This window comes from Physcomitrium patens, chromosome 16 (genome assembly GCF_059467195.1).
Source record: "Physcomitrium patens ecotype Gransden chromosome 16, ASM5946719v1, whole genome shotgun sequence".
Taxonomy (NCBI): Eukaryota; Viridiplantae; Streptophyta; class Bryopsida; order Funariales; family Funariaceae; genus Physcomitrium; species Physcomitrium patens.
The window spans coordinates 1,744,756-1,888,934 of NC_143425.1; the positions used below are offsets into that span (position 1 = coordinate 1,744,756).

Genomic DNA, 144,179 nt, shown 5'->3' on the forward strand with positions numbered 1-144,179 from the left:
CTTCTACTACTACTTTTGTATGGGGCAGAGTCATGCCATATGTTATTTAGTTAGTTAATCAATAGTGTTACTATATATATTTGTGTGTTACTACTGTATAGTTTGTGCCTGTCAATGTTGAGCCACTGCTGTGAAGGTGCCAACAATGCAATGCAATGTGTGTGCAATGGTATATGATAACATGTACTGAAGGGGAGAAGGGGCTGCACAGCTGAAGCATGACCCCCCTCCCCTGCACAAATTTGGGAGGGAGATGTGAGAGCTGCCCTGCATCCAAATGCCCAAATGTGGCTTCACAGTGGTATTATTGGTTAGTTAGTTAGTTAGTACCACCACTCCCCCCTCCCCCTCCCCCCTCCCCCTCCCCCCTCCCCCTCCCCCCTCCCCCTCCCCCCTCCCCCTCCCCCCTCCCCCTCCCCCCTCCCCCCTCCTCCTACACCACACCAAAAAGTGCCTTCACACCATTCCCACTCCCCCTATAAAGTTACTGGCAATCCTTTTTGTGTGGATGTTTGTGGGGGTCTAGAAATTGGTATAGATTTGATCCTTTCCCTACCTATGAGGAAGTTGTCCTCTTCTTTATATTCATTCATTCAAGAGAGAGACATACAGACAAACAGAGAGAGAGTGTGTGTATTTTTGTTTTTTGTTTTTTTTGTTTTTTTGAGTTTCAATTGGTCATCACATGTCTGGAATGACTGGGACAGTTCTAAAAACAATTATATATATATTTATTTATTTATTTATTTATTTATTTATGGTATGAAAGATGAGGCAGCCAGCCGGCAGAGTGGCATTTTTTGGAGGGAAAGGGGGGGAGCAGGTGCACGCGTGGCAATCAAAGCCATCACTCTCAATGGTCTTCCAATCCATCACCACAACAACATCAAGGCCAATTACCAATAACCAGTAATAACAGCAGCAGCAGCAACAATGATAATAATAGTAATAGTAATGAATGATAATAATATCCTTCTGAAATCATATAGTCACGAGAATGAAAAGACCTTCGCCAGTATCCCCCATTTGCATTTGGGCTGGGCAGGGCTGGGCAGAGCTGGGCAGGGCAGGGCAGGGCAGGGCAGGGTTGGGCTGGACTCACGTGCAACCAAGTCCGGGCAGGTACGGGCGGGGCTGGGAGCCGGGCTAAGCAGACAGCCAAATAGTGTGGGCGAATCGTTCGTTAGGTGTGATGAACATGTCAGGTGTGCCATGGACCCTCTTAGTGTCACTCCCCATCCATCTACCCATCCCTGCGTTCATCCATTTTATTCCATGTAGTCAGTGGAATATTCCAATGGTTTCATTAATTTAATATAATTTAATTTAAATCATATTTATTTTTATTTATCATTTTGAATTAACCTAACATCATATTATAAATTGTATCCAAATTTTCAATAAAATTATTATTATTATTATTATTATTATTACAAATGTTAAAACATATAATTTATATTTGAATTCTATGTATATGTATATATGTGTATATATATATATATATATATATATGTGTGTGTGTGTGTGTGTGTGTTTTTAAATTTTTTCTTATTACATGTGTAATTCTTTTTAAAATAATTTATATTTATTTCTCCAAAATTTTAGTAAAATTAAACGTAATTTGGTTCTTAAATGTATAGTAGTGTAAAATTTGATTTTTATGCATATTTAAATATTTAAAACTACATATTGACATTGGTAGTATGAATTCTCAAAATCTAAAAATTAAATATTCAATATTGTATGTTGTAGGATAAATTTCAATATAAAATTATCAGAAAAGAAAATTCAAAACACTGGCCTTAGTTTAAATAACATATTAAAAATTATTTTTTGATAAATTTCATTGTATTGAGCTTATATTCGACTTCAAAGTCAACCTTAAATCCAAATTCAAACTCTCTTTATCTCACAAATGAGGAATTTGTAGGACATTATTTGAATTGTAGACATTAATACATCACCTCAAATTTAATCCACAGGATGAAAAGTAGGCCCAGCCTATCATTCATCTTCTATTTCTTACAACATGAGAATGAATCCGGTAGTCAAGAATCCACACACACAAGAAGAAGAAATGAGATTTTTAATTTATCCAACATACTTAGACATATATATATATATATATATATATATATATAGTCCCCATTTTGTGTAAAGTAAAGAAGTTGAGAAGGCAAAGAAGGGCTTGTGTCTCATCCAATAGAGGGATGTGATTCCATGGCAAATGTCCATGTGTGTGTTGCCAGAAGCCAGACTGAGAGAGACTGAGAGACAGAGATAAGCTGGTGAGTAAGTTAAGCTGAATGATTGGTGCCTTTGTCATTGCCAGCAGGTGTGTGGATGTGTCTCTCTCTCTGTGTACATGGCTTGTTCATTTTACTTACTTAATCATACTTCTTTTCTCTCTGGTTTTTTGTTTCCACTACTTTTTGTCCCTCTTCTCCTTATGAGCCCATATCCAGAGGGGGAGGCAGGGACAGAGCAAGTAAATGAAATTCAGACCAGGGGAGGGGTGGGTTCAGATCTGCTGCTATGACTTACTGTTATTATTACTATTACTAGTGTGTGTATATGTATGTGTGTGTTTACACATACAGAGTGAGTGAATGATGGAATGAACCTGCCTGCCCATATGGTGTGGAAGGAAGTACACAGGCAGCAAACATTCATACAGGCATTCATTTATTCATTCAGTCTTAGTCCCAATCATCCACCCATCCCTCCTTGTGTTAGTGAGGGGCAGTCTGCAATGTTATTTCAAGACAGAGATCCTCCCTCCCTGCACTGCACTGCTTTACTCTGTCACCACACCCCAAGTGAAAAAATAGGACTAATGGAATATAGGACTCTTGGTGCCCTGGTGAAAAAGGCTCAGGGATGCAAGCCCAAGCATGAAGTGGACACTTGTCATTGTGTCTGCAGGACCTTCCATTTGCTGCAGATGGATGGCTGGATGAATTGTTGTCTGTATGTGTGACATTCTCTCTCTCCCCCACATTTCAGTTAGAATATATATATATATATATATAAATACACATACACACATTTTTAGCACATGGCATGTTGGATGCCTCACTGCTGTGCTCTCATTTCCAGTAGCTTCTGTGTTGGGCAAGGTAGGGAGGGGGAGGGGAGCACAGCAATTCTCTTTTTTCCTTCTCTTGTTTGTTATGCTGCAGAGATACCTCAGACATTCTCCTGACACCAAACCCACCTGCCCTAGCATAATGTGTATGTTATATATGTATTTATATAAGTACATTTATAATACACATACACACACATTATATATGTATTTATATATGTACATACATACATACATATATATAGGGGTAATTGGTCTGGTTGGGTCTGCTCCCTTGGATCTTCCATATAATGCTCCTGAGACATCATGCTCTCCAATCCTTAGCAAACACACCCTTGTAGTTGGAAAATTTCAGCACTCTTTAAATGGTAAAAGCACACTATGTCTTCTAGGGTTGGCTTCCACTACTACAAAGTCAAAGGACTTCTTCTTGTTTTTTGACACAAACAGGCATGCCCCATGCATGGATTAGTGTTGGTGTTAACAATAAGGGAATCCAGAGTCCTAACACCCCATCTGAAGTGCAAGGTAGATTATGAAGTGCATCATCCAAACTACTTACACAATTTCATGCCTATCTGACTCACAAATTATCAACTCAATGTATGCCCTTCTAAGGCTCCAGAAAGTTATTTCTTCATGTGTACAAACACATGCACACACAACAATCAGTGTGTGGATGAATGGATCTTTGGAATTCATAGAATCACACAGAATTGTTGTTGTGTTTTATTCTCTATCCTTCCACTCGTGCTCTTATTAAAACCCCCATTGTAATGATTCTCTTTTGGGTCTGACTATATATAAAAATGAAATTCTTGTTAGTCATTGTGTTGGCACTTTGCTTGAGTTGGTTCCAAAGATCTCAAAGTAAGAAATTGGAGTTGTCCACTATCCATGTGCCTTGCCAAAATCTTTAGACCCATGTGTTGGTCCACTGTTGTAACAAAAAACATTCAAACATACCCTTCAATAGCATATGCATGTGCCAGGTAGACAAGGAGACTATGAATATACCTCCCTAACAAAGAGGAGAAACAGTTATGTGTTGGATCCAAGACTTTAAATGCACTGATAGTAGTTATTTGTGTGTGGTGTGGTGTGGGAGTGGAGTAAATGGGTCTGCTCCCACATTGGAGCATGACATACTAATTGTAACCCTCAACCAAGTCTTTTCCCCACCTCAAGCTTGTGGGTCCCTACTCAAGCTTTTTTGTTTAGTTTTTTGATAGGAATTTTCATGCAAATGCTGCATATACAAATGTCAAAAGCAGATACGACATTTGTAGAGAACTGCAATTTTTGAGCTAAGAGTCAAATGAAGATTGGATTACAGCTGTTGGAGCCTTTTCTTATTATGACTATAAATTAACAAAAAGAAAACAAAAAGGTTGTGGGTTAGGGTTTGACTGAATCAAACAAGAAAGAGAGTGGCCAGTTCATGAATCAGGCCCATGCAGTGTCCCATGTCATGTCTTTTGATTTGTCTCTCATAAAATTCCATGGATAGTACCTCTCACAGTAGAAGAAGGCTTCTTTCATTCAAAGCCAAAGCATCCAATATGCACACACACTTGCAAAAACCTGAATACTCCACCATTAATGTTAGCAAAGCAAAGAAGTTGAACTGCTGCAATTGAAGTAAAACTATGTATAAATTGTGGTACAAGCAGTTGATTTGGTCTGCACTAGTTCTAGAGTATTCCTTTTTACAGTTCAAACTGGGGAGAAGCCATTTTTCTCAATACAAGGACAGCCTACACCTTGCTCTGTCAAAGAATGAAAATCTATTGAGGATGTTTTTTTATTTATTTTTTATCACTGAGTTGTTTTAATCAATTTTCACACTACATTGCTTCATGTGTGATGAATATGAATACAACATTCATGAGAATATATATATATATATATATATTTTTCCCCCTTTAAGTTGTGAATGCCATATCAATTGGAAGATTGTACAATTTACTTTTTTCTGTGAAAAGTAAACAATGCATACAAGACTTAGAATGCAAGAAATGATCAGAGTATAATAAGATTAAAAATACAAATAAAGCACTGGCAATAGTGTCAAGAAGAAGTTCAACAGTCGTCTATTATTACATTCATGCATGATTTTATGTACAATATTTATAGAAAACTACAAAGATATTTAAGAGACTATTTATTTATTTAAATATTTTGCACTCCTCTATATTCAAAATCTTCGCATCGAGGAATGCTTTATATACATCTCGATTGGACCAAGAAAAGCATTTACAGAATCATGACGTACAAGATTTTTCAGATTTAAAATCCAGTTTGATTATGAAAAGACATAAACGTTTTTTTCACAAAATATATCACATAAGCATCTACAAATTATCAAAAATAATACTCTAATGTATACCAGAATAAAACAATGAAAACAGAATGGTATTTCCTCAAATGATTAGTCAAGCTACATATTTACTGCACATACATCTGTGTTGACTTTTAATTGCAATAAATAAATAAATTGGAATGTGTTGTTGTGTTTTTTAGAAAAGAACATGGAACTGATTGTTGGGTCTCTCTCTCTCTCTCTCTCTCTCTCTCTATATATATATATATATATATATTTGGTATTTTGCAAATCTGGTAAGTAAGTAAGTAATTAAGTACAGTACAGTAAAGTACACACTTGCTATTAAGCCACCCAGGCAAGCAAGCAGCAACCAAGACGAGCTTGAATATGAAGCCTGGCACTACTGCAATACCCCCCCTCCCCCCACTACTACTACTACTAAGTTACTACCACTCACTCACATACTCACTCACTGCCGCTCTTCCACCTGCAACAGTATGCAATGCATGCATGCATCCAGCCAGTAAAAGTGCCCCCTCTCCCTGCTTTGGCCCAATTCAATTGTATTCTAATGTATTCAGTTCATATATATCTCTCTCTCTCTCTCTCTCTCTACAACATGCCTTGCCCCCAACTACACTTCAAATCATGGCACAAACCAAAACCTAATTAATTAATTACCTCAACTCTCTCTCTCCTCAATAAATAACTCACTCCACCACCACCACCATCCATTTTTATCACCATCTGCATTCTCATCTCCCCAACGAAAACCATCCATCACCATCATCCACAATGATGTTGAATGACAACAACTCACCAGTGTCCAATGGGATTGTGCCAGTTGGACAGAGAGAGAGAGAGAGTGTGTTCTAATAGGTAAACAAAAACAAAAACAAAAACCATGAAGGGAGGGTTAGCAAGAAAGGTCAACACAGTTCATGCAGAAGAAGGGATGGATGGATAGATGGATGTAGATGGTGAGACCAACGAACAGAAGAAGAAGAAGAGGGAGCGGGGTGGGGAGAGAACAGAAACAGAGAGTGCCTTCCCTCTCCTCCCTTGGGAACAGAGTGAGAGTGAAAGAGACAGAGTGAGCGTGAGTGAGAGTGGTCGCAGAACAACATACATCTGGAAAGGGATTTTGGGGGGGGGGGGTATGGCAGAAGAAGAAGAAGAAGAAGGAATCATAATGTTATGGCTGCCTCCTGTGTGCCTGCGTGCCTGCCCCCTAACCAGGGGGGGGGGTTTGGCAGGCAGCACGTGAACTCACTCCATTCTCCTCTCCCTCCCTCTCCACTCCCTTTTCTTGCCTTCCACAACCTTGCAGGTATCCATCCATCCATCCATCCATAAGAGACTGGATGAAAAACCATTCATCCAAAGAACTCACTCACTGCGGAGTCAGTGAGACAGTGAGTGAGTCCTTCCATGGAAACGACAATCCTTTTTCCCCTTCCAACACTTGGGGCAGAGATGGCGGTTTCTCTGCAGCACCCAATCAGCATCCCCACTTTCAGCTACTACAACAACAACAAAGAAAAAAGAAAAAGAAAAAGAAAAATTGGGGGCTCTTTAATGGGTCCACGGTGGCATTGGTAATTTAGTGTCGACAGGCAGGTTGCATGACTGCTACAGGGTTTAGCACTGCCAGTTCAGGTCCAGATTTCTTTCTCAAAACAAATGCTTTTAAAACATTGTAAAATCATGAAAAAGCATAACTGAAACAAAAAAGAAAATAAAAACCACATTCTTACCCCCCCCCCCACGTTTTTTGTACAATGCCGTATGGATGGATGATTGTCCTTTTGTCGCTCCCAACATAGAAAATCAGGAACTATTCCTCGTTGATATATTTGGGTTGTGAATCCAATGGATGTTTGAACTGGGCAATCAACCAAGGCTCCTCTGTTCATCCTTGGATGAGTTATATGAATGACGGATGAGGTGAGAACATACCTATCAAATGTTGTGCACGTGTAACCCATTAATATTAATAAACCACGGTCTGCAGTTAAAGTATTTCCAAATCATAATGAAGGTTACTCTAACTGTTTTTTTTTAATCTAATATTTAGTTCCTGTATAAGGTCAAAAGTTGTTTGTTATTATTAAGGTTTAAAAGCTTGAATAGTACGTCAATCTAAATACTGAAACACTAAAACTTTAAAAACCACATCTCCTCTTCGTTTTTTCTTTTGTACTTGCTCTACTAAAATTTCCATAGAGTTTGTTGGGAAGCAACCAAGAACTACAATAATTTGTGTGCTGGTTGAGAGTCACTTGATCTCCACTGGATGGTAATAAAAATACATTAATAAATTAATGCAATTGCACGGAGAGGAAGAGAAATATAAATAGTGTGCTGGGGCCATGTGAATGCTCTGGCCCACTTTAGCAGCATTAGTAGCATGCAAAGGAAGAAGATGTGGGTGGTGGACATGTTGAGGGAAAGAATTTGTACAACAGAATGGGGACAATTCTCTAGAAGGTAAAAAAAAAATAATAGTAATAAAAATGAATCATGCTATACAACTACTGTATTTATTATTATTATAAGTATTATTGAATGTATTCAAAACATTCATGCAGTGCAATATGGCAGGACACCAACCAACCAACTTATATGCAGATGTGTAAGTCATGAATACCAAGATTGACATGGATGTTTCTGTACAAAAAACAAATGCATGAAGATGTATGTATTATCAGAGCATTATCTTCTCCAAATGGATTTGGACATGCTGCAGCCACCTAGTTCACTGTCCATTGCAACTTTAACATCACAATGCATATATATATACATACATACATACATATATTCACACACACACACAAAGTCCTATACGATATGAAGAATTCCAATTGTTTTGGAAACCAACTTTTGAGAGAACTTGTAATACCCCAACTGGTGCTGATGCAACACTTCAATACATTATGTATCTATGGAATATGTCATTGTTATACAAAACTTTTTAGAAAATGGTAAAAATCCTACTCTCTCTTTCATGCTTCTTCAATTGTGAATAGGAACAGCAACAGTCATGGCCCTTTTTCTTTTCTTTTTTGTTTAAGAAGCTCAATGTAATGCACATGTCTTGCATCAATTTTGTTAGTAGTTATTATGATTTCATCAACAAAATTGTTGTGAAATTCCCCACCAACCATAGATATTGCAATTCCAATTTTCTCTAAGACCCCAGCTGGAAAGTGTCTTGATGATAGATGGTGCCTACCAAGCAATATATTTTAACTACATTTGAAGAGTGTTTGTATAAAGAAATTGAATATATAGTGTGTAAAAGTATGAGTGTGTATATATATATATATATATATATATATGATCATTTTCAACAATTGAAAATAACCTCTGCCTGAATTTTTGAACCATGTCTAATGTTTATATAGAATGTAGAATTAACTACCAAACAACATCATTTCCAATTCTTATTGATACAAGCACTTACTGCAATAGTCTCATTATATTGCATTTCAGAATGTTACTCTGAAAAGTTCAAAAAACAAGTTGTTTTGTTTAGTGACAATCTTCAGATTTTATTTTCTGAATGTGGTTTTCAATCAAACTACAAACAAAACATGCAAACAAAGCAAATCCAGTATTTTTAAATACACTTGTTTGTGTATCTAAATGTAAAAATGATCATTTCTTGATTTATTGAAAACTATTTGTCAAAGCATTACATAAAAATAATAATGATTGTGATCTAGAATTTGTAACAACCTCTGACTAATTCAGAAAATATAAAACTACATATAAACTTTTTGTAACAGTGAAATTTGCTGGAATCTTCAATAAAAAAAAAAAAAAAAAAAAAAAAAAACTTTGTTGATTCTCACGAGTATTTCCCTCATACATATTCAAGCGTACATATATTACAAATCACATTTTTCTCGAGAGCCACATCCAAAATTCTAAATAAAATATTAAACAAATTTTTGAATTTCTTATGGGCACCAAATTGTCAGATATTCTTTCCCAATTTAATTTCACTGCTGACTAATTTCCCTACTTGTGCTCTCTGTGCAATAATGCTTGTGCTTGAATGATGATAATTTGATGAAATTACTATATAGTGCTGTGTACGAATGAGAATATTGGCATGGCTTTTCAATAATTTTTGGGTGAATTCAAGTTAAGAAAAAATTCAGTGATACAACTCAAGAAATTTTAGATTAATATTTTTGTATGTAATGGTAACACAATATGGATGCTATCTACAAATCATTTTGATGAACTTTAATTATGGCGGATTCAAATTTCAAAATTGTACTTTTCTAGTTGAAAATGAAGACTCTATTTCCCTGCGTATGTACATAGATACACACTCGTTTATCTACATTATGATAACTTTGTTGGCAACATTACAGATCAGCATTCTTTATCACCCATTCCATGTTGAAATTTGCATCTAAAAAGTACATGGTTCTAGTATTAAAATATATATATATATATATATATATACATACATGTAAATTATTTTTTGATGTTGGTATCATTCATAGTAAAGCAACAAAAATCAATAAATCAAAATTACTGCTTTGAAGTTATTTATATGTATATCTATTGTGAATATTAATTTTATTATTATCTAACTTATATATTTTTTATTAACAATTCTGCTTTGAATTGCTTTCACTTTTTGATATTTAATTTCTTATTAATTTCTTTCTTTTTAACATTGTTTAATAATTTCTAATGTTGAGTCAAAATTCTGTTGTGTTTATTATAATACCACCAAATTCAATAATGTCTTTAAATACACATAACTCATATAAAAGATGAAAATAAGGAAACCAACCAATTCCTTTTTCTTTAATACTTATCACCCCTTAATATATGATAAAATGCAAATAAAAATGCAAAAAAATGCAATAGGGAATCTACAGTTATTATTATTATTATTATTGTTTGTACACATCAACAAGTTAACTACTGATTAATGTGTGTGTGTATATGTATGTATGTATGTATATAGATATATATATATATATATATATATATATATCTATTTGTTTTTCAATAAAACATGTTTCCAGAAAGTGTACTCAATCTTTACTATAGATTAAAAATAGATTAAAAATTTATCCACTAATATCATATGTATATATAGTACGATATCTTATTATAATAACAGATAGAATAAGTAAAACATGAAAATACTGTGCAATGAAACAAATTAGTAAGAGTCTGTTCAGTATCAATAAGTTTGAGGATAGATTTAATTTTAATTGATATGATAGAAATTATTAAAAATAAAATATTTGAAAAAAATATATATATATATACTTCTTAAATGACATAGAAAACACATGTAGCAACATTTTCATTGAATTTTAAATTATTATTTGATTGGCTACAAACCTGCATAATAAGCTTTAGAAGCCACAAGGTCGCTGACATTAAAAAAATCAGGGAATGACTTTAAATTAGTGTAGCAATGCAAGTGTTATCTGCATATAAAATTACATGGGTTTTAAAGTTATAAACTTTCTGTTCAAATTTCAACAAGTAAAAGTTGCATTAGATTTATAGTGCTTTTTACAATTAATTTTCAGCTATCTTCAAACAAAGATTTTAAGGAAAATCTCTAGTTGAAATGTAATGACCAACATTTTCAATGCAGTTTTTTGAAAAAGAGTTCGGGATGTTAAAATAAAATTTAGATAAAATAATAGGGTCTCCAAAGGTATAAAATGTTTTCCATAACCACAAAAAAAAAATAACAGATTTAAATTATTTTTCAATAATACTTTTACTGTTTTTTTCAATATACCACACCCTGTATAAGAAATTGCATAAAATCTAGTGATTTTCATTTTTTTGTTTTATTTAAAAATTTTAATCCATAGTTATTCTAAAACTCGTCAATTCAGTATGACATTCTTACATACTCCAGATCTAAAAAGTACTTTTTTGAAAACAAAATTTAATAATTATATTGAGATTTATAAAAAAATAATTAATTTAATTACTGTTTTTTTTGGTATATACATATATGTGTGTATATATATATATATATATATATAGTATTTGAGGTTTCATATATATATATATATATATATATATATATAAAGTATTTGAGGAAAACTTTGGGCTAAACTACTTCCATAAGTAAGCATGTTCGCATGAAGTAGTGGTTTGTTACTATTTGAACAGTATTCAGAATTTACTATTTAATAGTTTCTTTTACTAGTGTTACTTTCGGTTCATTCTTTCATGATAATATTTTATTCTTCATTTTTTTGGTAATTCTACTTTAAATTTTATAATTCATTCTAATAAATGATAAATTTCTTTGATAGTGAAGATGTACTTGATATTTTTAATTTCAAAAAATATTTTTATGTAATGGTGAATATTTGCATTCATCAAGTCCAAAAGAGAATCAAATTAATTTTTAAAAAATAATTATGTATAGTTCCTTTACTACTAATTTAAAACAATTACCAAGACAAGTGTGCTGTACACAAGTGAATTGCTGTATATATATATATATATATATCTTCATCATTATTGTTATTATTTATACATAAGTTATGAAACCAGGACTGGAATGAGGGACCATCAGGAAAATACTAGTTGGACCATTTGGTGCCCAAAGCCATAGTGGTCATAACCTCTGAAAAGCTTAAGCATATCATAATTACAAGTTTAACAGGGTTTTAATTGTTATTGTGCAGCTTGTCTTCACTGACTTTATTTGTTCTATTTTTTTGAGTGTTAAAGAAATACTTTGTGTATAATAAAGATAAGAAAACTCATTCAAGAAAATAAATAAATAGAGAAGTTCACAAATACCTATGTATATATTTGTATTTGTTTCAGCTATAGAATTTATCTTATAGACAAGTCTACAAAGAAACCTTAACATTGTAACTCAGACAAGCATTACATTCTTACCATTCCATCTAGAACTTAAATTGTTCTTGTAACAAACTGAAAACTAACAAATGCTATATGATCATTTCATTTCATTTTATTTCTTGTTACATATTTTAAATAATTAAATAAATAAAATTGGCACAGTATTCTAGAAAATAAAAGGATATTCTTATCAACATTATTTAGCATCTTCAAAATGACACTAGAAATAAAACTAAACAAAACAAAAAAACAAAAAAAACAAAAAAAAAAAAAAGAAAAGAAGAGGAAAGCCACGTAATAAAGTATAATTTAATCAACCAAATCACATATTTTTACGAAGCATGATTTTCAGGATGATTTGTAGCTACTTTCCAAAATAACATATTCTAATTGAAGAACGTTTGGATAATATCATGTTTGAAGACAAAAATCTAATTAAAACATGAATGTTATGGATATTGTGTACAGAAACTAAATAGAATGTTTGAAATTGTACATAGAATTAGAATATTAATCACAATTGACTTTAAGTACAACTAGAATTTGAATCAAGAAATTATAAATTTATCAACTGTTGTGAATAATATGGGTTTTTATTTATTTTATTATTATAAGCAGTCATCAAGTTCATCTAAGCTCCAAATTGTGGGGTTAAGCTTATTAAAATATCATCCTTTTATTTTTATTATTATTTTATTTCTGAATACTAGCAAGTCATGTTTTGGTTCTAGGATCCATTAGACAACATTGGGAAATTCACATGCAATATCTGAACTACTAACCTCATGGTATAAACTTGTTCCTCCATATATGTTTTAAAGGAAAAAATTAATAAACAGGTAAATTAACAATATGTTTGACAATTTGACATGTATGATATCCTAGATTGTGTGACAAATGCAAACAAACAGTTAAACAAAAAAACACCCCAATACAACATGAACTTTGATTAAATTGTTGTATGGGAGACATACATCATGTTGTTAATCAACAATTATGTCATGAATATTTGTCTCAGACTATCTTTCTTGGGGGTATACCTATCTTTTGATATATGAAGTCTTTTCTCTCTTTTTAAATTAATTTGTTTATAAAATATGTACAGGCATGTTTGTGGAACCAATCAACTATGGGTGTATGTTCATTTTAACTTTGTAAACTAATGACATTATGTAAATTGAACCTTGAGGCTTGTAGCCAAGTAGGAAAATTCATATCACCCTTAACAATGAAACAGAGAATTGTAACACAATATTGTAAAGTTATTGTGAAGTTATATGGAGGGTAGCATAGCACACAGGTTACATATATATATATATATATATATATAGTTTTGTGTAAACACAGCATTCTGCAACCAAGTATGGCTACCATGAAAAGCTGTGTGGAATCAAAATGCTAGCTTGGATTCCCCTCCTTTCCCTTTTGTTGTTCTCATAAAGCTGCCCCTTGCTTTTGGGAACATGGGAGAGAACTTAGGAGTCTTGTCTTGATGCTCTCCCTTCTTAGGGAACACAAAAGGGGGCTCTCTTCCCGTTCCCCTCCCCTCCCCCCCCCCCTTTTCGCAGCCGCAGCTTCAATATTCTGGTCATGGATGTATAACTGCGCAGTCGAGAATTTGATAGGGATGAAATATTTTAATTGGATCTGGTTTGTGAAAGACGGGACTCACCCCACCTGAGCACACGCACGTGCAGTAGGATTTTAGGGGTTTATTGGAGAGAGCGAGAGAGAGCTCTTTCCTTTTCTCACTATCACTAAAGAAAGAGTCTGGGCTTTGATTGCTGAGTTACTAACTAGTTGTAGCTTCCTTCTGCATGGGATGGATGATTTTGAAGTCAACCAGTCGGCTGCATGGCGGGGGAAGAAGAATCAAGAGCAGTGGCAGACATTCATCCATTAATCTATCCATCTATCCATCGCAGATGCATATATAACCAAAGATAGTTTCTCACTTTCCTATGCTCGTTATTTACTGCCATGACCAGCCTGGACCTCTTGCCCTGCTCCCATCATGCCTCGTTTGATCAACACTTGTTTTTCTTTTTATAATACACAGAAAACTTGAAACTTTATTTCTTCTCTTGCAGTGGAATCTCACTCTCTCTCAAATTGGTTTTATAGTCTGATTTGGAACCCCAATTAGGTAGAGGTCTCTGTGTGTGTAGGTAGTGATTAGAATGAGGAACTTGTCATCACACACTTGCTACTACTAAGTTAGTTCTATCATCCCTTGACATAGTCCATCTCCAAATATCCTTTCTACATCACCAAGCACTCACATGACACATGAGCTCTAAACTTTGTCTCTCCTAATCTTTGACGTATCCAATAATTTTAAAGCCAATCCTTATGCTTCAAATTATATTTTTCATTAAAATTACAAAAGTGCCCATCACCTGTTCAGTATAATCATTGTGTGTTTGAACAGATGCTAGATGTTTTTGTTTTTGGTTTATGCAATCATGGTTGTTCAATTATGGTAGGTTTCAAAATACCAAGCAATAGCTGCGTGCTTGAAAATCTTACAAGCATTTTATAAAATGATACCGAATACAAACGTTCCAGAACTCATCCCACGGCTGAACCCTATAACCGCGGAATTTCGACCCCCACCCACCCCACCCCTCACTACAATAATCACCTCCTCTCGCGAGCAACAAGCCTCCATTCGTACGAATAATATATACGAATTCGAAACCGAGACTGTACCGCCGCGGATGTCAGTCTACATATACGAGAATGACGTATACGGCGGAACGTTTGCAGGGGGGAAGGAGTAAGTGAGTCACCTGTCCTGGACGGTAAATAATAAATTACCTCATGAAATGGGCGGGTAAATAAACATTTTTTTTGTCTTTTACTGGGACGTGCAAGTAGTGAGTGAGTTCCGTCTCACCAGGGGGGAAGCGAAAGCGAATGAACAGAGACGAGGAATAGATAGATGAATATATTAATGGATGAATTAATAGATGGATGGATGGATGAAGGGGAGGGGAGCAGGGGATCGTGTCCGAGGACGGACGTGCGACGACGCTCATCCAGCGGGGATGACCGGGGCGGAGGGCGGGATTACCTGATTTGGACAAGGATTTGGAATTCCTGGGCTCTCCTTTTGGTGGGAATGCGGAATGGGAAGGGGCCACGAGCTCGTTCGCCCGTGGGGCGGGGGGGGGATGACCGGTTCAGGTTCGGGTTCGGGGCTGTTTGTTGTGTGTCCCCGCCTGTCCCCTCCCGTCCCCAGGTACGCGGGGGGGGGGGGGGGGGGGGTGGGGGGGGAGAGGGGTGTCCTGGTCGCACCCGTTTCTGCTCCTTCTGCTTCTGCTGCTTCTTCTTCTGCACCGTCTTCTTCTTGCTGCTGCTGTTGAGACTCCTTCGACTAGAAGAACAAAACTGTGTGGGCCAGTCCTGCACTATTTCGTCTGCTGTTTAAGGTGTGCTATTTCTATTTCATTATTTATTTATTCTCATGTTTTGGCTCTCTTACATTGTGCGTGGTGGTGAGTGCATTGATGCCCCTGCTGCTGTCCCTCTCCTGCCCCTCTTCTTCCTCCTCCTGCTGCTGCTGATGCTAGAGGACGTTGTAGGAGTGTCGTGTTTCTGTTTTGTTGTTGGGATTGGTGCCCCCATGCGTGAAGCTTACTGAGGTGATGACTGTAAGTATCGATTTTTGTGCTATTTTGAATAAAAGAAGAAGAAGAAGAAGGAAAAAAATAATCCCTGTAGGAGTTTTGTGTTTTTGTCCGCGAGTGGGAGGGAAACGGGTTGACGTCTTCGGAGTTGGTTTGGGAGGATTTAGTTTTTGTTGGATTTAAGTTTATGGCAGGGTTTCGGAGCTACTGGATTTTATTGTACTGGCCTGTAAAATAAATATAGTAGAGGGGAGGGGGGCCTCACGGTGATTCAATCTCGAGGTTTCTGAGAGCAGCTTGAGAGAGTTGATCAAGGGGGTTGCGCCGAGGGATGGGTGGGAGGAGAGGGGGAGTGTCCTTGCTACGGTGAGGTGTTGTCCTCCGTCGTGAGTTGTTTTAGTCGGCTGTCCCTTAGCAAACTTGTATTGTCTGTACTGTGTGAAGATTTTTCAGGAAGTTGGCTCTGAGGTCGCGTCGCAGCTGGGACCCTCCACTACACGCCATCTAGCCTTTTTCACTTGCCTAGCAAGCTTCCCCTGAGTTCTAGAGTCTGGCACCTCAAGGCTGTTCTTGAGATTTCAGTGTGTTGGGATTCCAAGCTGCCTCCTACCGGAGCAAGGGAAGCGCCATGGTGTGTTTGCATGTGCAAATAGTTGACGGCCATTGCAGCGGCAGCCGATTCGGAGGACGCTCAAGGTTAACTAACTCCCTTCGCTCCATGTCGCCCTCCCCTTTTATCTCTCCCCTCGTGTTTGGCGGTCTTTCGCGCCATTCATTTCTGGACCTTCTCACTTTCACTTTCTTCGGTTAGTGACTATGTCGTTTAAGAGAACCTAGACATGGTCTCAAGAGAAGGCCGCTGGCGCATCTCAGGGTGCACTTGTATTCCTCTTGCTCCTCTGAAGCACGAACCTAGTCATGCAAGCTAGGAACGATGGAGCAAGAAAGCGGATGTCTTGTTGTGGAACCCTCGGTTAACTCATGCCTTTTTCGAAATCTGAAGATGCCATCGTCCGTATCGCTTCGGCCAGAGCGTACACAGTGTGTCCAGTCCTAGTTCATATAACATCTTTCTGAGTTCGAACGCCCAGTTTCGTGCTCTTAGTTCTTGAAACCTTGGAGAGCGGTGTTCTGGTGAGCCTTGGCATAAAAGGTGCTGAGGTCCTCTAATTTTTCCTGGCGCCGGGTTTGCGATGTTTTAGGCCTTGTGTATGCTGCCGGCTGGATAGTTTTAAAGCTTTCATTCGACTTTGTCACTCATTTTAAGCAAATCTGAACTGTTTGTCGTTGCCGAAGAAAGGATTGTGACGGGTTTGTTGGTTTGTTACAGGGCGGTACTGCAACCTTGAAATCTTGACTCCTCACAGGAGGCCACTCTCTCATTAAAAGTTTGTATGATTTCCTTGTCTATCCTGGTGCCCCAGCTGCAACACCGCGCGCCCTCTCCGTCAGAACTCCTCTCTCCTCATCGAGTCGTGAAAAAACTCTGCCATGGGCACACTTATGCACTTCAACTGTCTACTAGGTGGCTGACGCTTTGGCGGTCTTTGGAGGTTTCACGTAACCCTCCTCTTCGCTCCCAAATCTCTTACCCAAGCCGGTATCTTTTTCCGTCGTTCTTTTCCGGGGTTTTTCCTGAGTATCTCGGATTTGAGCCCCAATCCGTGTATACTACCACACGTTGAGGTATCTTAGGAGTTTCAACCTTGTTAAGGAGCTTTTCGAGGCAGTGTTTTGAGCCCAGAAACCTGAGGTTTGGGCCATATATTCTTAAGAGAGACATAGCTTAATTTTTCCATCAAGGGCCACTAATTAGTGTCCCTGCATACACAAGTTTTAGAGTTTTCAGAGGTTTCTCGGTTGTTGAAAATACAGTGCGAGAAAGCCAACAAGCCTTTGAGGTAATAACGAAGGTCGGGTAGTTCTCCTGACTCAAGAACTGTCGTAGCACATCACTTTTAATTGCCTCTGCTTAATCATTGTTACTTTAGAAATACCCCGTTTTGATCTGAAAGGAACATCGCGATCCGAAACCGAGTGGAACAGTTACCTTTTGTGGCACCAAATTTTATTGTAGTTGTGGACGGCTTTGTGCCCCCAAATCCGACAAGATTGCGGGGTTAACTCACACAGGACCGCTGGCGAGCCAGTATTCATTGTGGCTTTGGGACGGAATTGGGGGTTCCGGCGATACTACTAAGGAGCGGAATTGGGTGACCAGTTCCGCGAACCATAGCTGGTCCCTCCCCCCCACTGACCAGAACTGGAGCCTGGCCGCAGCGGCTGCACCTTACTATGATCGGCAGCAGCCTCAGGTGGGGATTCTTGAGCGGCAATCTATCCCACCGGGTGCCATCAAGGAATTCAAACGGACCGTAGGTGAGGGTCGTCGGGGCTCTAAGCAGCAACAACAACCTGCAGGAGGGGATCTCAAAGGATCCCAGGCCACCGAATCCAAGCAATTTTCTTCTGAGCAGAAGCAGCAACTCTCTGGCGAGGGCAACATGCCTGGCCCAACGGCAGCCAAGACTGTTGTGTCCAATGGTAATACCCAATTCCAGGTTTCCGCTAATCATGAGAAGCGTTTTAAATCACTGCCGTCAGCTGAAGTCCTTCCTCGAAATGTCACATTGGGGGGTTACATATTCGTCTGCAATAACGACACCATGCAGGAGGACCTTAAACGCCAACTTTTCGGTACGTTTTTACTGTCATCTGATTTTTCACTTCAGATCTTACTAGAGAATGACAAGTAGCACGAATTCATCTATGGCTCTTGTGAAGGTCATAATCAAAATTGCATTTCTGTGGTCCTGTATCCGTCCTATTAGGCGAGAAATCAAACGTTTTAACTAAGCTCATTTGGTAAGTGATCAAGAGATTTTTTTTTTTTGTTGATCAGGATTACCACAACGATATCGAGATTCTGTACGCACTATTCAACCAGGGCTTCCTCTTTTTCTGTACAATTATACTACCCACCAGCTTCATGGAATTTTTGAGGTAAGTTGTCTGAGCTTATTCCTCGTGAATGTACTGGCTGGTTCACTATCAGCACAATCTCTTGCTTCTTTCGACTTAGTTGGTATTCCGTAATTTTGGCGGACTATAATGGATCCCAGCATTAATTTAGATTCCTTATCAATGAGACATGTTCCAGAGTAGTTTTTAGACTCGGGAAGGGTTGGATACATCGAACTAGATGCAAGGAGGACCTACTTGGACGTCCTCTGACCTGTGGGTGGTGTCAAGGACTTGCTTCAGACGTAGGTTCTCATGTATGGTGTTTACATTCTGTATGACAGGCAGCAAGTTTTGGAGGCTCTAACATAGATCCAACCGCCTGGGAAGACAAGAAATGTCGGGGAGAGTCAAGATTTCCTGCCCAGGTTGGCTCTCAAACCACGACGTTGTTGAATATTGTGTCGCTGTTCAAGCTAAATTTAGGTCCTGCTAGAACACTGACCGATTCATTGCTAACCCGCACTCATTTTTCTAGGTGCGGACTCGCATTCGCAAGCAGTGTAAGCCTTTAGAAGAGGATTCGTTCAGGCCGGTGCTGCATCACTATGATGGACCCAAATTCCGTCTCCAACTCTCTGTTCCAGAGGTAGTTCCTTAAACCTCTAGTATATTTTTGAGAAAATAAGTTTGCACTAGGTGTAACTTGGTAGCATGTGTCAGAAGACCTCTCATTTCAGTCATGACTTCTGACAAATGGTACGGTTCTGATGAATGCAGCCATACATTTTTCAAATGTAAAAAGTAGTTCAGTGCAGAGGGAGGGAAAAGAAGAACAGAAAAGGCTCCTGGCTTGATATTGTTAGTTCGTGGTACTTGTGTTATGGCAGGCTGTGGAGCTGTTGGACCTGTTCGAGGAGAACGGACCCCCCTGAAGACTGGACCATCAGTGAAGACTCGGGTGTTGTGGAGTAACCTTTTAAAATCACCGCGTTGCTGTACGTGGTAGTGAAACTCGTTGTGGATTATACTTTTTATGTCTTTTTATGGTTAAAATACAGGTACATGGGTTACACTCTTTCATTGGGACAGTAGATATCTAGAAACATTTTGGAGAACAGAACTCACCTCACGAGAGAGAGAGCGAGAGTCCACTTGACGCAGACGTAAGCCTGTAAAATCGTTCCACCTTCCCCCTTCAAATGCTCCCCCTTTCGGTATATTCTCGCTTAGGATATCACCCTTTGTAATTTCCCACCTTTTTTTTTCCCCCTTCTCTTATTCTTTTCTTTTTACGGGAAAAGAGGTAGCCACTTGTATTGATCGAGACTTCACTGAGTTTTTTGGCCACATCATTGACAAGATACGATTATGTTCAAATAAAATACCTTCTCACCAGTTCTCCAGTTGGGCAACGAAAATGTATGTTTCGTGTTTGTTTTGTTGAAGGTGGTGCGAAATTTTAGCTTCTCTTACTGGTACCGTTCGGTAGGATTGTAGTGGGTTGGGTTGGAAGCATGTAAACTGAGTGTTTTTGGAATATTAAACATGTTTAATGAAGCGGAAGAAGTCGGGAGATTTCCAGGTTATTACGTAATACCTTACGCTCTGTACGATCATTGGACTTGTCTGATTTAGATATATTTGTACGTTTTTATGAGATGGATAGATGTGCAGCAGTAATTCTCCAAATTTTCAGCCGCAGGCAAGATTCGCAGTGTAAAAGAATCGCTTAATACAAGGACTGTCGAATTGTTCATGCTTTTAAAAGTTCTTTTTTCTGTAATTAAACGGAGAAAGTGATGACTGGAAACGTCGTTATCGGAGGATGTATGAACATAATGTAATCCACAGTATCAGTAAGATTTGGTTCACAGTTCATCTGTCATGATTAAGAAACGACATGTCCAATGTTATAACGGAGTTGTGAAAGTAGAAATTGTGACTTGAATTTATCACAGTGGCAACGCCGCAATTGGTACCGGTAATGTTGCAGGCGGTTTCTTCCAATGTCTGGTAGTGTCATGTGTGTATGCGTCAAAATTGGTGTGTATTATCGATGGAATGGAATTGTTCAGAATAAAGAGTGTGTTAATGTATGGGACAAATATTGGTTTTCAAGTGGAGAATGTGTATGTTGAGAAGGTGACGTATTGTTCATAGGGTCTTTCCAAGGGGTGTCTGTCAGTGGCAGATGGCACAAAAAATAGTTTGGAAAGTGGTCAGAACAGGTGTATGCTTTTGTAAAAATGATCTGTACGGGCCCGATTGGTGATATGATTTCAATAGATGAAGAACAATACTCAATTGCTCTACCGTGCTTTGAAGTTCTCTTCGGAAAGGTGACGATGTATGTGCAAGACATATACCCTTCCGGTGTTCGGACTGATTATCAGTGTTGTAACGTGACGCTTATAGAGTACCTGCTACGTAGTTCACGACAACGAACAGTCAGTACCGCACTGTTTCAAGTGATTTAGTATTTCTTACTTCCAAACTGATTCCACAGTTAAGGTAACCCGCCATGTAGGATGTCACATCCGATTAGGGTTAAACGGACAATATGTCCTTCAAACTACATATTGCGAGTGTTACACAAACTCAGATTCCAATGATGCCAGATTCCAGTTTCTCCGGAATTTATTTTTAGATCCATCATCTCTCACACAACATCTATCATCAACGCATTGCGATGCTTTTAGATAAAAGCAGGGAATTTTGGCTTACAACACACACTTCATCATGATATACAAATAGATGTAATGTCTACAAATCATAGGCTTGTTTGTGGGCGAACTTAAGCTCGGCGGGGTTGGCGTTCTGCCCAATGCTCCTGTTGTTGACTCCCACAGCTGTTCTTCCAGCGTTCACCTTCTCTGGGTAGACTCCGTCCTTGGGGTGGAGGTACTGCACCTCGCCATTGGGGAAGACACGATAGAACTGGTACTGGATTTTGAACTTGGTCCTCAACCTAGCGCCCAACGCAAGGCATTGCTCCTTCCTGGCCAGTTTTAACAGGTTGGGTCCGGACCTCATTATGGCAGCCCCACCTGCGCGGAGTAAGTGTCAGTAGCTGGAACTACGAGTGCAACAGTGTCCATTTCCCAGCATCACTGCAGTTCTCGCAAATGTACTACCCTATGACACTGCTCTTAACGAATACTCTATTCCCTCAATGCACCAGAGGAATCGATTGCCTCATTCTGAATGAACTGCCCAATGAATAAGTCGTCACCCATACGACACCTTGCCATATTTACATAATGTTCCCTGTAGGGCCTATCCCGTAATTTAACTACTGAAGGCTGCATGTGTTACATAGAAAAATATGTGACTCTCAAGAATAATAGGGATGCGCTAACTGACCGGTGGGCATCTCGAAAATCTGCTCCTTCGGTGATTCCCAGGTGATGACATAGAACTCCTCGACCTGAGCCTTGCGAAGAAGGCCCCCAGTGCTACCACCAAAAATGGGGGCAGGGGTATCAGCGTTCAAGGTCGGGGGGGTGAAACCCTTGGGCGCCTCAGCAGTGGCGTCGGGGGCAGCTCCTGCAGCCTTGGCCACGACGCGGGAGCCATTGCATACAGCGGCGAGCTTCTGACCCTGTTCCACCCATAGCATGAATCCCATCATCGAAATGCACCACCCAGATTCACAAACAATCCAGCAGCAACAATCCCCGTGATCCCACACAGCCAGTATACACACACCTTAAAAACATATAAACCCTCTTGAAACATGAATCCAGCTGCAGTACACCCTCGCAGCCGATGATCTCACAGCCAGACCCATACCTGGATACCAGAGAGGCGGAGGTTGACGCTCCTAGAAGTGGAAGCCCCGGACGAGGCCTGAGGGATAGCGAGAGCGATGGAAGCCGCGGAAGTAGCTGCGAGAGCTGCCATCTCTGCTGCGATCGCTACTGCGATTGGGGTGAGGGATCGATAAATCTGCGCAGGTGAGGAAGGAAGATGGGAGCGTGGCTAGGCAATATCGATACGGGTCCGGAGTGTGGGTGCCACAGACAGTGTAGGCGAGGGGCCATGAGGCCGCACACGCGGGGGGGATGACACAGGGTCGGATTGAGTGTAGAAGGGCGGGGACGGGAACGGGCGGCGGGCATTGGCGAGAGAAAGATAAGGTGCGCTCCCATAGGGCAGCCCCCGGGGCTTGGGTCCCCACAGCCAACCCCCATGGCCCCTCAACTTATCACAACCTCTCACGCTCTTAGGCCCCCCCACCTGTCCTGGTGTCGCCTATACCCGCACCCTCCTTGTGCATCGACGTTGCCTCATCATGTCCCCCCCATATCAAAATCACTCTTTCATTAGAATTATATACATATAATTACAATTTTCAATATCATTTTTAACATCACATCTATACGTTTCCATATTATCTCCCATCTACATTTTCAAATGCTTCTCAATGATATAAGTAGAAGATAGCATAAGACTCCAATTTGTTTTGTATGGTTGCAAATCTTTACTTAAGCCTTTAAAAAAAACTTATGTCAAAGATTTCATTGAATAGGTAGTATTTCCAAATTAGTTTATTTTGAAAATTCTTTATTTCTATAAAATATTTTTATATTTTTATTTATTATAATACTATAAAATTATAAAGGTTATTTAATATTTTAATTTAAAATTTAAAAAACACAATGTGCATATACAATAGTTTGCAATAAAGTAAAATAGACTAACTTATAATGGTTCCAATAGTATCATTAAACATTAGAAGTCTCTTCTAAGGTTGTGACACTAAATACTTTGTATCTTGCCATCTATTTAAAGAGAAATATGTCTTTTTTGATAGTATTTATTTCTATTAAGTTATCTTAAAAGATGTGATAATTACAATGTCTCATCGAATAACTCAATAATTAATAGTTTTATTATTAAATTTGTTGGTTGTTGATTCTCTATCTATTTAGCATCATAAGTATAAAAAAACTACAAACAAAAATAGAAGATAGAATGCAATATTTATTGAATCTTCTTTGCTTTATAACTAAGATCTTCATATCTTTTAAATAAATGTTGTCAATGAAAAGCATTGACCTTCTTTGTTGTTTATAAGATTCTTAGATAACACCCAAGTATGTTTACCAATATCATATCCACGCCAATATGTAAGATATTTGTCTTGAGTTTAAGATCTCTTTCATTTCAAGTTTTTGATTATTATTTATATGAAAACATAGCAACTATTTTCTTTTTGATATATTTATTATCTTATATGGCTAAAAAAAAACATATAAAACACATGATAGAACTTTATATATTTTAATAAATGTAATTGATATGCAATTAGATTGATGTATTCACAATTAGGAAATGGTCTAAGTTTATGATAATTTAACTTGTCACAAGGACCACTAGTCTTTATGTTATAATAAAAAAATCATATTTTATCACCAACTTAAAATTGAGATTATTTTTTGCAATAAATATATGCATTGATGTTATGTCATTTTTGAGCCCTCTTTAATTGTACTTTTATTATTGCATGTATTTCTAATAAATATTTTGTTAAATCTTTTGTAGTAAGATTATCAATTTTTGTGAAATAAAAAATATTAAATTATAGATGATAACCATAATTTGTAAAGAACAGTGATTGTTAAGTAGACGAATGTGTTGTATTATTATAGGTAAACTTTGCTAACAAAAAAAGAATTATCCAATAATCTTGATGGTAATTGATAGTGCTTAAGATATTGCTTTAAAACTTAATTCATTCATTTTGTTTATCTACTAGTTTGAAGATATTTATATTCTCCACTTTTGATTTGTCAACTCTACAATTTAAATTAGCAAGTTTTAACTATTGATAAAATGTTGGAAGGCAAAGTGTCTATGCTATCTTCAGAGATAGCTCAAGTAATTACAAAGCCTTCAATCAAAAAAGATTTGGCTAAGTTGCAAAAAAAGTTTGTAGCTAAAACTATTACCATATTTGATAGAAGTTACTTGAATGAATGAAACATAAATCTTTTAAGTGAGGTACCATTGACTATAAGAACAAAATTTTTGTTTAATGTTGTAACTAGACTTATTTAGGAACATCAAAAACTTATGACTAAGAGTTATATGGTTAGTTAATCATAATAATGTGCTTATTGTTAGTTGTACTGGTAGCAATACCACTCATACCATGTCATTACATATTATGATGGTGTTAAGGACATCAATCTCAAAGAAAGAAATCTTCAATACATTCTTGTATCATTGAAAAGAACTAGAAAGTCACTCAAAGATGATGTAATATTGAACTAGAATGATTATTTCCAAAAATAAGAAGACTAGAAAGTCTTAATCCAAGACTAAAGATTAGAAAGGCATTGACAAGAGTGAAGAAGGCTTCACTCTTGCCTCTATATATATTCTTACATAGGAGCTATATAACAATGTCCGATATGACATCCAAAACGTATTGACTTTATAAGATACGTATCTTAACTTATAAGACAAGTTTTTTTATATGTATGCTACATAGTTAGCTTGTTCTACATACTACTAATATGTGGTTAATTTGTTGATCAAGTTTTTAGCCTATCAATCAACTACAAACATATGTTAAGTCAAAGTAGTGACTATAAAGTTTTTACGAAGCTTCTTTAGAAGGTATTATGAAATTAATTTATTTTTATGTATTTTTACCTATTTCTATCTAATCATAAAGATATTTATTAAAATATGTATGTATATCCTTGATATTACCCTCTGTTCTAAGGATGAGTTTCATAAAGAGTAGTCTTCATATGTTGAGGAAATTCAAGATAAGGCAAATAATATTTACCACATACTCTAATCTTTCTTCTTTTTGAAGATGGTTGATAGTTCCTCTCAACTATTGATAATGTTTTATACTAGGACAAGAAGACCATCTTATTATTTAATTGTCATTGATGCCTTCATAATTTTCTTCAAATAAAACATTTGAAATACCATCAAGAGTTGTTCCTACGTCTAATAAAATCACCAAACTTCAAGACTCTCTTTCAAGGTTATGATATCAAATACATTGTATCTTACCATCTATTCAAGCAAGTACATGTTGTTCTTGAAGATCTTTATCTTGGTTATATCATCTTGTAAGTTGTGACAATTATAATATCTTATCTAATAAGTCAATAAATGAATGTTCTTAAGTTGGATCTGTTGGTTGTTAGTTTTCTATCTCTTTAATATTATAAATATGCAAAAGCTACAAAGAAAGATAGAAGATAGAATATTATCTTCCTTTTATCTTGTTTCTTTTATGGCAAAGATTTGCTATTTTTTATCTTGATTTTGATGGATATCATTGATGAAAAGCTTCAATTCTCTTTGCTAAATTTACAAGATTCTTTGTTGGCTTCTATATGTGTTCACTAATATTATATCCATGCCAATAAACAAGATATTTTAACCTATTTTGGCGCAACCTTAAATCTAAGACTTCTTCTACTTTGAACTCTTGATTATTATTAATTTTTATATAGAGAGGTGGTATTTGTCTTCTTTCTAAAATATTCAGTATTTTATATGGCTAAAAATAAGGTATATGAAATACAAGATGGATCTTTATAGACTCTAGTAAATATAATTGATAAGCAACAAGATTGATTTATTACTAATAAGAAAAGGTTCAAGTCTATGGTAGTCCAACTACAAAGATGAATAGTCTTGATATTGTGTTGAAGTAACTATACCTTATTACTTATGTTAAATTATAGTTGTTCTTTGCAATAGGCATCTACATTAATCTTTTGTCATTCTTCAGCTCTCTTTAACTGTGCCTTTATTTTTACAATAGCTTTGAAAAATAATTTGTCAAATCTTATGCTACAAGATTATCAACTTTTTAAAAGTCAAAAGTATCAAATTATGGATAATAATTATAATTGGCAAAGAAAGATGTTTATTGAATAAAAAAATATATCAAATTATAATATATAAACTTTACTAATGGTAAAAAAGTTGTTCAATCATCTTGATAATAGTTGATGATACACCTCAAGTACTGCTTTAAAACTTGATTCACCCATTCCGTTTATCTATGAGTTTGAGGCTGAAAAGATGAAGAGAGCCTTATATCTATCTTTAAAATCTTAAAATGGTTTTTTCAAAATCTTAATATAAATTGAATCCTTCTATCTGATATAATATCTTTAGATAATCCGTAATAGCGATAGATGTTATCAAGAAAAAATTTAGCTGTTTCTTCACTTATGGCAGATTTTATATATGGTATAAAATGTGCCATCTTGATAAAATGATCTACTACCATAAATATAGAATCATACAAACTTGAAGATCCATGATAAAATCCATAGAATTGAAAGACCATGGTTGTTTTGGAATAGGTAATGGCTGAAGAAGTCCATGAAGACAATGGCAAGGTGTCAAGGACAAGAACTCGATGAAAAAATAATTCAGATAAGTGATCCTTCACACATATAAAGGTAACAAAATATAAATAAACAAGTATGTATATTGAAAGAGAAACTGGAATGGCTATTGCCAAAAGACAAGAAAACTAGAGACCCTTGAAACAGACTAGAAGCAAGAAAGGAGTTGACAAGAGTGAAGAAGCCTTCACTCTTGTCTCTATATATACTCTCTAACTAGGGGCTACGTGGCGACGTTCTATAGGACCTCCAATATGTGTTGACTTTGTAGGGCACATTCCTTGACTTACAAGACAAGTTTTTCTACATAAGGGCTACATAGTTAGCTTGATCTTCAAGCTAACAACATGTGTGGCACATGGCCAACTCGTTGACCACGTTTCTAATCCAAAAAGTCAATTAAAGACACCTATGAAGTCAAAGCAGCATCTAAAAAATTTCTAGGAAGCTTCTATATTAAATATTATAGAATTAACTTACTTTTACCTACTTTTACTTACTTCTACCTATTTTTATATGTAATTATTAGCTTACATGATTATGGCCATGACATTACCCCCCCTTCTAGGGACGAGTTCCACGAGGAGCGATCATCATATGTTGAGGAAATCTATGATGCGACGAATTGTATTTGCCACATACTCTGATCTCTGTTCTCTTCGAAGATGATTGATAGGGCCTCTCAACCATCGGTAGTGTCCCATACCAGGGCGGGAAGACCACCCAGTTATTTGGTCATTGTTGAGGCCTTCGTAACTTCCTTCAAATAGAATATTTGGAACACCATCAGGAGTTGTTCCTACCTCTAGCAAAATCACCAAACATCGGGAGTCCCTTCCCAAATTGTGATACCAAACGCGTTGTATCTCACCATCTATTCGAGGAAGAACATGTCATTCTTGAAGATCTTCATCTCGATTGCGTCGTCTTGAAGGTTGTGACAATCGTTATGTCTCGTTTAGATGTTGTTTTTTTTATAAAGAAGGTTTTCATCTTGATTTTGATGGATGTCGTCGATGAAAAGCCTCCACCGCCTTTGCTGCATTTGTAAGATTCTTTATTGGCTCCCATGTGCGTTCACTAATATCATATCCGCGCCAATGGATAAGATATTCTATTTTATTTCGACGTCGCCTTGAATCTAAGACTTCTTCTACTTCAAACTCTTCATTATTGTCCACTTCTATAGAAGGAAGTAGAGCTTGTCGACTTCTTGGTATGTCCACTATCTTGTATGGTTCAAGAAGAGACACGTGGAATACTGGATGGATTTTCATTGTCTTTGGTAGATGTAAACGATATGCAACTAGATTGATTTGTGCAGAAATAGAAAATGGTCCCAGCCTTCGATAGTCCAACTTGTTGCAAGGACGAGTGGTCTTGATATTACGACGAAGTAGCCATACCTTATCACCCACATTGAGTTGTGGTTGCTCCTTACGATATACATCTGCGTTTATCTTTTGTCGTTCTTGAGCTTCCTTCAATTGCGCCTTCATTATTGCATGTAACTCTGACAACTGATTTGCCATATCTTTTGCTGCAAGATTATCAACTTTTGAAAAATCAAAAGCATCAAGTCGTGGATGATAGCCATAATTGGCAAAGAAAGGTATTTGTTGTGTGGAGGAATGTACCGTATTATTATAAGCAAACTCTGCCAATGGCAGAAGGGTTGTCCAATCATCTTATTGGTAGTTGATGATACACCTTAAATACTGCTCCAAGACTTGGTTTACGCGCTCTGTTTGTCCATCAGTTTGAGGATGGAAAGCCGAAGATAGCTTTATGTCCACTTTTAAAATCTTGAAAAGGATCCTCCAAAATCTCGACACAAATTGAGTTCTCCTATCCGATATGATATCTTTAGGTAATCCATGATAGCGATAGATATTATCAATGAAAAGCTTAGCTGTTTTTTCACCTGTGATAGATTTTGTACATAGCACAAAATGTGCCATCTTGGTGAAACGATCTACTATCACAAATATAAAATCATAAGATCTTGAGCTTCGAAGATCTGTGATGAAATCCATAGAAAGAAAAGACCATGGTTGTTCTGGTATAGGTAATGGCTGAAGAAGTCCGTAAGATCGATGACGAGGAGTTTTTGATCTTGAACAAATATTACATGATTGTACAAAGTCTTTGACTGACTTCCACATTTGTGGCCACCAAAAATCTCTTGATATGAGTTCCAAAGTCTTATTATATCCAAAGTGTCCTGCTGCTGGAAAATCATGACGTGCTTGAAGAACTCGTAAACGTGCTTCTCCTTCTAGAACATATAGGCGTCCTTCAAAATATAATAGATTATTCTTGAACTCAAACTTAGAAGAATCATGAGACTTGGAAGAATTATTCTCAATATCATGAACAAGAGGGTCTAAGGACATACTGGACTGGATTTGCTTGAGAAAAGTTGAATCAACAGTCAATGTTGATTTCATTGCTCGGAGATGAAATTGCTCCGATTTCAAGAGGACCGTTCTTTGTTGCTCAAAAGCTGCATCTCCTTCTTTTGGTGCAAAATAAGAACGTCTAGACAATGCATTGGATAAACCTTGTTGTTTTCTTCGTTGATAAGTGATAATGAATTCGAATCTTGACAAAGACATACTCCAACGAGCTTGACGACGATTCAACACGCGTGCTGACATGAAATACTCGAGGTTCTTGTGATCTGTATACACAATGACTGGACTAGAAGCACCTCCTAGATAATGACGCCATTCTTGAAAGGAATCCACGATTGCAAGCAGTTCTTTATCGTGGATCTCATAATTGATCTCGGCTGTTGAGAATTTTCTTGAATGAAAAGCTATCGGATGAAGTTTGTCATCTGTTCCCATTTGTGACAAAATTGCACCCAAGGCAAAATCCGATGTGTTTGTTTCCATAAAAAATGCCTTGGAAAAGTCAACACAATATAAGACTGATGCAGATACAAACGATGTCTTCAAGGCTTCAAATGTTGCTTCCGCTTCTTGATTCCATTGGAATTTGTCTTTATTGGTCAAGCGTGTAAGTGGAGCTGCAACTCATGAAAAGTCTTTGATGAAGATCCAATAGTAATTGACAAATCCCAAGAAACATTGGACATCTCTTACGATCCTTGGAATCTTCGAATTCATGATTGTCTGGACTTTCTTAGAATCCATCATGAGACCATCATATGAAATGATATATTCTAAAAAGTCAACTTGAGTAGTGTGAAATACACACTTTTTCATCTTGGTGTACAATCCTACATCTCTAAGTTTTTGTAATACTTGACGAACATGTATTTTATGCTCTTCGACGTTGTTAGAATAGATCAGGATATCGTCTAGATAGCAGACAACAAAATTATCTAAGAATTCATGAAATACATCATTCATGAGATGTTGAAAAGTAGTTGGTGCATTCGTGAGTCCAAAAGGCATGACATTATATTCAAAATGTCCATACCTAGTTCGAAACGTAGTTTTCCATTCATGTCCTTCTTTGATTCGTACTAGATTATATGCTCCTCTTAGATCTATTTTTGTATAAATCTTAGCTTGATTCAATTGGTCAAGGAGTCCTAATATCAAAGGTAATGGATACCTGTTCGTGATTGTGATCTTGTTGAGCCCTCGATAGTCAACACACATTCGCAAAGATCCATCTTTTTTCTTTACGAATAGAATTGGATCTCTTGCTGGAGATTTTGAATGGCGTATGAAATTCTTCACTAAATTCTCGTCAATATATGTCTTGAGTTCAGCCAACTCATCTTGCGATAAACTGTAAATTGGTCCAAATGGTGGCTGAGTTCCTTCCTTGAGGTCGATTGAACAATCATATGGGCGATGCTCAGGAAGAATATCTGCATTCTTTTTCTCAAAAACGTCTTGATAATCCTGATATTGACTTGGAATGCCACTTGAAGTCTTTACGCTTTCAGAAATAGGTACAATATAAATAGCAAAAGTTGATCCTTCTTTTGCTGCGTATATAAATGCTTTTGCACCTATAAGTACGGATTTTACTATATTAGATTTATAACTTTTTACTTGCTTGATAGAACTATTAATAATGCTTTGGAAAAAGTCAAGTTTACGAGAATTCCAATCTATTCGAGGGTTATATTTTTCTAGCCAGGATTAACCTAAAATAACTGGATTGGACGGGGATTTAATTATGTTAAAAGCTATGTAGCTAACATGACCGTTTATTGTTACTTTTATAGGGCGAGTTTCATGAGTGACATCTCCAGAAGACAAAGGACGGCCATTAATGACTTCTACATGTACAGGTTTAGTTTTCTGTACAAAAGGTATTTTATGACTTTTAACAAATTATTCATCTAAAAAACATGCTGAGGCTCTCGAATCTAATAAAGCAAAGGCTTTGTAATTCTTAGGTCCTAAATATAATTCTATTATAAAACAAGAAGAGGGTGCTGAGGAGAGGATAGGACCTTCATTAGGAATTGTACAAGGTTCCAGCTGCACGGTCCCTATTGTAGCTAGACGAATCCGTTTTCCGACATGTTGTCTTCCTTGATCGCCGTACCCCTCATTTTATAGTTACGTTGTTTCTTTGGACAATGTTGAGCAGTGTGCTTAGGTTCTCCGTAGTATAAACATAATCCTTCTTGACGACGACGAATCTTTTCTTGCTCAGTTAGGGGTTTAAAACGTACCGCGTCAATTTGCATGTCTTCTACTTGCAAATGTACGTTTGGCAAAGATGCTGATGTTGCCATTGAGTAATAACGTTGAGGTTCCCGTGTACGACTCTCGAATCGAAATTCAAAAAGTCAATTGTCACATTTTACCGCAAAATCGATTGCTTGACTCAAAGTTTGAGGATCAGGTAAGTTGAGCATCAATTTCTTTACTTCGTATTGCAATCCATAAAGAAATTGACTGATGAGTGTAGCATCATCCTACTTGATGTCAATTGCAAGTTGTCGAAATTGTGAAGCATACATTATTACTGAGCGGTTTTCTTGTCGCAGAATTCGGATCTTATTTGTTGCGACACGAGTTGCATCGTGTTCACCATACATAGATCGAAACTCCACCAAAAAAGCTTCCAAATTGTCCAACATTAGATTTCGTTGTTCAAGAAAAGACGAAAACCACGATAATGCAGAACCAGAAAGTATAGTGCCAATAAACCTGACTTGTGATCCTGGAGTTGGATAGCTTTGCGGTTGAAGTTCAATTGCCAATTGTACTTGATTGATGAACCCTCGAAACTTTGATCTTGTACCATCAAATTTCTTGGGTAAAGCAATTCTTTGTTTTCTAGTGCTTACAGGGTGTTGTACAATTGGAGAAGGAATGTGATTTGGTGCAGATGTTGAAGCAGCTCCGATCATCTCTATATCTCCACTTTTTGCTATTCTTTTCTTTCCTGTGTTGGTGAATTGAGTTGATGCATTGCAAGCATTAACTCCCTCAATTGTTCTTGCATTTGTGCCATTGCATTCTTCATTTCAACAAGCTCTGCTATAATAATACTAAGAAGAAAAATTTGTCTGATATTGCTCAAGACAAAAGAAAAAGAAAAGACTTGATAACAAAGAAGATACTAAGAACAATATCAGTTTAGAAGTGGGTAATCCACAAACTTCTAATATGCTTATGTCTTGTCAAGAGAAAGGGGTAATCCACTCTTACTCAAGAAAAACAAAGCTCTGATATTGTAAGTGCACTCTTGTCAATTTGTCAAGGATAAGAACTCGATGAAAAAATAATTTAGATAAGTGATCCTTCACGCAAATAAAGGTAACAAAATATAAATAAACAAGTATGTATATTGAAAGAGAAACTGGAATGGCTATTGCCAAAAGACAAGAAAACTAGAGACCCTTGAAACAGACTAGAAGCAAGAAAGGAGTTGACAAGAGTGAAGAAGCCTTTACTCTTGTCTCTATATATACTCTCTAACTAGGGGCTACGTGGCGACGTTCTATAGGACCTCCAATATGTGTTGACTTTGTAGGACACATTCCTTGACTTACAAGGCAAGTTTTTCTACGTGTGGGCTACATAGTTAGCTTGATCTTCAAGCTAACAACATGTGTGGCACATGGTCAACTTGTTGACCACGTTTCTAATCCAAAAAGTCAATTAAAGACACCTATGAAGTCAAAGCAGCATCTAAGAAATTTCTAGGAAGCTTCTATATTAAATATTATAGAATTAACTTACTTTTACCTACTTTTACTTACTTCTACCTATTTCTATATGTAATTATTAGCTTACATGATTATGGCCGTGACACAAGGAGTTTTGAATCTTGAAAAAAGATCTCATGATTGTACAAAGTCTTTGATTTCCTTTCAAATTTGAGGCCATGAAAAATCTTTTGATATTAGTTCTAAAGTCTTGTTGTATCCAAAATGTCTAATTGCTAAAAAATCATGACAAGTTTGAAGAAGACGTAATCATGTCCTATCTTTTGGAATGTATAATTGTCTCTCAGAATAAAATAGGTTGTTTTTGAATTCAAACTTGAAAGTATCATGAGACTGAAGAGAATTATTCTTGATATCATGGACAAGAAGATCAGAGGATATATTTGATTGAATTTGCTTGAGAAAGTTTGAAACAATAGTTAATGTTGATTTTATTGCTTTAAGATGAAAATGCTCCAACTTGAAGAAAATTATTCTTTGTTGATCAAAAGAAAAATCTCTTTCTTTTGATGTAAGATAAGAACATCTAAAAATGACATCTAAAAAACTTTGTTGTTTTTTGGATCTACAAATGATCTTAAAATCAAATCTTGATAAAGACATGCTCCAATAAGCTTGAAAATGATTCAAAACATGTGTTGACATGAAATATTTGAGATTCTTGTGATATGTATACATAGCAACTAGATTCAAGGCGTCTTTTAAATAATGACACTATTCTTGAAATGAATCTACAATTGTAAGGAACTCTTTGTCGTGGATTTTATAATTAAACTTGGTTATTGAATTTTTTTTGGATTAAAAAGCTACAGGATGGAGTTTATCATCTACTCCCAATTCTAATAATATTACATCCTAGGCAAAGTTTGAGGTTTTTTTTCCATGAAAAATGCCTTAAAGAAATCAATATAATATAAGATTGGTGTAGAAGTAAATTTCTTTATTAAAGTATCAAATAATGCTTTGGCTTCCTTATTCCTCTGAAGTTTATTTTTACAAGTCAAATATGTAAGTGAAGTTATAATTTAAGAAAATTTATTGATAAAGATTCAATAGTAATTAGCAAAGTCCAAAAAGTATTGTACGATTCTTATTGTTCTTAGAATCTTTTAATCTATGATAATTTGGACCTTCTTTGGATCCATCATTAATTCTTTGTTAGAAATGATGTATCATAAGAAGTCAACTTAAATAGTATAGAATACATACTTTTCTAACTTAACATATAATCTGTCACGGACACAAAATGCAGACTTGAAATCTAACAAGAAGTTCAAGAAGAAGTGGCAGAACTAGATTAAACGGATGAGTACAAGAACAACACCAGAAAGGTGAGCTAGAACTCCAAGAGATGTGTTGTCGAGACTGAAGAACTCTTCAGCCTCGATCCCTATATATACTCCTACTTAGGAAGCTTCTCGAGCTACTTCTGTTAATTAGAAAGCTTCTAGAAGGTTCTAGAGGCTTCCTTTCTAGAAGGTTCTAGAAACTTCTCGAGCTACTTCTATTAACTAGGAAGCTTCTAGAAAGTTCCAGGAGATTCCTTTCTAGAAGCTTCTAGAAACTTCTCTTCTAGAAGGTTCCAGAGACTTCCTTTCTAGAAGCTTCTAGAAACTTCTCTCTAAAAGGTTCCAGAGGCTTCTCTTCTAGAAGGTTCCAGAGGCTTGTTTTCTAGAAGGTTCTAGAAACTTCTCTCTAGAAAGTTCTAAGGAATATGTCCCTAACATCACCCCCTCTTTTAGCTTCGAGGTCTCTGAGAAGCAATGTTGTTGATCAGTACCAATGCAAGAAAATGAAAATTTGTTACATAACTTCTGCTATGAACTCCAACTGTTGTTCACGAGGCAAGTGGTTCATCAACCCTTGAAGCCAACGGTAGTGGCCCACGCCTTCGACTTCTGACCAAGCATGAACTTCCGTGTCCTCATTGTGAAATTGTCCTGCAAACACGCCTTCTGGTTGACCATCGTAAGCAGGCTTGATCTCAAATACGATCACCAGTGATCGGTTACTCGGTATCCTCCGTCGTCGTCGTGGTACATGTAGTTCTTCATCTCGGGGTCACCTTCGTGAGCTACTCGGTTGCGATACTCTGACTGGCATAGTATCCATCTCTTGGCTATCCATATCAAAAGACCAAACTATGATCTATTTTGGAAAAAATAACTACATCAACTATGAATTTTGCTGGTGCTCTCCCCTTTTCTTATATTGTTGGGAGAATAAGCTTCAAAAAGAAGCTATCATCGAATTGATTTAGGTTTATCAGGATGTCGTTGATGAAACTCCTGTACCTTTTGTGGCGCATTCGCAAGATTTTCAACTGGCTCCCACGTTCGCTCATTAATGTCATAGCCACACCAATGAACAAGATATTCTAACTTTCTCCACCTTTGTCGTGAATCCAATACCTTTTCAACCTCGTATTCTTCGTGGTTCTCGATTTCAATACTAGGTGGCGGACATTGCACTCTTCCAGGAAAAGATGACTCTCGATAAGGTTCCAACAGAGAAACATGAAAGACTGGATGTACCTTCATAAAAGCTGGTAACTCCAGCCGGTATGCCAGTGGATTAATTTGCTTATGGATGATAAATGGTCCCAATCTTCGATAGTCCAACTTATCACATGGTCGCTTGGTCTTGATATTTTGTCGAAGAAGCCAGGCTTTGTCTCCAACTTTGAAAGTAGGTGCTGGATTCCAAAATCTATCTGCAGACGTCTTATAGGATTCTTGAGCGGATTGTAATTGAAGCTTCAACATAGTTTGAAGCTCTGATAGTTGCTTCGCAAATCCTTCAGTTGCTGGATTGTTATTTGTTGACGGACTGAATAAATCAAGCTTCGGATGATACCCATAGTTGGAAAAGAATGGTGTTTATTGAGTTGACGCATGGAGGGTGTTGTTATATGCAAACTCGGCTAGCGATAGATATGCAGTCCAATCGTCTTGCTAATAATTGATGCTGCATCGTAAGTACTGCTCCAAGACTTGGTTCACCCGTTCTGTTTGGCCATCAGTTTGAGGATGAAAAGTGGAAGAAAGCTTGATATCCACCTTCAATATCCCAAAGAGAGATCTCCAAAACTTTGACACGAACTGGGTACCTCGATCTGATATAATATCATCTGGTAGTCCATGATATCGATACACATTATCGAGAAAGAGTCTTGCTGTGACTTCACTGGACGATGTCTTCTTACAAAGAATAAAGTGTGCCATCTTCGTAAGCCGATCTACCATGACAAAGATGCTGTCAAATGAGTTTGATGATGGCAAGTCCGTGATGAAGTCCATAGAAATTGAAGACTATGGTCGACGTGGAATTGGAAATGGCTGTAGAAGTCCATAAGGGCGATGTCGAGGATTCTTAGATCTTGAACAGATGTCACAAGAGAGGACAAAATCTTTCACATCCTTCCACATTTGGGACCACCAAAAATCTCGAGAAATAAGCTCCAAGGTCTTATTGAATCCAAAATATCCCGCAGCTGGAAAATCATGGCGAGATTGAAGAACTCGGAGTCGTGCTAGTCCTTTTGGAATGTACAATTGCTCTTCAAAGTATAAAAGATCTCCCTCCATCTTAAACTTGTCATCATTGGTACGTTGCTTGATATCAATGGCTACTGAATCTTTAATGGTCATAGCACGTACCTGGTTTAGGAAGTCAGCATCAAATGATACAATAGTAGCACAAAGTTGAAATCTCTCTGGGTTCAATAACGTTGTACATTGTTGATCAAACGCTGCTTCTCCAGCCTTTGGTGCAAGATACGATCTCCTTGATAAAGCATCAGATAGTCCTTGCTGCCTTCCAGGTCGATAAGTGATAACAAAATCGAATCTAGATAGCGACATATTCCATAGAGCTTGACGTCGATTTAAAACTCGAGCCATCATGAAATATTCTAAATTCTTGTGATCCGTATATACGGTTACTGGATGTGCAACTCCTTCAAGAAAGTGACGCCATTCTTCGAAAGAATCCACTATAGCAAGAAGTTCCTTATCGTGGATCTCATAATTGATTTCAGCAGCAAAGAACTTCCGAGAATAGAATGCAACTGGATGGAGCTTCTTATCTTCACTCATTTGTGAAAGCACAGCTCCCAAAGCAAAATCTGAAGCATCAGTTTCTAAATAGAAGGCCTTTGTAAAGTCTGGATGTATCAAAATTGGAGCTGTAGTAAATGCTGTCTTCAAATCTTGAAACGCCTTCTCCGCCAAAGGTCCCCATTTCAACTTATCTTTGCATGTTAATCGAGTGAGAGGAGCAGCAACTTGAGAATAATTCTTGATGAAGATCCGATAGAAGTTAGCAAAACCAAGAAAGCATTGTACGTCTCTAACCATCTTCGGAACCTCCCAAGACATGATTGCTTCTACTTTCTTGGGGTCCATCTTCAAACCTTCTGTAGTCGCAATGAACCTCAAAAATTCCATCTCTGTCTGGTGAAATAAACACTTTTCTAATTTAGCATATAGTCCTCGCTTGCGTAGTTTCTCCAAGACCAAACGAACATGCTCCTCATGCTCTTCCTCGTTTTTAGAGAATATTAGAATATCGTCGAAGTAGATGACAACAAAATCGTCGAGGTGTTCTCGAAAGATGTCATTCATCATATGTTGGAAAACCGCTGGAGAATTGGTAAGACCAAAAGGCATGACATTATATTCGAAATGACGATACCTTGTACGGAATGCTGTCTTCCACTCATCTCCTTCCTTGATTCGTACGAGATTATAAGCTCCCCTTAGATCAATTTTTGTAAAGATCTTCGCACGTCCAAGTTGTTCTAAGAGACTAGAAATCAAGGATAATGGGTAACGATTTTTCTTTGTTACCTTGTTGAGGCCTCGATAGTCCATATACATCCATAATGATCCATCTTTCTTCTTCACAAATAAGATGGGTGCTCCAGCTGATGATTTTGAATGACGAATGAAGTTCTTGGCTAGATTCTCGTCGATGTACTTTCGTAATTCTGCCAACTCTGTTTGCGATAGATTGTAGATTGGGCCAAAAGGTGGTTGTGCTCTTTCTTGCAAGTCTATGGCACAATCAGATGGTCGGTGTTCCGGTAGTATGTCGGCGTTCTTCTTTTGAAACACGTCTTCAAAATCTTTATATTGCTCCGGTATACTTATTGTTGAGATCTTCTTCTCAGTAGTTGGAGCCGCATAAATGACAAATGGAGTACCTTCCTTAGATGATCTTATAAACGCTCTTGCTCCAATGAATAAGGATTTCTTTTTTCGAGGTTTTTTACTAGGTTTTTTCTTGGGTGGTTTTGTGGGAAAAGTCATCTTCCGTAACCTCCAATCTATCAATGGATTATGTTTTTTCAACCAAGAAAGACCAAGAATAATAGGATTTGATGGGGTTCTAATAATATTAAAAATAATATGACTACTATGGTCTTTAAACGTTACTTCTATAAGTTTTGATTCATGGGTGATGCTACCAGACAATAAAGGTCGCCCATCTATGACCTCAACATGAACAGGTTTTGATTTTTGTACTAAAGGGATCTTATGACGCTTTGCAAATTCTTCGTCTAAAAAACAAGCAGATGCTCCTGAGTCTAGTAGTGCTAAGGTTCTTAGTTTTTGAGGGCCGATAAATAGAAGGATTATAAAACAAAGTGCAGGTTGGGCAGAAAGAAAGGAACCTGATTGTTGTTGGGATATTTCATTGTCCAGCCGCACGGTTCCTACTGTGGCTGGGCATCCTCGTTTTCCTAAACAAATACTCCCCTAGTCTTGACTATGCCTCGATTTTGCTTTTTGGGGCAGTTTCCGACTTTGTGGCCTTCTCTACCGCAATACAAGCATGAATTTTCCTCCATACGTCGCTTTTTTTCTTCTATAGTAAGAGATTTGATACGTACCGCATCAATTTGCATATCTTCCACCTCTGAATGTGAATTCACACTGCTTGCCGACATAGTTGGAGCATGACGAATTGTATGTTGTCTTGAGCGTTGGTCTTGGCGACGTTGGAATAGGCGATTATCGCACTTCACAGCTTGACTAATGGCTTCATTGAGCGTTCGTGGATCAGGAAGAGTTAACAGCAAATCCTTCACATCATCTCTTAAACCCCAATAGAATTGACTCATCAACGCTTCTTCATCCCAATTGATGTCGCATACTAATTGCCTGAAATCCAAAGCATAGATTGATGTAGAACGCATCCCCTGTCGTAGCGACCGGATCTTTGTTGTAGCCCATCGAACCTTATCATGTTCACCAAATGCTTCCGCAAATGCTTCCAAAAAGGTTTTGAAGTTGTTTAATATGGATGATCGTTTCTTAAACAAAGGAGCAAACCATGATAGAACTTGTCCCGTAAGTAAGGTTCCAACAAGCCCAACACGTGACTCCTCCATTTGATATCGTTCGGGCTGTAAAACTGTTATCAACCTGATTTGATTGACGAATCCTCGAAACTTGGAACGTGTTCCATCAAACTTATCTGGAAGGCTAACTCGAGGCTCCTTATGTTGTAGAACTAGTGGTTCTTGTCGAACCTGAGGTAAAGTTGTTTCTCCAAGTACCAAAATTTGAGGCTGGTGTAGTTTAGATTGTGCTATCCCAGATACTCCATCATTATGAAGCCTTGCCACCACTCCTTCAATCTCTGCAGTTCTTTGTGATAACGTAGCGAGGGCATTCATAATAGCATCTAACTTAGACTCCGAACTTTCTATCATACTAATGTCTTAACCTCCGGCCATTCTAAAAGAAGGACAAAAATGACCCTATAAGAGGCAATATTGGTTTATAGGAGGGTAATCCACAACCTATAAAACGCCTTAAGAATTTCAAGAAGAGGGGTAATCCACTCTCTCCAAGAAGAATAAGACTCCAATATTGTAACAGAAGAAGTATCAGTTTAGAGGAGGGTAATCCGCAACCTCTAAAAAATGCTAGTATACCTTCAAGTAGAGGGGTAATCCACACTCTACTAAGAAAGAACTAGCTCTGATATCTCAAGTTAGTGTAGTCTCGACAAACTGTCACGGACACAAAATACAGACTTGAAATCTAACAAGAAGTTCAAGAAGAAGTGGCAGAACTAGATTAAACAGATGAGTACAAGAACAACACCAGAAAGGTGAGCTAGAACTCCAAGAGATGTGTTGTCGAGATTGAAGAACTCTTCAGCCTCGATCCCTATATATACTCCTACTTAGGAAGCTTCTCGAGCTACTTCTGTTAATTAGAAAGCTTCTAGAAGGTTCCAGAGGCTTCCTTTCTAGAAGGTTCTAGAAACTTCTCGAGCTACTTCTATTAACTAGGAAGCTTCTAGAAAGTTCCAGGGGATTCCTTTCTAGAAGCTTCTAGAAACTTCTCTCTAAAAGGTTCCAGAGGCTTCTCTTCTAGAAGGTTCCAGAGGCTTGTTTTCTAGAAGGTTCTAGAAACTTCTCTCTAGAAAGTTCTAAGGAATATGTCCCTAACATAATCATGCATCTTTAAGTTTTTTTAATACATGACAAACTTAAACTTCATACTCTTCTATATTCTTAGAATAGATTAAGATTTTATCCAAATAAAAAATGACAAAATCATCAAGAAATTCACAAAAGATATCATTCATTAGATGTTGAAAAGTAGCTACTACATTCATAAGTCCAAAAGATATGATATTATATTCAAAATATCCATACTTGGTTCAAAACACAATTTTCTATTCATCCCCTTTTTTAATGTGTATTAGATTATATGTTCTTTGTAGATCTATTTTTATATAGATCTTTGCTTGATTCAATTGATCAAGAAGTCTTAAAATCAAAGGTAGAAGATACCTATTCTTAATAGTGATCTTGTTGAATCCTCAATAGTCTACACACATCCATAGAGATTTATCTTTTTTCTTTACAAATAAGATAGAAATGCCAATTGGAGATTTAGAATGATGTATGAAATTCTTATCTAAGTTCTCATCAATATACTCCTTGAATACAACCAACTTATTTTATGATAGGCTACAGATTGGTCAAAATGGTAGTTGAGCTCTTTCATGAAGATCGATAGAATAATCATAAAGATGATGCTTTGGAAGAATGTTTGTATTTTTTTTTTTTAAATATCGTAGAAATGTTGATATTAGTTAGGAATACCACTTGACGTCTTTTCACCATCAGAAATGGATGTGGCATATAAAGCAAAAAATAACCCTTCTTTTGTAGCATGCATAAAAGCTCTTGCACCTACTAGTAAAGATTTGGATGTACTAGACTTATGTATTTCTACTTGACTAACAAGTTTTTGGATTAAACTATCAAAAAAATTAAGATCATAAAAAATCCAATCGATGTGAAGATTATAGTTTTCTAATTAAGATAATCTTAAAATAATCAAATTAGACAAAGATCTTATTACATTAAATATTATTATGTTATTATGATCTTTAATTGCTACATCTAAAAGAATAGTCTTATGCGTAATATCTTCAAAACATAGTAAACTATCATCTTTGACTTCTATATGTATAGATTTATTTTTTTTTGATTAATGACATCTCTTATTTTTTGACAAAATCTTTATTTATAAAACAAGTGGAGGCTCTTTAATTTAACAAAGTTAAGATTTTGTGATTTTTTGGTCCTAAATAAACTTCTATTATAAAACAAGATGAGGGATCAAAAAATAAAATAAGACCTTTACTAAGAATTATATAAGATTCCATCCACATGGTCCCTATTATAGTTGAAGAAACTTATTTTCTAACATATTATCTTTTTTGACAACTATGCTTCTCACTTTGTAGTTGTACTTTTTCTTTGGAAAATATTAAGTAGTGTGTTTAACTTCTCCATAATATAAGTATAAGCCTATTTGATATTGTTGAGTTTTTTTTTGCTTTGTGAGAATTTAAAATATATCGTATCAATTTGCATTGGTTTGAGCCTTGATGAATGTATTTTTAAAAAATTGGGAGTTGCCACCATTATTTGTTTTATTTTTCTCTAATCAAGTTTTTATTCTTGATATCTTTCAAATAATCAATTGTCACATATAATGGCTTGAGTAATAAATTATTTTAAAGATTCTATCTTTGACATTGTTAGTAACAAATCTTTAACATTATTCTTTGATCCATATCAAAATTGATTGATAAGGGCTTTTTCATTCCAATTTATGTTACAAGCTAGGTTTTGGAATTCAGTAGCATATATGGTGGTTGATCATGATCTTCGCCATAAAAATAAGAAATTAATCTCTACTATTCTTTTTTAATCATTATTTTTAAATATAGCCATAAATACTTCTAAGAATGAATTCAAATCATAAAAGAGTCACGAATTCTTTTTCATTAAAGGTACAAATGAAGAGAGAGTATTTCTTGATAAAAGTGTGCCTATGAATCCAACTTGAGTAAATCCATGAAAATATTAGAAGAGATGCAACCTTAGATAGAGCTTAACATGTTGAAGAAATCTTTGAAATTTTGATCTTGTTCCATCAAACTTCTTAAGCATATTAATTCTTGTCTCCATCATACTTGTAGAAATAAAATCTCTTGGATTTGATTTGTAAAGTCAATCTATTTTCTTCCTTCAATTGCATAACTTCTTGCCATAAACTTTGAACTTCTTCTATAGGCATAGGAATATTATTTCCATGATTTACATAAAAAATATATGAAATTTCTACTCTTACAGTGTTGATAAGCTCATGAAAAACAATAGTTGCAAATCTATTTTTATTTTTGTTAAGAATAGCATCGATAATCTTTCTTTCTATAGACAACTCAAATAAGTTTAAAAAGTTAAATTAGATGAAGGTAATTTGCAACCTCTAATATCGAATGATTTTTTTTACAAAGAAGGATAATTCACTCTCTTTAAGTAAAAGATCAATGTTAGAAAATAAGATTTTTTGTTTAAAGATGAATAGTCTTCAACCTTCAAAATACAGCAATAAAAGTGGGATAATCTACTTTTTTTCTAAAATAAGATAAAAATAGTAAATTAATATTCTTATCAAATTATCAAGGATATAAATTTCAAAGAAAGAAATCTTCAATACATTCTTGTATCACTGAAAAGAACTAGAAAGTCACTCAAAGATGATGTAATATTAAATTAGAATGATTATTTCCAAAAATAAGAAGACTATAAAGTCTTGAAATAAGACTAAAGTTTAGAAAGGCATTGACAAGAGTGAAGAAGGCTTCACTCTTGCCTCTATATATACTCTTAATTAGGAGCTACGTGGCAATGTCCTACAGAACCTCTAAAACATGTTACCTTTTTAAGACACATATCTTAATTTACAAGACAAGTTTTTTTATATGTATGCTACATAGTTAGATTGTTCTACAAGCTATCAATATGTAGTTAATTTATTAATCAAGTTTTTAGCCTATCAATCAACTACAAATATATGTTAAGTCAAAGCAATGACTATAGAGCTTTTAGGAAGCTTCTCTAGAAGATATTATGAAATCAATTTATTTTTATCTACTTTTACTTACTTCTTTCTAATCATATAGGTATTTATTAGAGTACATATGTATATTCATGATAGATGGATTCTAGGACTCAATTAATTATTGTCATAAATACATTATATAGAAGACCAAATAAGAAGTTGAAGAAAAGAGTTTGAACAAGAAAACTAGCAAAAAATTTATTGAACAAGATAAGTATAAGATCAATATCAAGAGAGGAAAACTAGATCTTAAAAGATGTATTATCAAGACTAAAAATCCCCTTAGCCTTGACTTTAATACATATTAGGTACTAAGAAGCTTCTTGAGAAGTTTCTATGATACTTAAATAAAACAATCTTAAGAAGCTTCTCAAACAACTTCTTTAATTTTCTTAGAACTTTTTAGAATCTATTAGAATATTTTAAGAATATTCTAAAATATTTTTAGAATCTTTTAGAATATTCTAAAAACTTTTACAAAAATCTTTTAGAATATGATATAATATTCTAAGAATATTCTTAAAATCTTCTTATTAGATGTTTGTAATAGTTATAATTGACAAGTAATTTATTCCAAAATTAGATCTTATTCTAATAAAATTAGAGCCTTATTCCTTCATTATTGTCACTTCATTAAGAAGCATAGAGCAAACTATTGGCTATACTGAACATGTATTATAATTAACATTTTGCACTAGATTTGTGCTATTTTACTCACACTTATTTCTAAAGTATTTAGTGATTAGTACCACTATGAATTCTCATTTATGCTCCAAAATTTTATTTTAATTTTTTTTCTTATTTTATGATAATTGAACATGTTAGATTAGGATTTATATAAGTAAAATCTGATTTTATTAAAATTTTAGGATTGTAATCTTTGATGGTATAAATCCTAGCTTTATTACTTGAGTTAGGTTAATTAAGACCAAAATTATAAGGATTAGAAAATTAGAATAGTAATTTGGTTACTTTTAATAATTTAAAGGTTGTTAGTCATTACTATGAGGGTTGAATGAGAGCCTATGAATTCACCTACAATCATCTCATATGATTTAGAGTGAATTAGAATTAGAACTTTCTAAAAGATTTAGTGAAGTTTAGCAATGACGATTTTGAAGCTTTTTCTTCAATTTCAACAAATCCAAGTGACAAAGTAGTTTTTTTTTTTTTTTTTTTTTTTTTTTTTTTTTTTTTTAATAATTAATAGAGGCTTCCAAATGTAATGGTGGCATTGGATTCACCTCATGGAGTGAAGAAAACAAGATCAACACCTTCTCCTCCAACATACAAGTGAAGCACTGAAATTTTCATTTTTGAAGGATTTTACAATAATTGCTAAAATCTTTAGAGATAAAAACTTTCATAAAAATTACAAATAAACATAGATGGAGGCATGTGAGTAGTCAATCTTAGCATGAAAATGTGTTTTGAACACAATGGTGAAGTTAGATTTACCAAAAAATGCTTTTTTGACTACTTACAATAGCCATCAACCTTGGTAACGAAATTAGCTTTTAGATGAATGAAGGCCATAGATCTAGATTAGAGATCTTAGAAATCAAGGGTAGAGATGCAGCCACCCTTTTACAAGCCTTCACTCAATTGTATAAGAGAGGATTTGGTTATCCAAGCCCTCTCTCTCTCCTCTTTTGATGAAGGGCAAAGCCATGCCAAAATTTGGCCAAAAATCCTAATCTTAATTTCATTTAGATTTTTAAATCTCATTGTGCACCTTGTAGGTGATTGTGTATGGATTTTTAGTCATTCAGTTTTTTTAATTTCAATATAAAATTCCTTAAGATTGTAGCTCTTGTTGTTGACTTTCTAACAAGATAAAGTTAGCTAAATTTGAAGTTGAATTGAATTTTTGGTGAAATTTTGAGTGCAAGGGAGTCGACTGCCTTCATAGTTTGGATTGATTGAGTTTGGGAAGGCATTTCTCAGTGCCTTGTAATTGGATTTAATTGAAATTTTGGAAGCATTGATATTTGCAATCTAAGCTTTGAAAGGCACAAATTTTTCTGAATTTGAAGAAAATTTGGATTTTTAGCGAATTTCTAAGTGAAGGGAGTTGGTCGCCCATGCAGTTTGGATCACTCAACTTCAAAGGAGCAATGTTCACGACTGAATCACTAAATTGCAACGAATTTTATTGGAACAAGAGCGTCTTTAAGTTAACCTTGCAATAAACTAAGAATCATTCAATTTGGATCTGGTTAAATTTTTTGGCTAATTTTGGAGTAGAAGAGAGTTGCTGCCTATAATCCTTGGACGTTGTCAAGGTACCTTTGCTTTTACCTCTCTTATTTTATTTTTACTTTTATCTTCATAGTGACTTGTAATTTCCACATTTCAATTTTTGGCTAATAAATATTAGGTTTTAGTTTTTAATCTTTAATATTTTGACTTTAATTTTTAATTTTAACTTTTAATTTTAATTTTTAACTTAAACTTTTAAATTTAATTTTCAACTTTTACTTTTAAATTTAACTTTTGACTTTTAATTTTAACTTAAACTTTTTTTTTATTCTTAATGTGAGTTAATAGTAATAACTTAATTAATTATTTTTATCATTTTTGTATAGTAAATTTCATTTAATCTTTTAATTTAATACTGGTAATCATTGCTTGAAAGGCATTAATTTTAATTGAATTACAAATATCCATATTTAAATTAACTTAATAATTTCACAATTGGAAGTTCTTTCATTCTACCTCTTGAGCTCATTGTGTAATATTAATTACATAGAGTGGTGGATTTTAGGCTCATAACCACCTATTATGATGTTTTAGTTGGTCAATAGGCATTTTATCTATTTGATTTTGATCTAGATAATTGAACTTAAGAAGTACGGATTAGATTGGAATGGTCTATTGATGATAGAAGAAAATGTTTTTTTCAGTCATATTTGTAATTACTATGATTATGTCAATATAAACTTTATTTGATTATAGTGTATTGGCATTAGATTTGCATTGTGGAACAAGTCTATTAGAAGAGACATTAGAATTTATGTTTAATTTTGTAAAACCAAATAATCTACCATATTTAGAAGTTTATACAAGACATTGGAAGGATTCATCTTATCCATGGAAAATACATGCAAAATATTTTTTCGAATATCAAAAGATTGTATTTTTGTTGAATGTATTAAAAATACTAAAATCTTATTTATTACCTATCTTTTTTCAATCTATTCATTGGCATCCACTACATGAGGTATTATCTTTATAGAGTTCTTTATAAGCATTGATACATGTTTGGCAATAGTATTAGAAGTTGGACTTATTATTAGATAGTACATCTATATGGATATTAAAATTATATTTAATCAAGGTGATCAACATCATCTCCAAAGATTATTGATTTTATATCTTAAACTATTATAATCATCTATTATTTTTAGTTATTTTAATTAATTTCTTTGAGATATCACTTTCATTAATAATAAGGATTTAAAGAAATTAAGCAAAATTGACTTATTGATTGCTAGATGGCCTTCTTAAAATCATTCACATATTGGAGTAGCTCAAAGATTGGATGATCTTCAATCTAGTTTATTTATAGAATTAATGTTGCTTACATAATGATAGTTTATACATCAAATTATACTACTTGAGTATATTTTTAAAAATTTACATCCATTATGTGACATTTAAATATAAGTATTGGAATTTGATCAATATATTAATCAATTCCTTGATCATCCAACCTTTGTGGATATTGTGGCTTTGAGCTCTTATATCCATTCACCTTGTTTGGCTTAGATCAACTTAGTCTCGTCTCACAAGCTTACAAAAATACTTTCTAGAGTTAAGCAACTTCTTGAATGCCATATTGATGATATCTTGGATCCTAATTGAGTTTTTTTGATTGTCACTAAAAACTAATGAACCTCCTCTTGTCTTCATTAATAAGGTGGAGGTACCAAATGACATATTTCTCAACTTTGTAATATTTCTAATGTCATTTGCATTTTGAGCATGTAAACCTAGTATGGTTTAGGATGTTAATTTTAAAACCTATGAAGAATCCAATGCCAAAAAAATGGAGCATGATATAGACTTTTTGATTGATACCATAGTTACTTATAATATCACTGAGCAACAATGTCATTTTCTCCTATGCCAAGCTATAGACCTCAATACTTTAGTATAGATTTTTGGCATATATCTTAATATTTAGAAGCATTTTCATGACCATGATAGTATTATGAAATAAAAAAAAAATGGTCAAGAAACAATAGATCTTGAACTTATTAAGATTTAGGAATCCAAGTCACTTTTTAACTTAAAGTGGCACACAATTGATGAGCTACAAACTCAATGTGACTTAGATATTTTGGCCAAAGATTTGGAAAAAATAATTGTTCAAGAGATTTTCTTACAAGATTTGTTTTTAGAAGATATTTTATATTCTACCAACATTCTCAATTCATACAAACATTGTAGTAATGAAGCCCTTCATTTGGCTATAAGTGAAGATATTAGAAGCATAGGAGTTATTTTTTCAATAAATTAATAATTAAAGGCAATATTGGTATGCAATAGTGATCTATTGGTGAAAAAAGAGACAACAAAGTTTGATGATTGGTAATTGGAATTAGAGGCATTTCTTATTCATATCAAAGCACAAATGATATAGGCTTTTATTCACTTATTTCAATTATTTTGCCTTTAAACTTAATGATCTTCAAGGTTATAGAAATAAAATTATTGACATCTAGTTGGAAGATAATCATGCAATCTTTTGACAACCTTATAAGCTTAGTGCATTGGAAAAAATTGATCTCTAGGTTCATTATCAAGAATGATTGACTAAAAGCTTGATTGAGCTTTTTAATGAAAAATATGCTTATACTAAAGTCATGCCTTTGAAGAAAGATGTTTTTGGTAATTGGATAGAGAAGAAGATGTATAGAGAATATTATCTAATTAATTATAAGACTAACTTTGAACAATATTCAATGCAAATGTTAGAAAAATTATTTGATGTAATAGGATTCTCTTAAATATTTAATACTTTGGATTTAAGATCTAATTTTTACTAATTGCCATTATTTATTAAAGATTAGATAATGATAATAATTTAAAGAATTGATTAAGATGACAAAGATCAATTCTATCATTAAAAGTTCCTTCCATTTGATCTTAATAATAAATTCACCAAGTTTCAATAGGTAATAGATGGAATGTTATTTGGCTTGTTATTTTCTAGATGCCACATTGATGATGTTTTCATTTTTAATAGTAGCCTACAAGATTGTATGAAATATTTGTAAGAAATATTTTAAAAATTATAATAATAAAAATTATGCTTTCATTATGGCAAGTATAAACTTTTCCATGAATGATTATCATACTTAGATCACATGATTATTCCAAGAAGTTTTGGTATACAATAAGCAAAGATAGATGCCTTATAAAAAATTCCAGCACTAAATAATGTTTTATAACTTTGGACTTTTTAGGATTGACAAACTAATATTGAAGGTTTGTTAAAAACTTTAGCCTCATTGCAAAACCTTTAAATATTTTCATGGATAAAGGTCAACCTTAGACTTAGAATTATGAGCAATATACATTTGATATGTTGAAGTAAAATTTGGATTCAATTCTAGTACTTCAACATTCAAATGCCATTAGATCTTTTGAACTACATATGGATTGAAGTGCATTAGGATTGAAAGGAGTCTTGATACAAAAAAATGATATAAGATGAAAATATGTCATTGCATTTATTTTTAAAAGCAATAGCAATGCAAAGTCTAATTATTCATCTTATGAAAGAGAAGCTTTGATAGCAATTTGGGTCATTGCTCATTTTTGACCTTATTTGTATGGTTAATAATTTATATTGGTAATTGACTATAAACTTTTAAAGTTTCTTATAGAATCAAACAAGCTCACTAGCAAGCTTTGAAGATGAGCTTTGTTATTTCAAAAATATGACTTTGAGATTATACATTAGGTAGATATTATAAATTTGGATGTCAATGGACTTTCTTGTAATCTAAGTCCTTCAAAAGAAGACTTTATTGGAATTTGATACTATAAAAATTGCAATAGAGAGGCAATCTTTAGATGGCATACAATCACATACTTGACTTTGATATCATGTTTTATAATTGTGGTTCTTAATCAAAATTCAAATGAAAAATTGAATAAGAATCAAATGAATAGTAATATATAGGAAGATCATGCAATCTTATACAAGCTTCAATAAAGAATATTTCTTTTAATTATTTTGAATATAGAAAGAAATAAAATTAATCATTAAATAACAAGGTTTTGTTAGGAATTTTTTTTGTTATTTTTTGTATGGCATAATAGAATTAATTACATAGTTCTAAGATCAAATCAAAGAGCATCCTTGATACAATAAGTATATAAGGAGCTTGGACATTTTGAAGTGCACAAGATATGTTCTATGTTGTACAACCAATATTGGTAGAGTAATATGTATCAACAAGTGGCTACAAATGTTTCTTAGTATAAATTATGTAATTGAGTTAGATCAAGCTTTAATACTTTATCACATCAATTGAAGACTCTATCTATCATAGATTTGGATTACCATTGATCTTTAGACTTTATTGGACTACTTATTGTTATCTCACATAGAGCTAAATGCATGTTGGTGATGATAGAATAATTTAGTAAATAGATTGAACTTTTAGCTTTATTACAAAATTCTTTAGTATTGATAGCTATGGCTTTTTTTGATTGTATATTGATACATTTTGAAGCACTTGCCAAAGTCTTAATAGATAAAAGAAGAAAGTTTTTTGGGATATCTTAAGCTTCAATAGATTATTGTATTATATCTAAAAATTAGCTTAAGGCAAATGGTTTAGTTGAACAAGTTGTTCAAACTTTCTAGCATAGTTTATAAAAGAATGGATTATTTCATGGCAATCATTGTGATTGGGATTTGATATTACTATAGATTGCAATGGAGTATCACTTTAATAAACAAACATCTTTGATATCTTATAGTCCTTATTAATTGTTGTATGGATGGGAGACAATCCTATTCAACTTAGTACGTGAAAAATTAGCTATAGTTATAGGCTTAGATGATCTTGAAATTTGGATTCTATGTCTATACATTCAAACAAAGTTCTTTAAATAGGCCATATCTAAGACTATGAAAAACTTATCTATTGTTCAACATTATGACATCTTATGATATTCTTGTATTTGTAGTAGAACTTATTGACATCAATTATAAAAATTCTCTACAAGAGACTATGTATATTTGCAATATAAGGTGCCTATAATACTTGATGTTAAGGCATGGTTTATAATTCTATGTATAAAAGATCTATTGCTTAGTGGTATTTTATTATTGGAAGATAAAAATAGATAAAAGTGTTTAGATTACTTAAAGAATCATGCTCCTTATCATCTACTTATTGATGATTTTATATATCATGAATTGATAGTTGTGCCAATCCATCTTCTTTGTTTTATATGTAGTAAAACGAAAAGAATTGCTATCATACTTTTATATAATCAATGTCAATATCAGTGGCATATGGCATATTTAATACCACCCCTTTCAACTCTTTCTTCAAGAGATTGGATTTGTCTTCATTGTAAGAAGTCTTTTAACCATATATCATCTTTTAATAAGGATTGAGGATTTTTTCTATTATATTTATTACTTACTTTGATGGTCTAGCTACTATAATATTGATTTAGATAAGTATAGTGCAGTAAAAATATCATTATGGCATTTATCTTTAATAATGTGTATTTTGTGGTCCTAGTTGATTAGAAGGGCTTTTAATAAATTAAAAGAGATACTTGAAAGTGTATTGGTTGTATGTTTGTATTTAATTTAGATTATATATTTTTTGATTGATTTATAACATTGGATGTATTGTATATAATAATTTTTTTTTATACAATAGTTGTTATGTGATATGGTATTAGATGGCAAATTCCATCAAATATATGTACTTTAGTTTGATTAGTGGCTTTTCATTCATTAAAATTTTTCTATTAGTTGACTTTATTAATGTCAACTAAGATTTAGATACTTTGATAGAAAAAAATCCTTAACTTGATATTCTTATCAAATTAAGTCTTATAAGTGATTTTTAACAAAGAAAAAACTTGTTGTGAAATTTTACTTATATATGATGATTTAGCCATTTTATTAAAGCTTAGGATTTTTTCCATTTTTATACTTATATTCTTGGATTCTTCCTTTGCGATGTGAAAGATAGATTGACTTAGTTTGGTATAAATTTCTAATCTTTCCTTGAAAGTGTATTGGTTATGAATTTGTATTTGGTTTAAATTACATACTTTGTGATTGATTTGTAATACTTGATATGTTGTGTGTAATAGTTTTTGTTTACATGACATTCTTATTTATTTTGTCCATGGTGTTTTGAAGAAATATTTTTGATATGTTGTAATCAATAACAACTTTTCACAACCAATTAGCAATTTATTACTTTGTTTGGGATCCATTTCATATTAAAAAATAACATAAATATATACTTTGTTTGTCTTCTTTTACTTACAAGTCCACCTTTATATATAATTTCACTATTTTGCTTGACTAATATTGCAGTCACAATCCAATTTCTTAATTATTAGGTGAGGCTATTGACAAATGGATATCAGTACTCTAAATATCAAATTTTGATACATATAAAGAAGTAATATAATCCTAGTATTTTTTTATTTTTTTTTTCAAATAAAAAATATTTATTTGGATTAATACTTAGTCTTGCATACATAGATCATGCCTTTAAAAATCAAGCAGCTTTCTATTTTCAATACATTGATCATGTATTTTTACTTTGGCTTAGAATCACAACATTTTTGTGTGGTAATACAAATATATGATAAAAAATAATAATATGGATGTTAGTGTAGAAGGACCTAATAAAAAGATGTAATAAAAAAATAATGATAAATTATAGAAAGGTAGTAAAAGTTTTAGACTTAATATTATTTTTTATAAAAAAAAACTTCTCTTTATTTTATAGAGGCATAAATGAGCTAAATCAAAGTAAATAAGTTAAGAAATTAATATAATTATATTTAAAAAAATTAATAATAAATTAAATAAAAACTACTTTAAATTATCAAAAATTGATATCTTAAGAGGATCAGTTGTGAACTTGAATTGAAATCACATTCTAAGGTACAAAACCATACACCTATAGCAATTCCACAGTTCTTCTATAAATCAAAGAATAGGATTTGAGAGAAAAATTAAGAAGAGATTTTTAAATGTTGGTTCAAGTCATTTGGATTAATATTGAAATTTTGAGGAATTTTCAAAGTTAATTATGTACTTTATGGATTTAGATTTTTAGAAATAAAAACATGTTTTTAAATTTCAAGAGTTTGTGAGTTTTGTAGTGAATGTATTGGTGAAAATTGGATAATTTGTTGTTGTTCTTGTTGTAAGTATGTATGAACAATTTGAGGTCAATTGAGTAGTTAGATTGAAAGGTATGAGGATTTTTGTGGATTATGGTCTCAAAAATTAGGATTTAAAAGACTAATGAGGATTTTAAGATATCTATCAATCCGCTAGTTGGATCGAAATATATTTTTTTTCAAAAGATAGCTAAGTTGATTTGCAACAATTTTAAAAATTTTGAGGCAAATTGAATAATGAAGTTAAGAGATTTGGCTTGGGAATATCAACATCAAGGTTGGAAAAGGATATCAACCAATTTTCAATCAAAGTTTTGGGATTATTGTCTATTTGGTATATATGATCTTCTTCAAATTTGTTGTAGTTATTGCTAATTTAGTTATTGTAAGGTATGTAAATTTTGAATCATAATTAATGATTCCATCATTAATTATTAAATTTTTAATCTCTTGTAGGATTTATTAAAAATTTAATTAAGATTTGATTAAAGATTAATTAAAATTGATTTAAGATTTAAGATTTTTATTAGGAATTATTTAGAATTTATTTAGGATATGATTATGATTTAATTGATATTTGATTAGAATTTGACTAAGATTTGATTAGAATTTTATTAGAATTTGATTAGGATTTTATTAAATTTTTCTCAAGATTTAATTAAGATTTCACTAGAATTTTATTAAGATTGATTTATAGTTTAGGATTTTATTAGGATTTGACCTAAGATTTGATTAAGGTTCATTAGGATTTTAATTAGGATTGATTTGAGATTTGATTAAGATTCATTAAGATTTGAATTAAAATTAAATTAAGATTTGATTAGGATTAATTTAGGATTACTTTAGATTTTTTATTTTTAATATTTTTTAAAGATTTTTTTATTATTTCTGTAAAAAATTCTATTTTTAAAGTTTTAAAGATTATTTTTATTTTATTAAAGATTTATTTTTATATTTCTTTAATATTTCTTTATTAATTTTAAAGATTAATATATAATTTATTTATATTTCTTTTGTTACCTCTTTTAAACTTATTTTAGATTGATTAAAATTTGATTAGTATTATTAAAGATTATTTAAAGTTTATTCAAGATTCTATTAGACTTAGTAGGATTGTTATTGTATTTCTACTAATCTTGCACAATTAGGTACCTAGTGCATTTTTAAGGAAGAATACACATAATACAATATAAGTGGTGAACTTAATATGAAAGCTTGAGGTAGGAGGTCTTGAAGTTTGTTTATTTTTATTTTGATTTAATAGTGAATAAGTGCACGAGTTTTAAAGGAGCTATGGGAGGAGCTTCAAGTAGATCTTCTAGTAGAGTTTCTACTTGAAGATAAGGTATATACATGGATCTAATCATTGCAAGCATGTTTCAAGCTTTTACATTATCTATACAGCAATAGCAAAGCAATGATTGCAAAGAAGCTTTAGCAACTAAAACATTGCAAGTAATGATTAAAAAAGTTGACAAATTTAATGGAAGAGACATTTCAAAGTATTTAAGATATTATATATGAAAAATAGAATTAAATTGGATTTTTGAGAAAAAGATGATTGAGCTATTTGGGCTTACCAAGGCACCAAAGATAAAAAAAAAAAAAAAAAAAACATATTATAGCAATTATAAAGTATTATGGGAGAAAAATTTATATATACATTAAAAGATAAATATTTCTTAAAAGACATTGATTGTGTTACTAAAAAATTATTTATAAAATGGATTGAAGGGCCTAATAAGAATTTATATATAATAGAGCTATTAAGGAAATTTGAAAGGTAATATTTTCAATTATCAAAGGTGGAGAAGTTAACATTGGAGCCAAACAAGGTTGAATTATATCTTCAAGTTTCAATGGAGAATTATAAGAAAAATTGGAGTTTCTTCTTGAAGACAAAGAAGAACATGAAGGATTGACAACAAAGTAGAAAATGTTGAAGATGTAGTGGATTTATTTGCAAAATAAGAAATGAAGAAGGATGGGATTAATATTTCAAGAATAGTGTAAGTACTTAAAACTCAACTGTGTATAATACAATTGACAATGCATATTATTCAATTTCTATTATTTACATCAAAAAAAGAAGATATAGGAATTCAAGAGATTATATGTGGTATGGAATATCTTCAAATCAAATTGACAAGACTCAAAGAAAAGACTTCTATAAATAATTTGAAGGCTATTTTTAAATAAGAATATATATAAAGATATATATAATAAGATGATATTTTTCATATTAAAAAGGATTTCAATAAATTTAATAATATAATACAATAAGGAGTTATTTTTTAGAAAGATGGAAAAATGGCATTAATGGATATAAAGGACCTCTTTCAAACCAATTTTGAAAAGGGAGGTATGAGAGCATTGATTCAAGACTATTTACTAGTACATAGAATAGCAACACAAGAAAGTACAAGTTATGGTGCTAGGATAGATGATGACTTTGATGGAAGTATAGAGATAAGAAGAATTTGGACTTTTATCATTTTTATAATATAAGAAGAAAAAATTTCTTAGAAAGCATTATTAAGAACTATAGCTATAATACATGGTGTAATAGATTAAAAAGATTCTATAGAAACTCTTTGAGTTCATGTATATATTGCTAAGAGCCAACATGAAGTCTTAATGGAAGAAAATAAAAAAAGAAATTTTGATGATGCAAGAAAAGGAAATTCTTCTAAAAAGCAAACTTGAGGAGATAAGACTCATGAGGCAGCTTCACAAGAATTGCACATGAACAATACTTCAATGACATTGGAAGAAAAAAAAAGAAAAAGAGACAAAGAATAAAGATAAATCAATAGCTTACAAACTACTCTCTGATATTGAAGTTGCAATAAATTTAAAGAGGGTGTTGGAAGAATATATATTAAATGCTAAGATGGAGTTGACATTGAAAGAGATTTTAGAAATTATACAAAAAATAAATAAATCATGATGTTATTATTGATAGTATTAAAAAGAAGAAATAATTAATAGGTGAAATTGGAATGAGTCATATTATTGATACAAGAATATAAAAGGATGAAAAAAAAGTTGATAATTATTACAAGCAATCACCAAGTGAAAGAAATAGTTATAATCAATAAGTGTATTTTAAAAATTTTAGTGACAAAGAAATAAAAACTTCAAGTTATTATATTCAAAAGTATTGAGCAAGGTGGGAGATATAGAAGAACTGGTTATTCCTTTAATTGATTAGGATTCTGAGATAAATCTTAAGTCTAACAATCTAGACTATCGATTTTGATTCAAAATTTATATACAAATTTTTAAAGCCATTCTTTAAAATGGCTATACTATTGAAACTTGATTTAGAAGAAAGTTTAAATCTAAAGATATTATCAAATTCAATAGATCATTTGATATCATTAAAAAAAGTCAATTTAAAAAATTATAAGAAATTAAGAATATTATCAAAATCGATAAAAAGTTGTAATTTTATAAAAATCCTAAATATGAATGGTTATTATAGATTGACAAAAATCCAAATAAATTAGGCAACCTAATATCTTTGACTACCTTGAATATACACAAGTGCATAAGCTTGACATCATTGCCAAATGAATTTGACAACCTCACATCTTTGACTAGCTTTGATTTAAGTTAGTACTTATGCTTGATATCATTTTCAAATAAATTTGATAATCTAAAATCTTTAATTATATTAAATATTAGTATATGCTGAAGCTTGAAATGATTATTAATAATATTAAAAAACCTCACATCTATAGATTTTTTTTTTGATTTTGACTTTTTGAAATTTTGAATTGTTTCTTCTTTTAATTTTAAATTATTTTGATTCTAATATTATGATTAAAATCTTTAATAAGTCTATACTTTAAGAAATGTAAGATTTTTAAAATTTCATAATTATCTTTTATAATATATGTAATAATAATAATAATAATAAATAAAATTATCTATAAATTTTTTAAAACTATGTTAATAAAATAAATAGCTTGTATAATCATATGTTTAATTTTTAATTATAAAATATCATTTCTAGATTACTTTTAAAATATAATTTATATATAAATAACTTAAAATTATATAATCTATATTCTAAGCTTATATAATGGATTATAAATGGTCACAACAATTTGCTCTAATGAAGTGGCAAGCTTTTCTAATACAATTTTTATATGCTTCTTTCCTCCAATATCTACCACTATTGATCTCCTTGAATATCATTCTATTTATACATCTATCTACTGCTCTATTGTTAAGAAATAAATTTGCATTGTGAAAAAACCATTGCACACTATGAAGAAATTTAATGTACTTTTAATGCTCCTAATTGGAAAAATATTTAAGATTTAGAGTTTAGATTTAGGATTTAAGATTAAAATTTTGAGGTTTAGATTTATAATTTAGAATTAAGAATTCAGGCTTACAATTATAGGATTTAGAATTTTAGATTATAGCAATGTTATAAATTTTTTCGACCTCTTTTACTTTTAGATTATGACTTGTCATATCTCTCCCTCTATTTTTGATATCCTAACTTATTTTAAAAATATCTTAGAATACAACTACATATAAAATTAATATAAAATTAATATATAAGTCTTATTCTATTACATAATATCTTTTTAAATATTGATATAAAAGTTAAGTATTCTATCACATAATAATATACAATCAAAAATTCAAATAATAAAATTTAGTCACAAATTTAATTACACTATTTAAACATCATTTATCAAATTTAAGATTGCATACAACATTTATTAGTCAACTAAATAAAATACAAAGGCTAATTGAACACATAGTGTCATTATTTTTTCATTTCTTTATATATTAAAGGTCAAAACTTTCAAAAATAATAAATATAACCAAATATATATATTTAAAAACTAAAAATCAGTATCATTATGTTTCATTGAATGTTTTTCATACAAATTTTTAAAACATAACATAAATATATTTTAAAACATAACATTAATATATTTTAAAACATAATCAAGAAGCTATATGTACCTAAAATAAGTGGCAATGGCTTTCATAAAAAACATTTCATACTTTGTAACTACTTATTTAGTGATTCTACTATTATTCTTAAAACTTAGCCTTTAATTAACTAAATTATCACCATGCATAGGTATCAATCTGCAACCAAACAAGGTGAGTGTGGATATGATTTGGAAATCAATGTAAAGTTATGCCTGAATACATTTGTCTCAAACAAAATACTTGTGAAATTTTTTCAAGCATTGATATAATTTTTAATATTTTTTAATAAATATATCATCAATAAAATACTACATTGAAGACTCAAAAGAATGGATTTCCCTCACATTATTCCAAAATGACCATAAACTGCTACATTACTAAAAAATACAAAAATGAAAAAGAAAAAGAACATTGCCCAATAGGTACCTTATTAACGAATGATCTGGGTACCTAATAAACGAGTGATCTACATCAACTAACCACGCAACCTCCACCTTGCCTTGGCAGAATAGAATAGAGCACACAATCCCCCATCCTACCGATGTGTAATGAATGACGACAAATGAATGTCTCAATCATACGTAACCATGAAGTTCGGGTACCGGCTGCTGACTTGTAACGTGGATGATCGGCGGTTGTCTGCTATGCCTTGAAGCTGATCCAGTTTATCAGTGTGGGCCTTTACAGTCTCCGGATCCAAGCGGTCGATCCGAGAGGATGAATGCGAATATGCAATCGCGAGTTGCGGGGAAGTGTTTGATTGTGGCGTTACGCAATCGGTTTGCAAACCATGGTGGAGCGAGTGGCGATGTGCCGGCTGAACTGGCCTCCTTTCTCGGCCACATCGACTTTCTTCATGCCGGGCGGCGACAGTTGCCCCATGGATTGCACCAACCGGCTCAGAACGATCGTCAGGAGCGGCATGGCGATGATGATGCTTCGGCATGATCTTCGGCCGGAGCCGAAGGGCAGGAACCGGAAGTCGCCACCGGAGACCTCAATGTTGTTACCCGAGAATCGCTCGGGCATGAACCTCCCAGGCTGATCCCAGTGCTTGGGGTTGTAGGTGTCGAGCTCCGTGATCAGGTTACCCTTGCCGAGCGTGTGGTCCAGCTCCTCGCTAACGCGCGTCTGGATGTCCGGGTTGTTCACAAGCTCTGCCACTCCCCCCTCGATGGACCAGAGCATTGTCTCGATCGCGGCGACGTTGATGTTCTCGACAATGTACAGCAGGTTGTCCTCGCTGATTTCCCCCTTCCTCTGTGCTTCCAGGATGAGGTAGATCGCGGCCTTTTCACCGTCGGGCTTGGTCCCGTCGTCTCTAACAGTTTCTTGCGTACGTCCACGAAGTGTTCGTTGAAGACCCCCAGGCGCCGGTCCTGGTCCTCCTGGCACACCCTCTGGTAGCCGCGCAGCACCGGGTGCAGAATGGGGATGAAGTCGCCTTAGTTGTACTCGAAGCTCTGGGCCAGCCGTGACCGCCCGCCGTTGAGCGCCTTGAGCCTCAGGAACAACGGATCTTCCTCGTTCTCGAACCGTCTGTCGAACATTAGCCGGTATATGCTGTTGTACATCATGCTGTTGAGCCGATTTCGGATGACAACCCCCGTGGTGGAGGCCTCTGGCCTGGTCCGAAGCTCCTCAACGACGCGCAGGGCATCATCTTCCCAAGTGCCGCGAGATTGCTGCACTACCTTGCTGGTGAAGAAGGGGACTGTCATAATCCTGCGCATCTTGCGCCAATCCTCCTCGTAGACGGCGAACACCATGTCCTGGCCATTTCCGATGAGGATATCGTATACGACGTTGCGCTCCCGGGAGCCAAATTCCGTACCCTGTGTATGCAGGACCTCCTTGGCTGCCTCGGGGGAGGATACCATGACCAGGTTGCGCTGCCCCATCTTGAGCATGAACACATCGCCATACTTCTTGGACATCTCGGCCAGGTTCCTATGGTTCAGGTCATCTCCAACCTGACGATAAAACCAAAACCACCACAAATCATGACTGCTGGCACATCGAAGTCATCAATTAGCAGGTTACCGGCGGCTGTTTACGACTCCGAAGAAGGGGCACAGCATCTCAAATGCATTCGAGAGAGTTTTTGTACCAACGGTAAGTCCTTAGAATTGTTTCGACTTAGGGCACCTCATCCGAGTACCTTGACTCAGATGCATCAAATTTGAATGCCTATCATGTCCTCTAGACGACGATCAATTAACCCGGCGCAGTGCTCTGAGTGAAGCTGGAGATTGGTAAAGATTGATGAGTGTAGAAGAAGAGTGTAAGAGACCTGCAACCAGTTCCCTACGATAGGCAAGGCAACCGTACCGGGGGGAAGCTTGAGCTTCGGCGCGCGCAGCTTTGCGATGAGCAATCCAACGAGAACCGCAACAAGCAGCCCCTGCACCGCACTTTCCAGGCCCATGAAATGCTTGAGGAAACTCGCACCCAATTCACTATTACCAGCCTCCTAGCTGGTAGCCAACGACTTTTGTAATATAGTTGCCAAAGTTAAATATTCTAATTAACTACTCCAATTCTAAGTAGTTGCACCAAATATTTGAATAGATGCATCAGGTTTAGGGTTTAGGGTTATTTGAATAGATGCATCAGGTTTAGGGTTTAGGGTTATTTGAATAGATGCATCAGCACTGTAGGGTATTGTTGTTTATGGCATCCAACAGATGTTTATCTTGGTTTGCTGGAATAATGATATATTTTGTTAATTTGTGTAATTTGATTTATCAAATGTGAAGTACAAATCTGATGTGTTGTGGTATTAAAGAGGCTCTATTAATTGCTGAATGATTTAGTACGTTTATAAAAGATACTTTTGTGTTGCAACTTATTATAGAATTTTAATCAAATATTTATAAAACTCAAATCTTAACTTTGACCTTGTGTGGTGGAGAATGTATTCTAAGAATTTAATAGTACTCCTAATAATAAACTTACTTGTTATGCTTCTGCAACAAAACAACTAGAAATGACAATTTCAAAGATAAATTGCCAAATTTTGAGAAATTCATAAACATCTTTATATTACTTCATATTTAAATGGTATAGATGTTTTTAAAAAGAAACTTGTGATAGTTTATTTGATAACTTTTGTAATTTCTTGAATTTATCCAAAACAACCTCATAATTAGTTAAATTTTAAAAATTACTAATAAGTAGTTATAATACAATTTATAACATAATTACTAAAGTCATTCATTTTAATCTTATTACACATTCTTTCTTTTTAAATTAGTTTATATTAATCCTTTCTTTACAGTATCAAAATATCAAAAGTACTTTTTTTAAAATTAATTTTGAATTATATACAACATTTGAATAATATTTTTGATTCTTCTTTTAAATAATATTATCTATTTTCTTTAACTAAATATTATTTCTTTGGCTTTTTACAAAAAAAATATTTATTCTACAATACTAACTTATTATTTAATTATATTAATTCTTTCTTTTTTATTTTAGCATTTTTGCTTTACTTTTGTATAGTCTGAAAATGACTTGTTTTTTAATTAAAGCTTAGATGCCAATGGTATTTTTTCAAAGCTATTCAAATATGACATTATTGATTGTGATTATAAATGCATATTTTTTTTTATGTATATTAATCTTTTTCTTAAATAGAAAATTAATGTTTAAAATATTTAAATTATTATATTTTAATAATTAAAAAATAATTTAATAAATTTTAGTAAAAAATGATTGCTAAGTTTAAAGTAAAATAAAATAGAAGTTGCTTCTTAACTTCAATCTCTTATTCATTTTTTATGATAGTGTTATTGTAGTATAATTATTTTGTCATAAAAAAAGTCAAGAAATAGATATTTAATCTAAGTTGATAAGTGATATTCTTTAAAAGATAAATTAAAAATATCACAAGTGCTTAATATGAATACAAGTCAATTAATTATTATTATTATTTTTTAATAATTCAAAAGCAAATGGTGTTTATATTGGCCACATCCTAATATGACTTATAATACATGCTTTGTTGATAAATACTTAATGCTAAGTCATAGCTACCACTTTCTTGTATTCTGCTCCAACTTTTGGAAGATGCTAGACGTGTCTAAGACAACAAAAATAAATAACTGAATATTACATTAGCCTTCTTTGCTTTTGCTATTCAACATCCATCATACCAAATGTTCCATTTAACTACAAGCTCTAAACTGAAGTATGTTCCCTGTAGCTCAAATCTCTATTATTTTAGGATCTTCTCATCCACACGTATTTTTTGGTTGGCAACTTGTATCCTAATTCAATGACAATAAGATCACTATTGATACATATACCATAGCACCATAGAATAACAGAGCAAAGAAATACTAAAGATGAAAAATCGCCAATCATTTTAATTACAACAATATTGCATAACCTTCCTCTAAATACAAAATCCCAAGTTCCTTGATTCCACTTGCTTTATACTATAGAATAACAAAATATTAATTAATAACTTCAAATCTTTGCCAAGTAGAAAGGGAATAATGATAATGTTAAGAAATGATGGTAATGACATGAGAAGACTAATAGTTGCACAATAAGGTTTGTTGAACAAGAAAATTTGCTACTAATTACATCACCTACAGTATTATATGTATTCTTGCTTGAGAATGTACTAGGCTTGTAGCTATAGAAGGTAAATAAAAATGCAACAACAATCTCCTACCGTGTCTAATAGAGTCTTAAATAAATCTTAAATAATCCTTAAGAATTATAGACACGTATTTATTTTTACACATGTTTATAATTAATTGGTAGATTAGAAACTTAGCCAATAAGCTAGCCATGTGTTGTACATGTTGATAGCTTATGGTACAAGCTAATAATGTAGTGTACATATAGAAAACTTATCTTGTAAGTTAAAACATTTATCTTACAAATTTAACATATATTGGAGGTCCTATAGAACATCGCCATGTAGTTCCTAATTAGATAGTATATATAGAGGTAAGAATGAAGCCTTCTTCATTCTTATCAATGTCTTTAAATTAACTTATAGATTTCTAATATTGATATTTTTTCTTAAAGAGAGAATATTATCCTTCTTTGTAAATTTTTTTATTTATATTAGAGGTTGTGAATTACCCTCCTCTAATTTAACTTTTTGAATTTATTTGAGTTGTGTATAGAAGAAGAAATTATGAATGCTACTCTTGATTGAAGTGAAAATAGATTTGTAACTATTGCAAATCTTCACATTCTTGTTAACACTCTCAAGATAGAAATCTCACATATTTCCAATGTGAATCATAAAAGTACTATTCCTATGCCTATGAAAGAAGTCAACAATGAAGTTCAAAATTTTCATCAAGAAGTTGTGCAATTAAGAAAAACAAGTAGATCAAGTTCATAACTAAATCTAAAGAGTCTTACTATTATTAATATAAGAGAGGCAAGAATAAATATGCCAAAATAATTTGATGGAATAAGATCAAAGTTTTGATGATTTTTATAACAAGTAAAGCATTATCTAAGGTTTCATTCTTTTAATATCCTAATGAATTTGCTTAAGTTGGATTCATAGGAATACTTTTCTTTGGAAGTACTCTTTTTTGGTATATACCTTCAATAGAAAAATATTCACAATTATTTAATAATTTGAATTCATTCTTGAAAGTGTTTATGGTTATATTTTAAAAAAAATGATTACAAAAGGATAATAAAGACCAAATTCATATTTCTACAATAAGAATTACGTTTAGCCACTATATATGTTGCTAAATTCTAAAATCTTACTTACAACATGAATTAGAATGATAAAGCCATTATCAATCAATTTTAATATGGATTAATAGATAATGTCAAATATTTATTGTAGACAATGTAGAAAGCAAATTTATTAGATCAATTTATTGATGAAGCCATTATATGTGACAATTGACTCTTTAAAAGATGATAAGAACAAAGATTTGATAAGAGAAGTACAAGTCAAGCTATAGCAATATCTTTTAAGTTTTCAAAAGCTTATTTGTCTAGGCTAGAGCCTATGCAAATTGACACAATATTTTTTAAACTTCTTTTTGAGCAAAAAAAGACTCATTGTTGTTACAAAGATTTGTGCCTATATTGAGGAAAATCTAAATATATCATTTAATATTATCTAAAGAAGCAATGCAATCACAAAATAAGGAGCAAGGTTGCTAAAAAAGAGAATGTATTAAAAAACGATTTTTTCTAGCTATAATAAGAACTGTGTAGTTGAAATTTTGCATAATACCTAGTAAAGTTCATATTTTTTCCTTAGATCTCTCACCTTGTTTCATAATAGAAGTTTGTTTAGGATCAAGTTTAATATTTAGATTAGAGTAGGATGCTGGCCAATATCCAAGCAAAATTTAGGTATGATCTTCTATTTAGTGAATTCGATCTTCTTCAAATTTTATGTGCTTATTGCCAATTTAGTTGTTGATAGGTGTGTAAAATCTTAAGTAAGATCAACAATATAATCAATAGATATTGAGGTTCTAAATTACCCTAAGATTAGACTATTTTGATTAAGATTTGATTTAAGGTGTAGGAATTAGTTAGGATTTAGGATTTATTTAGGATTTAAGATTGTTTAGGATTTAGTTAGGATTTGACTTAGGATTAAAGTAAGAACTACTAGGATTTCAACTAAGATTAAATTAAGATTTGATTAGAATTTATTTAAGATATATTTAGGATTTTATTCTAATACTTCTTTTGAATTTCTTTAGGATTTTTTCATGCTTCTTTTGTAATTTTTTTGAGGTTTCTTTGGATTTAATTAAAGCATGATTAGAATTATTAAGATTTAATTGGAATTACTTAGGATTCTATTAGAATTAAAATCTTGTTGTTGTAATTTTCCTTCTACCTTCCATAGTCAGGTACTTAGTGCATTCTCAAGCAAGGCTTCATGTAATACGACAATGTGTTTATAGCTTATGGAATAAGCTCATTATATGCCGTATATATAGAAAACTTGCTTTGTAAGTTAAGACATGTGTCTTCTAAAGTCAATATGTATTGGAGGTCCTATATAACATTGCCACATAGGTCCTAGTTAGATAATATGTACAAACACAAGAATGAATATTTCTTTACTCTATCAATTCTTTTCTAGTCTTTAGTCCTATTTTAATACTTTTTAATATTTTTATCTTTGAAAATATCTATTCTAATTTAATATATTATTATCTTTAAATTATTTTTTAGTCTTTTTAAGTGACATAAGAATATATTGAGATTTTCTTTTTTTTGAAATTTATTTCTTTGATGTTATACTTCTTATCTCATGTTACTTGTTGGTTTCTCTCTTAGAGCAGCCTTTCTACTACTTGATTTTTTTTTTTTTTTTTTTTTTTTTTTTTAATTAGCTCTTCTACTTTTATATTTTTAGCAATTCTACCCCTCTTAAATTCCATTGATGTATCATAGGATTTCTTCATACCATGCTCATTCATCAAATAGGCCCTGATAGTAGTTGCATCAATTAGATTATTTCATCCAATTAGTCTTTTGATAACTTGTATTCCTCCCACCATCACTTGTGTACATACATGTATAAAAATTCTCACCTTGTTGTATTCAGCTTCAATGATAAAAGTCTCTACCTCTCTACCATGTGAAGAGTTGTTCCTTTTGAATCTATCTTTTATTAATTGCTTCATACTACTTCTCTGAAAACTAGTCTCTAGAGACTCATTTATTACAACATCTCTGATTTTGTCTCTTTTGAAGGTAATAATGTCACTCTTTATAGCATCTTCATATGATCCACAGTCACTACATTTGTAATTTGGATCATTACATCAAATGCACCTCACTACAAATCCCTTTGATCTTTTAATTGGTTGTGAAGTGCATAACCTTATATTATTTTTCAAATCATTTATTTTTATCCTCAATTCTTTCATGTTTCTCATTAACTCTTCAAAGATATCTTTTTCTATAGTCTTATCCTTTGAAGAGTTTGATGGAATAGAATCAAATAAAGTTATTGCAAGAATCTTTACAACTATTATTGATATTGTTTCTATTCTTATTCCTAATTATTTAGTATTCACATAGTCTTATACTTTATGAAGTTTTCTCGGAAATGTACCAAGTACCTAATTATAGAAGATAAAATAGAATTTATAATAAGAACCTAAGAATTCTAACAAAATTCTAAACAAATTCCAATTAAATTATAACAATGTTAATTAATCTTTAATTTAACCTCAAAAGAAGTCACAAAAAATATACAAAAAAATATAAAGAAATCATTTATAAATCTTAGAAGAATAAATATAATAAATAAATATTAAAAAAATATCAAAGAAATCTTTAAAAAATATTCAAAATAGAAACAGCAATTGAATTCTAATCAAATCTTAGTATAATCTTCAATAAAATCTAAACAAATCCTAATCAAATCTTCATGAAATTCTAATCAAATCCTAAAAAAATCCTAATTAAATCCTAATAAAATCTTAAACCAATTCTAACCAAATTCTCAATAAATTCTAACCAAATTCTAATAATTTCTAATAAAATCCTAAATTCTAATTGAAGACCAAACCTTAATGAAATCCTAATGAAATACTAAATCAATTCTATTCAAATCTTAAAAAATTCTAATGAAATTCTAACCAAATCCTAAATCAAATCTTAATCAAATTCTAATCAAATCCTAAATTTTAATCCTAAATCAAATCCTAATAAAATCTTAAATTAATTCTAACTAAATTCTAATCAAATATAAATCAAATCTATAATCTTAATCCTAAAATGAATCCCAATAAAATTCTAAATTAATCCTAATAAAATTCTAATCAAATCCTAAATTTTAATAAAATTCTAATCAAATCTTAATAAAATCTTACTCAAATCTTAAACAAATCCTAAATAATTTCAAAAAAATCTAAATATAGCTTAATTAATTATTATGGCTATATTAAAACATCAATAAATATTAATTGAATCATTGATCTTTACTAAAATTTCATGTAGGCTTTAATTCATAAGTAATTTACAATCATAGTAAATTTGAGAAGAATTGAACTCACCAATTAAAAAAGAAAACTTCTAAAACCTCTTAGATGTTGGCCACCTTTCTTTTCCAAATTAGAATGTTGATCTTCTAACAAAGATTTTTTCTTGTTGAACCACTTAATTGTATCAAATATTTATAAATATGTAGATAATTAACTCTAAATTTATCTCACCATTTTTGCTTCAATAAAACTAATTGATGTTGCCAGATCGCAAAAATCCTCATTTATCCTAAATTTTAATTATCCAAGACTATAACTTATAAAAACTCTCACAATTTTCAATCTAATTACTCAATTAACATTGAATTTCTCAAATTCATTCAAAACAAGTATGATAAAAAAAACTAACAAAATTTTACTTATAAACATGCTCACAAAATCATCAAATGCTCACAAAATCATCAAATTTTATATATATATATATATATATATATATATATTTTATAATCCAAATACACTGAATACACATTTCACTTTGAAAAGCTTTCAAAACCTAAATATATCTTTAAATCTTATGAAATTAATTTTTTAAAATTCTCTCAAAATTTTACTTTCAAATTCTACTCTCCAATCAATCAAGGAATCTTAAAGTTGGCATAGGTGTGTGGATTTGTGCCTTAGGATCTGATTTCAACCTTAGTTCATAATTAATCTTCTTCAAGTATCAATTTTTTATATTTTGAGATAATTTTTACTAAAATCTATTTAATTTTTTTCTTAAACATGCCTATATCAATCACTTATTTTATTTACTTTGATTTGGCTTATTTATATTCCTATAAAATAAATAGAAGCTTCTTCTACAAAAAGATAGCATTAAGAGTAAAGTTTTTACTCTCTCCTTATTATTTATTTATTTATTTTTTATTATATCTTTCTATTAAACTCTTCTATAATAAAATACTTTTCTTCTTCTTTTATCTAATGGCTATGTTACTATAAAACAATAATATTTTTTGGCAATGAGATTTATCCCTTCTTTCAATTTTTTCCAATTAATAGTAAAACCATTTTTTGCCAACCCATCTTGAAGAAAGAGAAGTAGTTTATTATTTAGTACCTCATTTATAGCTTGCAAAAGCAACTCTTGTTTCTTCAGCTCAATAAGGTACTTCTTAAATAATAGAAGTTGTCAAAACTTCTTCTCAAACATCTTTAGTAGTTCATTTGATATCATATGTTTGCTTGGTTGTTGTTCCACCCAATCATAAAAAACCTCTTTTAGACATTCTTTCAGTGTCTTCATCAAAGTATTCATTTTTTATCTTTCTTCAAATCTAGCTCATATATTCACATGGATGCTTTTATTTAGCTATCTCACATTTTATTTTTTTATTTTTTGAAACAACTACTAGATCAAAGGTTTCAATCTTTTTATCTTTTGAAACTTAATAGATTTTTATTTCACATGTATAGATCGTCAAAAATCTAGTAATATTCTTTCCATCAAACCTTCTTATTTTATAAATAATATTCTTCAATGCTTTAGTGGCTCTTTGTCCATTTGTATTGGAAACTTGTTGGTCCATAAATATCTACATAGTCTTTAAAAATTCCTCTACAAAGTTTTGACTATCTCTTTTATTTGAACCTCCTTACTTTATATCTCCCATCTTGCCTTAACCAACCTAGTAGTCCTAAAGTTTTTTTTAGTAGAAGTAACAAATATTGAAATAAAAGCATTTATTTAAAAAAAAGAGTTTATGGTTGTAATTAGATATGGTCAAATAATATCTTTCATTCAAATGAATTCCACCATCTCATACTCATGATACTTTGTAAGAGTTATCATCCATTTTTTATTCAACTAATTGCCATAGTTCTATACTTTATTGAATTTAAATATGTGATGGCTCTTTGAAGAGCTACTTTATCTTTATATATACACACAAAATTTCACTTCCTAAAACTCTCTATAATATACTTTATGAGCAAATGAAGCCATGGATTATGTTAATACAAAGTAATTGACTACTCTTTATCAAAAAAAAAGATACCGTAGCTTCATACTAACTTCTCTTAGAGAAAATAAGAGCTTTATAGAAAGCTTATGAAGAAAAAATAAACTTCTCAAAATTTCAAGCTCAAATTCAAAATATACTTTAAAAAAACTTCAAAAAAAAAACCTTGAAAAGTAGCTAGATTTTTTTTTCTCAAAAAGGCACCACTAATTCATATTAAATCTTTTTGGAGAAAATTAGAGCATTTTAGAAATCTTATAAAGAAAAGAAAAATTCCTCAAAATTTGAAATCCAAATTCAAAACATACCATAAAAAAAACTCCAAAGAAAAATCCTAAAAAATGGATTGTTTTTTTTTGTTTTTGTTTTTGTTTTTGTTTTTTTTCAAAAATGCACTATTAATTCATATTAACTCCTTTAAAGCAAGTGAGAGCTTTTTAGAAAGATTATAAAGAGATGATCAAATTCTCAAAAAATCAAATCCAAATTCAAAATACACTTTAAAAAAACCTCCAAAGAAAAACTATAAAAAATAGATGGTTTTTTTGTTTTTCTCAAATAAGCACTGTTGGTTCATATTAGCTCCTTTCAAAGCGAGTGAGAGCTTTTTGGAAAGCTTATATAGAGAGGATCAACTTCTTAAAATCTCAAATCCAAATTCAAAATATACTATGAAAAAACCTTTAAAAAAAACCTTGAAGAATGGTTGGTTCTTTCTTTATCCCAAAAGGCACCACTAGTTCATACTGACTCCTCTCAAAACGAGTGAGAGCTTTTTGGAAAGCTTATAAAGTGGAGAAGAACTCCTCAAAATCTCAAAGTCAAATTTTTACAATATTTTATATTACTTTTACATATTATACCACTTTCCAATACAATATTGTTGTTGAAGGGGTACGAAGAAGAGGTGGATAACCTTACAAAAAGAGCAAAGATTGGAAAGAATACTTTTCTTAATATTTATCGAAAGCTCTTTGAGGCCACTGATCCCGTTCCTGCTCTTACTACAGGCACAGTAAGAAAGGTCTTCCTTGTCAACTCCTGTATCATTTACTTTCGTGAATAAATGTTGTCTTCCATTGTGCACGGAAATCTTAAAAGGCGTTTAAGTTGTAAACTATAGGAACAACCAGGATTGAATTTCCTATCATCGCTGCTACAGATTTAGTTTGTAACAAACTTTAAAGACGTTCTACCGAAATTCTACTTAGGCAGAGGATATCAACTCAGAATTGTTTAGATTCTAGTCATGTTTCAAAAGGATTTTTTTGATGTGGACATAAAGGTCACGTGTAGGAGTCACCAGCTAAAGTTGCTGAGCTAGAGTTGGAGAATTGGAAGATGAATCAAGAGTTGGAGGAGTATCGCTTAGAAGTTGCCAATCTGAAGAATCAACAAGCCACCATACGAAGTTTAGAAGAACGAAAGTGTTCTCTTGAACAATAGGTCCCTTCGATCTATCCAAATGAATGCCTTGCTTCCCAGCTTCTGGTCTTGAAGTTCATTTCAAGTCTTTCTTCTATTTCATTGCATACTCTATGGATTTATTACACCTATTTGGTAATAGATGGTTTTATGTATGATCTGATTACTGATTTGAATCCCTCTAGTTCTGACAGTTTATCTCGAATCACTTGTGGAATCATTGTCGCCTCTGAGTTTATTCCAAGCTCACTCACAAGGTCCATGTTTGCCTTGTTTTAGTAACAGGTGGAAGAGAAATGTCGAGATTAAAGAGATTGTCGAGATGAAAAAGTGTAGCTTGGCAGAGGAGAATCAGAAAAGCCTCGAAATACTAAGAGAGAGGTGCAGAAACAAATAGCAACTGAATGATTGACGGAACAAGGTTGTGTGTATTAAACTTTTGAGTAAGTTACGTTAAGAATCTTGATTATTCCAGAGATCGTCAGTATTCCGTTTGTTGACTGTGACTGTGGTTCGATTGGGGTTGCAGGGAAGAGTTTTTACAAGAACAGTTGCGGGCAGCTAAATAGAAGACACAGAATATGCAAAGGCTTCATGAGTATGGACAGAGTCAGTTGTTTGAATTGCGCGCTCAATCTAGTGATATTTTTATTTCATTTTATTCAAATGCATCTTCTTAAACAGTATCTTTGTAGATGCTGTCTTTACGGATCTAATTTGAATCTTTTAGTTGTTTGAATTGCGCGCTCAATCTAGTGATATTTTTATTTCATTTTATTCAAATGCATCTTCTTAAACAGTATCTTTGTAGATGCTGTCCTTGCGAATCTAGTTTGAATCTTTTGTTTTCAACAAATATTTCTGATTTGTATCTGGGTGTGATTGCAGGAGCAATTGCGGTCGGAATTACAGTCAGTGCACAGTCAAGATACACAACTGCAGGAGCGGTTAGTTCTCTGCTCCAATTCTATGCATCCACAACCATCTTCTATCTATCTTGATTAATTATTATGTACTTAGTTCTCAAGTCTTTGCCCACTCTATCTTATAATTATTTACTTCATTCTTGTCCTGCGCAGGCTGGATGAGGAGGCTAACAGCAGTCTAGAAGTGTCTTTGACTGCTAAGAGAAGATTATCTCTGAGCTACATCACGAATTGCACATCATGGAAACTACCTTGGAAAGTGAACGTAAAGTGCATATTTCTGATGTGAAGAAACCAAGGGCACTTCTGAGTGAAAAGGTACATTAAAGCTTTTAAAGGTAGTTGTTACGTATATCCAAGCTCTCAAATCAATGTCACGAGAAACATAAGGTCTTTAAATCTAGTATTCTGCGACGAAGCTTATTGTTATCTACTGTAAATTAGTGTAGTTCTTCTTGGAGCAAGCATTAGCAATCCAAAATTCAATTGCTTTCTGCATTTTGTATTGTTAGTTGAGATTGTTATGTCAAAATAAAGGTTTGCCAATGTTACTGCTATATTCTACCGTTCCTTTTCGGGTGTTCGATAATAGCCATGCTTGTGGTACAAGACCGCAGAGCTTGTATCCGTTTTAGAGATTGGAAACGTTTTAGCTCGGAGCGATGTCATATTGACACTTCTCATAGTCGTGGTGTTGTGGTTAGAAATTATATGCCTCACACCTTTCTGAAGTCTTTAGGTTATATTGGTCAAGAAATGCTAGCACAGGGTTGGTTGAAGTTGTTGATATTCTTCCACTCAGCAATATCTAGATATGTTGCAGGATGTTATTCTTGAGGAGTTTCAGCGAGAAATTAGAAGAAAACTGTTAAATGCTTTAGAATTTCTTATTTGATTGGATAGGTACAATTGTGGGAAAAAACTTAAACAGCAGCTACTGCGGAACAGAAGATTAAGGATTTGAAAGCTCAAGTGGTGGAGCAAAAGGCTCTGATTGTCAAGTTGGAGGAGGAAATTTCCAAGGTTCTTTTTTGCATGTTTAGAATGTTTTTGTTACATATGCTCTTCTGAAGAATATTGTAGATTTTTGACATGGTATACGGCCTTATGATTGTATCGAATGTGCTGTGTACAGGGCTTTGGACCTTCACATGACCGCCGACATACTAAGCAATTAGATGACTCGGACTAACCAGATTCAGTAGGGGGCATATTACGAAATGTATGTGTCCTTTTTCTAGTGGTACAATTGCTACCAAATGTGTTCATTAGTAAATGTCTGATTTTATCCTACAATCATTCAATATGCCATTGGTAGGCACTTCAAGCCATCGTTTTGTCTCAGATAAAATATTATTGACACTATTTACCGCACTTTCTTATTTGTTTGTGGTTTGTTTGTGGCTTGACAACTTTTTGTTACCCTAAAAATGTGCGTACTATTTCGCAATTATGTGTGCATTTTGAAGGTGATATTTTGTGATTGTGTGGCCAACAGCGTCGAGAGGATCTGGAAACAGGAGATTCCTTCTCCTGAAGGGTTCCTGAAATTATCTTTGTACAGCGTGGAGAGGATCTTTGATTGTTAGGAGATGTAATACTGAACGATACTGCGCTTGCAGCATAATTTGGTGAATTGATTCACTAAGCAAGTGGAAAACGATTTTCATGGAGAAGTTCCATTTGGAGATTGAGCTGAAAGTGGTAATAAACAGCATGGAAGGATATTACTAGGTCGAGCAAGATTTCAATATCAAAAGTGCTTTCACAGGTTAAATAATCATATTCATGATATTCCCAAGTGATTACCATTGGAAGATGACTTGTTGCGACTCTGACCAAACGTCACCATACTTTTCGTGATTTCTTCTTGTCGGTAATCTTCATTGCCAGGACAATGGTACATCACAATGAACGAGGAGAACAGTCAGTGAATTTAAATATTGATTCAAACCCGAGAGCACAATTTTAAAGTAAGGATTCCATGCATACCAAAGCTCCCGCTGGTTGACACTATGTGCACAGATAGGTATGAACAAAATCTCTTGCAACGGCGGCGTGTACATCATCAGAAAGAGAGACGCTAATACTCCTCTTATCCCAAGTCTGATCTACAATTTCATGACTGGTCTACAATTGTGTCAAAGATATCCTTATTTCTACATTTAAGCTAAATACGTGGTTCTGGTGGTGAGGCCCTACCAATTTCAATGTTTAATTTGTGGTAACAGCGTGATACGTATTTTACACCGGATCGTATTAATACATTCTTTGTAAAAACAGACAAAATAGTATCATGTATTATACAGTAATGAAGTAACCAGTGTATGCTACTTTTCAGCAAGTGAATTGATCTTTAGTGAAAGGTGAGCAAAGTAGCGCTTTCGATGGCTAGAGCAGGAAAAGCATAAAGCTTTATCAAGTATCTAGGTCAGAATCGTTATTATAAGTAACCCCAATATCGGTTCTCATGAAATTGTCCTCATTTACCAGGTCGTCTTCATTCGTCACCTTCAATTCTAACTCGTCATCAAACGCTTCAGGCTCGTCTTTCAGCCCAGTATCATCCATAGAAGACGAAATATCCGGCCTCAACAAATCCTTCACCTCGTCCAAAATATGAGGTTCCATGAGTTTCCAAATCCTCGCAGCAGACTCACCCGTGAAGCATAAAACGTTCCCAGACCTTCGCTTCCTTACGAAGCAATCAACAGTTCCAGCTTTCAGTGATTTTACGACGAGAGTGAGCTCCATCGAAGTATATTGACAGGCATTCAAGATAATTCCTCTCGTTTCCTTACACTTCTCACCCCCATACATGTACCAGTATGCTAGCGATAGAGGATTTAACCATCTGTGAATTAACCTAGGAATCACTGGCTGTCCCTCTGGTCGATACTGTTGAGCATAAAATTGGAGCGAGACATGACTAACAGTGGAAAAATGGTATTTCTTGCCGAGATCATCGTCCACTTCCATACGTGGTGCTTGCTGTGACCAATCAGCGAACATGTCATACAAGTGATTGATCAGAATTGGACCAGCCTCTGTTGCATCAGTAAGTTTAAAACAGACCTCATATGTCCGATTACAATCATGGGAAATTATTTGAGCCCCTCCCAATAAAACCCCAACCAGTATCTGCCTCTGCTTCGGCACTAACTTCCGTTTCACTATCTCCTTTTTCTCTCCTTCAGCAACTTTTTTCTCCCCTACTACATCCGCAACGTAAATCATTGTCTCGTCAGGGAGTACCATTTTCCGTTCTGTAAGAAGGGCGTAACAGTCCTTCACTCTCTCGTGACGTTCTGCTCTCGAGAATGCTTCTATCATCAAGCAGTATGTTTGCAGGTTCGGCTGAAATCCTTTATTATTCATGTCCTCGTAAACCCCTTCAGCTTTATCCAGTTGCCCTCGAAGGATAAAAGACTCAATTAGATTATTGTAAGCCTGAAGATTGGGTCGGCACTTCTTTTCCTTCATACGCTCAACTACCACCTCAACGTCGACCAGCATATCCTTGCTTCTATACCATTCCATTAAAAGATTGTATGAGTTGTGCAACGCGAAAGAAAACTTTTCCTCAGCCTTCTCAAGTGCAGATAGTGCTCCCTCTATACTCCCCATTTTGATCATTGCTTTAATCACTGCTTGATACACATTCAAATTAATATGGATCCCCTCCGCTACCATTTTATCAAAAGTGCTCTGCACTTTGTCGGGCAGGCCTCCTGCGCCATAGGTCTCAATGAGAGAAATGTAACTCCGCCAGTCCGGTTGGTGACCGGCAGATAGAAGATCTTTGAAGACACTCTCAGCTTCAGTAATATTACCATCCTTTGCAGCTACTCTTATTAATGCGGTATAACAATCACGGCTTAAAGGCAATGCTGCCTCTTTCATATCCGCAACTAAGTCTTTAACCCTTGCCACGTTGCCCTGAAAACTGTGCATATGTATTACTCCAGAAAAAATTACAGCCCACTGGGTTGAATTCAGACCCATACACCACAAAACACTTTTTTTCCTCATATTCTCGAATAAAGCATCTGCTTTGAGAAGATTTCTAATATGCGTCGCTCCTTTGCGGTCAGTGAAGGCCTGGGAAAGGGTGTATGCCAATGCTGCTGGCTGTTGATAGCCTCCAAGCTGCTCCATCTGATTGTAGATTGCAAAAGCATGATCAAGAGAGTCTCCTGATCCATCTGCAATGTCAGCTTTGATCAATATAATGTACGTTGAAATATCAGGAACGGCCCCAGTTGCAATAATGGTATCAAACAGCTCACGCATGCGCATTAGCTTGCCTTTGGTACCCAATGTATTAACCATTTTCGTGTTCAAATCGAAGTCATTCTCGTACCACGGTTGCTGCATGGTCCACTTCAAAACCTTCACATTCAAAACCACAATACAGATCAGCTAGGATGCGTGACGACGTAAAGCCTCCTCAAGTGTTACCAATTGCTTAAGTACTCAGAATGATACTTGGTTTCAAAACAGAATGCATGAATTCTACAGCAAAGTGACTACATGATCACCAGGGACAGCGAAGCACCCTAAAATATACCCAAAGGTACAATTCATAAAGCCGAGTTTATTTTAAATTTTAAATTTCGAAAACGCAAAAAGAAAAAGAAACCAGTCCATACAACAATCGGCTCAATCAAAGAATATCGGAATTTATGGAAAAATATCAGTGACGAGAATCTACTCTGTAAGCACGCAAAATTTCATCACGACGCATGAGAGTTTCCACCACTTCCTTGGCGTCGACAGCCTTGATCCATTTCCTTTGCGAATTCAACATTGTTACGATGCCACCAGGTCTCAGAGCTGGAATCTCTTTGCATAGCCAACCAATCTTCTTCCTCCTCCATACTTCTACACCTCCCTCGTCGCCTCCTTCACTTTCTCCTACGTTATTCTCATTCACATCCTGATAACCACGCCCGCGTTCCCCAGGATCATCACTAAGGCTCTCGTCATAGTCCTGAAGAAAACTAGTCTGGGCTTTTTTCTTCCTGACCTTCCTTTGCCATTTTTCTTCTCCCTCAAACAACTGCCCACGTCGTGGAGTCTTTGGAGAATTCACGCCAAATCTCTCTCTAGAGTCCTGAACTCTACCATCCTCACCAAATCTATTCCCTCTAAAGTCGCTCGAGGACCGTCCGCCCTTGAAAGAACCACCTCGGCCTCCTAAAGCACCTCTACCACGCCCGCTACTCCTGTAATTCCCTCTCACCCCTCTGGCCTCCTGTGTTGAATTCCAGCGTTCAGGGGCTCCAGACTCTGAATTGGAATCCTTGTAGTAAGGACTCGGAGGTCTGCTGGCATTTTCTCTCCATCGATCATCAAGTAACTCTCTGAATCTTCCTCTACCTCCCTTCATTTCTCTACTGCTACCCCTAAAACTCTCCCCATTCCCTTCGCCAACAGAGCTACGAAACTGATCCCTCAATGTAAAATTCCCTAAATCTTCGCTCCTTCCTCCTCCACCTCTCCCCCTATCTCTGAAATCCTCCAAGCTCCTTTCGCCACTTGAGCTACGAAACCCCTCCTTAACCCCGCCATCGCTAGAATTAAACCACTCCTGTTCCTCCCCAGTTCCGAATTCGTCCGATGACCTTCCAATCGAAGGTCTAAAGCTTCTTCTTCTCTCTCCCCTCACACCTAAAAAACCACCCCTACCTACACCTTTACCCCCTCTCCTGGAACTCTCCAGGTCTTTTCCACTACTGAAGCTAAGAATTTGTTCCCGCTCCCCGCCATTGCTAGAAAAAAATCTCTTCTCGCCCTCTCCAATGTCGAATTCTTGCGAAGACCTCTCAGATGAAGGTCGAAAGTTCCCCCTACTTCCACCTCCCCATCTGCCACCACCTTTACTCCTACCTCTAAATATCTCCACCGCTCCACCATTTTTATCGTAAGTATAGCAATCTCCTTCACCATTGTATATAACAACACCCCTGTTCCCAGCTACGGCACTAAAAAATCCAAGGGACACATCGCTGCAGATCAGAAACCTCGATTGCTGCCACTCCTCCCTCAAAATGGCCCTTCCACGGCCCCTCCTCCATTGACTGACACTGCGTTCAACCCCTGCGATTCTCAAGAAGCCCGTCGCAGCAACTCGCCTGCTACCACTCGGCTCCGCCACTTTGCTACTCAAACATGGAAGTTGTACCAACTGATAATTAACAGGGAAACAATGCCTCCCAGTGCAGCTGGCCATGGCAGCGCAGAGAAGGACGGAGCTGCAAGAGGAAGTGTAGCCCTCATTCATTGTGGGAGGGAGTGATACTAACGAAGCTATACAAGAAGGGGGGGGGGGGGGGGGGGGGGGGGGGTGGTGGGGGTGGTGGGGGTGGACGGGGGAAGAACGGTGGCCGTGAGTGTCCCAAGGCCCCGGCGTTCCTTGGGACCCCATTGCCGTGCGGGCAGGCTAAGTGGGTATTCACAGTGGGGTCGGGCAGCCATTATATTCCGCTGCCCTGGGCTCAGCAAAGCGCCATTGATTGATTTACCAATTTTTTTAAAGATAGGATCGTCTAAACGTAAACATTGAAGAATAGAAATTTTGAAGATGTTGAGTCTTTTGGCAGTACGTGATTTTTGAAAGCAACTGGAAATTGTCAATAGAGAATACTACTTTTGCTTCTTCAAATGCAAAACATCCACTCGAAAAGTTTGGTGCACAATCTAAGCAAGGAGGAAATGAAGAAAACAAGACCTAGGAGGAAGACCCTTACAATTGATCTTAATTCATTACACAAAAAGTTCAAAAGCAAAACCGTATGAGAAGTGGAGATCCAGGGTATTGATCTCTATACTTCTCGTAAACTAAGCAAGCACTCTACTATCTAGGCTAAAATGTGCCAAAATGGCTTAAATAAAAAAGTATTAATTTTTTTATAATGGATTACTCTATTATGGCATACATAGTGCTAGATGAAAAACTATATTTTGTTTTGGAATCCTACATGTTGTATCTAAGGACTATTTGCTGTGTTGTATTACATGTATTCTTACTTGAAAATGCACCGAGCACCTAGCTATGGAAGGTAAGTGGAAATATAACAATAATCCTACCAATTCTAATAAAGTCTTAAATAAACTTTAAGTAATCATTAATGATCCAAATCAAACTTTAACCAATCCAAAGTAAATTTAAAAGAAGTTGCAAAAAAAACACAAAGAAGTCATAAATTAATCTTAAGAAGAAATAACAAAGAAATCTTTAAAAAATATAAAAATAAATCTTAAAAAATAAAAAATAATCTTTATTTTTAAATAATTAAAATAGAAATATTAATTAAATTCTAAATAAATCCTAATTTAGTTCTAATTAAAAATCTAATAACCTTAATCAAATCTTAGATTAAATCCTAATGAATCTTGATCAAATTTTTGGTCAAATCTTAATGAAATCCTAATATAATCCTAAATTCTAATTAAATCTTACATCCTAGACCAATCTTAATGAAACCATAGAAAAATCCTAAATCCTAATGAAATCCTAAATCAATCCTAAGTAAAATCTAATTAAATCTTGAATCTTAAATAAATCCTTATCAATCACGTAATAAATTAAAAATTCAATAACTAAAAATTGAAACATTGATTTTGATACAAAATTTAAAAATTTTGTAAAAACTAAGTTAACATTAAGAACAAAACATTTGAAGATTGCACATACCAAATAAATGATAATCCTTAAACTCTAGTTGGATGTCGACTAACGTCCTTCTCCAACCTTGATGTTAATATTCTAAAGTCAAAATCTCTTAATTTCACCAATTAATTGGTTCCAAACTTTAGACAATTGTTGGAAGTCAAACTAAATACTATTGAGTAAAATTGTATATCAATTTAATTAGCAAATTGACAAATATCTTGGAAAATCTCATTGATCCTTTGAACTCTAATTTCCATGACCATAATCTGTAAAAACTCTCATACTCTTTAATCTAACCACTCAATTGACCTCAACTCTCTCACACATATTTATAACAAGCACAATGACAAATTGCCAAATTTGTATTCGTAAACATACTACAAAACTCACAAAATCCTAAAATTTGTAATTTTTTTTTCTTTCAAGATCTAAATCCACCAAGTATATTATTCACTTTGAAAATCCTTCAAAATCTCAATATTAATTCAAATGCACATGCTTTTATGGATTCATGCTGGTGGAACTTTAATTCAATTACTTGTCTTATGATAAATACGCTTCTTATAAGGATTCAATATCATGTATAATATTTACAAGGATATCTTTTGTCATCACTTGGATGAGTTGCTCTCTTATGTTTATGATATTGTCTTTAGATCTTTATGGAGAAGTGGGATATTGGAATTGAGTCTAAGCCACTACTAGTCATATATTGGATGTTGTATATTTTATACTTTGCTATAGATAGTCATTGTTTTCTATTCTATCTTAAAGCAGTGATGATTTAGCAATAGATATGTGCATTATTTGGAGTCAACTGCTTAGGTCCCTAGGGAAGAAGTCAAGATGAAGAAATGGTTTCTATTTGCAAGAGTATATTATCTTATAAGAAATATTCATTTGTATCTATGATCCTATGAAATTTCTCTCTATTTTACTATAGTACTTAGATGAACAATAGTATTTATATTTTTAAAGCATTGCCTATGCACTTATAGCTACATACACTATGATTTGTCATACATGATGTAGCGCTATCTTAAAGTAGAATTCATCCTCTCTGAGATCATATTTATATCTTTGACACTATACATATCAAATTATCACACATTTTAAGATATCCTAAGGCATATTTATGGTAATAAAGCATGGATTGTCTATGTCCTAGAATGTGCTTTCTTCTTGTATATTTATATCATTGGCAGGTGTAAAAAAATATGCCATAGAGTACAACATTCTATATAATATTGGAGATAGTCAAATTTGTAAGCCTCTTAATAGTCATGTATTTGTTCTATACTATTGTAATTTTTGGGCATACAAAAAATATATGTTATATTGTTTTTAGGATCTCATTAGTACATAGGTTATAGTATCTTTCTTGTTGAATTTTATGTCTCTATTTTCTAAAATAAAGGTCCTCTAGAATTAAAAGCTACACCCTCATAGAGATTTCATAGAAGAGCCATAGATGTCACAACCTAGCATAATATTAGATTTTTTAGGCTAGAAATCATTCTTGATACTATATGTTGTTGTCAAAAGTCATATGTTTGCACTGTTGCATTATTCTATCGTAACACAACTATATAGTGAAAGATGATAATATGGATCTTATTATAGAAGAGCCAAGTTAAAAGATAAAGTAAAAAAATATGGATAAAAGATAGGAAGGTAGTCAAACTTTTAATAGTAATGATGCTTTTTTAGAAAAGTGACATTGACTTACTTTGTAGGGCCATAAATAATGCAAAATAAGGTAGATTAGAAAAAAAATGATATAAGTATCTTAAAGAAGAACTTGAGAGTAAATTCTAGTAAAAATTACCTAGAAAAACTAGATATTGGTACTCAGTGAGGGCCAATTATGAACCAAGGTCGAAATCAAATCCCAAGGTATAAAATCAAGCCTTGATGATAATTTTGGAGTTTTATTGAAAATCAAAGAATAGGATTTAAGAGTTGGCTTCATAGATTTTTTTTGAATATTGATTTGATATTATTTGAATATGTATTGACTTTGTAAGAGCTTTGCAAATTTAGGATTTGTTTTGGATGACTCTGGATTTGTGAAATAATGTGGGTGATAATTTTTGGAGAATTTTGTTGGTTTGGAAATAGAAATACTAGTGAAGTTTTGAAGGTTTGTGGTTTTATAACTATTTAATATATGCTATGAGTTTTAGCTTGATCAAAAAGTTGGATCAAGGATTATTAAGATTTATGTGGGTTGGGGTCTCAAGAAGTAGAGTTTTAGGTCTAATGAAGATTTTAAAGATTTCTTAGTATCTATCAACTCGATTGGAATTTAAATTTTATGTATATAGGTAATAGACTTATTTTCCTATATATATCTAAGAAATTTGAAATCAATCGAATGGTTTGATAAGGAGATATTGATGTTGAAAATTCAACATTTAGATTGAAGAATGAGGCAGGCCAACAAATAATAGAGTTGATCTTCTTTTTGGTGAGTTTGATCTTCTTCAAAACTTTTGTACTTGTAGTCAACTTAATTATAAAGAGTTGTGCAAAATTTGAGTTAAAATCAATAGTTCATTCATTAATTATTGAGGTTTAAATCTGTTGTAGGAATTATTTGGATTATTTAGATTTTGATTAGGATATGTTTAAGATTTGTTTAGGATTCGGTTAAGATTTATTTAAGTTTGTTTAGGATTTGACTAGGATTTGATTAAGATTTGTTTAGAATTTGATTAAGATTTATTTAGAGTTGACTAAGATTTATTTAGAACTGATTTAAATTTCATTAGGATTTAACTAGGATTTGGTTAGGATTTGGTTAGGATTTGTTTAGGATTTGATTAGGATTTATTTTAGATTGTATAAGATTTGATTAGAGTTTGGTTAAAAATTGGTTAGGATTTATTTAGGATTTGGTTAGGATTTGATTAGGATTTGATTAGGATTTGATTAGAATTTGACAAGGATTTGGTTATAATTTGGTTAGGATTTGATTACGGTTTGATTAGAATTTATTTAGATTTTTTAGGATTTGATTAGGATTTTTTAAAGATTTGACTAAGATTTATTTAAAATTGACTAGGGTTTGATAAGGATTTGATTAGGATTTTTTTAGGATTTAATTAGGATTTATTTAGAATTGAATAGCATTTGGTTAGAATTTGATTAGAATTTGGTTAGAGTTTGACTAAGGTTTGATTAGGATTTGATTAGGATTTGGTTAGGATTTTTTTACGTTTGTTTAGGCTTTGATTAAAATTTATTAGGATTTGATTAAGATTTGGTTAAGATTTGTTTAGGGTTTGACTAGGATTTATTTAGAATTGATTAGGATTTATTTAAGATTGATTAGAATTTGGTTAGGATTTTTTTAGATTTATTTAGGGTTTGATTAGGATTTATTAGGATTTGATTAGGATTTGGTTAGGATTTGTTTAGGATTTGACTAAGATTTATTTAAGATTGATTAGGATTTATTTATGATTGATTAGGATTTGATTAGGATTTGAATAGTATTTGGTTAGGATTTGACTAGGATATGACTTTGATTTGATTTGAATTTGTTTTCAATTTGATTAAGATTTATTTAGGATTGACTAAGATTTGGTTAGGATTTTGTTAGGATTTGATTAGGATTTGGTTAGGATTTGATTAAGATTTGACTAAGATTTTTTTAGAATTTGATTAGAATTTATTTAGAGTTGACTGGAATTTGTTTAAGATTTTATTAGGATTTATTTAGATTTGACTAGGATTTCGTTAGGATTTGACTAGGATTTGGTTAAAATTTGGTTAGGATTTGATTAGGATTTGATTAGGATTTGATTAGGATTTAATTAAAGTTTCTATTTTAATATTTTATTAAGATTTCTATTTTAGTATATTTTTGAATTCTTATGTTATTTCTTTATGATTTCTTTAAAAGGTCTTTAGGAATACTTTGTATTTCTTATATAATTATTTTATAATTTTGATTGAATTTGATTGATGTTTGATTATAATTGCTAATCTTTAATTGTAATTTTTTTAAGAATCTATTAGAGTTGTTAGGACTTGTTGTTGTAATTTTCTTTTTATCTTCTACAATTAGGTGCTTGGTGCATTCTCAAGGCAAACGCTATGTTTTACAACAACATCACAATGGTTTTATATCCTCTCTTTGTAGTGTAGTTGAATATTGTTTCAATCAACATTCATTCTTGTGCCACAACTATTCTTTTGAATTAATTTTGAGATTCTTCATTAGACTCTCTTCTTGTATCCATACTATGCAAGTGTCATTTAGGAATCAATTAGATTGAATTCTAGTACCTTGGTTAGTTAGCTCTTCATGAAAATTCTTATTTTCTCTATCGCTTTTGCAAGTACTACTATATAGTTGTCAATCCTAATGAGTCAATTAGCTTCTTCTCATGTTGCATATTGTAAGTCTATCTAGTCCTCAATCTCTTGTCATATTATGTAGTAGATTAGTGCCATGAGGCTTCTTGTAATTCATTCTCTTTCTATCCATGTATTTGGTTGTATAAAGTTCCATGTTATTCCAATATGTGTTATTTATATAAATATCTCTATCCTGCTAGATTTCATCTTTCATCTCAAGATTTAGACAATCTACATCTGTGTCTTGTGTTATCCCATATGTTGTCTACTTTGTTGATGCCATTGATGGACCATGTGCAAAATTAGATTTGTTTTTTCTTCTAATTTCATATTGTCATCTATGGTGATTTTTTTATTCAAATATAAGAGTTTTCTCATCTTCTTGGTATATATATTAGCAAACAATTTTAGTAAGTCCTTTCTAAACTGTCACCTATGCTATCCATATTATTTGCAATTGAATTGAAACTTGAGATTTGATTTTGATGGGTGTGAATAGCTAACTTGCATATTTGTCCCAATCCTTGTCTTTGGAAAGTTGTGCATTTCTTATTCTCTATAGAATGAGAGATTTTTAGGGCTCTATTTTTGATATGAGGATCCTTAGTATTATCTTTACTAAAAAAGCTCTTGTTTATTTCATAGGATCAAATATCTTGATTTTTTTTTTTGGCCATTAGGGCTATTATAGTATCTCTAGTCACTTTGGCTTATGTCTTCCTCTTCAAATTTCTAGCCCATATAAAGTTCTTAATTAATATCTTTATCCTCATCAATATTTTTTGTTGAATGTCACTACATAAAACAAGATATCATATGATATCTAAGATGATCTAATTAGATACAAATATCATAGTTAGGAGGAATAGTTTTTTGCTTAACCATGTTACAAGGTTCTTTTGAATCTAGTACATCACAACTTTGTGCTTATAATATTTGGTAATATCATCTTTGAATATGAATTCCAAATATTTTGTATATATGCCTTAAAAGAGCTACACTAGATTCTTGTCTTCTTTCCATTGCCACGGCTATAAATCATTTGACTAATTTATTTAGAGGTATCATTATGCTTTTGTGATTTTATAAAATTGACTTGGATAGGGTACTCGACTTTACTTGTCTTTTTTTTAATAAGGTGCTTATTCTTTTGATTTATTCAAAAGCCATCACAACCTTCTCTTCTACGATGTTGAGATGGATATTGGTCATTATATCTTTTTACATTGCTGTAAATTTTTCTTTTGATTTTGTATCATATATATATTTTTAATCAAAGTGTGCCTTTTGTGGCCTTCAAATCACTATGAATTATACCAAGAGGAATATAACAGAGTAGTCCTAGATGTATGTTATATGTGTTCAAATATTGTGCATGCTTCTTTAGTTGTGTAATTCTTAATTTATGTAGAATCTATCTATTTAGGATCAATTAGATGTGGGATTTTTTTTTGCCATATAAATTATTTGGTACAAATTATCATGGACATATATATTTACATCAATAATTACTTATATGATTAGGTAGAAGTAAGTAAATATAGATTAATTTCATAAAGTCTTTTAGTGTAGCTTCTTAGGTGCTTCATAGATGCAATTTTAACTTTAGATGTGTTTGTAGGTTGGAAACTTGGCGAATAAATTAACCACGTGTTGGTAGCTTGTGGAACAAGTTAACTCCATATAATAGCTTGTGGAACAAGCTAACCATGTGGCACATACATAGATTACTTGCCTTACAAGTTAAGACATGTGGCTAGCAAAGTCAACATGTTTTGGATGTCCTATAAGACATTGCCACATAGCTTCTAGTTAAGAGTATATATGGAGGCAAGAGTGAAGCCTTCTTCACTCTTGTCAATGCCATTCTAATCTTTAGTCTTATTTTAAGACTTTGTAGTCTTGTTATTTTTGACAATAGCTATTCTAGTTAATATTACATTACCTTTTGAGTGACTTTTTAGTTCTCTTCAATGACACAAGAGAGTATCAAAAATTCATGTCGTTGACAATTTGAAAAGAGTGCTAACATATTGTTTCTATTTTGTTTTAGAAGTGAGTGGATTATCCCACTACTATTATTGTATTTTAAAGGCTACAAACTATCTACCTTTTAAATAAAAAATCTTGTTTTATAACTCTGATCTTTTCTTAAAGAAAGTGGATTATCCCTCTTTGTCAAAATTTTTATTAGAGGTTGCAGATTATCTTCCTCAAATTTAATTTTTTAGATTTATTTGAATTACCTATAGAAGGAAAGATTATGGACGCTACTCCTAGCAGAAGTGAGAATAGATTTGCAACTATTATAGATCTTCATGAGCTTGCCAACACTTTTAGAGAAAAAATCTCACATATTTCTAACATGAATTATAGAGGTACCATACCTATGTCTATAGAAAAAGTCCAAAATCAACGACAAGAAGTTATACAATTAAAAGAAGCAAGTAGATCAATCTCACAACCAAATCCAGGGAGTTTTGCTTCTATAAGTATGCCAGGGACAAGGATTAGTATACCTGAGAAGTTTGATGGAACGAAATCAAAATTTTGAGGATTTTTGTAACAAGTCAAGCTCTATCCAAGGTTGCACTCTTTTCAATACTTTGATGGATTTACTGAAGTTAAATTCATAGGCACACTTCTATCAGGAAGTGATCTCTCTTGGTTTACACTTTTAATGAAAAAAGATTCGTGACTCTTTTATGATTTGAATTCATTCTTAGAAGTATTTATGACCAAATTTGGAGAAAGTAATTGAGAATGAGTAGCAAAGATTAAACTCTTATCATTATGACAAGGATCACAATCAACCACTACATACACTAGTAAATTTTAAAATCTTACTTACGATATGGATTGGAATGACAAAGCACTTATTAATCAATTTTAATATGGATTGAAGGATAGTATCAAAGATTTGTTATTAACAACATTGAAAGCAAAATCTTTATAATAATTTATTACACAAGCTATTGCATGCAATAATTGATTATTTGAAAGGCATCAAGAATAAAGACTTAGCAAAAGAGGAACAAGTCAAGTAATGGAAGTAGCTTCCAAGTTTTTTGAAACATATTCATCAAGGTTGAAACCAATGCAAATTGATAGAATATGTTTTAAACTTCTCACAAAATAAGGAAAAGCTTGATGTCACCAAGAGGATTTAAGTTTATATTATAGAGAAGCTAAACATACTATTCAACATTGTCTAAAGAAACAACACAATTAAAAAATAAAAAGCACAATTACCAAAGAAGATAATGTGTCAAAAAATGAACTTCTCCAACTACAATAGGGACCATGCAGTTGGAATTATGTGCAACACCTAGTAAAGGTTCTATTCTCTATTCAGACTCTTCACCTAGTTTTATAATAGATGTATGTTCAGGACCTAAAAATCACAAAGTTTGCTTTATTAGATTTAGGAGCCTAAGCCTGTTTTATAAACAAAGATTTTGTTAAAAATCAAAAAATACCTTTAGTTAAAAAAACTAAATCCATACAGATATAAGTCATAGATGGTTGTTTGTTGTCTTTCAAAAATGTAACCTATGAGACTATTCCTTTAGATGTAACAATTAAAGATCATAATAATATAATAGTATTTAATGTAATAAGATCTCTCTCTAATCCAGTTACTTTAGGATTATCGTGGCTAAAAAAATATAACCTTCAAATAGATTGGATCTCTTGAAACCTTAACTTTTCTAGTAGTATGATCCAAGATCGAGTTAGTGAAGTAGAAGTATAAAAATCTAGTATATCTAATCCTTTATTGGTAGGTGCAAGAGCTTTCATGCATGCTATAAAAGAAGGATCATCTTTTGCTATATGTGCTATGCCCATTTTTAATGGTGAAAAAATATCAAGTGGCATTCCTAGCCAATATGAAGAATTTCAAGTCGTATTTGAAAAGAAAAATATAGATATTCTTTCAAAGCATCGATCTTATGATTGTTCAATTAATTTGTAAGAAAGAGCTCAACGACCATTCGAACTAATCTATAGCTTATTACATAATGACTTGACTACATTAAAGGAGAACATTGATGAGAACTTGGCAAAGAATTTTATATGCCATTCTAAATCCCCAACCAGGGCTTTTATCTTATTTGTGAAGAAGAAAGATGGATCTTTGCAAATGTATGTGGATTATTAAGGACTCAATAAGATCACCATAAAAAATAAGTATCCTTTGCGTTTGATTTCAAGACTTCTTAACCAACTCAATCAGGCAAAGATCTATACCAAAATAGATCTATGAGGAGCATACAACTTAGTTTGTATCAAAGAAGGAGATGAATGTAAGATTGCATTTTAAACTAGGTATGGATAATTTGAATATAATATCATGCCTTTTGGACTCATGAATGTACCGATAGCTTTTCAACATCTTATGAATGATGTTTTTTGTGAGTTTCTAAAAGATTTTGTGGAATGTTATTTAGACAATATTCTAATCTACTCTAAGAATATAGAAGAACATAAACTTCATATTTGTTGTGTATTACAGAAACTTAAAGATATACGATTATATGCCAAGTTGAAAAAGTGTGTATTCCATACTACTCAAGTTGACTTTTTAGGGTACATCATTTCTAACAAAGGTCTAATAATGGATCTCGAGAAGGTCCAAACTATCATAGATTGGAAGATTCTAAAAACAGTACAAGCTGTCACGGACATATATATTTACTTCAATAGTTACTTATATGATTAAATAGAAGTAGGTAAATATAGAATAATTTCATAAAGTCTTCTAGAAAAGCTTCTTAGATGCTACATAGACGCGGTTTTGACTTTAGATGTGTTTGTAGATTAGAAACTTGGCCAAAAAGCTAACCATATATTGGTAGCTTGTAGAACAAGTTATTTCCATGTAGTAGCTTGTGGAACAAGCTAAGTATATGGTGCATACATAGATAACTTGTCTTGTAAGATAAGACATGTGATTAACAAAGTCAACACATGTTGGAGGTCGTGTAGGACATCGCCACGTAGCTCTTAGTTAGATAGTATATATGGAGGCAAGAGTGAAGCCTTCTTCACTCTTGTCAATACATTCCTAGTCCTTAGTCTTATTCCAAGACTTTCTAGTCTTCTTGTTTTTGGCAATAGCCATTCTAATTCAGTAATATAACATTTTTGAGTGACTTTCTAGTTCTTTTCAGTGACACTAAAGTGCATTGAGGGTTTTCTTTTTTGAGATTCATGTCCTTGACAGTTTGACAAGAATACAAATATATTGTTTCTGTTTTGATTTACAAGTGAGTGGATTATCCCAATTCTATTGTTGTATTTTGAAGGTTGCAAACTACTCACCGTTAAATAAAAAATCTTGTTTTCTAATATTGATCTTTTTTTTAAAGAGAGTGAATTACCTTTCTTTGTCGGATTTATTTTTAGAGGTTGTGGATTATCCTCCTCTAATTTAACCTTTGAATTCGTTTGAGTTCTCTATGGAAAGAAAGATTATGGATGCTACTCTCAATAGAAGTGAGAATAGATTTGCAACTATGGCAGATATTTATGAGCTTGTCAACATTCTAAGAATAAAAATCTCATGTATTTCCAACGTGAATCATAGAAGTACTATGCCTACTCCTATAGAAGAAGTTTAGAGTTTATAGTAAGAAGTTGTGCATTTGAAAGAAGTAAGTAGATCAACGTCACAACTAAATCCAGAGAATTTTGTTTCTACAAATATGACAGGGAGAAGGATTAGTATGCTTGAGAAGTTTGATGGAACAAGATCAAAATTTCAAGGATTTTTTTAACAAATCAAGCTTTATCTAATCTTGCACCCTTTTCAATATCCTGATGGATTTTCCTAAATCGGATTCATAGGCATACTACTATCAGGAAGTGCTCTCTCTTAGTTTGCACCTTTAATGGAAAAAGATTCATAACTCCTTTATGATTTGAATTCATTCCTTGAAGTGTTTATAGCCACATTTAGAGAAAGTAATTGAGAACGAGTAGCAGAGACCAAGCTTTTATCCTTACGAGAAGGATCATGATCAGCCATTACATATATTATCGAATTCTAAAATCTTGCTTGCGACATGGACTGAAATGACAAAGCACATATCAACCAATTTTGATATGGATTGAAGAATAGTGTCAAAGATTTGTTATTAACAATGCCAAAAGTAGAATCTTTAAAATAATTCATTACTCAAGCCATTGCATGCGATAATTATTTATTTGAAAGGCATCAAGAACAAAGATTTGGTTGAAGAGGAACAAGTCAAGTAATGGTGACATTTCCCAAGTTTTCTGAAACATATTCGTCAAAGCCAAAACCACTGCAAATTGATATAATACGTTTTAAATCTCTCACAAAGTAGGAAAAGACTTGATGTCACCAAGAAGAGTTATATTTATATTGTGGACAAGCTAAGCACACTACTCAATATTGTCCAAAGAAGCAATATAATTATAAAATGACGAGTACAACTACCAAAGAAGATAATGTGTCAAAAAATGAGTTTTTCCAGCTACAATTGGGACCATGTGGTTGAAATCTTGTGCAACATCTAGTAAAGGTCCTATCATTTCTTTAGATCCCTCACCTCATTTTATAATATAAGTATATTTAAGACCTAATAATCACAAAGTCTTTTCTTTATTAGATTTAAGAGCCTTAGCATGTTTTATAGACAAAGATTTTGCCAAAAATCAAAAAATACCTTAGATAAAGAAAGTTAAATCCGTACATGTAGAAGTCATAGATGGTCATTTGTTGTCTTCTAGAAATGTTATCCATGAAACTATTCCTTTAGATATAGCAATTAAAGATCATAATAGCATAGTAATATTTAATGTAATAAAATCTCTCTCTAATTTGGTATTTTAAGATACAACTTAGTTCGTATCAAAGAATGAGATAAATGGAAGACTACTTTTTGAACTAGATATGGATATTTTGAATATAATGTCATGCTTTTTGGATTCACAAATGCATCAACTTCTTTTCAATATCTTATGAATGATATTTTTTGTGAGTTTTTAGATGTTGTTATTATTTGTTATTTAGACAACATTTTAATTTATTCTAAAAACAGAGAAGAACATGTGCTTCACATTTGTCGCATGTTACAAAAACTTAGAAATGAAAGATTATATGCCAAGTTGGAAAAGTGAGTATTCCATACTACTCAAGTTGACTTTTTAGGATACATCATTTCCAACGAAGGCCTTATGATGCATCTTAAGAAGGTTCAAACTATCATAGATTAAAAGATTCTAAGAACAATATGAGATGTGCAATACTTTTTGGGCTTTGCTAATTACTATAAAATCTTCAACAAGAATTTTTTTCAAGTTGCAGCTCTAGTTACACATTTGACTTGTAAAAAAAAACTTGAGTGGAATAAAAAAGTAAAAGCATCATTTGATGCTTTCAAGAAGGAATTTATTTTTGCACCAATCTTATATTGGATTGACTTTTCCAAGGCATTTTTTATGAAAACAGATGCGTCAGATTTTGCTATAGGTGCCATATTGTCATAAATGGGAACAGATGACAAATTCCACCCAATAGCTTTTCATTAGAATAAATTTTCAGTAGTTGAGATTAATTATGAGATCCTTGACAAAAAGCTCCTTGCAATCGTGGATTCATTTCAAGAATGGTATCATTATCTAGAAGAAACTACAAGTCCTGTTACCGTTGTCGGGATACAGAGAGTTTGCCTTAAGAAAGCACTAGGCTTCTAGCTACCACTAAATACTCAATCAAGTCTAAGATATAAAAGTACCAATTTTTTATATATAATATTTTTCTTTTTTGGACAATTACTTCAAAACATTAGCCCAAGTACCAAAAAAACATCCAAATGTATAATAAAGTATCTTAAAACTTTATATATCATAGTAAAAAATATTTCTTGAACTTCAACAGCTTATATCTCACAATTAGAACGTCCAAAAAATTCTAAATTTTAAATAAAGTACTGACATACTTTCAAAAACAACCACAAAAAAATACAATTGCAAATTCATTACGGATCTTGAGATATCATCAAAATCCTAACTGTAGCTTTAAACCCTAGCTTATAAACATCCGCATGAAAATTTCTTTATATCTCACAAAATAAGTATTCAAATACTATGAAACTTTGAATTATATATTTTTAACTTAATAAAACACACTTATGGAAATTTTGAGGAAAAACTTCGTTCAAAAGCTCAAGATATGGCTCCAACTATTACTATCAAAAAAATGACTCACTTACTACCTTTGAATTACATGTGCTGTCTTCAATGCCCTATAACTCCTTTATGCAGACTTAGAATTCATCAAATAGTATATGTAAAGTATAGCCAAGAAAGTGTTGTCTCCAAAACCAGTCGCCGATCTTTCATTGCTCTCTGTACGCATATGTTATGCTTCAAAGAGTAACAGTAGGTACAAATTTGACACCTTAACTTTGAATACCTATATCTCCTTCAAAAAAACTCAAAATCACACAAACTCTTTATCCAAATTATATCCAAAACCCTGAACTTGTTGATCTTAGCCTCCAAAGCTTGAATGCATTCGAAAGAGAAACCCTAATCTCTAATAAGGCTTCAGGTAGCCTCCTTGAAGCCCATTGGGCATGGCCTTCGACCAATAGGAATGAAGTTTCTCATTCTTGCCTTCATCCAACCATGCCTTGCTTTCATCCCTCACAATAAGCCTCTTAATAGTTTGAATTTTCTTCTTTAGGCTCTAATCTCTTCTCAAGGCTCCATACTAAACATTTAGGTCTTACAATTTTTTTAAATGCTATAATCAAAAAAGATAAAATTCAAAATAAAGTTTCTTAAATCCACTCTCTTTAAATTAATCTATTAATCATTCTAATATATACCAAGACTTATGAACATATTATATATTCTAACTAATTTTTACATACTATAAGCTTTTATACTACAACATCCACCCTCTCCAAACCTGCACATCCTCCGGCATGTGCTGACCTTATTATCTCTATTTTTTTCATCTACATCTATGTCTGCATCTTCTTTTTTATATTCTTGGTCCAAATATTGAGGTAAAAATTCTCCAAGGTCTTTTATTTGAAACTACTTATCTCTTCTATTAAAAGTCTTCATCAGCTTGTATGTTGTTGGAATTATAATGATAGCTCCATCTAACTCACAAAATATATATGTTTCATTGTGTTACATTATTGCAATTATATATGACTCAAATTATTATTTTTTTAAAAATCTTCTATCTATTCTATTAATGGTCTAAAGTATCATTAAAACTACTATTTACATATCTTCTATAATATTTAAAACTCTCAATATCTAATTTTGGCTGATATCAATAGACTATTTTTCTTTATCAAAAAGTCTCTTAGGCATAATTTTTTTTTCAGAGTCATAAACAATCAAAGCTAAAATCATATCTTCAAGCTCTCCAAGCTTTACCTTTGTCCAAAATAAATGATAATAATCCACCTTCCCTTCTTTACCACACTCAACATTATAGTTATCAACATAAATAAGTACCTTTGTATCTTTGTGGACTATCTTTTCATTTGATATTTCTTCAACTATGCATTCTTGAATTTGGATGGTCTGGACTTCTTTTCTTAAGCCTTGTGCCTCTCTATATTCAAATTCACCTTGATTTTGGATACATATTGTATCCATAATAACTCCTATATTACTCATATTTATTCTAGCAAATATTTCTAAAACCTCATTTTTTATTTCTCCATTGAAAAATTCTTCTATTTTTTCAATCTCTTCTTCTTGAATCTCACTAGAGCCAATTTCTTGCTCTTTTTTATAGCCATCATTAATTATAGGGTCATATTTAAGAGCAAATACTTGGCCAATTTCTTCTTTTTCTTTTTTTTCTTCATCTTCTTTCATTGTGTGAGTATCCAATGCATCTACCATAATAGCTTCAACTTTGGATTTCTATTTTTCATCCTTCTCCTTCTCTTTGTCTTTCTCCTTCCATTCCTTTAGTATTGATATATCTCCAAGATGAGCAGAAGAAGGCACCTTCACTAGCTTTTGCCCTTCATAAGCTTCTTTATTACTTAGAGATCTCTTCTTGTTTTCAAGTTCAATATCCTCCTCATGAATAGCTCTACCTCTTTTTTCCTCAACCATAGCATCATACAAACCATCATCATATTTTTCTCTACATAAATATGTTTTAATATTAAAAGTATCAACTAGATCATTCTACCTAGTCATTTTTCTGATAGCTTCAGCTTCCTTGATCATGACTTCTGTAGTTGATAAGGAATAAGCCTTAACTACTTTTTGTTCAACTATAATAGAATATGACTTAACTCCTTCTCCTTGTATGGTATTATACTTTGGTATTTGCTCCTCTACCAATTTATTCATGCCACCCTTTCCAAAATTAGTCTTCAAAGGGTTATTTGATCATGTGAGTCTTATTCTAACCTCCTTGAAATATATAATACCATCCTTGATTGTAGCCCTATAGTTGTCACACTTACCATACTTATGATTTGGATTATAATACCACATACATCTCTCTACAAATCCCTTTGAACCTTCAATATTCTTTGATGAATTTGCTAGCTGAAATTTCTTCAACTCAGTCATTTCCACCTTCAAATATTGTATGCTTTTAATTAATTCTTCAAGAGTATCATCTTTCATAATCTTGATCATCTTTTGAGGTGGCATTTGATTTTGAGATATAGGTACTGGCTCCAACTTTGATATTAAATTACAAGTTTTAATCTTTTGTTGTTTAGCGAAAAGTCTCATTGTCTCTTTTACTATCTTCCAATTATTTATAAAATCACTCTTAGATGTCTTGCCTATTAGATAAAAGAGAAGCTTGTCTTCCAAATATTCATCAGCTGCGTATAAGAATAACTCAGTTTTTCTTATTTCTAATAGTTGCGTCTCTAGTCGTGGTAATTGTCCAAACTTAGTCTCAAATTCCTTGATTAGTTCATTTGGAGCTATTTGATTCCCTAGCCTTTGCTCAATATGCTCTAAAAAAAATTCACCTTCATCATTGTTTCTGAATCTTTCTCAAAAAATTTATCTTTCAAGAGTTCTTCAAATTTCTTCTATAATATAGCCTCTGCATGTAACTCTTGTAGCTTTTTCCTAATTTTTGGTATCATTGCCAAATCAAAGGTTGTCAAGGACATGAATCTTGAAAAAAAAAGAATCCTCAATAAATTCTTCTATCACTAAAGAGAATTAGAAAGTCTTTCAAAAGGTGATGTTATATTAACTAGAATGGCTATTACTAAAAATAAGAAGACTAGAAAGTCTTGGAATAAGACTAAGACTAGAAAGGCATTGACAAGAGTGAAAAAGGCTTCACTCTTGCCTCCATATATACTATCTAACTAAGAGCTACATGGCGATGTCCTATAGGACCTCCAACATGTGTTGACTTTGATAGCCACATGGCTTATCTTACAAGGCAAGTTATCTATGTATGCACCACATTTTTGACTTCTTTCACAAGCTATTATATGGAGATAACTTGTTTCACAAGCTACCAATATATGGTTAGCTTTTTGGTCAAGTTTCTAACCTATAAACACATCTAAAGTCAAAACTGCGTCTATGTAGCATTTAGAAAGCTTCTCTAGAAGACTTTATGAAATTATTCTATATTTATCTATTTCTACTTAATCATATAAGTAACTATTGAGATAAATGTATATGTCCGTGACATTATCTACTCTTCTAGAGACGAGTTTTGTGAAGAGCGGTCTTCATCTGAATTCCATCGTCTTGAAGGTTATAACAATTATAATATCTCGTTCGGTAAGTCCACAAATGAAAGGTCTTAAGTTGAATCTGCTAGTTGTTGGTGCTCCATCTCATCACAAATACACAAAAGCTATAATAAAAAATAGAAGGTAGAATGTTATTTTTCTTTGATCTTGTTTCTTTTATAGCAAAGATTAGCTATTCTTTATCTTGATTTTGATGGATGTCATTGATGAAAGACTTCAACTTTCTTTACTATATTTATAAGATTCTCTGATGGCATCTATGTGTATTCACTAATATCATATCTATACCAATGAACAAGATATTCTAACCTATTTCAGTGCCACCTTGAGTCTAAGACTTCTTCCACCTCAAACTCTTGGTTATTATCCACTTCTATAGGAGGAGGTGGCATTTGTTTTCTTTCCAAGATATTCACTGTCTTATACGACTTCAAAAGAGACATATTGTCGTATGGCATGATTTGCTATCTCGAAATACATTAGATATCTAGCTGTAGATAGTGGCTTTTAAGATTGGTTTTGGTTGATAATAACTTCTAAATATTTAAAGTCACCTTTGTTAGACATTGGTGACCTTTGGAAACTTATTTTTATTATTTTATTTGATGTTTAGAGCATAAATTATGTAAATCTTATAAGAAAAAAGATTGAAGAAGGGTTTTGGTAGCAAAGAGAGTAATTAGGATACTAATGTAGATAAATGGAGATGAATGATGAAAATCTCTATTCCTATTGGTCAAAAATCATGACCAATGGACTTTGAGGAGGCTGTCTGAGGCCATTTTAGGAATTAGGATTAGTTTCTTGAGGCCATTCGAGCTTTGAAGGCTAGGATCACCAAGTTTAGGTTTTTGGCTATGATTTTGATACAAGTTTTATATAGTTTGGAGTTTATATGAAGGAGATATAGGTGCTCAAAGTTAAGGTGTTGATTTGGGAGCTACTGTCATTCTTTTTGTCATAACGAGTAATTGAGGATCGACGATTGTGACTAGAGAGAGCACTTTTCCGGCTATACTTTTTGTATATTGCTTGCTGGATTCCAAGTTGAAGTAAAGGAGGTATTGGATTTTGAAGTCAGTGCATGCAATCTAAGGGTAGTAAGTGACCTGATTTACTAGTGGTTGTGTCTTGAGCTATATCTTGAGCAAATTGACAAGGTTTTGGCTCAAAATTTTAGAAAATTTGTAATTTCATGTTAGTAAACTTTGTAAATAAGTTTTATGACATTTGAGTATCGGATTCTTAAGATATTAAGAAAATAGTGCTCGGGTGCTTGAAAATTAGAGTTTAGAGTAACTGCTAGGATTTTTTAGATGCCTGAAGATCGGGAGTAAATTTACAGTTGGTTTTTTTGTAATAAAAGTTAAGAATGAGTTCTACCTATTCTATAAATTTGAGACAAATAAAATGGTTAGATCAAGATTAATGAATTTCTAAATTTCGGGAATAGAAAACCTTTCGTAGGAAAAATATGTTTTGAAGGGATTTTGTTATATTTTGTATTTTATGCAAAATAAAGGAGTTTTGGAAGCTAAGACAAGATTCATATAAAGGTTTAAGCCACCCTCTCTACAACTAGATACCCAGTGTATTCCCAGATAGCAAATTACGCCATACGATAATGTCAGATTCACCAAGTCTGTCATATGGCATGATTTGCTATTTAAGAATATATTACGTATCTAACTATAGAGAGTTTAGCTTAAATCTTTATATGAATCTTATCTTAGCTTCCAAAACTCCTGTGATTTGCATAAAACGCAAAATATAACAATATCCCTTCAAAATATATTTTTCTCGCAAAAGATTTTGTTGTCTTGAACTTTAGAAATTCATAACGCTTGATCTAGCTATTCAGTTTTTCTTAAATTTATAGGATAGGTAGAATTCATCCTTAAAGTGTATCAAAAAAAAAATCAACTACAAATTAACTTTCAATCTTGTGACATCTAAGAATTCCTAGTGGATGCTCTAAACCTTAATTTACAAGCATCCAAGTACTATTTTCTTAATATCTCAAGAATCCGATACTCAAATATCATAAAACTTATTTACAAAGTTTACTAACATGAAATTACACATTTCCAGAAATTTTGAGCCAAAACCTTGTCAATTTGCTCAAGATATAGCTCAAGACACAACCATTAGTAAATTGGGTGACTTACTACCCTTAGATTGCACGCATTGACTTCAAAATCTAATACCTCCTTCACTTCAACTTGGAATCTAGCTAGCAGTATACAAAAAGTGTAGCCGCAAAAGTGCTCTTTTCAATCGCAATCGATGATCTTCAATTGCTTTCTGTACGCTCTCGTTATGACAAAAAGAGTGCCAGTAGCTCCCAAATCAATACCTTAACTTTGAGCGCCTATATCTCCTTCATATAAACTCCAAACCATACAAAACTTGCACCAAAATCATAGCCAAAAACCTAAACTTGGTGACCCTAGCCTTCAAAGCTCGAATGGCCCTGAGAAATTAACCCTAATCCCTGATATGGCCTCGGGCAGCCTCCTCAAAGTCCATTGGTCATGATTTTTGACCAATAGGAATAGAGATTTTCATCATTCATCTCCATTCATCTATATTAGTACCCTAATTACTCCCTTTGCTACCAAAACCCTTCTTCAATCTTTTTTCTTATAAGATTTACATAATTTATGGTCTAAATATCAAATAAAATAACCAAAATAAGTTTTCAAAGGCCACCAATGTCTAACAAAGGAGACTTTAAATATTTAGAAGTTATTATCAACCAAAACCAATCTTAAAAGCCACTATCAAAAAGAAATTAAAGTTATACAAATTCTATAGTAATCTTTTTAAACAACCTCTTCTCAAAGTAATAATCAAATTATATTCTACAAGCAACTAAAATCTACTAACATGGCTCTCACCATGTTATTAAATAATTATATATTAAGTACATAATTACATTATTTTCATATAGTAGCCAAATCACAACACGAAAATATAAAATATAGGGTGGATCTTTATAGACTCTGATAGATATAATTGATAGGCAAGAAGATTGATTTGTTCAAAGATAGAAAAAGGTCTCAGCCTACGATAATCTAATTTATGACAAGGACGAGTAGTCTTGATATTACGACAAAGTAACCATACCTTGTCACCCACATTATATTGTGGTTGCTCTTTGAGATAAGCATCTGCTATCGTGATGTAATACTATTATATAGTAAAATTATAATTAAAGTTGAATTTCTAACTAATATCTAATTATCTTATTTCAATTATAATTTGAGGTATCTAAATATGGCTTTTATAAAAACCTCTTAGATTATATACTTATCTTAATAGTTAGTAGGTTGAAGATTAATTAATAATTTTACCTTCTAGGTTGTAGAGACTCTTCTACTATCTTAGAAAGACCATAAATTAATAAAATTAGATTAAAAGAGATAAATAATTAATATAGTTGGTACTAAGATTAAGTTGAGAGTAGGTTTGGATTAAAAATACCTTAGGATAAATTAGATTGATACCTAGGGATTGACCATTTGTGAGACAGGGTCGAAATCAGATCTTTGGCCACTAAAATGACAGCCTAGGAAAAAATAGGGGATCATCCAAAGATCAGAGGTTAGGATTTGAGAGTTAGCTTGAAGTTCTTTTCAGAGACATAAGAATTGTTTTGATAGTGTTTTGGAGGACCTATAAATTATTGTTCAAAATCAAGGTTTGTATCACTTATTTGGATTTTATATAATATAATTAGGGTTAGCTATTTTGGCTAGTTCGTACAATTGGTGTGACATCTATAGTTGAAAATTTGATACTATTTGGATTATTTGGTGTACTAAGTGTATACAAAATTTTGTGATTATCTAATAGTGTGGTTTAGAGATATCTAGTTTTTAGTACAAGAGGCTTTCAAAAGGTGGCAGTTTGAAGATGGATAAGGTTTCTATGATATCTGAAGATCTAACAGTCGGATTGGATGTTATAGCTTGTTAAAACTCACTGATTAGGATTGGGCTTACAAGAAAAATCTAAATTGCTTAAATATAAAAGTAATAAGGTAATTGAGAATTATGTATGGTTAAAACTACTAAGAAGAGTATTTTAAGCATTTTTGAATTGAAATTGAGATTATATTCTTCTCGTATAGGCAAAATCTATTAGGGTTTCTTGGCTACTTGTGAAACACAATCTCAACTTCCACAATTAGGTACCTAGTGCATTCTTGAGCAAAACAATACATAATATGATACAAGTGGTGAATCCGACGTGAATGTTTGGGGTGGAAGGTATTGGAATATATTTGTGGTTATTTAAAATTGATGGCACAAGAAGGCAAGAAGGTTGAATTTGGATTTTTTGATGGAGTTTTGGATAGAGCTTCATGTGGATCTTCAAGTGCAACTTCAAGTGGAATTTCTACTAGTGAACAAGATATGTACCTTGAACCAAACACTTCAAAAATGTTTCAAGCATTTACAATATTTATGCAACAGTAACAAGGCAATGATCACAAAGAGGCTTTGACAACCAAAGCATTACAAGCAGCAGTTAACAAGGTTGATCAATTTGATGGGAGGGATATTTTCAAATATTTAAGATATTATGTGTAGAAAATGGAATTGAATCACGTTTTTGAGAAGAAGATGATTCAATTATTTGAGCTTACTACGGTACTAGAGATAAGACAGCATAAGGTCTATTATGGAGCAATTTGGAAGTTTATAGGAGGTATTTTCACATGTATTGAAGAATGACTATTTTTTAGAGGATATTGATCGAGTTACCAAGAAATCATTCTTAGAATAGTTTGAGCGACCTAACAAAAATTTACAAGCTAAAAAATTATTAAGAAAATTTGAAAGATAATTTTCTTGATTATCAAAAATAGAAAAATTAACATTGGGACCAAACAAGGTTGAATTGTTTCTTCTAGATGCTAATGAAGAATTACAAGAGAAGTTAGAGGTTGTCCTTGAAGATAAGGAAGAAGAGGAAGGATTCACAACAAAGTGGAGAGCTGTTGAAGATGCTATTGGATTACTTGCAAGAAAAAAAAAGAGAAAGAATAGGTTTAATAGCCAAGGAGTGGTACAAGTATCAAAGACCCCTATGCCTATTACAAGATTGACTGTGCCTATTATCCAACTTTTATTGACTATATCAAAGAAAGAAGATTTGAGACTTCAAGAAATTATACAAGGGATGCAAGATCTTCAAATCAAACTTGCAAGGCTTGAAGAAAAGACTTCTATAATAAGTTCAAATGCTACTTTTAAATAAGAGTATGTGCAAAGATGTATTTGGTGTGATGATGATTCTCATTCTTGAAAAGATTGTGGTGAATTTGATGAGATGGTACAACAAAGTATTATTTATTGCAAAGATAGAAAGGTTGCATTGAAAGTTACTAGTGATCTTCTCCAAACCAACTTTGGTAAAGGAAGTATAAAAGCATTGGTTAAAGATTATTTGACAACACATAGAATTACGATAATAGAAGCTGCAAGTTATAGAACTAGGGTGGATAATGATGATAGACAGATTTTTTTTGGAAATGTTCAATCAAGTGGACTTTGGTCTTCTGCTATTTCTACAATGCAAAAAGAGAAGATGCCACAGGAAGCTTTATTAAGAATTACTATAATAATTTGTGGTACTACAAGTTGAGAGGATCCTGTAGAAGCTTTGTTAATACATGCATATATTGCTAAAAGCCAACATGAAGCTTTAATGGAAAAAAAGAGGAGAGAAAATTTTGATGATTCAAGAGAAGGAAATTCTTCTAAGAGGCAAACTCAAGGAAATAAGGTTCATGCATCAACTTCACAAGAATTGCCCACAAAGGATACTTCAACAATATTAGAAAAAAAAGTAAAAGAGATGAAAGATAAAGATAATATGACAACTTATAAACTACGCTCTGATATAGAAGTGGCAACAGATTTAAAGGGAGTGCTTGAAGAACATGTGCTCAATGCTAAGGTTGAATTTACATTGAAAGAAATTTTAGGAATTATCAAAAAAGAATTTGATGATGTTATTATTGATAGTATTAAACAAAAGAGGAAAGTAATGGGAGAAGCTAGATTAAATCATGCTATTGATGCATATATATATATATATATATATATATATATATGAAGGTAAAGAACATGTATTTGATAATTGTTACAAACAATCAACAAGTGAGGGGAGGAGTCATAATCAAAGGATACGTTTTGATGTTCAAGGTAATAAAGATAGAAAGGTTTCAAGTCATTATACTCGGAAGCATTGAGCTAGAGCAACATCAAAGGCATTAGTTAAGATTGGAAATATGGTCGAACAAGTTGTTATTTTTATTGACCATGGTTCAGAGATAAACCTAATGTTTAAAGATCTTTATATGAAGCAAAGGTGGCCAATTGATATGGAGTATGGATGGATAATACGAGCAGCCAATAATACATGAAGAGAGTTATATGGTACTTGTCCAGATGTGAAAATTCAGATTGGTGATGTTGCAATAGAGCAAATTTTTTTTGTTCAAGATGCAACATCTTATCTTCTTATTTTGGGACAACTATATATTATTACAACTTGGATGGAAACAAAGGTACTTGATGATGGTTCAGCTTATGCATGAATTCGTAGTAAGGATGGAAAGAGGGCAGTATAATTTTTGACCGTGCTTCTAAATCATGAGAAAAATCGAGACAAATTGAGAAAAAATCTATTGCCAAGGGTTTTTGAAGAATTCAAGGATTTTTTTAGGGGTACTACTGTAAAGCAAGATTATAGAGGTACAAAAAGAGAGGTACTCTTACAAGATGTAGGTACCTTTAATAGAAGATTTATTAGCATTTTTAAAAAAAGAAGAATTATGTATAAGAAGATTGGTGACTTAAAAAGAAAATAAAGAAAGGAATTAAGAACTATTATAAAAGAATTGTATAGATTAAGAATATTAGAAGATAATGAAAAGATTACTAGTACTTATGAAGAAAATAGACTGGAGGATCCTTTGGAATTGATTGTATCTATTGGATTAGGTAATGATGATAAAGTTATACCAATTCATTTAAGAGAAGTTTATGATATGATTGAATCTTTTCAAGCACCAAAGGTTATAGTTGAGATAAAATATAAGACAATAGATAAGAAAGTTAAACTGGTTGCCGGATCTTTGTAAGAAGATTCTAAAGAACAAATGAGAGATGCATCAAGAGAAAGGAGCTTAAGAGATCCAAAGAATATTGGTCATAAGTTTAGTAAAGAGACTTTTGAAGAATTGAAGATTGGTTTTGATGGTTCTTTATTGCCAGAGGAAATTATCTACTTCAAAGAGATATTGGCAAAACAAGGTAGATCATTTGCTTTTGAATCTTATGAAATTGGATGTGTGGATCCAAATATTATAATACCTATGGTTATTTTTACTGTACCACATGTACCTTGGAATCTAAGGCCAATTTCAATACCAAGGGCACATTTACCAAGCTTGGTGGAATTATTAAAAGTAAAGATAAAGATGAAGATTTTAGAGCCTTTTTTTGTACTATATTCTAGTCAATGGTTTAAAGTGCCTAAGAAAAATGGGTCATTATGTTTTATTCAAGATATGCAACTAGTGAATGTAATAACTATCAAGAATGGAAGAAATGAGCCTATAGTAGATGAATTTGCTGAGGCGTTTGCAGGAAGGACAATCTATTCAATGGTAATTTGTATTCGAGCTATGATCATTTTCAACTTGTAGAAGGAAATAGAAATATGACAAGGATGAGAATACCACTTGGATTAGTTAGAATATGTACTCTTCCTCAAAGCGCAATCAACTCAATTGTGCATATGATAAATGGGATAAATAAGGTATTGAGAGATTTTATCCCGGAGAAGACTATGCCTTTTTTAGATGATGTTCCTATAAAGGGGTGCAAAGAAGAAGACAAGGATGAAACTTTAGATAAGAAGGGATGTCGCAAGTATGTTGCTGATCATATACAAGATTGTAAAAAAATATTGACTCGGCTTAGAGAAGTTCATCTTAAATTATCGGATACAAAATCTATATTTGGAATACAAGAGGTTGTGATTGTTGGACATTTGTGTGGATTTTATAGAAGAAAACCAGATCCGACTAAGGTTGATGCCATTGGAAGAATGAAAGAAGATTGTAGTTCTTTAACAAAGGTTTGTAGGTTTTAAGGTGCATGTGTATTTTATCGTATTTGGATTCCTTATTATGCATGCATAGCGGATCCATTATATGAACTATTACATAAGGGCTATCGATTTAAATGGAAAGAAAAGCATATTAAATCCGTGTAAAGATTGAAGAAATTATTGATATCGCCTCTAGTGTTGAAAAAGGTTGATTATAAGTGCAATAGACTAGTGATTCTTACTGTGGATACTAGTCCAATTGCCATTGGATGGACTGTAAGTCAAGATGACTCAAATGGATACAGATTTGCAGTACAATTCACAGCTAAAGTTTTAAGTACTCGCCAATGTGCATATTCATAAATAAAAAAGGAACTATGGAGAGTTGTTTCAGCTATGAAAATTGAAAAGGATTATTTGATTGGAGCTATGGTGGTAATTGAAACAGATTGTTTGCCTTTACTTGGAATGATCATCAATTGTACAAGACCAAATATTGAATTGTTGAGATGGATTGCTTATATCAAATCACTAAATTCAAAATTGTTATATGTTATCTCGAGCAGTATATAAAAGAGAAGATGAGATGGTTGAAGATATTGATGATGTTGGATCAAAATTCTATTCAGTATCAAATCTTAATAAAAAAGACAAGATATTTTTTGAAGAGCTTTATGAAGGAGAATTACTAAAAATTGGTCTTTATTTGAATACTTTGATTAAACAAGAGAATTGGTTAACAGAAAAATTTAATCAAATAAGAAAGAAGACTTATGGATTTTTGCTTTAAGAAGGGCTTTTATGGAAGAGACCAAAGAAAGGAATTGGAATGCCAAGACGAGTAGTAGGTACTAAAGAAGATCAACAAAGACTACTTAAGGAGTTTCATGAGAGTCTATGGGCGGGACATAGAGGAATTTGAGCTACTTTTGTTAAAATGAAGGAACAATATTGGTGGAAGAATATGTATCGAGATATAACTTTGTTTGTAGAATCTTATGTAACTTGTCAGATGTATTCAAATATATGATATCAAGATGGATTGTATCTGACGTATCCTTTGGCTATTCATTTTAAATGGATTGTGGATTTGGTTATTATGTCAATGAAACTATGGCAAATGAGATATTTAATTTTGGCTTATGAAGATTTATCAAACCAAGTAGAAAGCTAGGCTCTAAGAATAAAGTCCACAAAGGGAATTTGCAGGTTTTTACTTGAGAAAGTTATTTGTCACTATGGATGTATAGGAAAGATCACTGCAGATCGAAGAGAATTAGATGCACTTAAAGCTCTTGATTTTTTTAAAACATGTAGGATCAAATTATCATTGATTACTGCCTACAATCCAGAGGGGAATGCAAAGAGTGAACGTGGGCATCTACCAATTATAAAAGCCTTAGTTAAAGCTTGTAATGGAAGAGTGAGAGAATGGCCTTGACTTCTACCTTATGCATTATAGGCTGATCGAATAACATATAGTTCAATGACAGGATATATGCCAGTGGAACTTATGACAGGTCAAAAACCATTTATGCTAATTGAAGAAAATGTGCCAACATGGAATACTCTACCATAGAAAGATGGATTGATAAGAGAGGAATTCTCAGGCATTAGAATTTGGCAACTTGAACAAAGATTGAAAGATGTGGAACTAGCATTAAATAGGTTACAAAAGGCAAGGTTAGAAAATAAGACTCAATTTGATAAGCAACATCGATTGAGGCCTAGAGCAATTGAAGAAAGTGATTGGGTATTTGTTTATGATAGCAGTCTGGATAACCAACATAGTACTTTACAAAAGTTTTTAAAATATTGGTTTAGACCATATGTGGTAAGAATGGTTCATAATAATACCACATATTCATTAAGATAGTTAGATAGTACAAGGTTGAAAATACCTATTGCCGAGAAGCGAATAAATATTTTTAAAAGATAAGATAGAAAAATCAATATGGAGGATCATACTAAAGATATCGATATTTTTGAAGAAGATAATTATTTTGAAGAGAATGGTGAAAATAGAAATAAAAGATTTCATAAAGAAAATGAAGAGATGATATGATGTCAATTATAACATATGATTCATTTGGTACATGCCGGAAGATGCGCATGTTAAGAAGGGGTGGATGTCGTGATGTAATATGACTATATAGTGAAATTGTAATCAAAGTTGAATTTCTAATTAATATCTAATTATCTTATTTCAATTATAATTTGAGGTATCTAAACATAGCTTTTATAAAAGCCTCTTAGATTATTTTCTTATCTTAATAGTTAATAGATTCAAGGTTAGTTAATAATTTTACCTTCTAGGTTATAGAGACTCTTTTACTACCTTAGAAAGACCATAAATTAATAAAATTAGATTAAAAGAGATAAATAATTAATATAGTTGATACAAGAATTAAGTAAAGAGTAGGATTTGGCTAAAAATACCTTAGGATAAATTAGATTGATACCAAGGAGTTGACCAGTTGTGAGACAGGGTCGAAATCAAACCTCTAGCCACTAAAATGATGGCCTAGGGCAAAATAGAGGGTCATTTAAAGCTCATAGGTTAGGATTCGAGAGTTAGCTTGAAGTTCTTTTCAGAGACATAAGAATTGTTTTGACAGTATTTTGGAGGACTTAGAAATTATTGTTCAAAGTCAAGGTTTGTATCAGTGATTTGGATTTTATATAATATAATTAGGGTTAGTAATTTTGGCTAGTTCGTGCAATTGGTGTGACATCTATAGTTGAAAATTTGACATTATTTGGATTATTTGGTGTGCTAAGTGTATACAAAATTTTGTGATCATCTAATAGTGTGGTTTAGAGATATCTAGTTTTTAGTACAAGAGGGTTTCAAAAGGTGGCAGTTTGAAGATGGATAAGGTTTCTATGATATCTGAAGATCTAATAGTCGGATTGGATGTTATAGTTTGTTAAAGCTCACTGATTAGGATTGGGCATACAAGAAAAATCTAAATTACTTAAATATGAAAGTAATTAGGTAATTGAGAATTATGTATAGTTAAAACTACTAAGTAGAGTGTTTTAAGCACTTTTGAATTGAAATTCAGATTATATTCTTCCTGTATATGCAAAACCTATTAGGATTTCTTGGCTACCTATGAAACACAATCTCAGCTTCCATAGCTACGTGCCTAGTGCATTGCAGAGCAAAATAACATGTTATACAATACTGCGTTGGTCTTTTGTCATTGTCGAGCTTCCCTTAATTGTATCTTTATTGTTGTATGTAGCTCTGACAAGCAATTTGCTAAATCTTTTGCTGTAGGATTATTAACTTTTGAAAAGTCAAAATTATCAAAATATGGATGATAACCATAACTGACAAAGAAATGTGTTTGTTGAGTGGAAGAATGTATCGAATTATTATATGCAAACTCTGTCAATGGTAAAAGAGTTTTTCAATCATCTTGATAGTTCATGGTACATCTCAAATATTGCTCCAGAACTTGATTTACTTATTTTGTTCATCCATCAGTTTGAAGATGAAAAGCTAAAGAAAGCTTTATATCCACCATTAAAATCTTAAATAGGATTCTTCACAATCTTGATACAAATTGAGTCCTCCTATTCGATATAATATCCTTTGGTAATCCATGATAGCGATAGATATTGTTAATAAAAAGCTTAGTTGTTTCTTCACCTATGATAGATTTTGTATATGATACAAAATGTGTTATCTTGATAAAACAATCTACTATCACAAATATAGAACCATAAGAACCTGAGATTGGAAGATCCATGATGAAATCCATAGAAATTGAAGACCATGGTTGTTCTGAAATAAGTAACGACTCAAGTAGTCCGTAAAGTCGATGATGAGGAGTTTTTGATCTTGAGCAAATATCATAAGATTGTACAAAATCTTTGACTACCTTCGACATTTGTAGCCATCAAAAGTCCCTAGATATTAGTTCCAAAGTTTTATTGTATCCAAAACATCCTACTGTTGGAAAGTCATGATGAGCTTGAAAAACATGTAATCAAGCTTCACCTTCTAGAACATATAGGCATCTTTTGAAATATAATAGATTATTCTTGAATTCAAACTTAGAAGTATCATGAGGCTTAGAGGAAGTATCATCGATATCCTAAACAAAAAAATCAGAGGACATGTTTGATTGAATTTGCTTCACAAATGTTGAATCAATAGTCAATGTTGATTTTATAGCTTGAAGATGAAAATGCTTAGGCTTCAAAAGAATTGAACTTTGTTGATCAAAAGATGCATCTCTTTCTTTTAGTGGAAGATAAGAATGTCTAGAAAGAGCATTTGATAGACCTTGTTGTTTTTTGAGTTGATAAGTGATCTTGAAACTGAATCTAGATAAAGACATGCTGTAATGGACTTGACAATGATTCAAGACACGTGCTGACATAAAGTACTCGAGGTTCTTATGGTCTGTATTCATGGTAATTGGACTTGAAGTGCCTTCTAGATAATGACACCATTCCTGAAATGAATCTACAATTGTAAGGAGCTCTTTGTCAAGAATGTCATAATTAATCTCGACTATTGAAAATTTATTCCAATAGAAAGCTAGTAGGTGGAATTTGTTATATGCTCCCATTTGTAACAATACGGCATCTATAGCAAAATCTGATGTGTCTATTTCCATAAAAAATGCCTTGGAAAAGTCAACCCAATATAAGATTGATGTGAAATTAAATTCCTTCTTGAAAGCATCAAATGATGTTTTTGCTTCTTTATTCAACTCAATTTTTTTATTACAAGTCAAATATGTAATTAGAGCTGCAACTTGAGAAAAATTCTTGTTGAAGATTCGATAGTAATTAGCAAAGCCCAAAGAGTATTACACATTTCCTACTGTTCTTAGAATCTTTTAATCTATGATAGTTTGAACCTTCTTAGGATGCATCATAAGGCCTTCGTTGGAAATAATGTATCATAAAAAGTCAACTTGAGTAGTTTGGAATACTCACTTTTCTAACTTGGCATATAATCTTGCATCTCTAAGTTTCTGTAACATGCGACAAACATGAAGCTCATGTTCTTTTCTCTTTTTAGAGTAGATTTGAATAATGTGTAAATAACAAATAATAAAAACATCTAAAAAATCACAAAAAATGTCATTCATAAGATGTTGAAAAGCGGCCATTGCATTCGTGAGTCCAAAAGGTATGATATTATATTCAAAATATCCATAATTAGTTCAAAAAAGAGTCTTTTATTTATCTCTTTCTTTGATACGAACTAAGTTGTATGCTCTTTATAGATCTATTTTGGTATATAACTTTGCTTGATTGAGTTGGTCAAGAAGTCCTACAATCAAAGGCAAATGATACCTATTTTTTATAGTGATTTTCTTGAGTCCTCGATAATCCATACACAATCATAGAGATCTATCTTTCTTCTTCATAAATAAGATAGGAGCTTTAGTTGGAGATTTAGAATGGCGTATGAAGTTCTTTGCCAAATTTTCATCAATATACTTCTTTAATGCAACTAACTCATTCTACCATAAGCTATAGATTGGTCCGAATGGTGGTTGACCTCCTTCTTATAGATCAATTTAACAATCATAAGGTCGATGTTCGGAAAAAATATCTGCATTTTTTTTTTCAAAAATATCTTGAAATTCTTGGTATTGCTTAAGAATACCATTTGATATTGTATCACCATAAGAAATGGATGTAGCATATATAGTAAAAGATGATTCTTCTTTTGTAGCATGCGTGAAAGCTTTTGCATGTAGTAATAAAGGTTTGGATATACTAGATTTATGTACTTCTACTTTGCTAATGCGATCTTGAATTACACTATCAAAAAAGTTAACATTACAAGGAATCCAATCTATTTGAGGGTTATATTTTTTTAGCCATGATAATTCTAAAATAACCAGATTAGAAAGAGATTTTATTACATTAAATACTACTACGCTGTTATGATCTTTAATTGCTATATCTAAATAAATAGTTTTATAGATAATATTTCTAAAAGACAACGAACGACCATCTATGACTTCTACATGTATAGATTTAACTTTCTTCATTAAAGGTATTTTTTGATTTTTGGCAAAATCTTCATCTATAAAACATGCTGAGGCTCTTGAATCTAACAAGGCAAAGAGTTTGTGATTATTAGGTCCTAAATATACTTCTATTATAAAAAAAATGAAGGATCTGAAGAGATGATTAGACCATTACTAGGTGTTGTTCATGATTCCAGCCGCATGGTTCCAATTATAGCTGAAAAAACTTATTTTCTTGACACATTATCTTCTTTGGTAATTGTGCTCCTCAATTTGTAATTGTATTGCTTTTTTGGACAATATTGAGCAGTGTACTTAGTTTCTCCACAATATAAACACAACTCTTTTTCGCAACGTCAAGTCTTTTCTTACTTTGTGAGAGATTTAAAATGTATTGTATCCATTTGTATTTGTTTTTGCTTTGATGAATACATTTCAAAAAACTTGGGAGCTACCACCATTACTTGACTTGTTCCTCTCCAACCAAATCTTTGTTCTTGATGCCTTTCAAATAAATAATTATTGCATGTAATAGCTTGAGTAATAAATTGTTTTAAAGATTCTACTTTTGACATTGTTAGTAACAAATCTTTGATGCTATCCTTCAATCCATATCAAAATTGGTTGATATGTGCTTTGTCATTTCAGTCCACGTCGCAAGCAAGATTTTAGAATTCGATAATATATATAGTGGCTGATCGTGATTCTTGCCATAAGGATAAAAGCTTGGTCTCTGCTACTCGTTCTCAATTACTTTCTCCAAATGTGGCTATAAACACTTTGAGGAATGAATTCAAATCATAAAGGAGTTATGAATCTTTTTCCATTAAAGGTATAAACTAAGAGAAAGCACTTCCTGATAGTAGTGTGCCTATGAATCCGATTTAGGAAAATCCATCAGGATATTGGAAAGGGTGCAAGATTAGATAAAGCTTGATTTGTTAAAAAAATCCTTGAAATTTTGATCTTGTTCCATCAAACTTCTCAAGCATACTAATCCTTCTCCATGTCATATTTGTAGAAGCAAAATTCCTTGGATTTAGTTGTGATATTGATCTACTTGCTTCTTTCAAGTGCACAACTTCTTGCTACAAACTCTAAACTTCTTCTATAGGAGTAGGCATAGTACTTCTATGATTCACGTTGGAAATACATGAGATTTTTATTCTTAGAATGTTGACAAGCTCATGAATATCTACCATAGTTGTAAATCTATTCTCACTTCTATTGAGAGTAGCATCCATAATCTTTCTTTCCATAGAGAACTCAAATGAATTCAAAGGTTAAATTAAAGGAGGATTATCTGTAACTTTTAAAAATAAAACAATAGAAGTGAGGTAATCTATTCATTTCTAAAACAAGATAGAAACAATATGTTAGCACTCTTGTTAAACTGTCAAAGACATGAATCTCGAAGAAAGAGAATCTTCAATTCACTCTTCTATCACTGAAGAGAACTAGAAAGTCTCTCAAATGGTGATGTTATATTAACTAGAAGGCCTATTGCCAAAAACAAAAAGACTAGAAAGAATTGAAACAAGACTAAGACTAAAAAAGCATTAACAAGTGTGAAGAAGGCTTCATTCTTGCCTCCATATATACTATCTAACTAAGATCTACATCGTGATGTCCTATAGGACCTACAACATGTGATGACTTTGCTAGCCTCATGTCTTATCTTGCAAGGCAAGTTATCTATGTATGTGCCACGTAGTTGACTTATTCCATAAGCTACTATACAGAGATAACTTGTTCTATAAGCTACTAATACATGGTTATCTTTTTGGCCAAGTTTTTCTAACCTATAAATACATTTAAAGTCAAAACCGCATCTATGAAGTTTCTAGGAAGCTTTTCTAGAAGACTTTATGAAATTATTTTGTATTTACTTACTTCTATTCAATCATATAAGTAACTATTGAGGTAAATATATATGTCCGTGATAAAAGTAGTGATCATCTTCATTTCTGGAACTTGATGCACTTCCATTTCACATGTGTAAATCCTTAAAAACTTAGTGATATTCTTCCCATCAAACCTCCTACTTTTATCTACCACTACTTATAAAGCTTTGGTGGTATTCCTATTCTCTCTATGCACATCTTGCCTTTCTTCCACAAATTGAGCAAATACCTTAAATAAATCAAGGACACCCATTCCTCCTCATAATCCAAATCCGAGATTTTGATCCTCCATCTTAACCTATTGAGATAATTAGTGTCTTAATGCTCTCTCAATAGAAGCACCAATATGTCAGGATAGAGAGATTTTGCCTCAAAAAAGTGCTAGGCTTTTGACTGCCACTATATGCTCAATGAAGTCTAAGATATAAAAATACCAAGTTTATATATATAATATTTTTTCTTTTTGAGAAATTACATCAAAACATAAGCCTAACTACCAAAAAAACATCCAAATATATGATAAAGTATCTTAAAACCTGTGATTGTCATTTTACTTATTCTGAAAGAAACCTCCCAGAATAAATCCGTATAGGAGAATTCGAACACAGGGAAACACTAAGCGCATGAGTTTCACTTGTAAGGGTCACACAATTAAGTATATTCCGAACCACTAAAATACTAAGAAACACTACTATGCTTCCTCGCAGTAATAATACTCCTTCATCAACTGATAACCACAATATGCAACCCTATACTCTCAAAAGACCACTCAAAATTCAATAAATTCCATCCAACAGTAGGAATAATAGACTTCATTCCAACCAATCTCAATTCATAGAATTCCTGTAATCACAGAATTCCTCTCTCAAAACACACATACACAATTCTCAATAAACAACAATCATAATCTTCCATCCATAATCAATCTTCTAATAACTTTTCATATAATTCAATTACTCAGTACTCCAATTATATAATCAATAACTCATAAATCAATCTCTGATTTATTCCACAGACTCACTTCTCAATATTCAAAAACTATCCATTATTCTTCAACAATAAAGAAAATAAAAGAAATAAAGAAGAAGCACCAAGCTTAACCCCAGCTCATGACTATCACAGTCTGGCATTTTCTTCCTCTCTCCCATCCTCTTTATACTACCCCGAGATACCAACTCCTATACTATAGATGATAACTACTTTTCCTAACTATTCATCCATTCTACCTATTGAACCACCTTTTCAGCAGTTATCTATCCCTGTTTACACTATATACTAGATATCTACATTTTGAAAATAACTACTTATTCTACAAAACCTTTTATATCCTTGTGAGAAATATTTCTTAAACTTTAACACCTCATATTTCATGATTGGACTATCCAAACAACTGTAAATTTTACATGAAGTATTGACATACTTTCAAAAACTACTACAAAATCATGCAACTACAAATTCACTACGGATCTTGAGATATCACCAAAATCCTAACAATAGCTTTAAATCCTAGCTTACATATACTTGTTGTCGTGATGTAATACGACTATATAGTAAAATTATAATCAAAATTGAATTTCTAATTAATATCTAATTATCTTAATTTAATTATAGTTTGAGGTATCTAAACATAGCTTTTATAAAAGCCTCTTAGATTATTTTTTTATCTTAATAGTTAATAGGTTGAAGGTTAATTAGTAAATTTACCTTCTAGGTTATAGAGACTCTTCTACTACCTTAGAAAGACCATAAATTAATGAAATCAGATTAGAAGATATAAATAATTGGTATATTTGGTACTAAGATTAAGTTGAGAGTAGGGTTGGACTAAAAAATCCTTAGGATAGGATAGATTGATACCGAGAGGTTGACCGTTTGTGAGATAGGATCGAAATCAAATCTCTAGTCACTAAAACGACAGCCTAGGGCAAAATAAGGTTTTTTTCAAAGATTGGAGGTTAATATTTGAGAGCTAGATTAAAGGTCTTTCTAGAGACATTAGAATTGTTTTGAGAGGATTTTGGAGGACTTAGCAATTGTTGTTCAAAGTCAAGGTTTGAATCAATGATTTGGGTTTTATATAATATAATTAGGGCTAGTAATTTTGGTTGGTTCGTGCAATTGGCATAACATCTATAATTAAAAATTTGATATTATTTGGATTATTAGGTATACTAAGTGAATACAAAATTTTGTGATAATATAACGAAGTGATTAAGAGATATCTAGTTTTTAGCACAAGAGGGTTTTAGAAGGTGGCAGTTTGAAGATGGGTAGGGTTTCTATGATATCTGAAGATCTATCAATTGGATTAAGCTAAAAATTAGAATAGTATTAGAAGACTTAAAGATCAAGCTACATACCAGATTTGAGACAAAGTTAATAGTTGGAGAAGGAGAAATCATTGCTCGGATTTCTACTTTGCTTTTCAAGTTGGTAGCCGAGTGACATTGGTACATTTTTTGGAGGTTTCCACATAATCTATAAGTTGGATTGGGCTAAAAATTCTTGAGCATTTAGAAGACTAGAATTAAAAATTGCATGCAAAATTCCACATCAAGTGAATAGTTAGATTGGATGTTACAACTTATTAAAGCTCACTAATGAAAATTGGGGTTTATAAGAAAAATCTAAATTACTTAAATATGAAAGTAACAATGTAATTGGGATTGATATATGGTTAAGACTACTAAAAAGAGTATTTTAAGCTTTTTTGAATTGAAATTCAAATTATTTTCTTCTCGCATAGGTGAAACCTATTAAGATTTCTTGACTACTTGTGAAACATAATTTCACCTTCCACAGCTAAGTACGTGGTGCATTCCTGAGCAAAACATGTAATATGACATTGTGTACTAATTTCTTCATATCTCACAAAATAAGTACTCAAATACCATGAAACTTTGAATTATAGCTTTTTAACTTAATAAATCACACTTATAGAAATTTTGAGGCAAAAATTCATTCAAAAATTCAAGATATGGCTCCAACTATTACTATCAATAAAATGACTCACTTATTGCCTTTGAATTACATGTGCTATCTTCAATGCCATATAACTCCTTTATGCAGACTTAGAATTCATCAAATAGTATTTGTAAAGTGTAGCCAAGAAAGTGTCTTCTTCAATTCCAATCGTCGATCTTTTATTGCTCTCCGTACGCATATGTTATGCTTCAAAGAGTGACAATAGGTACAAATTTGACACCTTAACTTTGAATACCTATATCTCCTTCAAAAAAAACTAAAAATCACACAAATTCTTCATCCAAATTATAGCCAAAATCCTGAACTTGCTGACTTTAGCCTCCAAAGCTTGAATGCATTCGAAAGAGAAACCCTAATCCTGAATAAGGCTTCAGGCAGCCTCCTTGAAGCCCATTGGACATGGCCTTCGACCAATAGGAATGAAGTTTCTCATTCCTTGCCTTCATCCAACCATGCCTTGTTTTCATCTCTCACAATAAGCCTCTTAATAGTTTGAACTTTCTTCTTTAGGCTCTAATCTCCTCTCAAGGCTCCATACTAAACATTTAGGTCTTATAATTTTTTTAAATTCTAAAATAAAAAAAGATAAAATTCAAAATAAAGTTTCTTAAATCTATTCTCTTTAAATTAATCTTTTAACCATTCTAATATATACCAAGACTTATGAACATATTATATATTCTAACTAATTTTTATATACTATAAGCTTTTACAGTATGACACCGTGTCTATATACCATAAGAACCTCAAGTGCTTCATGTCAACACGTGTCTTGAATTGTTGTCAAGTCCATTAGAGCATGTCTTTATCTAGATTCAGTTTCAAGATCACTTATTGACTCAAAAAATAACAAGGTCTATTGAACGCTCTTTCTACACATTCTTATCTTCTACCAAAAGAAGGAGATGCATCTTTTGATCAATAAAGATCAATTCTCTTGAAGCCCAAGCATTTTCATCTTCAAGCTATAAAATCAACATTGACTGTTGATTCAATATTTGTGAAGCAAATTCAATCAAACGTGCTCTCTGATCTTTTTGTTTAGGATGTCGATGATACTTCCTCTAAGCCTCATGATACTTCTAAGTTTGAATTCAAGAATAATCTATTATATTTCAAAAGATGCCTATATGTTCCAGAAGTTGAAGCTCGATTACATGTTTTTCAAGCTCGTCATGACTTTCCAACAGTAGGACGTTTTGGATACAATAAAACTTTGGAATTATTATCTAGGGACTTTTGGTGGCTACAAATGTCGAAGGCAGTCAAAGATTTTGTACAATCTTGTGATATTTGCTTAAGATCAAAAACTCCTCATCATCGACCTTACGGACTTCTTGAGCCGTTACTTATTTCAGAACAATCATGGTCTTCAATTTCTATGGATTTCATCACTGATCTTCCAATCTCAGATTTTTATGGTTCTATATTTGTGATAGTAGATTGATTTACCAAGATGGCATATTTTGTACCATGTACAAAATCTATCACAGGTGAAGAAACAGCTAAGCTTTTTATTAACAATATCTATCGCTATCATGGATTATCAAAGGATATTATATTGGATAGGAGGACTCAAATTATATCAAGATTATGAAGAATCCTATTTAAGATTCTAATGGTGGATATAAAGCTTTCTTTAGCTTTTTATCTTCAAACTAATGGATGAAAAAAATGGATAAAACAAGTTCTGGAGCAGTATTTGAGATGTACCATGAACTATCATCAAGATGATTGAAAAACTCTTTTACCATTGGCAGAGTTTGTATATAATAATTTGATACATTCTTTCACTCAACAAATACCTTTCTTTGTCAATTATGGTTATCATCCATATTTTGATACTTTTGACTTTTCAAAAGTTAATAATCCTACAGCAAAAGATTTAGCAAATTGCTTGTCAGAGCTACATACAACAATGAAGATATAATTAAAGGAAGCTCGAGAACGAAAAAAGACCAACGCAAATGTCTATGGCAAGGAGCAACCACATTATAATATAGGTGATAAGGTATAGTTACTTCGTTGTGATATCAAGACTATTTGTCCTTGTGATAAATTAGATTATCAGAGGCTGGAATCTTTTTCTGTTTGTGAACAAATCAATCATGCTGCCTATCGATTATATCTACCAGAGTCTATGAAGATCCACCTTGTATTTCAAGTGTCTCTTTTGGAGCTGTATAAGACAGTGAATATCTTAAAAAAAAGGCAAATGCCACATCTTCCTATAGAAGTAGATAATAACCAAGAGTTTGAGGTAGAAAAAGTCTTAGACTGAAGGTAGCATCAAAATAGGTTGGAATATCTTGTTCATTAGCATGGATATGATATTAGTGAATACACATAGGTGCCATCAAAGAATCTTACAAATGCAGCAAAGAAAGTTGAAGTCTCTCATCAACAACATTCATCAAAACCAAGATAAAGAATAGCAAACCTTTGCTATAAAAGAAATAAGATAAAAAAAAATAGCATTCTTTCTTCTATCTTTCATTATAGCTTTTGTGTATTTGTGATGAGATGGAGTATCAACAATCAGCAGATTCAACTCAAGAGCTTTCATTTACGGACTTACTGAACAAGATATTATGATTGTCACAACCTCCAAGACAAAAGAAATGAGATGAAGATCCTGAAGAATGACACATCCTTCCTCGAATAGATGGCAAGATACAATGTGTTTGGTATCACGACCTTGGAAGAGACTCCCAATGTTTAGAGATTTTATTAGAGGTAGAAACAACTCCTAATGGTGTTCCAAATGTTTTATTTGAAAGAAGTTATGAAGGCCTTAACAATGACCAAATAATAGGGTGATCTTCTTGCCCTGGTATAGGACACTATAGATGGTTGAGAGGACCTATCAACCATCTTCGAAGAAAGCTAAGATTGGAGTATGAAATAAATATAATTTTTACATCTTAGACTTCTTCAACATATGAAGACCGCTCTTCGTGGAACTTGTTTCTAGAAGAGGGGTAATGTCTTAGACATATATATTTATCTCAATAGTTACTTATATGATTAAATAGAAGTAGAAAAATATAGAATAATTTCATAAAATCTTCTAGAGAAGCTTCATAGATGCTTCATAGATGTTGTTTTGATTTTAGATGTATTTGTAGGTTAGAAACTTAGCCAAAAAGTTAACCATATATTGGTAGCTTGTGGAACAAGTTATCTCTATGTAGTAGCTTGTGGTATAAGCCAAATATGTGGCATATATATAGATAGCTTGCCTTGCAAGATAAGACATGTGGTTAACAAAGTCAACACATGTTGGAGGTCCGATAGGACATTGCCATGTAGGTCTTAGTTAGATAGTATATATGGAGGCAAGAGTGAAGCCTTCTTCATTCTTATCAATGCATTTCTAGTACTTAGTCTTATTTTAAGACTTTCTAATTTTCTTGTCTTTGATAATAGTTATTCTATTTCAATAATATATCAATATTGAGTGACTTTCTAGTTCTTTTCAGTGACACCAGAGTGCATTGAGGATTTTCTTTCTTTAAAATTCATGTTCTTGACATAAGATATACAATGCTTTTTATGCTTTGTTAATTACTATGAGATCTTCATTAAGAACTTTACTTAAGTTTCAGCTCTACTTACACATTTGACTTATAAAAACAAACTTGAGTGGAATAAAGAAGCAGAAGCATCATTTGATGCTTTAAAGGAGGAGTTTACTTCTGCACCAATCTTACTTTTCATTGACTTCTCCAAGGAATTTTTTATAGAAATAGACGCATCAGACTTTGTTGTAGGTACCATGTTGTTACGAATGAGAACTAATGACAAATTCCATCTAGTAGCTTTTCATTCCAAGAAATTTTAGGAATTGACATTAATTATAACATCCATGACAAAGAGCTCCTTGCAATCATGAATTCATTTTAAGAACAGTGTCATTATCTAGAAGGCACCTTAAGTCTAGTCACTGTGTATACGGATCATAAGAACCTTGAGTACTTCATATTAGTATGTATTTTGAATTGTCATTAAGCTCGTTGGAATATGTCTTTATCCAGACTCAATTTCAAGATCTCTTATCAATGCAAAAAATAATAAGGTCTATTAGATGCCCTTTCTAGATATTCTTATCTTGTACCAAAAGAAAGAGATGCATCTTTTCATTAAGAAAGAATAATTCTCTTAAAGTCCAAGCATTTTCATCTTCAAGCAATAAAATCAACATTGATTATTAATTCAACCTTTGTAAAGAAAATTCAATCAAGTATATCCTTTGATTTTCTTGTTCATGATATCAAGTATACTTCTTTTAAGTCCTATAACACTTCAAATTTTGAGTTCAAGAATAATCTACTATATTTCAATGATCGCCTATACATTCCAAAAAAAAAAGCATGATTATGTGTCTTTCAAGCTTATCATGATTTTCCACCAAGTGGACATTTTGGATACAATAAGACTATAAAGCTAATATCAAGTAATTTTTGGTGGTCTCAAATGTGGAAGGCAGTCAAAGACTTTGTACAATCATGCAATACTTATTTAAAATCAAAAACTCCTTGCTTTTGACCTTATAGACTTCTTCAACTATTATCTATTCTAAAACAATCATAGTCTTCTGTTTCTATGGATTTTATTACAGATCTTTCAGTCTCAAGTTCATATGATTTTATATTCATAATCATAGATCGCTTCACCAAAATAGCACATTTTGTACCATATACAAAATCTATTTCAAATAAAAAAATAGCTAAGCTTTTTATCAATAATATCTATGGCTATCATGGATTGCTAAAAGATATTATATAGAATAATGAGACTCAATTTGTATCAAGATTTTTGAGAATCTTATTTAAGATTTTAAAAGTGGATATAAAGTTTTCTTTGGCTTTTCATCCTCAAATCAATGAACAAATAGAATTGGTGAATCAAATTTTGGAATAAAATTTGAGGTGTACCATCGATTATCGTCAAGATGATTGGACAACTCTTTTGCCATTAATAAAGTTTACATACAATAATTTGATACATTCTTCTACTCAACAAACATCTTTTTTGGCCAACTATGGTTATCATCTATGACTTGATATTTTTGACTTCTCAAAAGTTGATAATCCTATGGCAGAAGATTTAGCAAATTATTTGTCAAAGATACATGCAACAATAAAGATACAATTAAAAGAAGCTCAAGGACGGCAAAAGATCAATGCGGATGCCTATTACAAGGAGCAACCACAATTCAACATATGTGATAAGGTATGGTTACTTTGTCACAATATCAAGACTACTTGTGCTTATAATAAGTTGGACTATCATAGGCTTGAACCTTTTTCTTTTCATAAATAAATCAATCATATTGCTTATCGATTACATCTATTGAAGTCTATGAAGATGCAACCCTATATTTTACATATCCCTTCTTAAGTTATATAAGATAGTGAATATCTCTAGAAAAAGACAAATGCCACCTTTTTTTTTATAGAACTGGATAATAATCAAGAATTTGAAGTCGAAGAAGTCTTAGATTCATTGTGGCACTGAAATAGGTTGAAATATCTTATTAATTGGCATAGATATGATATTAGTGAATGCATATGAGAGCTAGCAAAGAATCTTGCAAATACAGCAAAGAAAGTTGAAGCTTTTCATCAATAACATCCATCAAAACCAAGATGAAGAATAACAAATCTTAAATAAAAGAAACAAGATCAAAGAAAGATAACACTCTACCTTCTATCTTTCTTTGTAGCTTATGTATATTTGTGACGTTAAGGAGATAGAGAACCAACAACTAATAGATTCAACTCAGGAGCTTTCATTTGTAGACTTACTAGATAAGACATTATACTTATTACAACCTTTAAGATGACAAAATTGAGATGAAGATCTTTAAGAACAATATACCTTTCCTTAAATAGATGGTAAGATACAACGTGTTTGATATCACGACCTTGGAAAAGACTCTGATTGTTTGGTGATTTTATTAGAAGTAGGAACAACTCCTCACAGTGTTCCAAATATTTTATTTGAAAGAAGTTATAAAGGCCTCAACAACAACCAAATAACAGGGTAGTCTTGTCGCCTTAGTATAAGATACTATCAATGGTTGAAAGGGCCTATCAACCATCTTCAAAGAGAGCAAAGATTGGAGTATGTAGAAATACAATTTGTTCCATCTTTGACTTCTTCAACATATTGAGACCGCTGTCGTGTGACATGATTTGCTATCTGGAAATACACCAGGTATCTAACTGTAGAGAGTTTAGGTTTCACTTTTATATTATGCCTTAGCTCCCAAAAATCCTCTTTGTTTTGTATAAAAACTCAAAATATATTAAAATCCTTCAAAATATTTTTCTTCCTGCAAAGACCTTTTTACATCAGACTTTAGGATCTCATATATCTCGATCCAATTGTTCAATTTGTTTCAAATTTCTACATAAGATAGATGCTATTCTTAACCCTTACCACAACAAAAATGAACTATACATCTATTATCAATCTTTCAGCATCTTAGAAATCCTAGCAGGTGTACAAAGCTCTAACTTACAAGCACCCGAAAACTATTTTCTCTATATCTCAAAAATCCAAACTCCAAATTCTACAAAACTTTTGTAAAAAGCTTTATAACAAGATTATACACAATCTTGGAAATTTTGAGTCAAAACCTCGTCAAATTCTCTAAGATATAGCTCAAATCACAAGTACAAGTAAATCGGGCTACTTACTACCCTTAGATTCCAAGCGCTGACTTCAACTGCCAATATCTCCTTCATCAAAGCTTGGAATTTGACAAACAATAGGCATAAATTGTAGCCAAAAAATTTGAGCGCCCATAACTTCTTCATAAAAATCCCAAATGACACAAAACTTGCACCAAAACCTTAACCAAAAACCTAAACCTTCTGACCCTAGCCTTCAAAGTTCGAATGCCCTCGAGAAACTAACCCTAATCCCTAATATGGCCTCGGGCAGCCTCCTTAAAGACCATTGGTCATGATTTTTGACCAATAGGAATGGAGATTTTTATTTTTCATCTCCATTCATCTATATTGGTGCCTTAATTACTCCCTTTGCTACCAAAATCCTTCTTCAATCCTTTTTCTTACAAGATTTACATAATTTATGCTCTAAACACCAAATAAAAGAACCAAAATAAGTTTTCAAATGTCACCAATGTCTAACAAAAGTGACTCTAAATATTTAGAAGTTACTATCAACCAAAACCAATCTTAAAAGCGACTATCAAAAAAAAATTAAAGTTATACAAATTCTATAGTAATCTTTTTAAACAACCTCTTCTCAAGGTAATAATCAAATTATATTCTACAACCAACTAAAAACTACTAACATGGCTCTCACCATGTTTTTTAATAAATTATATACTAAATACATAATTACATTATTTTTATATAGTAGCCAAACTACAACACAACACCGCTCTTTAAGAAACTCGTTCTTAGAAGAGGAGGTAATATCACAGATATATACATTTATCTCAATAATTACTTATATGATTAGATAGAAATAAATAAATATAAATTAATTTTAAAAAATCTTTTAATGAAGCTTCTTAAAAGCTTCATAGTTGTGATTTTGACTTTATATGTATTTGTAGGTTGGAAACTTGGCCAACAAATTAATCACGTGTTGGTAGTTTGTGGAATAAGTTAATTCCATATAATAGCTTATAGAACAAATTAACTATGTGGCACATATATAGATAACTTGCCTTACAAGTTAAGACATGTCGCTAGCAAAGTCAACATGTTTTGGAAGTCCTATAGGACATCGCCACATAGCTCTTAATTAAGAGTATATATGGAGGCAAGAGTGAAGCCTTCTTTACTCTTGTCAATGCCATTCTAACCCTTAGTCTTGTTTCAAGACTTTCTGGTCTCTTATTTTTAGCAATAGCCATTTTTGTTAATATTACCTTATCTTTTGAGAGACTTTTTATTTTTCTTCAATGATACTAGAGAGTATCAAGGATTCTCTTTCTTTGAGATTCATGTCCTTGACACCAATCTAAAAATATGAATCTATGTGAAATGTATTGAAGATATTTAAGAATATTATAAAACTAATCCATGTTGTTAATTCTCTATGATCTATGCAAATGTCAAGGACAAGAACTTGATAAAAATAAAAAAATAAGTGAAAATTTTCTCAAAGAATGATGAAAAAATAAAAATAACTAAATATGTATATTAAGAAAGAAACTGGAATGGCTATTGCCAAAAGACAAGAAAATTAGAGATCCTTAAAACTAGACTAGAAGTAAGAAAAGAGTTGACAAGAGTGAAGAAAGCTTTATTCTTACCTCTATATATACTATCTGCCTAAGAGCTAAGTGGTAACGTTTTATAGGACCTCCAAAAATGTATTGACTTTGCACAACATGTATCTTAACTTATAAGGCAAGTTTTTTATATAGACACTATATAGTTAGCTTGTTCTATAAGTTATCAATATGTGTGGTACTTGGTTAACTTATTGATCAAGTTTCTAACCTATCAATTAAGTATAAATACAAATAAAGTCAAAGTAGCATCTATGAAGCTTCTAAAAGATATTATGAAATTAATCTATTTTTTCCTTCTTCTATCTATTCATATTACCTAGATAACAATTACAGTAAAAATATGTCCATGACATTACTCCCTCCTTCTAGGGATGAGTTCCATGAGGAGCAGTGATCACATGTCGAGAAAGTATAAGCTGCGACAAATTATATTTGCCACATATTTTGATCTTTGTTCTCTTTGAAGACGATTGATAAGGCGTGTCAACCATTGAAAGTGTCCCATACCAAGGCAGGAAGACCACCTAGTTATTTGATCATTTTTGATGCCTTCGTAACTTCCTTCAAATAAAATATTTGGAACACCATCAAGAATTGTTTCTATCTCTAGTAAAATCACCAAACATCGAGAGTCCCTTCTAAGGTTGTGATATCAAACGCGTTGTATCTTGCTATCTATTTAAGAAAAAATATGTCATTCTTGAAGATCTTTATCTCAATTGTGTCATCTTGAAGGTTGTGATAGTTGTAATATCTCATCCAATACGTCAGCAAACGAAGGCTCTTGAGTCAAATCCATTGATTATTGATTTTCTATCTGCTCACCATCACAACTACAAATAAGCTACAAACAAAGATTGAAAGTAGAATGTTATCTTGCTTAGATCTTGTTTCTTATATAAAAAGGTTTTTATTTGATTTTGATGGATGTCGTTGATGAAAAGCCTCCATTGCCTTTTTTTCATTTGCAAGATTTTTAACTAACTCTCATGTACATTCACTAATATCATATCTGCACCAATCGACAAGATATTTCAATTTATTTTGGCGCCACCTTGAATCTTAGACTTCTTCCACTTTAAACTCTTTATTATTGTCTACTTCTATAGGATGACATGGAGCTTCTCTTCTTTTTGGTATGTCCACTGTCTTGTATGGTTCAAGAAGAGACACGTGGAATACTGGATGAATTTTTATTAATTTCCATAGGTGTAAATGATATGTAATTGAATTGATTTGTACAGAAATAGAAAATGGTCCAAGCCTTCGATAGTCCAACTTGTCATAAAGATGAGTGGTTTTGATATTGTGATAAAGTAACCAAATCTTATCACCCATGTAAAATAGTGGTTGTTCTTTTAGTTACACATCTACATTGATCTTTTGTTGTTCTTGAGCTTCTTTTAATTGTGCCTTCATTGTTGCATGTAATTCTAACAAATGATTTGTCAAATCTTTTGCAGCAAGTTTATCAACTTTTGAAAAGTCAAAAGTATCAAATCGTCGATGGCAACCATAATTAGCAAAAAAAGGTGTTTGTTTTATAGAAGAATGTACAGTATTATTATAAGCAAACTCTGCCAATGATAATAGGATTATTCAATCATCTTGTTCGTAATTGATGGTACATCTTACATACTGCTCCAAAACTTGATCAACATGCTCCATTTGTCCATCAGTTTGAGAATTGAATACTAAAGATAGTTTTATATCCACTTTTAGAATCTTGAAAAGAGTCCGCCAAAATCTTCACACAAATTGAATTCTTCTATTTGATATAATATCCTTGGATGATCCATGATAGCGATAGATATTATTAAGAAAGAACTTAACTATTTCTTCACCTAAGATAGATTTTGTATATGGTACAAAATATACCATCTTGGTAAAACGATTTACTATCATGAATATAGAGCCATAAGAATCTAAGATTGGAAGATCCATGATGAAATCCATAGAAATAGAAGACCATGGTTGTTTTGGAATGGATAATGGCTCAAGAAGTCCGTAAGGTCAATGACGAGGAGTTTTTGATCTTGAGCAAATATCACAAGTTTGTATAAAATCTTTGACTACCTCCTATATTTGGGACCACTAAAAATCCCTAGATATTACTTTCAAAGTTTTATTATATCCAAAATGTCATGTTACAGGAAAGTCATGACAAGCTTGAAAAACACATAATCAAGTGTAGAATAAGTAGTTATTTTTAGAATGTAGATACCTAGTATATAGTGTAAACAGAGATAGATAATTGCTAAAAAGGTGGTTCAACAAGTAGAATGGATGAATAGTCAAGAAAAGTAGTTATCATCTGTAGTATAGGAGTTGGTATCTCGAGGTAGTATAAGGAGGATGGGAGAGGGGAAGAAAATACCAGACTGTGAGAGTCGTGAGCCGAGGGCCATCGCTGTGATAGTGTGAGCTGGGGTAAGCTTGGTGCTACCTCTTTTCTTTTGTTTGTTATTTTCTTTGAATAAGAGGATTGAAAATTTCTGAATATTATGAAGTGAATTATGGAATGGAAATGTGATTGGTATTATTTGAAAAGAAGAAAGATTGAATGCTGAAATCAGATTGTAGTTCAGTAGAGAGAATGAGTCTGTGTTTGTGTGAAACATTATAATGTGAATGGCAGTTCTGTGTGAAGAATTCTAGTGATTGAAACGAGGGTAATTGTGTGATGAAAGCTGTGAGGGCACAGTATTACAGTTGGAGATTATGAGGGTGAATATATTCGTAGAAATAGCAATTATTAGTATGACTGAATTGCTGTAAGAAAGAGATCAATAAGGTGAAGGAGGAGATTATAGTTTTCTTATGTGTTCAGATATTAGAAATAGAGATGATACATTCAGGAGGTAATTGATTGTGTGATCCTAACGTGAACGCTTAAGCAACTAGTCATTCCCTATGTTTGAATCCCCCTATACGGGTTTATTCTTGGAAGTTTCTTTCAAAATAAGTAAAACGAGCAACAACATTTTGGCACCGCTGCCGGAGAGTGATAATAGCTTTGAGTGTTAGGAATTAATTACCAAAAGTGTGAGAAAATTGGTAATGGAAGATGATTTCAGTTGTGTTTGAAGCAAGATTATGGTTAATAAGAATGAGAGCATTGCATCGAGAAAAATAAATCAATTGAGAGAAAGATAGGGAAGAGCGCAAGGAAGGAACTTGCTTAGAGAGGAGCAAGAACGTAATCTTAAAAGGAAGCATCGACAGAATTAGATTAAATCATGGTTGCAAGCTTGTTGATGCATCCGAACATATCAAGAACCGGACAGACTGTTAATTTTCCAGTCGTATGTACCGTTAGAAAAACTGCCAAGAATACTCGCAAGAAATTTTGTTAATATTACAGTAGAAATCTTGAGGCCATTAACTCAAAGAGAAGGAGGCGTAGAAGAATTTGGTACTCCATTGGGTATTTTTTCAGTAGGAGGTACTACTAAAACGAGCAATAGTGGCTCTTCAGATTGGCACAAATTAGTCACCAATAAAGATAACTATATTGTATTTCAAAATCCAACGTTTTCACCTGTAATTCAACCAATAAAACTAATTACAAAAAATAACAATAAATCCAGGAGCTCGGAGAGCTCAGAAATTAGAATAAGGGAAAGCAGAGATTATTTTAAAATAGAGTTTAGCAGAACAAGAAATTCAATGGCATCAGGAGGACGAGTCGTTCCGATTGCAGTACAAATGGGTGTAATAGGCGATCGTATGACTAGTGTTGCGCCACTACCTACTTTTTGGGGATTTCTAGATATAGATCTCGATCAATATTTATCTCAGTTTCTTACAGCATATATAGCTAATAATGGCAGAACTGAAGATATTTGGTTGCGATGGCTGCCAGCGACCTTAAAAGACACGGCATTTGAATGATACAATCGCCAACCAGTGGATCAATTTTTAAATTGGGAAGCATTAAAGAATGCATTTTTATCTCATTTTTGGCCAATTGGTTTTGAGGACCGCCTTCGAGAGAGGTTAATGAACAGCAAAATGATCCTAGGAAAGGCGATGGAATCGTACTATGGCCGAGTGGTTGATATACTGAGTAAGTGGCCGAATCACCAAATGTCGGAGGCATTTATCTTATCCATATTAATCAATGGTTTGCACCCACCAGAGCTAAAAATGTTTGTAAAGAAAGCTCAACTCGTTATGGTGGTAGCATCCCTTAATAGAGCCAAGGTTTGGGAGGAATGCCATTATGATCAGTTTTTAACTTTGAGAGCCACGATGATTCCAGTTCAAGGTAGATATCAAAATCCGACTTGAAACGAATGAGTGGGTAGTTATCCACGGATGTTAGAAACAAGGGCCAATTCCAATACCAATATTCAGAAGCCAACTAATTTCACCTCATTGCAAGCTATACCACCGAACGTGACAACAACGTATGCTCCATATTTTCTGTATCAACAACAAGTGTTAACTATGGCAAAGATACTAATAATGTCAGCCTTAAAAGATTCCAATGAAACCTTGTTATTGAATTTGACGAAGAAAATGGAGGAAATGGTCGTCATTATGGCAAAAGATAAAGAGAAGAGGTAAAAGCCTACCAATACTAGGACCAATGTATGGTGCAGTAATTGTAAGGGCCACGGTCATTCTGTAACAAAATGCCCCTCACCCTTACAAATAATAGGTCAATGTACATTTTACGGAAGAAAGCACCTAACAGCAAATTGTTGGAATTAGCAAAGACAACAACAATTTAATAATCAGACCATGATCCCACCAACCTAGTGGGACGTCAATCAAGTACAAACGGGAAATATGTTTGGATGGAATGGAAATTGATTTAATCGACAAAATCGAGCATTCAATAACTTTCAAAGTTTCAATTTTAATCAGGGGTCTGCATCGAACTCCTAGAACTATGGTAAGGAGCAGCAGAGGTATCAGCAATATGCTCCACCGACGTCATCAAACTAAGTTCCCTCAATACCAACGAGACAACCAGGATCATTTTCTAACCCTACATGGAACAAGCCTAGTAGGTATATACTAGTGGAAGCATTGAATATGCCTGATGGGGGTGCAAGAAGACTACTTTGTTGTTTCCATTACAGACATATTGGACATTATGCCAATGAATGTCCCAATCCTAGAACCAGTGACGATAATGCGCCAGTTTGTGGGAATTACAAGCAGTCGAGATATATGTATCAGCAATGTAATGCTCCGTTCAATGTCAATAATCAGGATCAACAGATCCAAAGCCAAGGAAAATTTGAAGAAATAAATCGAGGTCCTCAAGATTCTCCGATAAATCGGGTGGAATGTGTTTAAGCCGTTCTTACCCAGAGTCAGTAAAAGAGAAAAGGACCAATTCAACATTTGGATAATCCTGATACGAAAGACCAATTTGACCCAATTAAAGGACCATCCAATCCAGGTCTTATTATGGGCTTCGTATCCAGTATGAGACCTGAATCGGTGGTAGAATTCAATGAGGTTCTAATTACGAAGGCTTCGATTCCGTTCCAAGCAGTTTCGATCTCTACACAGTTTCGAGAAACATCCTATCTGTTGAAAGATCCTCTCGAGGGCGGAAATTCCAAGGAAGCTCCAACTATTGTTCCAATTCCGAGTCTAGGGCGGAAGAATATCTTATGTCACAGAGTTAAACTCAAACCAATGAAACACAAAAGAATATTAGAAATTACTCTCAATATACAACCCTATGACATTCTGAAGGATTTGGATGTTATTCAGCCTTCAATTACAATGAAGCAACTTTTGGCTGTAGCACTGGAATGTCGATCTACATTGAATTGAACGCTAATACGACGAAGATCCCGCACTATAGAAATTCATGAAGTTAGCTTAAACCCAGATCCGGGAGCACCAACAATCAATGTATCAATCAATGACATTTTAATTCCAAGGGTACAAGTCGATGGTGGCTCCAATGTAAATTTAATGAACGCGGATACAATGGAGGACTTGGATCTAAAGCAATTGCTACCTACAACATTGATCTTGCGAATGGCACATCATAGTCGGATAAAGCCAATGGGAATCTTACGTAATATTGCCATTGTAATTGCGAGATTGACATACAAAATTGATTATATTGTATTTCAATTATTGAGTTCTACGTTATCGTATCCCATTTTATTGGGAAGACCTTGGCTTTATCAAGTCAAAGCTAAGAACGATTAGGACCGAGGCACATTGACAATTAAAAAAGGCCGGGACCAGATTGTTCTACAGATGTACCCGGTACAATATCATGGAGAATCTTAATTGCCAAAATCAAAATTTACATCGAACAACGAGAGTCAATCGATTGAGGCAGATGATGATGCTATAAGTTCACCGTAATTTGGGATAGGACAAAACACTTCAACAGCAAAGGCAGAAGTCTACCAATGTGGAAGTCCCGGCAAATATTTACTGTATCAGGAAGATGCGACTAACTCGGATCATGATATTGCCGAATAGATGAATAATTTTGTAGTCAATAGAGTCAACACATTGGAACCAGATTTGGGTGGTTTTCATATGTCAGATAATACAAGATATTCAGATCAGAAGAAGATAATTAAATCAGAGGTTGTTGAAGACCATGTGTGTCAATCTACTAACTTGGGCACCAACAAAATGCCACAGCTAATTAAAATATATGCCGGTATTATAGGTACAGAATTGGATGCTTAGAAACAGTTTTTTGTCCATCACAAATCTACCTTTGCATGGTCGTATGCGGATTTGAAAGGGATTCCAGCCGACATGTTTGACCACCAGATTATTTTGGAGAAGGGTGTTACACCAGTTCGTCAAAGACAACACCGGCTTAACTCAAAATATTTCCTTTTAGTAAAAGAGAAATTAGATAAACTTCTCGACATAGATTTTATTTATCCTGTTCGGCATAGTGCATGGATGTCGCCAATCGTGATGGTACGAAAAAAGAATGAGAATTGTCAGGATTTTCGGAAACTTAATGTGGCCACTAAGAAAGATTACTTCTCATTACCTTTCACGAATAGTATAGGTAACATGTTGTCATTATCACCACTAGGTAAAAGAATAGGAGTGGGGCACCAGTTAAAGTCATTTTGTAGTATTGTTTTGGATTGGCTGGAGTGCCATTTTCTTATATTTCTTGTGTTTTCAAGAGTAGTAGTTTCAAATAAAAGTTAACAGTGAGGAGGCAGTTACAAGAAAGAGAACGCATCGTGGAGACCTATAAGCAAGAACTATTCCGGGCTTGCAGTAATTAAATTTTGGAACTCGAAAAAGTGAAGGGTCAATTGGTAATGGAACAAAAAAAGGCCGAGTTATTGGCGCAAGAGAAATCGGTATTGAGTGACCAATACAGATGTGAAACGGAGCGATTAAGGGCTGAAATTGAGGCCTTGAATGCCGAGGTGACAAGATTAGCAGAGGATTTAGTCAATATTGGTCAAGCACAAGTATCGACGTTGTCAATTCCCAAAGTTCCAAAAGAGAGGAGTCACTTTCAGCACCAGTTGGAATTGAGAGATGCTCAGATCCTGAAATTGGAAGCTCAAGTCTGTAAACTGGGCAAGTACAATGAAGACCTTTGAGCTCAGTTGAGACAGGAGCCAATGGAAGGATTGGAGGAGGATGAAGATTTGCAGTTGGAACCAGAATCGGTGGAACCAATAACAGATACTGTGGCAATTGATTAATTAGATAGGCCAAAGAAATCATAATTTTTGTAGAGTTTTGTTAGATAATTTTTAGATAGGTATCAATTGAGTGTTTGGGAAGGCACTGCACAGTTAGGAGTGGGGCTATGTAGAATAAGTAGTTATTTTCAGAATGTAGATACTTAGTGTATAATATAAACAGGGATAGATAACTGCTGAAAAGGTAGTTCAGTAGGTAGAATGGATGAATAGTCAGGAAAAGTAGTTATCATGTGTAGTATAGGATTTGGTATCTCGAGGTAGTATAAGGAGGATGGGAGAGGGGAAGAAAATGCCAGACTGTGAGAGTTGTGAGCCGAGGGCCATTGTTGTGATAGTATGAACCGGAATAAGCTTGGTGCTACCTCTTTTCTTTTGTTTGTTATTTTCTTTGAATAAGAGGATTGAAAGTTTCTGAATATTATGAAGTGAATTATGGAATGGAAATGTGATTGGTATTATTTGAAAAAAAGAAAGATTGAATGCTGAAATCTGATTGTAGTTCAGCAGAGAGAATGAGTCTGTGTTTGTGTGAAACATTGTAATGTGAATGGCAGTTCCGTGTGAAGAATTCTAGTGATTGGAACGAGGATAATTGTGTGATGAAAGATGTGAAGGCACAGTATTACAGTTGGAGATTATGAGGGTGAATATATTGGTGGAAATAGCAATTATTGGTATGACTGAATTGCTGTAAGGAAGAGACCGATAAGGTGAAGGAGGAGATTATAGTTTCCTAATGTATTCAAATATTGGAAATAGAGACGATACATTCAGGAGGTAATTGATTGTGTGATCCTAACGTGAACGCTTAAGCAACTAGACATTCTCCGTGTTCAAATCTCTCTATACGGGTTTATTCTGGGAGGTTTCTTTCGGAATAAGTAAAACAAGCAATCACATCAAGCTTCACCTTTTGGAACATATAGGCGTCCCTTAAAATATAGTAGATTATTCTTGAATTCAAACTTGAAAGTATTATAAGACTTTGAAGGATTTCCCTTAATATCACAAATAATAAGATTAAAAGACATACTTGACTAAACTTGCTTAATGAAAGTTGAATCAACAATTGGTGTTGAGTTCATTACTTGAAGATGAAGATGCTATGGCTTTAAGAAAATTATCTGTTGTTGATCAAAAGCAGCATCTCTTTCCTTTGATGCATTATCAAGAGAATAAATTTAACAAACCTTGTTATTTTTCTATTCAATAAGTGGTCTTAAATTTGAATCTTGACAAAGACATACTCCAATGGACTTAGCAACGATTCAAAAACATGTGCTGATATAAAATATTCAAGGTTCTTGTGATCCATATACACGGTGATTCAACTAGGAGCACCTCCTAGATAATGGCGCTGTCGTACTGTAAAGGATCATAGTATATAAAAATTAGTTAGAACATATGATATGTTCATAAGTCTTGGTGTATATTAGAATGGTTAAATAAATTAATTTAAAGAGAGTGGATTTAAGAAACTTTATTTTGAATTTATCTTTTTACTTATAGCATTTCAAAATAAAACATTATAGAATCTAAATGTTTAGTATGGAGCCTTGAGAAGAGATTAGAGCCTAAAGAAGAAATTCTTAACTAGTAGAAGGCTTATTGGGAGGAATGAAAGCAAGGCATGGTTGGATGAAGGCAAGGAATGGAAAACTTCATTCCTATTAGTCGAAGGCCATGCCCAATAGGCTTCAAGGAGGCTTCCCGAGGCCTTATTAGGGATTAGGATTTCTCTTCCGAAGTCATTCAAGCTTTGGAGGCTAGGATCAGTAATTTCAGGGTTTTGGATATAATTTGGGTGAAGACTTTGTATGATTTCGAGTTTTTATGAAGGAGATATAGGTGTTCAAAGTTAAGTTGTCAAATTTGTACCTATTGTCACTCTTTGAAGCATAACATATGCGTACAGAGAGCAATGAAAGATCGGCGACTAGAGTTAAAGAGGACACTTTTTTGGCTACACTCTATATATACTACTTGATGAATTCTAAGTCTGGATAAAGGAGTTATATGGCATTGAAGATAGCACATGTAATGCAAAGGCAGTAAGTGAGTCATTTTGTTGATAGTAATATTTGGAGCCATATCTTAAGTTTTTGAATGAATTTTTGGCTCAAAATTTATATTTGTGTGATTTATTAAATTAAAAAGTAATACATCAAAGTTTCACGGTATTTGAATACTTATTTTGTGAGATATGAAGAAATTTGCATGCAAGTGTATGTAAGCTAGAGTATAAAGCTACTGTTAGAATTTTGGCGATATCTCAAGATCCATAATGAGTTTGTAATTGAATTTTTTTGTAGAAGTTTTTGAAAGTATATTAGTACTTCATGTAAAATTTAGGATTGTTCAAATAGTCTGATCGTGAGATATGAGCTATTGAAGTTTAAAAAACATTCTTGATAAGGATATATAAGGTTTTAAGATATTTTATCATACATTTGGGTGTTTTTCTGGTACTTGGGCTAATGTTTTGATGTAATTGCCCAAAAAGAGAAATTATTATATGTTTAAACTTGGTATTTTTATATCTTAGACTTAATTGAGTATTTTGTGGTAGCCAGAAGCTCAGCACTTTCTTAAGGCAAATTTTTTCTACCTCAACATGTCGTAATTATCCAAACTTGGTTTCAAATTCCATACTAAATATTTAGGTTCTATAATTTTTTTTTGAAATACTATAAATAAAATAATAAATTCAAAATAAAGTTTCTTAAATCCACTCTCTTTAAATTAATTTATTTAACTATTCTAATATACACCAAGACTTATGAACATATCATATGTTCTAACTTATTTTTACATACTATAAGCTTTTATAGTACAACAACGGCAAGAGAGGCAACTATTAGAAATAAGAAAAACTGAGTTATTCTTGTAAGCAGTTAATGAATATTTAGAAGACAAGCTTTGCTTTCATCTAGTAGACAAGACATCTGAGAGTAGTTGTACAAATAATTAGAAGCTAGTAAAAGAGACAATGAGACTTTTGGCTAAACAACAAAGGATTAAGACTTGTAATTTAATATCAAGGTTGGAGCCAATACGTACATCTTAGAATCAAGTACCACCTCAAAAGATGATCAAGATTATGAAAGATGATACTCTTAAAGAATGAATTAAGGGCATATGATATTTGAAGGTAGAAATGACTAAGTTGAAGAAATCCTAAATAGTAAACTCATCAAAGAATATTGAAGGCTCAAAGAGATTTGTAGAAAAATGTATATGGTGTGATAATCCAAATCATAAGCATGGTGAGTGTGATAAATACAAGGTTGCAATTAAGGATGGTATTTTATATGTGATTGTCGTTTTACTTATTCTACAATTCCTTTCACAATAAACCTATATAGAAGAATTTGAACAAAAGAAAAGACTAAGTACATGAGTTTTGCTTATTAGGGTTACATAATTAACTGTATTCTGAACCACTAAAACACTAAGAAATACTACGATATTTTCTCTCAGTAATAATACTCCTTCATCAACTGATAACAAGAGTGTCCAACTTTGCACTCTCAAAAAACCGCTCAAAATATAATAATTTCCATCCAACACTATGAATAATAGACTTCATTCCAACAATCTAAATTCACATAATTTCTGTAATCACAGACTTCTTCTATCTAAACACACATACAACTCCCAATAAACAACAATCATAATCTTCCATCCATAATCAATCTTCCAATAACTTCTCATATAATTCAATCACACAATACTCCAATTATAAATCAATAACTCATAAATCAATCCCTGATTTATTCTACAAACTTAGTTCTCAGTATTCAAAAACTATCCATTATTCTTCAACAATAAAGAAACAAAAAGAAACAAAGAGATAGTACCAAGCTTACCCCAGCTCATGACTATCACAATTTGGTACCCCAAAAAACTTCTACAACTCCTATATAATTCCTCTTGATTTCCAAATTCTAACCGTAATCTTGTAATTAACCTCTTTTAATAACTAAATTAATCATCTATCCTCCTGAACTGACTATTGTATGCACTATTAGTCTATTTTACCAATATCTTTCAGAAACGAACTAATATTTATTCTACATAGCCCCACTTCTATCTATGTAGCGTCCTTGCAAACATACAATTGATTCCTGTCTAAAAACTGTTTAACAAAATTCTACAAAGTTACTATTTCCTCTGGCCCACTCAATTAATCATTTGTTGCATTATCGAATGTAGGTTTAACCGAATCTGGTTCCAATTATAAATCTTCTTCCTCCTCCAATCCTTCTATGGACTCCTTTCTCAATTGGTTTGATAGATCTTCATTATACTCTCCCAATTCACGGACTTAAGCTTCCAGTTTTAAGATCTGGACATCCCGAAGTTCTAATTGAGGCTGCTGCTGACTCATCCATTCTGGAACATCTTCAATTGACACTTGTAACTATAACATCACCATAGAATGATCTCTAACTAGTGCCCCTCTCTTATTCTTTTACTATCTGATGATAATGACAATATGTTATCCATACTGTCCGTTTCTCATCTCTCCTCAAAAAAATAAAAATCCATACCGATTTTTATGTATTAAATAACCGTAATTGATTCCTATTAATGCGGATACTGAATCGATGGCCCATGAAATCTTCTAGTTGAACAGATCCATTGGAAAAACCTTCAATCACAAGATATGGTCCATGCCAACAAACTTGAAATTTGCTCGAAAAATGATTAAACTGACTATCATACAATAATACCAAATCATTGGGTATAAAAATCTTTAGATGCAGTTTACTATCATAGTAACTCTTCCTCCATTTTTGAATTGCTTCCATGTTGAAAAGAGGTGTAGCCCATATTTCATCCAATTCCTTCAATTTTACTAACTGAGAGTATAATGACTCGTTGTCACTAAGACGTTCATCAAAGATAATCCATCAACTTTGAACCTCCAATTCAATAGGTAAAATTGCCTCTTGTCCATAAACTACTTGAAACGGAGTAGTGTTGGTAGTTACTTTATATGCAGTACAATATGCCTGCAAAGCTGCAAAGAGTTTGGTCTCCCAATTGGTACCTGCCACCGAAATTGTCTTAGTCAAGTCCTTGCACAAAATTTTGTTGGACTTTTCAATTTGTCCATTTGCGCAAGGATGATATGGAATAGTTTTCCGATGCTTAATCTCATATGTATTTATTGTTTTCATTGTATTCAAGCTTCAGTATACCAAAGCAATTGAACTAATAGAGGTGGGTTCGAACACGGAGAAAAACTCGTTATATGAATTGGGTTTATTAGTATCACAATTGATTGTACTCTGGCTATCTGAAATCAATTATCAAACTACAAAACATCAAGGCTTATTACTTCCATCTTAATTCAACCCATAATCTATTCTACGACTATCAACTCAACAATACTTCTATATTCTTATCCGTTCATCTCCCACTTACTCTCTTTGTGGTTTAGATATATTCAATTACTAATCTCCAACTTACCTATTATATTCAGTTTCTCAATTCATCACACAAAATTACGACTCTCACAGTCTAGTTCTCAGCTTACGACTCTCACAGTTTGGCTCCAATCTCTCTTTCCTCAACCTCTTTATCCTACCAAAAAGATGATCCGTCAGCCAACGGATTCCAAATATTATGATCCTTTGAATTCTTAACCATTTATTCTACTAACAACTTATTGTTATCAACTAAACTGCCTAACCATCAGTCTAATTCTCAAGGTTATCAATAATCAACTAGTAACTTACCACAAAGTTTATTTTGCCTATTCTATAGTGTTCATCAAGGCAGCTATAGTAGCATTTATGAGATGGGTGTCGCGATCACTAATCAATTCTTTCATAAATCTAAATCGAATTATAATATTCTTGAAAAAAAAAGTGGCCACCATACTGGCATTATTATAGCGAGTAGCAATAGCCTCTATCCATTTTGTTACATAGTTCGTGGCGACTAAAATATATCGCTTCTCGTCAGGTTCTGACACTGGTGTGATGGGACCAACAAAATCAATACCCCATTTTTTAAACGGTGCCTATATCAAGATTGGTACTAACAGCATGGCTGAAGTGCCCGTGGATCGACCAATTCATTGACAAGGATCACACCGACGAACAAATTGGTGTGCATCAGAAAACATAGTGGGCCACCAATATCCTACTATTAAAGCCTTGCGAGCAGTGCTGTCGCCCGCAAAATGACCACCACAACTATCCAAATGGCAACCCTCTAATATCGACTGTACTTCACTTTGAAAGATATAACATCTTAAAATGCCATCTTTGCCTTGTTTATATAAAGCATTGCAAATCATCGTGTATGGGGCACTCTTCAAACTAAGTCGCTTCTTAAGCTTCTTGGTGAAAGTCTGCAAAAAAGTGTAGAAGGTCAAAAATTGAATGATTTTACTATACTCAGAGGAAATCACATCCACCACAAATAATTCGGCGTCTGAAAAAGCATGAGGGGCAGGCTCGTTGCCAAGAATATTAGACAACCGGGATAAATGATCAGCATTTGCATAATTTTTTCCAAATCGTAAAACAATCATAAAATTGAACTCTTGTAGAAGTAATATCCATTGGATTATGTGCCCACTCAATTGAGGCTTATTAATCATATATTTAAGGGCATCATGATCCACATAAATTACAAACGGATATCCAAGAAAATAGTATCGAAATTTTTGAACCAAGTATATCATGTCCAACGCTTCGCTTTTAGTAGTAGTATAATTGTGTTTGGTAGCCATCAATTATCGATTGACATAATAGATAGGATGATCCAAACCTTCATCATCCTTTTGACTTAGCACTGATTCAATAGCCACATTGGATGCACCAACGTTGTCGTATGGCATGATTTGTTATTTGAAAATACACTGGGTATCTAGCTGTAGAGAGTGTACCTTAAACCTTTATATGATTCTTTTCTTGGCTTCCAAAACTCCTTTATTTTTGTATAAAACCCCAAATATAACAAAATCCCTTCAAAACATATTTTTCCCGCGAAGGGTTTTCTTGCCCCGAACTTTAGAAAATCATAACTATTGATCTAACCGTTCAGTTTGTTTCAAATTTACAAGATAGGTAGAATTTACCCTTAACTTGTACCACAAAAAAAACCAACTGCAAATTCACTCCCGATCTTCTGGCATCTAAGAAACCCTAGCAGACACTCCAAACCCTAATTTACAAGCACCTGAAAAACTATTTTCCATATATCTCAAAACCCGAACTCTAAATGTCATAAAACTTATACACAAAGTTTACTAACATGAAATTACACATTCCTTGAAATTTTGAGCCAAAACCTCACAAAATTGCTCAAGATATAGCTCAAGAGACAAACACTAGTAAATCGGTTTACTTACTACCCTTAGATTGCATGTGCTGACTTCAAAATCCAATAACTCCTTCATGCCAACTTAGAATCCAGTAAGCAGTATGTGAAAAGTATAGCCGTAAAAGTGCTCTCTCTAGTCGCGGTCGCCGATCCTCAATTGCCATCCGTACGCGTGCGTTATGCCTAAAAGAGTAACAGTAGGTCCAAAACTAACACCTTAACTTTGAGCGCCTATAACTTCTTCATAAAAACCCCAAATGACACAAAACTTGCACCAAAACCTTAACCAAAAACCTAAACCTTCTGACCCTAGCCTTCAAAGTTCGAATGCCCTCGAGAAACTAACCCTAATCCCTAATATGGCCTCGGGCAGCCTCCTTAAAGTCCATTGGTCATGATTTTTGACCAATAGGAATGGAGATTTTTATTTTTCATCTCCATTCATCTATATTGGTGCCTTAATTACTCCCTTTGCTACCAAAATCCTTCTTCAATCCTTTTTCTTACAAGATTTACATAATTTATGCTCTAAACACCAAATAAAAGAACCAAAATAAGTTTTCAAATGTCACCAATGTCTAACAAAAGTGACTCTAAATATTTAGAAGTTACTATCAACCAAAACCAATCTTAAAAGCGACTATCAAAAAAAAATTAAAGTTATACAAATTCTATAGTAATCTTTTTAAACAACCTCTTCTCAAAGTAATAATCAAATTATATTCTACAACCAACTAAAATCTATTAACATGGCTCTCACTATGTTACTTAATAAATTATATATTAAGTTCATTATTACATTATTTTCATATAGTAGCCGAACCACAACACGACAACGTAAACATGGAAATGCTCAGTTTAATGAGGTGCTACCAATATTGGTACAGAAACCAATTATGACTTAAATGCTTCAAACACCACGATACACTCTAGGGCCTAAAGGGGACTAGATCCATCTGATGGAGGTTTCTTTAGTAAGTTCATTAAAGGTTGACAAACAACTACAAATGAATGAATAAAGCGACAATAATAACTGTCATGGTTGACTAACACTCAAATATCGGAGACCATTTCTAGTCTGGACAAGTTCATTATATGCTGCACTTTGTCAAGATCCGTTGCAATACCATGACTGGAGATGATATGTCCCAATAATTTTTTGGACGAAACACCAAATTGACACTTTTTCAAGTTCAACGATATTCCAAACTTAATGCACCAAACCAAACATTTGTCCAAACAATTAAGATGATCTTGTTTTGTACTGAATACACAAAAGTCATCTAAAAAGATCTCCATAAATATTCAGAGATATTCTTGGAAAGCTTGAGTCATCACTTTCTGAAACGTGGCTGGGACATTGCATAATCCAAAAGGCATCACGTGATAAGCAAATGTGCTCCAATCTGTACTAAAAGTTATCTTGAGCTGGTCTTTTGGTGCAATTTGAACTTGATTATATCCAAAAAATCCATCGAGGAATGAATAACATTTGTGACCTGTTACAACATCTAATATGCTATCTGTAAAAGATAATGGAAAGTAATCATTCTTGGTAGCTACATTAAATTTTCAAAAATCTTGACAAATTTAGATTTTTTTATTTTTTTTGGTACCATCACGATTAAAAAAATCTACTCGCTATTCTGTATCGGGTAAATAAAACCAATTGCAAGAAGCTTGTCCAATTTCTCCTTCACCATGAAGAAATATTTAGGATTAAGGCGATGTTGCCTTTGCCATACTGGTTTAGCATTCTCCTCTAAAATGATACGATGCTCACAAACTTCAGTGGGGATACCTTTTAGATCATCATAAGTCATAGCAAAAGCGGCTTTATGATGCAAGAAAAATTTTGTCTAGTAGGTCAACTCTTAGTTCTTAATACCTTCGTAGACCTTAATGGTCTGAGGCTCTGCTATGGTCGCCAAGTTGATAGTTTGACATAAAGGTGCAATGGCGATGTTTTGTTTCAACTCCCACATGGGTTTCAAATCAGTCAGTAAGTCCGACATGTACAAAGTACTGAATCCTGTATCCAGCGCACTCACATGGTACACATCATATTTGGTCATCCAATCAATACTAATTTTAGTAGAGATTTTTGAATCCAATGGATATATCAAGTACTTCCCAAGACCGCCACATTGATATACCACTCCAAGGTATTGGGCTGCTTCAACGGACGCCTCCGTAATCAGTGCTACTATGTCATCATTGTAGCTAAGCTCATCGTCCGACTTCAATTTAGATACTAGCAATTGAGACTCCCTGTGATAGTGTACTGGATACATTTATAATACCATTTTATCTCCGCCCTTGCCAATTGTCAAAGTATTCCAACCTCAATCACTCATGACTTTTGCTTAATAGAGTCAGGGTCGTCTCAATAAAATTGGATAGAATAAAGTCAAACATTATAACCGAAAGATGATGTAGTTGATTTCATAGGCAATACCGGTAATTATAATCTGAACACTCCATAAAATATCCATTGGTTTAACTTGGCTATGATCTGCCATCATTAACACCAATATTCTGGGTACTAAGTGTTCCAAATCTAAAGCATCCATTGTATCAGCATTCATTAAATTGACGCTGAAACCACCATCTACCTTAACACCCGAGATCATAGCACCGTCAATCAAAACATCGATGGTTGGTGCACCTAGATCAAGGTTTAAATTGAATTCACAAACTTCCTTATTGCATTGCCTATGTTGTGTTAACGATGAATTCAATGTAGAACGGTACTCTGGTGCGACTGCTAGAAGTTGCTTCATAGAAATAGAAGGCCGAATAGCATCCAGATCCTTCAAAATATCATAGGGTTCCATATTTAAGGTAATTTTCAATGCCCTCTTTCTTTTCATTGGATTGAGTTTAATTCCGAGAGGTAAGATATTCTTCCATCTTGGACTTAGAATTGGAACAGTAGCTGGAGCTTCTTTGGAATTTGTGCCCCCGAGAGGATCTTTCAATGGATAGGACGTTTTCCAAAATTGCGTAGAGAATGGAATAACTTGAAATGGAACTAAAGCCTTTGTAATCAAGACCTCATTGGATTGCCCAACCGACTCAAGTCTCATATTGGGTAAGAGACCCATAACAAGATCTGGATTGGATGTCCCCATAATTGGATCAAATTACCCTTTGCATCAGGTTCACCTAAATATTGAATTGATCCTTTTCCCTTTTGCTAATTCTTGGTAAGAACGGCTTAGATACATTCTATCCGATTTATCGAAGAATCTTGAGGACCTTGATTTATCTCCTCCATTTTTCCTTAGTTTTGGATCTGTTGATCCCGATTATTGAAATTAAATAGAGCATTACATTATTGATAAGTATGCCCTGATTGCTTGCAATTTCCACAAACTGACGCATAATTGTCACTGGCTCTTGAATTGAGACATTCACTGACATAATGGCCAATCTGTCTGCAACAGAAACAACAAAGTGGTCTTCTTGCACTTCCATCGGGCATATTGGGTGTCTCCATCAATATATACCTACTAGGCTTGTTTTATGTAGGGTTAGAAAATGATCCTGGTTGTCCCATTGGTACAGACGGTACTTGGTTCAATGACGCCGGTGGAGCATATTGTTGATACCTCTACTGCTCCTTCTCCTAGGTTTGGGGGTTTAATGTAGACCCATGATTGAAATTGGAACTTTGAAAGTTATTGAATGTTCGATTTTGTCAATTAGATCGATTTCCATTCCATCCATATGTATTTTTCATTTGAACTTGATTGACGTCCCACTAAGTTGGTGGGATCAGGGTTTGATTACTGAATTGTTGTTGCCTTTGCCAATTCCAACAATTAGCTATTAAGTGCTTTCCTCTGTAAAATGTACATTGACCCATCATTTGTGACGGTGAAAGGCATTCTATTACTAAATGACTATGGCCCTTACAATTATTGTACCATATATTGGTCCTAGTATTGGTAGGCTTGTATCTCTTCTCATTATCCTTGGCCATATTAACGGCCATTTCCTCCATTTTCTTTGTTAGGTTCAATAACAAGGTTTCATTGGAATCTTTTGGGATTGGTATTAATAGTAACTTTGCCATAGTTAATGCTTATTGTTGATACGAAAAATATGGAGCATACGATGTTATCATATTCGGTGGTATAGCTTACAATGGGGTGACATTAATTGGCCCCTGAATATTGGCATTGAAATTGGCCACAATTTCTAACATCTGTAGATAACTATCGACTGATCCGTTCCAAGTCAGATTTTGATAGCTGCCTTGAACTGGAATCATTGTCGAACCCTTAGTTAAAAACTGATCATAATGGCATTCCTTCCAAACCTTGGCTCTATTAAGAGATACAATTATCATATTTGGTTGAGCATCTTTTACAAACATTTTTAGTTTGAGTCGGTACAATCCGTTGATTAATATGGATAATACAAAAGCCTCTGGCATTTGGTGATCTGTCCACTTGCGAAGTATTTCTGCTACACGACCATAGTATGATTCCACTGCATCTCTTGGACCCATTTTGCTAATCATTAATCTTTCTCGAAGTCGATCCTCAAAACCAATTCGACGAAAATAGATTAAAAATGTATTCTTCAATGCTTTCCAATTAAAAAATTGATCCACTAGTTGATGTTTGTATCATTCAAATGCCGCATCTTTTAAGGTTGCTGGCAACCATCATAACCAAATATCTTCAGTTCTTCCATTATTGACTATACATGCTATCAGAAACTAAGACAAATGTTGATTGGGATCCACATCCACAAAACCCCTAAAAATAGATAATGGAGCCATGCTCATTGTGCAATCGCTCACGTCACCCATTTGTACTACTATTAGAACCTCTTGACCACCCGTTGCCATTGAAGAGAACAATATTTCACTTAATCTTTTGTCAAAATAACTGACGCCTTCTCCAATTGATTGTTTTGAATTTTTAACTTTTTTAATTTGCTATTATTGTCTTTTACTAAGTTAGTCGGTTGAATTGGAGGTGAAAATGATGGATTTTGAAATACACTGAATTGGTCCTTATTGACCAGTAATTTATGCCTCTACTGAACCAGTTTTGACAGAATTAGAAACTTTTATTATTAGAAACATATCTAATGGAGTACCTAATTCTTTTTTGATTCCTCCACTCGTAGTTAATGGCCTCAAGAAAAACACTGGTCTATTGACCAAATTTTTTGTGAGTACTTTTGGCAATTTCTCTAATAGTATATACTTCTAAAATATTTGATGTCGATCAGCTTCTGGGTATACTCAGATATGCCGACAAGCATACAACCATGGTTTAATCCAACTTTGTCGATGATTCTTTTTTAACTTCCGTTCTTGTTCATTACGTAACAAATTTCTTGCTTGCGATCTCTCTATTCTTTCTTTTAACTACTGTATTTTCTTTACTATTAAGTTTTCATTCTTAATAACCATACTCTTTCATTATATTCTACTGAATTTGCTTCCTATCTCACATCTAATTAAACTGGCATTTAATTCCTAACACTCAATATTATTGTCTATCCCCGATAGCGGCACCAAAAATATGATTGTCATTTTATTTATTCTATAATTCTTTTCAGAATAAACCTATATAGAAGAATTCGAACAAAAGAAAAGACTAAGTGCATGAATTTTACTTATTAGGATCACACAATTAACTGTATTCCGAACCACTAAAATACTAAGAAATACTACAATATTTTCTCCTAGTAATAATACTCTTTTATCAACTCGTAACAAAAGTGTGCAACTTTGCACTCTCAAAAGACCGTTCAAAATACAATAATTTCCATCCAACACTATGAATAATAGACTTCATTCCAACAATCTAAATTCACATAATTTCTGTAATCACAGACTTCCTCTGTCCAAACACACACACAACTCTCAATAAACAACAATCATAACCTTTCATCCATAATCAATCTTCCAATAACTTCTCATATAATTCAATCACACAATACTCCAATTACATAATCAATAACTTATAAATCAATCCCTGATTTATTCTACAAATTCACTTCTCAGTATTCAGAAACTATCCATTATTCTTCAACAATAAAGAAACAAAAAGAGACAAAGAGGTAGCACGAAGCTTACCTCGGCTCATGACTATCATAGTTTGGCACCCCAAAAAACTTCTAAAACTCCTTTATAATTCCTCTTGATTTCCAGATTCTAACCATAAACTTGTAATTAACCACTTTTAATAACTAAATCAATCATCTATCCTTCTGATCTGACTATTCTATGGACTATTAGTCTATTTTATCAATATCTTATAGAAACAAATTAATATCTATTCTACAGTATATTTTAAAGATGGCAGGGTAAGACTCACATGATTAGATGAGCCTTTAAAGACTAATTTTGAGAAAGGTAGCA

The 144,179-nt window shown here is 33.0% G+C and overlaps 3 protein-coding genes, 2 long non-coding RNA genes and 1 pseudogene across 18 annotated transcripts; 3 read left to right on the forward strand and 3 right to left on the reverse strand.

The window, feature by feature from the left end:
• The first annotated feature begins 15,538 nt into the window (after positions 1–15,538).
• LOC149987586 (uncharacterized) lies at positions 15,539–77,994 on the forward strand. Its single transcript, XR_016506864.1, has 2 exons — positions 15,539–15,568; positions 77,956–77,994. It is a non-coding gene; the product is annotated as an uncharacterized LOC149987586 (long non-coding RNA).
• LOC112293226 (B2 protein) lies at positions 15,568–20,294 on the forward strand. 6 transcript variants are annotated; one of them, XM_090256664.1, is made up of 7 exons: positions 15,568–15,733; positions 16,376–16,627; positions 17,262–18,628; positions 18,834–18,934; positions 19,237–19,320; positions 19,431–19,541; positions 19,783–20,294. In XM_090256664.1, exons 3-7 carry the CDS (start codon positions 18,436–18,438, stop codon positions 19,825–19,827), a joined length of 534 nt encoding a protein of 177 aa, XP_090112790.1. In that variant the 5' UTR covers positions 15,568–15,733; positions 16,376–16,627; positions 17,262–18,435; the 3' UTR covers positions 19,828–20,294. The 6 variants fall into 6 exon arrangements, with proteins under 6 accessions (XP_090112790.1, XP_090112794.1, XP_090112793.1 ...); XM_090256667.1 differs by having other exon boundaries at positions 15,621–15,733; positions 16,385–16,627; XM_090256666.1 differs by lacking the exon at positions 15,568–15,733 and adding an exon at positions 15,799–15,955 and having other exon boundaries at positions 16,385–16,627.
• LOC112293225 (photosystem I reaction center subunit II) lies at positions 21,437–22,841 on the reverse strand. Its single transcript, XM_024542420.3, has 3 exons — positions 22,688–22,841; positions 22,259–22,496; positions 21,437–21,942 (listed from the first exon to the last, which is right to left on the reverse strand). The coding sequence occupies exons 1-3, from the start codon at positions 22,796–22,798 to the stop codon at positions 21,659–21,661; spliced, it is 633 nt and encodes a 210-aa protein (XP_024398188.1). The 5' UTR covers positions 22,799–22,841; the 3' UTR covers positions 21,437–21,658.
• On the reverse strand, positions 58,913–61,028 carry LOC112293196 (trans-cinnamate 4-monooxygenase-like; annotated as a pseudogene). Its single transcript, XR_016506856.1, has 2 exons — positions 60,590–61,028; positions 58,913–60,269 (listed from the first exon to the last, which is right to left on the reverse strand). The product of XR_016506856.1 is annotated as a trans-cinnamate 4-monooxygenase-like (transcript).
• Positions 70,616–73,005, forward strand: LOC149987587 (uncharacterized). 7 transcript variants are annotated; one of them, XR_016506857.1, is made up of 6 exons: positions 70,998–71,126; positions 71,235–71,314; positions 71,594–71,652; positions 71,785–71,949; positions 72,535–72,654; positions 72,767–73,005. It is a non-coding gene; the product is annotated as an uncharacterized LOC149987587 (long non-coding RNA). The 7 variants fall into 7 exon arrangements; XR_016506860.1 differs by adding an exon at positions 70,616–70,726 and having other exon boundaries at positions 70,991–71,126; positions 71,785–73,005; XR_016506858.1 differs by adding an exon at positions 70,616–70,726 and having other exon boundaries at positions 70,991–71,086; positions 71,785–73,005.
• Positions 73,658–77,914, reverse strand: LOC112293954 (pentatricopeptide repeat-containing protein OTP51, chloroplastic). Of its 2 annotated transcripts, none has more exons than XM_090256663.1 (2): positions 76,391–77,914; positions 73,658–76,023 (listed from the first exon to the last, which is right to left on the reverse strand). In XM_090256663.1, the coding sequence occupies exons 1-2, from the start codon at positions 77,864–77,866 to the stop codon at positions 74,050–74,052; spliced, it is 3,450 nt and encodes a 1,149-aa protein (XP_090112789.1). In that variant the 5' UTR covers positions 77,867–77,914; the 3' UTR covers positions 73,658–74,049. The 2 variants fall into 2 exon arrangements, with proteins under 2 accessions (XP_090112789.1, XP_090112788.1); XM_090256662.1 differs by having other exon boundaries at positions 76,346–77,914.
• Positions 77,995–144,179: the final 66,185 nt, after the last annotated feature.

Bases quoted from the DNA above. Each gene is read 5' to 3' on its own strand.
- LOC112293226 (XM_090256664.1), top strand. From the start codon at position 18,436: ATGCCTGGCCCAACGGCAGCCAAGACTGTTGTGTCCAATGGTAATACC. The intron at 19,321-19,430 runs GTTGGCTCTCAA...TCATTTTTCTAG, and splicing joins AGTCAAGATTTCCTGCCCAG to GTGCGGACTCGCATTCGCAA. The intron at 19,542-19,782 runs GTAGTTCCTTAA...GTGTTATGGCAG, and splicing joins TCCAACTCTCTGTTCCAGAG to GCTGTGGAGCTGTTGGACCT.
- LOC112293225 (XM_024542420.3), bottom strand. From the start codon at position 22,798: ATGGCAGCTCTCGCAGCTACTTCCGCGGCTTCCATCGCTCTCGCTATC. The intron at 22,497-22,687 runs GTATGGGTCTGG...TGGGTGGAACAG, and splicing joins TCCGCCTCTCTGGTATCCAG to GGTCAGAAGCTCGCCGCTGT. The intron at 21,943-22,258 runs GTCAGTTAGCGC...TACTCCGCGCAG, and splicing joins GATTTTCGAGATGCCCACCG to GTGGGGCTGCCATAATGAGG.
- LOC112293954 (XM_090256662.1), bottom strand. From the start codon at position 77,866: ATGGCCAGCTGCACTGGGAGGCATTGTTTCCCTGTTAATTATCAGTTG. The intron at 76,024-76,345 runs GTAGATTCTCGT...TTGAATGTGAAG, and splicing joins AAATTTTGCGTGCTTACAGA to GTTTTGAAGTGGACCATGCA.